The sequence below is a fragment of the Diceros bicornis genome, chromosome 23 (assembly GCF_020826845.1).
Source record: "Diceros bicornis minor isolate mBicDic1 chromosome 23, mDicBic1.mat.cur, whole genome shotgun sequence".
Taxonomy (NCBI): Eukaryota; Metazoa; Chordata; class Mammalia; order Perissodactyla; family Rhinocerotidae; genus Diceros; species Diceros bicornis.
In genome coordinates, this window is record NC_080762.1 from 10,273,637 (window position 1) to 10,417,815 (window position 144,179).

The 144,179-nt window shown below is 37.0% G+C and overlaps 2 protein-coding genes across 4 annotated transcripts; one reads left to right on the top strand and one right to left on the bottom strand.

Annotated features, from left to right (window-relative positions):
• Positions 1-44,465: 44,465 nt before the first annotated feature.
• On the top strand, positions 44,466-94,282 carry ECHDC1 (ethylmalonyl-CoA decarboxylase 1). The gene is made up of 6 exons (XM_058566333.1): positions 44,466-44,548; positions 57,014-57,235; positions 60,510-60,652; positions 68,877-68,929; positions 70,472-70,552; positions 92,956-94,282. The coding sequence occupies exons 2-6, from the start codon at positions 57,016-57,018 to the stop codon at positions 93,362-93,364; spliced, it is 906 nt and encodes a 301-aa protein (XP_058422316.1). The 5' UTR covers positions 44,466-44,548; positions 57,014-57,015; the 3' UTR covers positions 93,365-94,282.
• Positions 94,283-94,361: 79 nt separating this feature from the next.
• On the bottom strand, positions 94,362-117,886 carry RNF146 (ring finger protein 146). Of its 3 annotated transcripts, none has more exons than XM_058566330.1 (3): positions 117,798-117,886; positions 108,095-108,202; positions 94,362-96,685 (listed from the first exon to the last, which is right to left on the bottom strand). In XM_058566330.1, coding segments are annotated over exons 2-3 (1,077 nt in total). In that variant the 5' UTR covers positions 108,097-108,202; positions 117,798-117,886; the 3' UTR covers positions 94,362-95,610. The 3 variants fall into 3 exon arrangements, with proteins under 3 accessions (XP_058422313.1, XP_058422314.1, XP_058422312.1); XM_058566331.1 differs by having other exon boundaries at positions 108,095-108,197; positions 117,798-117,855; XM_058566329.1 differs by lacking the exon at positions 117,798-117,886 and adding an exon at positions 115,614-117,057.
• Between the last annotated feature and the right edge of the window lie 26,293 nt (positions 117,887-144,179).

Genomic DNA, 144,179 nt, shown 5'->3' on the forward strand with positions numbered 1-144,179 from the left:
AAGAGTTTCAAATATTTTTATAAAGTAGGCAAAGCATGTCTTAAAAACTCAAATTAATGTGCTAGGAATGAGAAATATTCGTTGCCTCAATACTAATGGCAAGTCAGTTTAATTCAATCAAAATTAATTATTTTGTTGTTTCAAGAGCCATCTTCAAGCCCTGGGGGTACAAAGTTGACTGTAACAGAGGCTCAATCTCTGAGGAGTTTGCAGACACCTATACCGTCAACTTGCTTCCCAAAGGAGGTGTGGTCTGTTGCCTTTTTCTTAGGCGTATACATTAAACAGCATAGGTAGCAAGGAACTATCCTTTCACCGCCCACCATCCCCACTATACCCACACCACATATCCCTTGGTACTCCAACTTGGGGCTTGTATTTCCACACTTATCCACCCTTGGGAAAATTAGACCCAAAGGTGTGCGTTATCATCTTTTATTTAGTCTCTGTTGAAAAAAAAAATGCTTTAAAAAGTTGCCAACAGCCAAATGTTTTTTGTTGTTGTCATTGTTATCCCATTTATAAACTTTTATCTTGATAATGTTCCAACCCTTTCATCATTACATATTTTAGAACGAACTAAAATTATTTATTTCTAGATAGCAAGTATTTATTAAGGGCCTATTATATCCAGATTTGTACTAGATATTATGAAATGTAATAAAGAAATTAAATAAATTAAAAACAATAAAGATAAAAAGTCTACAAAAATAAACAACCTGAATATAATTCTAAAAGTGCACTATGTGATATATGCAAGATAGAGAGGTACATTTCTGTATACATATTAAGTAAAATGTTGACGTGTAAGGTGGCATTAGTCAGACAGTGTAACATTTCAATTGGTAGTGAAAAGATGGGAGACTTCTCTGGGTGAGAGAACAAGATGGGCAGGGGAGAGTGAAGGACCGTGGTCTTCTTGAGAAGCATATCAAGGAACAAGGAATGATGAGCCATTGTAAACCAGGCAAGGAGGAGGGAGAGTGGACAGCAGCATAGCACAGTGGTTAGGAGCCTCAGCTCTGCAGCCGGGTGACTTGAGTTAAAGTCTTGGAGGCTGATGAACAGAGGACCTTACACTTCAGGCTGATACATCTGAAAGATCATAAAGAATAATATTTCACTTAATTAATTTTCAAAGTAAGTGGAGGTTATATTTTTAGTTTGTATCTTGCTGTCTTTTAAAATATAAGTTGCTACATTCACCTAGAGAAAAACAGTTGGTGATCAATTTACAGACAGATGGCACAGACATATTTTTCCCTACAAGTCTGGCTTTTTTCCAGTTATGATATTTTCTTTCCTGAAATTCAAATTTTTAAAGATCTCAAAAAGAAGCATTTCTAAAATATAAATGACGACTGCAGTAGAGGGAAAAAAACACCATGTACTTCATCATATTGATTTCTTAGCTCAACTGTAAAAGCAAATGAGTTCCAGGAGCATATGGCTTGTGTGTCCAAATACCATATAGCCATGAGGTCAAGAGGTCAAGAGGTCAAAGCCTGTCTTACTTGTCTGAGGAGTTGGCTGCCTAAGCAACGTTCCTTGGATAACAGGAAGGCTGCCTGTCACTCAAAACAACTCCCCTACGTATAGACTGACTCCTAATGCCCTTACAGAGGAAGACGGCTTTCCTTCTCTCTAAAAGGAGGACTTATAAATGAAGATACTTTATGCAACATAAGGAGTTGCTTTAAATTTACTTCAAGGCATAAAAGAATGAGGTTGATTCAGTCATGCCAGTAGAATACTCAACTTTTCATCTAATGAGATAATTTGATCCCATATCACACATCTCTTTGCCCAGGGAAAGTTTGAATAGTATATCTCGGAGTGGAATAGTAATAAATATTCTAGATCACTGATTCACTTACAAAAAATGAATTATTGAAATACGTTATCAAATGCTGCTTCAGTTTTTCCCACCACCCATAACAATATAATTTGTGTATTGAGTAAAGTTTAAGTTGCAACCCAATACCTTCAAATTTAAAATAATAAAAAATTTCCAATTCTAAAGAGTATGTAGTCTCTGACCTTTAATAAGCACCATTTCTTAGATATCAAGGATTTCATGCTATTGTAGGAAGAGAAAATGTCATATGAGAAGGAATCTAAAATGGGTTTACTTTTAGATTCTATGTCTAGTGCTGTAAAAGGCCATTACAGTTGGCATTTAAAAACACACAACTTTCAAACAGGTCCCATATGGTACTACAAGTAGTCTCCTCTAGGCAAAAGAAAGAAGGGGACGATTCAACAGAAACAGCAGAAAGAGGACACGACAAGTTATTATAACAATAACGTGTATGTCCATCAATTTGGCAACTCTCTATCTAAGTATCTATCTTTACAAGACAAATCTAGCAAATATTTGAGGAGGAACATCTGTAGTTTAAGTACTACAGGTTGCAAACATGAGTTCCTGTTTTTAAAATTGTGCTAAATACACCCAGAAAAGAAATTACAGAAATAGATAAACAAGATCATGTACTGCTGCTGGAAGTGTAAATTGGGTCTAACCTTTCCGGAAAACAAGTTGGAAACAAATATTAAATGCCTTTAAAACTTATTCATGACCTCTTGGTACTTCTATCATTCTATCCAAGGACTTTATCAGAGATCTTTTAAAAAGATTATATGGATATTTTTCACAGTACAGTAATGCCTCACTTAACGGCAGGGATACATTCTGAGAAATGCATTGTTAGGCAATTTCGTCATTGTGCAAACATCATAGACTGTACTTACACAAACCTAGATGGTATAGCCTACTACACACCTAAGCTATATAATACTAACCTTATGGGACCACCTTCTTATATGCAGTCCATTCTTGACCGAAACGTCATTATGTGGCATGTGACTGTACTATGCTTAAGAGCAAAAATTAACTCTCCAACAAGGAAATGGTTAAATAAATCATGCCTTTTCCACGTTATGAAATATTGTGGAGCCAATAACTATGTTTTAAAGCTTTTTAATATTATTTTTAAAGCTTTATGATTTAGTATTAAATTTTTGAAAAATGGGTAAAATTTTACATATGTGACCATCAAAGTTTGTGAAAAAATACATAAATAAAATGATGGTATTTCAGTTCTTTATATTTTCCACTGCCAGACAACAATGGCTGCCATATTTATTGATGGATCGATTTTAATCCTGCTCATTTAGGCACATAGAGCAAATCTATTTCAACTTCATCACCTTTTAAATATTTGAAATTGGGTAGAGAGAGCTACCAGGATCTATCTACCCATGCCCAACTCTAACAAAATGTCACAACAACTCCCAGTTAAACATTCCTGGTTTCATCAGCCATTTCCTATGTGACATTTTCTATTTACTTATTGAACGCGTATTTCTATATAATGCTTTATCTGCTGGTTACTGTTGTGTGAGCTTTATGATGGTGAATTAGAGTAGCCTTCATAGTATTTGCTGATCTGGGTTATCTAGAGGTTTCTGTTTTAAGGACAGGACAGAAAAAAGAAATAAGGCCTTGGAAGAGTGGAGAGTTAAAACTGAGAGGTTAAGAGTGAGTTGAAAGTGAGTCCTGCCCCCCCCCACTCCTGCACAAAGTTGTGAGCTTTACAGGGCTATGCTTTCTGTTAAATGATAAATGAGGCAAAATCTATCCAACCAGAAAATGCGGCTGTCTTAACTTGAGCAATGAGTGAGGAAAAAGTCTCCCTTAAGAATTTGTACACACAGACATGAGTCTTAGGGATTTAATTTAAACCACTTGGGTGGCATGAGAAGTACGGAGTTGAGAAATATATTTGTAATGGTCTCTGTTGCCAGGGCCCTAGGCGTCTGGCAGAACATTCTCCCTAAAGGGCATAAGTTTAATCCAAGCTCTCGCAAGTCCAAAAGTCAAGCAGATAAAATCAGGCCAAACATGATTTCATACCTCAGGATTACAAAACTCACAAAGAAAAGAAGTTTAAATGCTCAGAGAAGTAGAAAGAAAGAAAAACTAAGCAATTAACCGGATATTATGCTAACAAATATGGGCGGATTTGAAAAGGAAACAAATAGAGGTTGTAGAAGTAAAAAGTATAATCACTTAATTTACACACTCAATGTAGTTTAAAGAGCAGACAACACATAGCTCATAGGAAAAATTGGAAGACAGATCCAAATTAATTTTCTAAAAAATAGCACACAGAAACAAAGAACAAATATGAGAGAAAGAGAGAGATTTAGGAACATGAAGGGTAGAATGAGAAAAAATATATGCATATATGTACATATATATGTATATGTGCATGTCTGTGTATATATATTTATATATATACATTTAGATATATATACAGTTATGTGGTGTTCCAGAAGAAAGAAGCATATAGAAAAAGAAAGAGGAAATATTTGAAGATATAATAGTTCATAAGTTTTTATAATTGATGGAAGATAAATGCTCATAAGCAGAATAAATAAAATTCTTCCATAACTAATAATTGCAAAAATAAAGAAAACAAAAGACAAAGAGATGATCTTAAAAGCAATCAGGAAAAAGATCACCTACAAAGAAATAAAAATTAGACTCAACAATTAGACTCAGACTTCCCAATCTCAACAATGGAAGCCAGAAAATTTTCAAAGTATTGATACAGATTAATTTCAACCTGTAATTACATACACAGGTAAACTATTAATCAAGAATGTGAACAAAATAAAAACATTTCAGAACAACAACCAAAAGTAGGTTACTTCTCTTCCAATAAACCCTCAACACAGGAAATTCCAAAGATTATATTTCAGAAAAAAGGAAAACAGTCCCAGAAAAATGGTTCCACAGAAAAGAAGGAATCATGATCAAGAAACTGATAAAAATAAAAACGTGGATAAATCTTTTTCTAAAAGATGGTATAAAAAAATAATGTCAATGTCTAACCCAGGGAGCAAGAAAAGAAGAGATAACAAGAATAGTGGATAATTACATAGTAAGATAGAGTTGATCAGAGCTATATGTAATATGTAATTAGAATATGTAAATATGTAATATTTAAAGTTTGTTATTTTCAAAGAAAAAACTAAGAGAAATAGAATTTATAATTCCAATTAGTGGAGGGAAAACAGTAGTTTTTTAAAAGCTGCAGTAATCTAAAAGAAATTCAGAAAGAAAAAAAGAGGGGAACATAAAAATTAAGATACTTAGAAAGCAGGAAAAAAGAAAAACTACATGAAAACCAGTGAAGAACAGAACAGGAAAGGAAATCTTCAGGTCTTTTATGAGTAATAGATGCAAAAATAATTGTAGAAGTATCAGGAGACCAAATTAACAATGTATTAAAAGATAATACATCATGATTAAACTGGATTAATCCCAGGCGGGAATGCAAGATCACTTTAGCATTTGAAAGTTTATTAATAGAGTTCACCACATTAATATATGAAGGAAAAAAATTATCTGACCATCTCATTAAATGGAGAAAAAGCATTAATAAAATTCAGCATTTACTATCACAACAATTCACAGCAAATTAGGAAAAGAAGAAACCTTCTTTACTGATAAATGGAACCTATCACAAACTTATAGAAATTTACCATACCTGATGGTGAAACATCAGGATAATTCACATTTAAATCAGGATTGAGACAACAATGCCCTCATCAACATTGAATATCACAAAGAAAGCTGTAGGAGCACAGTAAATAAAAGAAATAAACAAAAGTAACCAGTCACTATTTGAAAATAATGCGTTTGTACCAAAAATCTAGAAGAACCTATACAAAAGTGTTTGATTTAATAAGATAAAAAGAACAGTATAAGATTATTATCCAAAAAAAGACAACTAGAAAATATCATTTTAAAGATAGCATTCATAATAGCAACAAAAAATATAAAATAACAAGGAATAAATCTAATAAAATTAATGTATAACCTTAGTGGAGAAAATAAGTACACTTTGAAAAATATTAAAGAGATAAATCAAGTACATGCAGAAGAGACTTCTAAATAGTAAAGATATTATCATTTCTTAAGATGTAGATTTTATATATTAAGATGATCATATCTTAATTTATAAATTTAATGTAAATTCCTTTCAAAATCCCACCCAAGTTTGTTATACATCTTGACCAACTGGTTTGAAAATGCATATGCATCAGCTAATAGCCAAGAACAGCTGAGATAATTTTGAAAAAGAAGAACAAGGTGGAAGGATTTGCTCAATTATATACCAATGTTTGTTACAGAGCAGTAATAATTGAGACAATATTGTATTGGCTCCGGAGAAAATAAAAGATTAAAGGATCAGAAAGTAAGCCTAGAAACAGAACCACACTTAAATCAGTGACGAATGAGATTGCTAATCAATAATGAAAATGTGCAATTCAATAAATGGTGCTAAATAACTGGTCTAAGTATGGACAAATAAAATATATCTGTACCACACACCATATGCAAAAATCAATATCAGATTCAAGTCCTAAATATGATAAGCAAAAGCATAGGACTTTTAGGACTATTTCACTACTTTGGGACAGAAAAGAATGAAGTTTAACTTATTTATATTAACTTTTTTAAAAAAGTTAAAAAATCAACCACGTATAGGGAGAAGACATTTGCAACATGCAGGGGCAGCTGGCTCCTGGTTGAAACCCTAGGTGTGATGTTTCAGGCCTGATCATCGGCTTTACCTGACCGGCCGAGCCCATGGAGAGCACTGAACTTCCCACACCAGATCGGTGCGCAGCCGGCGCTCTGCGGCCTCCGAAGAGAGCTGCAGTCGAGGGCTCAGCCACCCCTGGCGGGGGGTGCTCTTCCTTATTTGTCTTCATTCCTAGTTCTCTTTATCTGAGGCACTGGGCCGAAGTCTTCCTCAGGCACCTCTGCTGAGACCTCCTTGCAGGGACAGGAGGGGAAACCTTGAAGACACTTCTCTCTGCCTGAGCAGCCTGTACTTGTCCACTGCTAGCCCTACACCCTCCGCTTCTCCCCATCCCAAGGTTCATAAAACTGCCAGAGCCTTTTGTTTGTGGCTCTCTCCACAGTATGACGACCCCCACGTCTAGGCTGATCTAACCCACTCTCAACCAGTGCACCTTTCCCCGGGGAAAAATGGAAGGGAGGCGAGGAGTTGGCGCTTTCTCCGGTTTTAGCCTCCTATTTATGCCACGCAGTAAGTCATCAATGGTCTGATATTTTATTTCTGGCTTGTTTTAATTGGCTGCTCTGACATCTGCCAGCTCAGCTCACTCTCTCTTCCAGTTCAGCTGAGCTCCTGACATACGTAACTGATAAATGGTTAATGCCGAAAATATAAAATGTTTCCCTATAAATCAATAAAAGAAAAAAAAATCGGAAATGGGAAAAGAACGTGACCCAATAGTTCACAGAAAGGGGAAAAATGGGCCATAAACACACCAAAGATGCTTAAACTTTTCACAGCTCTGAGATAAAAGCTAGAATTTGATAATGTAAAGTGTTGGCAAGGAAGCGGATGAGTAGGATCCCCAATGTGGTGGTGGTATGAGTGCAAATACGTGCTATGACTTTGGAGAACTAGAAACCTAACTGGGGCAAGATGCAACACAAGGACCACCCAACACCATGAACCTTGTAAACAGAGCACTCACAGTTGAGCAGCGATTTGAAGGATGTATTCATAATTAACCAAAAGGAAACATCATAAATGCAAGGCTAGTGCTGCCAGGAAATCTCACCACTTCTTATTTATTTAGGGTTTTTTTCTTTTTTCTCCTCCACTTAAGGCATTATAGTCATCAATTCAATTTTCTACAAAACCCAATTAATATCACTGTGCTCAATTTGGTTTAAATCTAAGGAGATTTATATTTGGTTGTAATTTTAAAGTAACCTGAAATTATCACTCAGAACTTCTTATGTTTTAATAAAGATCATCCTATAATCATCTATTTAGAGTCACCATTAGTTTACTTAATTCATCATAAAGAGACACTTCTTAGATATAGATTCCAAATTTCTTCATCAATATGTCATCATCTAACTTTACAGTGCTCTAGTTTTCAAAGTGTAGGAAAGATCATTGTAAATCGAATAAAAGATTTTAATTCCTATTGAATTGAAGGAAGTTAGAGCTACAAAGGATCCATCTCAGAGTGTTTTCAAAAGGTCCTAGGTTCCTTGCCCCGTGCTTCAAGGTCTGAGGGAGTGGAGGAAGTGAAATGAAGTACTATTTGGATTATATGTGTATATTTACATATCTACATGCATGCACATAATTAAATACATCAGAGTTAACTTGGAAAAGAAAAGGATGTATTTCTAAAACAAAAATTGATGTAAGCCATTCTTGGTATTATACAGAATGAGAAACTTCTGCTTGGCTGCCACTTAATGGAAAAGCAATTATTATCTAGACTAAGACCACCTGTTTCCCTCACAAGAGGCTTCTTTCTACTAAACCAAGGGTGACATAATACTATTATAAGATTTTGTGTTATATTTCCAGGTACTCCTCTTAAGGGAGAAGTGATTGTTTCCGAAACTAGTGGGGAAATATCAGATCAGTGTTAAGGATTAAAAACGGATGGTAAAAGTAGTAAAAATTCTTTCCATTAAATTTTAAAAAATCGGATTCTGGTAGAAAAAGCAAGAAAAAATGTGTTATAACATGTTTGGTGCAAAATATTTCTCTTCTAGAATGTAGTATATGGTCTCCTATAGTTATTTCCAATGTCGTGTTCCCAGGCTCACTGGAATATAACCAAAATATATTCTCAGATAACATTGCTTTAACGTTTTGGAATAGAAGTTACCTAGAAATGTAAGACAACAAAATACAAAGCATGGGGCCGCCCCTGGCGTAGTGGTTAAGTGCGCGTGCTCTGCTGCCGGCAGCCCGGGTTCGGATCCCCAGCACGCACCGACGCACCGCTTGTCAGGCCATGCTGTGGAGGCGTCCCACATAAAGTGGAGGAAGATTGGCATGGATGTTAGCTCAGGGCCAGCCTTCCTCAGCAAAAAGAGGAGGATTGGCATGAATGTTAGCTCAGGGCTGATCTTCCTCACAAAAAAATAAATAAATAAAAATCTCTGCACAGCAAAAGAACCATCAAAAAATGAAAAAGCAGCCTATAAAATTGGAGAAAATTAAAAAAAAAAAAGATGCAAAGTTGAATTCTCTCACTGCTGTTTCATAGCACCCCATACCCTCGACCACTTAACTCTCTCCTATGATATTTCAAAACAAATCCTATATGAATCATACATAAATATTTCAGTATGTCTTTCTAAGAAATAGGGAACCTTTTTTAAAAGAGTTCCAATACTATTATTATACTTAGCTATATATATTATGTTAAAATATATTTAAATGTAAATATACTATGTTTAAATAGTATTTAAATATATTTGAATATTCTCTAATTATCATAAATTTTGGTTGATGAAATATGGGTGTGATATTTGAAAATAGTAGAACTGGGACCATTCTAATCAGCTTTCATTTGCTTCAGTGTTATAGAAATGAGATACTGGTAGTATATTCAGCCTAAAGTGCCAGGTAATAGGTTGATGTGGTGATTTAAGGATTCATCTACTCATTTGTAAATGATGTTATTTTCAAATTCTGAATCCTTCATAACATGTGGATGATTATGGCAAAGAGTTACTGAATTACATGGAGTTTTGTTTCCTTTATAGCAATATTAATAAAGTCATATGAAAGAATGGATATTTTTAAAAAATATATTCTTTGGAAAAAATATGAAAGGAATGAATGCAAAGTAAAAGAAAGAAAGCAAAGAAAATAAGCCTGATAAGAAAGTATAAAACAAGATAATCTAAATAAAATCAACTACCTCAGGAATAACAATAAATGTTGATACATTAAGCCTCTCCTCAACAAAAAATGCACTATCAGTTTAAATTTATAAGCATCTGACAGATGTGTTTTTCATAAACAATATAATACATGAATATAATTTTTAAAACAGAAGTAATATTGCATTAGCAAGGAGAAAGGAATTCAAGGAAATTGCATTTAATGGGATCAAGACAGTCATTTTATATTGATAAAATTCACAACGAACAGTATATGTGTGTGTGTGTGTGTGTGTGTGTGTGTTCATCAGTTTGGGAGCAATCTGTATGTACTAAAAAATATTACATTAAAACTATCAAAACTATTTTAATTTAAAGGAAAAACCTCCCAAAACGCAATAGTAATGGAAAATATAAACAAGCCTTTCAGTCTTTAATAAAGTAGGCAGAAATTGTAATGTAGGTAATCTGATAATATAATTAATGAGATTTATTAATTTTTCCAAACTTTTGACCTACAAACAATACAACTTATTTCTTAATAACCATAGAAAATTGACAAAAATTAATTATTTATTGGGCCACAAAGGAAGTCTCAAATTACAAAAACATAAATGGCATAGGACACATTCTCTGAATACAATGCAATAAAACCAATGTAATAATAAAATTATGAACGAAAACTCTATCACAGGGCCGGCCTGATGGCACAAGCAGTTAAGTGCGCGTGCTCCGCTGTGGCGGCCCCAGGTTCGCCGGTTCGGATCCCGAGAGCGCACCGACACACTGCTTGGCAAGCTATGCTGTGGCGGCGTCCCATATAAAGTGGAGGAAGATGGGCACGGATGTTAGCCCAGGGCCAGTCTTCCTCAGCAAAAAGAAAGGAGGATTGGCAGATGTTAGCACAGGGCTGATCTCCTCACACACACACACACACAAAAATCTATCACAATTTAAAATTCAGAAGTTTCATAACATTTTCATGCAAGAAGAAATCAAACTTGCACTTAAAAATTAAAGCAGTGATTTCCTTATAAACATACATTCTTAATCTCCTAAATACAAATTAGGTAAAATGAATTCAGTCATATGCTAAATGTAATAAACTTAGTTTAAGTGGCCCTAATCAAGAAATATAAGAATGGTTTAATATTAGAAAATTTATTCATATAATTAATTCAATCAATAAATCAAAGTAAAAAGTGTATAATTATCTCACTAGAAGCCAAAAGAAAATTTAATATCCATTCCTGCTGAAAGAAGAAAATAAAAAGATATTTCCTCTACATGTTAATTAACATCTATATGGTGTTCTCACTTCTGGTATTAGCAGAGTACTTTATTGTAGATTAGCTCTCTTACCAAGAACAACTAGAAAAACTGGATAAAAATATAAAATGCATCAGATATGCATTACATTGATATTGCTGAGTAAGTTGGCTCTGGGCTGTGGGGTAAACTCACTTGAATTTGCTTCTGAAACCTACCTGGATACTCTGCATAATGGCTACAAGGCTTCCTACTCAAACAAGAGGACATGGAAGGCTTATACTTCATTGAAATAAAGCAGAGCACACCTCCCTCCATCTACTGTGCTCAAGAGAGGTGCAAGAAAAATGTTTACTTCATAATCCTCAGCCAGTTGAGGATGCCAGAATAAAGCCAAGCCTGCCACACAGAGCAGAGACAGATCAAGTCACAAAAAATTAATATTTGGTACTGTCAGTAGTTCATTTCCAAAAAACTTTCTAAACATTCTAGATAAAAAGTTTCAAAAGTTTCCTCTGTTCTGGCTAAAATGCACACCGTATGCAAATTTTTCTTCCTTTTTCACCTCAGGCATTGCTACATAAACCTGCCAGTGTTATTAACGCATCTCACTGTTATTCTCTGCTTTACTAAATATGGGAAGATCAGAGAAGCAGGTCCTTAAAAGAAGCAAATGTTATTGCTGCTGAGGCATGACCGGTTCTGCCTTTCCTTTTTCTAATGCTTAAGGTGCTGCAGACCTTCCGTAGAAGAGTGTGTGCAAAAGAAAAAAATGAGCAAGGTCCATTAAATGCTCCAAAAACTGAGCTATAAAACAAAAATGTATTTTCTCCAAATCTTAGGAAATATTTTACCCAAATAAAGAGCTCCCAGAGTACTTGTTGATGGTAGGCTGAAATTTTCATACTGTTCAAATGTGACTATTATTTTGTCTTCCTAAACTATTTTGATATATAAAGTTTTTAAGTTACTTAGGTTTTTCTTCACATTATTGTCTTTCATGTCCAAAGGCCATATATAAGCAGAAAATAACAACCGTATATGGATTCAGATATTTATTATCTTCACACAGACTATCTGTCTAGTCAGTGGACTCAAACGCTGTGCCCCCACCTCCACCACATTGTATGCTGCCCTTGGCTTTGCTCCTATTTTCACAAGGCTCTAAGGCCAGTGGGACTGCTTGTTCCTTTGTTTTCTCATAACAGATAGTCTTTTTTTTTTTTTTTAATTTTTGTTTATTGCAGTAACATTGGTTTATGACATTGTAAAAATTTCAGGTGTACATCATTGTACTTCTATTTCTGCATAGATTGTATCATGTTCACCACCAAAATACTAATTACAACCCATCACCACACACATGTGCTGAATTATCCCTTTCACCCTCCTCCCTCCCCCCTTTTCCTCTGGTAACCACCAATCCAATCTCTGTCCCTATGTGTTTGTTTATTGTTGTTATTATCTACTACTTAATGAAGGAAATCATACGGTATTTGACCTTCTCCCTCTGACTTATTTCACTTTGCATTATACCCTCAATGTCCATCCATGTTGTCACAAATGGCTGGATTTCATCGTTTCTTATGGCTGAGTAGTATTCCATTGTGTATATATACCACAGCTTCTTTATCCATTCGTCCCTTGATGGGCACTTAGGTTGCTTCCAAGTCTTGGCTATTGTGAATAACGCTGCAATGAGCACAGGGGTGCATGTACCTTTACAAATTGGTGTTTTCAAGTTCTTTGGATAAATACCCAACAGTGGAATAGCTGGATCATATGGTAGTTCTATCCTTGACTTTTTGAGGAATCTCCATACTGTTTTCCGTAGTGGCTGCACCAGTTTGCACTCCCACCAGCAGTGTATGAGAGTTCCCTTCTCTCCACATAGTCTTTATTTACTCCTTTCATTTTTGTACCACCCTGCTAAGTAACAGCTCTTGAATTTATTCTTTTTCTTTCTTCTTCCCTTCCTCCCTCCATCCCTTCCTTCCTTCCTTTCATCCAGCCATTGAGTAACCATTTCACCTGACCCTGTGCTGAGATTTTGTAGACTTTCTCTTGTGTCAATCCCTCAACAGATTTGAAATCAAAAGTACAATAAGCTTGGGCCGGCCCTGTGGCGTAGCGGTTAAGCCTGCGCTCCACTGCTGGCGGCCCAGGTTCGGATCCCAGGCGTTCACTGACGCACTGCTTGTCAGGCCATGCTGTGGCGGCGTCCCATATAAAGTAGAGGAAGATGGGTATAGATGTTAGCCCAGGGCCAGTCTTCCTCAGCAAAAAGAGGAGGATTGGCATGGATGTTAGCTCAGGGCTGATCTTCCTCACACACACACAAAAAAGTACAATAAGCTCAAACACATATTGAATTAGAATGAGTAAGTCCTCTACAGAAAATCACAAGTGGAAATAGAAAACTGATGAGAAATTTGACAGTCACATACTGAGGGGATGAAAAGTTTTACTGATAAGAGCCAATGACCCAAAAAGTGAAAATCAATTGAATACCCAAACTGATTTTTTAAAGGAATTTAATTTAGTTTGATTTATGTTTATAGAAGGAAATAAATATTTCATGCACTGGATTTGTAAATTAAGTAAAGGAGCATAAAGTTGGTAAAATACGACATAGGACATATTATTAATTTAGAATCGAATCAGAAGGATGGAGGGACAGGAAGAAAATCAAGAGGCAGAGGAGAAAAGGAAAGAATAATAGATAAACAAAGACACAAAACAGAGGCAAATTAGGGTAGAGAAAGAATAAAGGCAAAGATGTTTGTGGAACATAGTCTGTATCAGCATATATACCATATCATCAGTGCTTCATTTATATTTTAATTTAACCCTCATTGAACTCTGAAAAGTAGGCATGAATTAGTCAGGTTTAGAGATAGAAATTATCTTATGGGTAAACCTGATCGTGGGAACCAGGTCTGCACATCTCACCCCTTCCCATTCCTCTGCCATTAGCATCTGCCAGCCAGTACAGCCATTCTGCTCTCCTCTTCCTGGCGGAGTTTCAAGATAAGAGGCTCAGCCTCCACACGCTAAATCTGCTATAGCCAGATCAGGAGGGCTGTGTGATTCAGGGGCTGGTATTATGAAGCCAGTGTTCAAATATACTTAAGCCTCAACCTCCAACAAAGGATTTTCATAATAAAGATGGTGTTTTCTCTCCAGCTGCCTGCTTCCTCTCTCCTTCTCTCCCTCTTTCTCTCAATTGATTCTGAAATTAGGCAGCAAAAAGAGGTGTTATGTTCTAATCCCCCATGTGCCAGCTAACCATTGCAACAACACTGCACAAAGAAAACCACAACATCTCAGTGGCGTGCAGCAACGAGCGTTGATTTCACTCCTGGATCTGCGGGTTAGATGGTGTGGCTCTGCTCTGTGTGTGTTTATTCTGTGGTCCAGACAAAAGAGGCAGCAGTTACCCAAGGGAACCTCTCCCCATAATAATTCCAGAAATGCAGAGATGCAAGGGGGCAAACCCTCTTTTTCAAGTGCATTTCGAGTTTCTGTCTGCCTTACATCAACTCACATCCCATTGGCCAAAGTAAAGAGGCTGAGAAAGACACTCTGCTTTAGAGAAAGGAAATGTCCAGTTACATGGCAAAGGGGTGGGTACAGGGAGAGATGAAGAATAGGGTCAGTAATTCAATCTGCCAGACTCTGCAATCCTTAACAATTGTAATCAAGAACAATAGAGAAATGCAGGTGACTTAGTAGGCATTGACATGTCCTATTTGCCCCATTTCAGCTGTAGAGCCATATTTCCAGTTCTCTGCACGAACTGTACTGCTGCCTACTTCCATAGCTTTGCACATGCTGTTCCCTATTTGAAATGCCTTTCCTTCCACTCTTTAGCCTAGTAAAATACTACTAATACTGTTTGCATACACCCCCGATTTTAAGTTTTCTGTGTTTCGAAGTTTTCCATGATTTCCGACCTTGGTATAATTTGTCATTATAAATCTACTTTCTTTACTACATTTGTAGTTCCTCAGGGCTGTACATTGTAAATCCTGTTGTCATTTGTATCTAACACAGTGCCTTTTTTAAAGAAAACAAAATGTTTAATCAGAATTTTTGAAGTAATTCAAGGTCTACTATATCATGCTATTCATTTTGGCCCTGGGTATTAAAGTTGGTTAGTCCTGAAACCACTGAATTTTGAAACACCTTTTTTATTCACATGCCAAATATTTATTGAGCCCTCAAGATGCCCAGATCTTAATGGGAAAATGGCCATTAGAATACTGACTGTAGGGGCCAGCCTGGTGGTGTAGTGGTTAGGTTTGTGCACTCTGCTTTGGCGGACCAGGGTTCGCAGGTTTGGAACCCCAGGCGCAGAATGGCGCACCGCTTATCAAGCCATGCTGTGGCAGGCGTGCCACATATAAAATTGAGGAACATGGGCACAGATATTAGCTCAGGGCCAATCTTCCCCACCAAAAAAATAAAAATAAAGAAAGAATACTGCATGTACTTACAAAGAGGAATAGACGAAATGCTGCATGAACTCAGAGGAGGGAACATCCCACTGCCTAGTGGTCAGGGGAGGAATATGTCACCATTTAAAAATAAACTAGTGTGCCTCTTCCCTCTTTTCCACTCTGCCCCACTACCACCGCACACTCATGAACACGTCACACAACTTTCCCCCTCTATTTCCAGAGCTCTTCAGTGCCCACGTAACTGAGGTATATGCTGCGTTCACTCAGATTCAGCTATATAGAGGTTAAACAGTTCAAACAACCCCAAATCCTGGAACACAAGGGGCACCCATCCTGGAGGACAATGTGTGGCCTGGCTTCCTCTTACCTCTCAGGCCTAGAGTTGATCGTTCATGACAACTGGAAAGAAGCTTCTGGTTCACAAGGCATTTTTACATACATTTTTTTCACTTGATCCTCACAACAACCCTGTGAGGAAGTCTTAAAGATAAAAAGGATCACAAGTATCCCAACATCTTTGATTGTGTTGCCATTTTGCTTAAGGAACCCAATGGTGAGGATTTATCCTATAACTTCTGTACCGTGCCTTTGTCGGTAAGATACTCATCTTTTACACCTCTCCTCTGTGTAATATACACACTAGCTAAAGAGAACGTGAATTGCCATCATCTGTGCTTTGCGTACTTAAAGTCATTTGATTGCTTTGGAAGTTAAAGCAGAGCCAGTAGTTTTTATATTACTTTGAACCCTTCTTTAAATCTGTTCATGTTTGTCTGGTTGAGTTATATCATGATAAATACGTAATGGGCACTCTTCAAAATGGCAACTTAACAAAATACAGTATTAAAGAATTTATTTTTTACAGCCCTTCAATTGCCTCATCCCTCCTGTTCTAAATGGAACCACTGTAGCTATATACCAGGGAGATGCTATTCTCTGGGCTGCAGGTAGCGCACCTATTTTAATTTTATATGGATATTTTAAATCAAAATTACAGCTGGAAGTTCTCTGTCTCTTATCCTAAGTTAATCATAAGAACACCCTGAGCAGCATTTCAGATGTTATTGAGAATTTGGATTCCATCCAGATGAACCCTTAATGTTGTGTAATTTCTTTACACAAAGAGACCATTTTCAGCTCATCGTTTTTTGATACTAAATAATTTTTGCCTACTTTGAGTATTTCTTCACTTTCTTTTCACAGGAACTGAGTTACTTTCTCATAATCATGGCAAGCAAAAGACTGAACTGAAACTCTTCATACCCCCCGCCATGGTGCCCTCCTGCTGTCCTAGTAAAGAAGGAAAAGAAAGAAGGATAAAAGGCCCTCCAAAAATATCAGGAAGACACACAAGGAGCTCTGCTATGATGAAAACAGAGCTGAAAAATCTGCAGGGGCTACCCAAATTGTGACTTCTGGATAAAGCACACATAACTTTGCACTTTACAAATGAATACATCTTTTAGGGTTTCTGAAACTTCAAAATTAATTCTCCCCTCTTTCCCACTGAATTCAATGAAGAGTAATGCATTTCAAAATGCTTGAGTCATTGATATGATTTATTCAAATTCAAATTACTTGACAGAAAAAAATGACGGGAAAGAACAAGTTTCAGGTTAAAATAAAACTAATTCAGTGTTCACTTGCTTTTTCGCTGGATCTACAAAACCACATCAGGTTTAGCTTCCCCACTGTCAGCTTCTCAAGTTAGTTTCATAAAATTTTTCTCTTTTTCTTTGGTGCATTCAAATAGTTCATTTTTATTTTAATTATTTTGGCAGATGTTACTTGTTTTTTTGTGTGTAAGTTGACTTTTCTGGGTGTTTGAACAATGTGAAGATGTGTCAGCAAGTATAGAACAAGAACAGCTTTGCTTTGTCTGTTGTTATTTAACTCGTTATTCCAGGGCAACAATAACAAGCAAGAAGGTGATTGAGATGGTGATTGATAAGAGAGAAACACTTTATTGCACATCTCATTCATCCATTCATTCATTCAACAAAAAATTATCAAGCACCTCTCATCTGGCAGTCACTATGCAATACAGAAGTGAAAGAGACAGACATGGTCTCTGCCTTCATGAAACTTAGAGTTTGTGTAAGAAGACATTTATTAAATATATATTCATAAGAGCACTGAGCTTTATAATTAAGTATAAAGTGGGCCGGCCCCGTGGCTTAGCGGTTAAGTGAGCGCGCTCCGCTACCGGTGGCCCGGGTTCAGATCCTGGGCGCGCACCGACACACCGCTTCTCTGGCGATGCTGCGGCCGCGTCCCACATACAGCAACTAGAAGGATATGCGACTACGATATACAACTATCTACTGGGGCTTTGGGGAGAAAAAGGAGGAGGATTGGCACTAGATGTTAGCTCAGAGCCGGTCTTCCTCAGCAAAAAGAGGAGGATTAGCAAGGATGTTAGCTCAGGGCTGATCTTCCTCACACACACACACACACACACACACACACATAAAGTATTTTGGTGTATGTCAAAATCTAACCGGGAAAACAATGCCACTTGAGTGTTTGAAGCAGAGGGACTTTATTGCTGGGAATTGGTTACACAGGTGATGAAAACTGAGAAGCCCAACAGAGGACAATGAGGCCATTCTGAAGCAAGTAACAGAAGGAACCATTGTCTCCTCTGTCTCAGTCTGAAGGGACCAACGGCAGAGGCAGGTTTATCAGAGCACAGGGGCAAGGGTCATCTGGCAGGAGCAGCAGCCACATTAGGAAACACAACTGCCCCCAATTACACCACCACTGGCAAGGAGGTGGGGAAAAGCCGTGGCTTCTGCCTTCCTCCCATCCTTCAGTTTCTCTCCAGTAATCGTGTTGGTAGTAAACCAATTGGCATGTGAGAGTTCATCCTTTTGCAAAATAGAGCAGACCAACAAGGGTATCCGAGGACAAATTGGCCCAAGAACTGCACGGGAAATATAAGGTAGGAATCAGGAATATCTAACCTAAGATTGGGAATATCAGCTTTGAACTATCTACTCACTCCCTACTTCTGCATCAGCCTGGCTATGTAGCCAGACAGTCAGAAATCTTTGCTGGCGTCTTAAAGTACTCTTCCTTCTTTTTACTCAGACATAAATCTGAGCAAAGAAAAAAAATGAGGTGGAGGAATTTCTAAAAATAGCATAAGGAACCAAATGGAGGGGGGATTTTTTTTTTTTTCTGCTGAGAAAGACTAGCCCTGAGCTAACATCTGTGCCAATCTTCCTCTGCTTTATATATAGGATGCCTCCACAGCATGACTGACGAGTGGTGTAGGTCCGCAGCTGGGATCCGAACCCATGAACCTGGGTCACCGAGGTGGAGTGTGCCGAACTTTTAACCACTACGCCATGGGGCTGGCCTCGTGGGGGGGTGGGGTTATAGTTGAGTACTCAATATAGATACAAAAGAGAAAGATAACCATTACTGAAGCACTATAAAGAAAAACCATCATAAGATTTGGGTTCAAATTATATCTTTTGCATTTACAAGCTGTGAGACCTTGGGCAATTTATTTAATCAACCTGGCCTCAGTTTCCTCACCTATAAAATGAAGTTAAAAATATCTACCTTGAGGTGGGCTACAAGGATTTCCATATAGCAGAGACTTCAGAGTGGCAAGCTGTTTGGGGTGGGGGAGCCAGGGCTGAAACTCATGTTCGCACAGAAAATAGCAACTGCCTACTGGTACTGGCACCAATTAGAGTGACTGTATGTTAACCACTTGGATACATAGTAGATGCTCAATAAATAGTTACTTTCATTATGTTTATAAGTCATTAAGTACAACTTTGTGTGTAGTTTACTCATTTGGAACACAGATGTTGAAAGGAAAATTATTCGTTATGTCATCCCAATCTTCATGTTCATCTATTTACTGCCAATGAGAATAAACTAGAAGGTTATGTAGAAAAAAACCCTCTCTATTTCTTCCTTCTCAACAGTAATCACTATTTGTGACTATTCGTTCAATGTTTGTCATCTCCTCCTCTTCCTAAACTGTAGTGGTGTCTGTCTTATTTCCTATTGGATCCTCAGTGCCGAGGACAGGGCCTTCTAGGACATGAAAGGTGCCAAAATCATGTTGAAATGCAGGCTCCACTTTAGTAATTGATTGCTTAACTGGTAATTCTGAAATAATTAAGTTGTTGATAGCTACAGTTCGACATTTAGAGATTGCTTCCCAACATGCTTTCATAGTTGAAAGAATGAACCTACTGTTTCCGTATTGGAGCAAATGCTTTATGGAAAGAGAATGCTCACTGGAGTAGTAGCCAACACTCAACTGAATTCCTTAGGTGACAGTCTAATTATATTGAAGGGGAACTTACTATAAAATTCAAAAAGTCATTATTCCAATAAGCAAATCTTAAAATAATGGTTAAAACCAAAGAATTTATTCTTGATTGAGTTTCTTCTGTGTGAACCAGAAAAACTAAAGTATGGGTAATACTAAATAAGACATTATATCTCTGTGTCAATATCAAAATAATTTGATGTGTAATTTTGATGCATAATTTTGAAATTTATACCATCCTTTCCAAATCTTGATTGCAACACCTCCCAGTTATAAAACATCCCACATCATCTCCTTTTACAACTTTAATACTAGGCTGAGAATTTTTTTTCCTTTAATCCCATGCCATTGTATACATAAATGGGACTCAACAGAAAGCTTATCCTCACAATTTCTCAAGCTCTGTGTTTCCAAAACCTTTTATCTCCACTTCATATCAGTCATACACTGACAGTTCTGAATTGCTCTACTTTGAAGATTAAATTTCAAGCTCCACCTCTAATTCTTTCTTCCTGCTGTTTCCTCCCATATTTGTTGCCCTTAATCTTTGTTGTCATATGACCTCTGCTTTCCTTTCTCCTTCTGTACATTAAAGCCCCTCTTGGCATCTCTTACTTCTCTATTTAGCCTAATTCCATGCTCATACATTTCAGCTCTACCCTTCTTTCTAGAACTTCTGAGTCCCTAGACTCTGTAACTTTCCACCGACTTACAAAGTCATAAACCTTGATAACTGCCATAGTTACAATCTTCACTTCTCTTCCTTAGAACACCTACTGTTACTGTATGTCAAAGATGACGCTGACTGGATCATATGAATTCTTGCAATTTTCACCTCAATTCTAGGAATCTTTTAATTCATTTCTTGTGGACTCACAATCGTATTTCCCAAAGAGACCTTAAAAAGTGTTTTTCTCTCCTCCTTATACTCCCAGTCCCACCATGGCCTCATTCAGTCCCAGTGGGAATTTTTTCTCATTTAACTTCTACGGTCTTTAACCAATAAATTGAGGCTATTAATCACTTTATGAAGGAGATATGTCTACATGCGCTCTTCTCAATACTGCTATACACAAAGGTAATCAGAATTCAGGGTAGCTGGTGAAGGGAAGAGAAGAGCACAGGCTGGTTTGTCTGAAAAACTCCCTAGTGTAGCAGGCACTGTGGATGCCCTGTCCATGACCATAATTTCTGTGCACACCAGCATGGCTTCTGCTGCCTAATTTTTGCATCTTTGTCAGAGCCGCCAGAACTCACTTTGCTGGAAATCACAACAGGCCAGAGGTGCCGGGAAACTGACGTCCCCAGGGACACTTACCAATGACTCACTAGTGTGGGAATAGACATCCTCCAGCTCTCGTCATTCTCTGCATGGGAAAAGTCTTGGACATGTGTTTTGCACTGTTTTCCAGAGCTTCCCCAGGGATCGGGCTCCATTTCCCACTGTGGTCGCATGCCTAATGACACTTCTGTCATTTCTCTGTTTCACCTCACCTGTGTTCCTAGCAACTTCCAATAAATTGCTTGCACATGAACCCTCGGGTTAAGTAAGGTCTGCTTCTGGGGCAGGCGAAAAAGACACTGGGAAATTCTAATGTGTAATTCCCTCGTACACACTTTTGAGAATCAATGCTTTAGCACGAAGATCAAAGCCAGCTCTCGTAACTTATTTTATCTTTCCTGTTTTTCATCTCAAGACACGTTGCCACACCTTTCCCTTCGTCAAAAAATATACAGTGACTTCTCCAATTAACTTTTCCATCATTGTTCACTTAGGGAAAATCTGTCTTTTCTCCTTGTCTAGCCTTGTTCCTTTCTTATCTATTTTCAACACTAAAAAGCACACACTATTAAAAGAGATTGCCTTTATTTAAAAAAAAAATCTCTCCACCCTTGTACTTCTCACCTATGATTTTATAGCTACCCTACCTGGCACCCAGACATCTAAAGGAGGAGTGTTCAGCCTTTGCCTTCATTTCATTAAGACCGTTTGAGTTTTCATTTGCACTCTTTGTTCCCACTTTAGTTAAAGCTGCTCTCTCAAAATTAGCCAGGCTCAGGAGTCCGACTTTCAGAATGGCAGCATGAGAGCTCCATGGACTCATTTCTTAGCCAAATAAGCATAAGTGGTAAAAATTATTTTAAAATTACAACCATTTGATGTATATGGGAATTGGCAAAAGAGCATACAGTAAATAAAGAAGTGTTTATTCAAGAAAATCTACTAAAACTCAGTAAAAACAGTGAGACTCTGGGGCATGTGAATCACAACGTGCTCCCTCCCTCCCTTGCTCCAGCTCAGCATGAAAGACACTTCACTCCAGACAGGCGCAGCCAAGAACACAGGGCTCCCGCTCCTCTTAACTGCTATGCAAGGCACAGGCTACCAGCATTTATCAAATACCCTAGCTACATTTTGCAGAGGCTACATTCCAGGTGACTGCATGAGAAGTCAAAGTCTCCCTTCTTTCACCTAGCCCCTACTCATAGGGCAGAGGCTCTGCCACAAGTGTGGTAGACTGAGAAGACTGGGGTCTTGATTTCTCTCACCCAAGCTCATTGTAGGGTGAAGTTTCCACTACGGGAGAGGCAAGCCAAGAGAACCAGAGGCTACAGGCTATACCCAGCACCCTCCTTCTAAAGGAAAGGTGCCGTACATAGAGAAGTCTCCACTCACAGTTTCACAGCTCAGAGACTTTTTCTCAGGGGACAGGTAGGCCTTTAGAACAGAGAGTTTGGAAGCTCTTTCAAATGAACTAAATTTATTTGAAACAGAGTGTGGGAAAGGTCAAACCTGAGGTGCTCTTAAAAACAATGGAGGTGTTTATTGGGAGTGAGAGTGATGAGCCAAAAGGTTGGCCAGCAAGTTTGCCAGAGAGAAACAGGGAAAGAGATACCTAAGAAAACCAATCTGGAGTTCAAAGCAATCCTCATACACCTGCTTCAGAAACTACCCCAAAAATGAGGCCCAAATTTAATTGCGTCAAACTATGGAGTGATTTATGTGCAAAGGCATTGTAAAAACAACAGAGCGATCAGCCAGCAATTAAAGGAGGCTAACATTTGGGTGTGATCAGGAAAAGAGAAAGTCACAGAGAGCCCTGCTAACACTATTATTATCCCAGGTGACTGTTTCCATGCACAAGGATTGCCCTCTCAGGAGCAACATCAGAGGCTTCAAAATAAAATAGTACCACCAGTAGCTAAACAAATAAACAGGCAAACAACAATAGGAAGCAACAAATGGGTGGAGGAAAATCATATCCAGAGTTGTTACAATATATTATCTAAAATGTAAAGTTTTAAAAAAATTATGAGACATGCAAAGAAATAGGAAAGTGTGATCCATACACAGTAGAAGAAAAAAAAAGCAGGCAATATAAACTTTCTTTGAGGGGGCCCAGATGTTGATCACAGCAGACAAAGACTTCAAAGCAGCTATCATAAATATTTTCAAAGAATTAAAGGAAACCATGCTTAAAGAATTAAAGGAAGCTATTATGATAATGTCTCATCAAAGATAGAATATCAAAAAGCAGTAAGAAATTATAAAAAAGAAACAAATGAAAATTATAAAGTTGAAAGTAGAGTAAACAAAAAAAAGTCACTACAGAGCTCAACCACAGATGTGAACTGGCAGAAGAAAGAATCAGCAAATATAAAAAAAAAGGTTGATAGAGATTATACATCCAAAAAACAGAGAGGACCCAAAAAAATGAAGGAAAAATGAACAGAGCCTCAGAGAAATGTGTGACACCATTAAGCTCACCAACATACGTGTAATGGGATTACTAGAAGGAGAGGAGAGGGAAAAAGAAGCAAACAAACAAACAAAACCACAAAATCTTATTCAAAGAAAAAATGACTGAAAATTTCCCGTTTGATGAAAAGCATTAATCTACACATCCAAGAGGCTTCACAAACTCCAAATAGGAAAAACTCAAAGAGAGCTACACCCAGAAACATCATAGTCAAATGTTCAGACACTTCTACCTAAACATATCTTTGTCTAGAGAGAAAATTTTGAAAGCAGCACAAGGAAGCTAAAATAAAGACAATATCAGAGAAACGAAAACTGAAAGAATTCACTATAAGTGAACCTAAATAACAAGAAATGCTAAGAGAACTTCTTCAGGCTGAAAGCAAGTGACCCCAGACAATAATTGGACATCACATGAAAAAAAGAGAAGAAAAAGAGCACTGGTAAAGATAACTATGTAATTATAAAACATTATATGAATATGCATTATTTCTTCTTTCTTCTCTTGATTGATTTCACAAGCAATTGTATAAAACAATATGTATATAAGTTTATCGTTAGGCCTATAACATATAGAATTATAATATATTTGCCAATAACAGCACAGAGATTGGTAGGAGCAAAGCTGTACTGGAGTGAGGATATGACACCATACAGTAACTCAAATCTGCAGGATAAATGAAGGGAAACATAAATGATAAATAAAGAAGTTGATATATGGGGCCGGCTTGGTGGTGTAGTGGTGAAGTTCATGTACTCTGCTTCGGTGGCCCAGGGTTTACAGGTTCAGATCCCAGGCACAGACCTTCATAATGCTTATCAAGCCATGCTGTGGCAGCCATCCCACACATAAAAAATAGAGGAAGATGGGCACAGATGTTAGCTCAGGGCCAATATTCCTCAGCAAAAAAAGAGGAGGATTGGCAATGGATGTTAGCTCAGGGCTAATCTTCCTCACCAAAAAAAAAAAGGTTAATATAATAAATGCTATAAATATACATTTGCTCTCTTTTCTTCAAAAGACATACAATAATATAAATTCTTATAACAATGTATTGTTGAGGTGAAATATGTATAACAATAATATGAAATATGTATAACAATAACGGCACCAAAAGGCAGAAAAAAAGAACTATATAGGAGTAACATTTCTATATGTTACTAGAGTTAAGTTGGTATAAATCTGAAATAGATCACGATAAGTTAAGATGTATATTGTAAACCCTAGAGCAACCACTAAGAAAATAACCCCAAAATAATGAAAACATTATAAAAGGAAAGAAAATTTAACACTAGAAAATACTCATTAACACAAAACTAAGAAGTGAAGAAAAATAACTGAACAAAAAGACATGAGACATAGAGAACATAAAGTAAAATGGCAGATGTAAATCCACAATATCAATAATAATATCAGATTGCTGGGAAGATGGCGGTGTAGGAGGACTCCGAACTCAGCTCCTCCCATGGACACAACAAATTCACAACTACCCTTGGAAAAATTACCCATGAGAGAGAACTGAAAACTGGATAAAAAGAATTCCCACAACAAGGGACAGCGCTGACTGAGGTGGAAGAGGCAGAAAACCTCTCCAGAGAGGAAAAACCCACATTCTAGCCATGGTGCTTAACGGCCAGGAGCAATCTTAAGGTATGAAGCATTTCCTGGAGGAGTGGGGGATCTGAGCAAGAGAGCTTTGCCACAATAATCAGCTTCTAAACTCAGCACAACTGAGATGAGTGTCATAAGATCTGGCTTTTTTGGCTATTAACAACAGGGAATACCCCTAGAAAAGCTACTGAACATTAGAGAAAGAAAAGCCTGCTCTTAAAGGGCCCATGCACAAATTCACTCATTCCAGAAAGCAACAGAAAATCACCAGAAATAAAGGTGCACAGTCCTTTGGTGAAAGAGACTCACTTGATAGACTCTGAGCACATCTCAGGGAGACAGGAGGTGACTGGGACTACCTCCCCAGGGACTGAGACACTGGTCACAGTCATTATTCTGACCTAGTACAGGTGTACTGACACAGAGGCTGGCAGACATCATTGGAACCCTTCCCCTGGCCTGTTAGGGGTTTGCCCTGCCCACTAGAGCACAAAATTAATCCAGCTCAGTCACGGCAGGCAGCCTGCCCCAGGGACTGGCCCCACCCACCAGCAAGCCCTCAGGCAACTTGTGGGCTGACATAGGTGGGGTCTGTAGGACTCCTACAGCAGGGTGAATGGGTCTACCTCTGCAGGCCAGGGTGTGAACGAGGGGGTAGACTCACATTGGCAGAATGAATGAGGCCTCTGCAGCAGGGCAAGTGGGTCTGCTTCAGAAGTGTGGGGCATGTGCATGGGGCAGGACTGCGCTGATGGGGTGTGTGGGCCTGCGAGGGCTTGTCAGCTGCAGCAAACTTGTGTTTCTCAAACAGCCACATAGGGGATCTGCCCCACCTTCCAATGCCTAAAACAAGTGTGTGCTGCCATGCCTGGGGCCAGCACCACCCAGCTGCACTCCTGAGAAAGCTGACAAGAGCCTTGCAGGCCAAAGGCATACAGCAATTGTGAGTCCTTGACCCTAGGATCAGCCATGCTGGGGGCTTACACACTTAACAGCACAACAGCAGCAGGTATGTGCTATTAGACCTTGAAGCCAGCTGTGCTGGGACTCCCCTTGCCCAAGAAAGTGACTAAAGGGACCACAGCAGCTACACACAGCCAAGCCTTACAACCAGCCCTCCAGGGGGACAGCCTAGCCTTCCCCTGCACCTGCAGTAACAGCAACCCCACCACAACAGAAGGACACATGTAGCCCACACGGGGGACACTCTTGGAACATTTGGAACTGATGACAAGAGGGAAGCACATTGCTGGGCCTCATAAGGTATCTCTTACATAAGGCCACTTCTCCAAGATCAAGAAATGTAGCTGATCTATCTAATACACAGACATAAGTGCAGAAAAATAGGCAAAATGAAAAGAAAAAGGAATATGTTCCAAATAAGGGAACAGGAAAAATCCTCAGAAAAGGAACTAAACAAAATAGACATAAACAATCTACCTGACAAAGAGTACAAACTAGGGGTCATAAGGATGCTCACTGATCTTGGGAGGAGAAAAGATGAACACAGTGAGAACTTCAATAAAGAATTGAGAAACATAAAGGAGAACCAACCAGAAGTGAAGAATACAATAATGGAAATGAAAAATTCACAAGAGGGAATCAATAGCAGAGCAGATGATACAGAAGAATGGATCAGCAAGCTGGATGACAGAGTAGAGGAAACCACCCAAGGTGAACAGAAAAAACGAAAAAGAATTAAAAAGAATGAGGACAGTCTAAGGGACCTCTGGCACAACATTAAATGTACTAACATGGGTGTAATAGGTGTCCCAGAAGGAGAAGAGAGAGACAAAGGGGCAGAGAACCTATTTGAAGAAATAATAGCTGAAAACTTTCCTAACCTAAAGAAGGAAACAGACAAGCAGGTACAGGAAGCACAGAGAGTACCAAACAAGATGAACCCAAAGAGGCCCACACCAAGACACATTATAATTAAAATGTCAAGAATTAAAGATAAAGAGAGAATCCTAAAAGCTACAAGAGAAAGGCAACAAGTTACATACAAAGCAAACCCCATAAATCTATCAGCTGACTTCTCAGCAGAAACCTTACAGGCTAGAAGAGAGTGGCATGATATATTTAAAATGCTGAAAGGAAAAAACCTACAGCCAAGAATACTCTACCCAATAAGCTTATCATTCAGAATGGAAGGAGATATAAAGAGTTTTCCAGACGAGCAAAAGCTAAAGGAGATTATCACCAATAAAGCAGCCTTACAAGAAATGTTAAAGGGACTTATTTAAGCAGAAAAGAAAAGACCACAAATAGGAATAAGAAAATTTTGAAAAATAAATGAAATCACTGGTAAAGGCAAATATACAGCAAGGGTAGCAGATCAAACACCTATGAAGTTAATATGAAGGTCAAAAGACAAAAGTACTCAAATTATCTATTTCCATGATAAGAGGCTAACAAATACACACACACAAACATACACACACGGAAAGATTAATTTGATATCAAAAACATAAAATGTGGGGGGAGGGGAGTAAAAGAGTAGAGCTTTTAGCAAGAGGTCAAACTTAAGAGACCAGCAACTTAATATAGACTGCTCTTTACATAGCTTATTATATATGAACCTCATGGTAATTACAAACCAGAAACTTATAATACACAAAAAATTAAGAAAAAGGAACCCAAACGTAATGCTAAAGAAAGCCATCAAACCACAAGTGAAGAGACCAAGGAAAGAAGAAAGTAATAGTGAAGAACTACTAAAATACCCAGAAAAAAGTAACAAAATGGCAATAAGTACATACTTATCAATAGCTACTTTGAATGTCAATGGACTAAATGCTCTAATCAAAAGAAATAGTGTGTCTGATGAGATAAAAAAAACAAGACCCGTATATATGCTGCATACACAAGAGATACTTCAGACCTAAAGACACTCACAAATTAAAAGTAAAGGGATGGAAAAAGATACTCCGTGCAAATGGCAACGAAAAGAAAGCTGGGATAGCAATACTTATATCAGGGGAAAAAAAGACTTTAAAACAAAAGCTCTGGGGCTCACCCAGTGGGGCAGTGGTTAAGCTGTGTTCTGCTTCAGGGGCCCGGGGTTCACAGGTTCGGATCCTGGGCACGCACTTGTCAAGCCATGCTGCGGTGGCATCCCATATAAAGTAGAGGAAGATGGGCACGGATGTTAGCCCAGGGACAATCTTCCTTAGCAAAAGAAAAAAAAGAGGAGGATTGGCATCGGATATTAGCTCAGGGCTGGTCTTCCTCAAAACAAAACAAAACAAACAAACAAACAAAAGCTATAACAAGAGATAAAGAAAAGCACTATAATGATAAAGGGAACAATCCAACAAGAGGATATAACACCTGTAAATATCTCTGTGCCCAACATAGGAGCACCTAAATATATAAACCAATTATTAACATACATAAATGGAGAAATAGACAGTAACACAACAATAGGGGACTTTAGCACTCCACTTACTTACATCAATGGATATATCATCCAAATGGAAGATCAATAAGGAAACATTGGCCTTAAATCACACATTAGGCCAGATGGATTTAGTAGATATATACAGAACATTCCATCCAAAAACTAGAGAATACACATTCTTTTCAAATACACTTGGAACGTTCTCCAGGATAGATCACATATTAGGCCACAAAACAAGTCTCAGTAAATTTAATAAGATTGAAATAACACCAAGTATCTTTTCTGACTATGACAGTATGAAACTAGAAATCAACTACAATAAGAAAACTGGAAAAGACACAAATATGTGGAAATTAAACAAAATGCTACTGAACAACTATTGGGTCAATGAAGAAATCAAAGCAGAAATCAAAAAATATCTGGAGACCAAAGAAAATGAAAAGACAACAGGCCAAAATTTATAGGATACGGCAAAAGCGGTCCTAAGAGGGAAGTTTATAGCAATACAGGCCTACCTCTACAAACAAGAAAAATCTCAAATAAACAATCTACCAGTGCACCTAAAGGAACTAGAAAAAGAAAAACAAACAAAGCCCAAAATCAGTAGAAGGAAGGAAATAATAAAAATCAGAGCAGAAATAAATGAAATAGAAACTAAAAAAAAAAAAAAAAAAATAGAAAAAATCAATTTAACTAAGAGCTGGTTCTTTGAAAAGATAAACAAAATTAACAAATCTTTAGCTAGACTCACCAATAAAAAAAGAGAGACAGCTCAAATGAATAAAATCAGAAACGAAAGAGGAGAAATTACAATGGACATCTCAGAAATACAAAGGATTATAAGAGAATACTATGAAAAGCTATACGCCAACAAATTGGGTAATCCAGAAGAAATGGATATATTCTTAGAATCATACAACCTTCCAAAACTGAATTAAGAAGAAATAGAAAATTTGAATAGACCAATCACCAGTAAGGAGATTCAAATGGTAATCAAAAACCTCCCAAAAAACAAAAGTCCAGAACCAGATGGCTTCCTTGGAGAATTCCACCAAACATTCAAAGAAGATTTAATACCCATCGTTCTCAAACTCTTCCAAAAAATTGAAGAGGAGGGGAAGCTTCCTAACTCATTCTATGAGGCCAACATTACCCTGATACCAAAACCAGACAAGGACAACACAAAAAAAGAAAATTACAGGCCAATATCACTGATGAACAAAGATGCAAAAGTCCTCAAAAAAATAAAAGCAAATCAAACAGAACAATACATTAAAAAGATCATACACCATGACCAAGTGGGATTTATTCCAGGTATGAACAGATGGATCAACATCCACAAATCAGTCAATGTGATACACCACATTAACAAAATGAAGAATAAAAAAATCACATGATCATTTCAATAGATGCCGAGAAAGCATTCAAGAAGATACAGCATTCATTTACGATAAAAATTCTGAATAAATGTGTAGAGAAGAAAAGAACCTTCATATAATAAAGGCCATATATGACAAACTCACAGCTAATATCATACTCAACAGAGAAAAACTAAAAGTTATCTCTTTAAGAAGAGGGACAAGACAAGGATGCCCATTTTCCCCACTCTTATTGAACATAGTACTGGAAGTCCTAGCCAGAGCAATCAGGCAATAAAAAGAAATAAAAGGGATCCATATTGGAAAGGAAGAAGTGAAACTGTCACTAGTTGCAGATGACATGATTTTATATACAGAAAACCCTAAAGAATCCACCAAAAAACTATTAGAAATAATAAATGAATGCAGTAATTCTGCAGGATACAATATCAATATATAAAAATCAGTTGCATGTATACAGTAACAGTGAAGTAGCAGAAAGAGAAATTAAGAATAATATCTCATTTACAATTGCAACAAAAAGAATAAAATACCCAGAAATAAATTTAACCAAAGAGGTGAAAGATCTGTACACTGAAAACTATGAAAAATTGTTGAAAGAAATTGAAGAAGACACAAAGAAATGGAAAGATATTCCATGCTCTTGTATTAGAAGAATTAACATAGTTAAAATGTCCATACTTCCTAAAGCAATCTATAGATTCAATGCAATTCCTATCAAAGTTGTAATCACATTTTTCACAGAAATAGAACAAAGAATCCTAAAATTTATATGGAACAAAGAAAGACCCTGAATAGCCAAAGGAATCCTGAGAAAAAAGAACAAGTCTGGAGGTATCACACTCTGTGATTTCAAAATATACTACAAACCTATAGTAATCAAAACAGCATGGTACTGGCACAAAAACAGAGACACAGATCAGTAGAACAGAATCAAGAGCCCCCAAATAAACCCACATATCTATGGACAGCTAATTTTTCACAAGGGAGCCAAGAACATACAATGGAGAAAGGGAAGTCTCTTCAATAAATTGTGTTGGAAATACTGGACAGCCACATGCAAAAGAATGACAGTAGGCTATTATCTTACACTATACACAAAAATGAACTCAAAATGGATTAAATACTTGAATATAAGACCTAAAACCGTAAAATTTCTAGAAGAAAACATAGGCAGTGTGCTCTTTCATATCAGTCTTAGCAGCATATTTTCAAATACCATGTCTGACCAGGCAAGGGAAACTAAAGAAAAAATAACCAAATGGGACTACATCAAACTAAAAAGCTTCTTCACAGCAAGGGAAACCATCAACAAAATCAAAAGACAACCTAACAATTGGGAGAAGATATTTGCAAACCGTATATCTGATAAGGGGTTAACAACCAAAAACTATAAAGAACTCATACATCTCAACAACAAAAAAACAAACAACCCAATTAAAAAATGGGCCAAAAATCTGAAAAGACATTTTTCTAAAGAAGATATACAGATGGCCAACAGGCACATGAAAAGTTGTTCAACATTACTAATTCTTAGGGAAATGCAAATCAAAACTACAATGAGATATCACCTCATGCACTTCAGAATGGCTATAACTAACAAGACAAGAAATAACAAGTGTTGGAGAGGATGTGGAGAAAAGGAAACTCTCATACACTGCTGGTGGGAATGCAAACTGGTGTGATCAATATGGAAAACAGTATGGAGATTCCTCAAAAATTAAGAATAAAACCACCATATGATCCAGCTATTCCACTGCTGTGTATTTATCCAAAGAACTTGAAACCATGAATGTGTGAAGATATATGCACCCTTATGTACACTGCAGCACTATTCACAATAGCCAAGACCTGGAACCAACTTAAGTGCCCACAAGGGAAGAATGGATAAAGAAGATGTGATATATATACACAGTAGAACATTACTCAGCTATAAAAAAGATGAAATCTTGCCATTTGCAACAACATGGATGGACCTTGAGGGTATTATGTTAAGTGAAATAAGTCAGAGGGAGAAAGTCAAATATCGCATGATCTCACTCACAAATAGAAGATAAAAACAACAACAACAACAACCAAACACATAGATACAGAGATTAGATTGGTGGTTACCAGAGGGGAATGGGGGCAGTGAGGAGGACGAAAGGGGCAACCAGGCACGTGTGTATGGTGATGGATGGTAATTATTCTTTGGGTGGTGAATATGATGTAGTCTACACAGAAGTGGAAATATAATGATGTACACCTGAAATTTATATAGTGTTATACACCAGTATTACCTCAATTAAAAAAAAGAAAAGGAAAACAAAGAAATGAACAAAACCTAGTTAAATAACTTCTCATCAACCAGAAGGCAGGAGTGTTATTGGTTATATATATTATAGAATTCTTCAATGATGCCTATAAGCATCAGAATGGTGTAGGTCAATTTCAATTAAAAATCTCCTTTCTTCTCAAAAAAAAATTAATTACATTAAATGTTAGTGAATTAAACACACCAATAAAAAGGCATAGATTATCACATAGGATGAAAAAACAAGAACCAAGTATATGCTGTCTAAAGTAGACAAACTTTAGATTTATAGATACAAATAAGTTGAAAGTAAAAGATGGAAAAGATACATCACATAAACAGCAATAAGAAGGCTGGAATGTCCTATGAATATAAGACAAATTGGACTTTTAAAAAATGTTACAAGAGATAAAGAAGAACTTATTTAAAATAATAACAATGTCATCCTTAGGAAAACATAACATTCATAACCACATATTCACCTAAAATTAGAGGCACAAAATACGTGAAGAAAAAGTTAACAAAATTGAAGGGAGAGACTTAGAGAAATAGAAATACATCAGTAATAGCCTAAGATGTCATTATCCCACTTTCTTTTCTTCCCCCAGCTTCATGGAGTTATAATTGACAAATAAAAATTATATATACTTAAGGTATACAATGTGATGCTTGGATATAAGTATACCTTGTGAAATGTTTACCGTAATCAAGCTTTTTAACATATCCATCATGAGAAAACTTAAGATCTACTCTCTTTGCAAACTTCAAGTATACAATACAGTTTTAACTATAGTCACCACGCTGTATATTAGATCTCCAGAACTTATTCATCCTTTTTGTTGTCAGTGCCCTCCAATTGATGTTGACTCCAAGGAACTCTGCACAGCAGAGCAGAACTCTGTCCTGTCTTTCTTTGCCATCCTCCAACCTTCCAGCACTATATCTCACCTTGCTGCTATTCTTAGGGTTTTAATGGTGAATTTTTTTGGAAGTGGGTGGCCAGGTCCTTCTTCCTTGTCTTTCTTAGTCTGGAAGCTCTGCTGAAACCTTTTCACCATGTGTGACCCTTCTGGTATTTGAAATACCAGTGACATAGCTTTTACGTGGCTTCCACAGTATGACAATTGGCAGATGAGTGATGTGGTTCCCTGACTGGAAATGAACCTGGGCTTGGGTGGTGAGAGCACTGAATCTTAACCACTGGATAACCAGGGCTGGCTATTCATCCTACATCACTGAAATTTTTTACCTTTTGACCAACATTTCCCCATTTTCCCCATCCCCCAGCCCCTGGTAACCACCTTTCTAGTCTCTGTCTCTATGAGTTTGGCTTTTTTAGATTCCACAGTATTTATCTTTCTCTGTCTTACTTATTTCACTTAGCATAATGCCCTCAATATTCTTCCATGTTGTTGCAAACTACAGGATTTACTTCTTTCTCATGGCTAAATAGTATTTCTCTGTGTGTGTGTGTGTGTGTGTGTGTGTGTGTGTGTGTATAGCCATATATATACCAAATCTTCTTTGTTTATACATCCTTTGATGGACACTTAGATTTTTTTAATATCTTGGCTATTTGGAATAACGCCAAAATAAACACAAGAGTGCAGATGTCTCTTTGATGTCCTGTTTTCATTTCCTTTGGATATATACCCTGGAGGGGGATTACTAGATCATATGGTAGTTTTATTTTGAATATTTTGAGGAACCTCCATGCTATTTTCCATAGTGGCTGCACTAATTTACATTCCCACTAACAGTGCACAAGGGTTCCCTTTTCTTCACATCTTTGCCAACACTTGGTATCTCTTATCTTTTCAATGATAGCCATCTAACAGGTGTGAGGTGATATGTCATTGTAGTTTTCCCTGATGTGTGCATTTCTCTGATGATTAATAACGTTGAGCACCTTTTCATGTACCTGTTGGCCATTTGTACGTCTTCTCTGAAAAAATGTCTATTCAGTTCTTTCGTCCAGTTTTTTTTACTTTAGACAGGCTATTCTGAGCCTGCTTTTTTTTTTTTTTGAGGAAGATTGGCCCTGAGCGAACATCTGTTGCCAATATTCCTCTTTTTCTCTTTTCTCCCCAAAGCCCCAGTACATAGTTGTATATCCTAGTTGTAGGTCCTTCCAGTTATTCCACATGGGATGCTGCCTCAGCGTGCCTTGATGAGCAGTGAGCAGGTCTGTACCCAGGATCCAAACTGGCGAACCCCAGGCCGCTGAAGTGGAACATGCGAACTTAACTGCTATGCCACCAGGCTGGCCCCATCTTCTGCCCATTTTTTAATCAGATTTTTTTTCCTATTGAGTTGAATGAGTTCTTTATATATTTTGGATATTAACTCCTTATCAGATATATGATTTGCAAATACTTTCTCCCATTTGGTAGGCTGCCTTTTCACTTTGTTGATTGTTTCCTTTGCTGCACAGAAGCTTTTTAGTTTGATGTAATATTACTAGCTTATTTTTGCTTTTGTTGCCTTTGCTTTTGACGTCAAATCCAAAAAAATCATTGCCAAGGCTGATGCTTACCCACTATGTTTTCTTCTAGGAGTTTTGTGGCTTCAGGATTCACATTCAAGTCTTTACTCCACTTTGAGTTGATTTTTGTGTATGGTGTGAGATAGGGGTCCAGTTTCATTCTTTTGTGTGTGGCTATCCAATTTTCCCAACACTATTTATTGAAGAGACAATCTTTTCCCCATTGTATATTCTTGGCTCCTTTGTTGTAAATTATTTGACCATATATGCATGGGTTTATCTCTGGGCTCTGTATTGTGTTCCATTGATTTATGTGTCTGTTTTTATGCCAATACCATACTGTTTTGATTGCTATAGCTCTGTAATATAGTGTGAGATTTGTAAGTGTGATGTCTCTAGATTTGTTCTTCTTTTTCAGCATTTCTCTGGTCCACCCCTCACTGAGGACCCAAAGACTTTTGCACAAGAGTGGGTAAAATGGTCAGGGAGTGGAGAAGAGAAGTTTTCAGGTCTCTTTGATATGGCAATCCCACAAACTATGGTATCAAAAGCCCATTGGTGAAGCCATGACTCAGGCTACAATTAGTTTGAGAGAACATAAAAATATAATCGTTGATAGGATTATGAAAGTTGGAATGTCTAAGCAGCTGTTATGTAAAGAAGTTGTGTCTTCTTTACCTCAGTGTTTTATGAGAATGGGTATTATGTCTGGCTGGAGAACACTTCCCTTGCCTAGTATTATAAAATAAAATCCTGTTGATGAAGTCCTAATGGAGGCTATAGATAGGAATATAAGGATTGATGGAATTAAGGTAAAAGTTTATAAGAGAATTTGTATGTTTGAAAAGGCTTTATGTGAAGTGGTTGAGTCTTTACCTGATTGTATTTTGGGGATGGACATTATGTTTGACTGGGAACATTTTCCCTACCTAGTATTGTAAAACAGAAGGCGTGTAAATCAGCACTTCAAGTAATTTTAGTTGGACATGCTACATGGAAATCAGTAAGACTGCCTGAGCCTACACAGTGTGGACTAGAAGCTGGAGTGCTGGTAAGGACAAATTCTCTGCGCCATAGTCACATCTGGAGCATATACTGGTGCTTCTGGCAAGAGCCTGTGAATGCCTCCCAGCTATGACTACTGGGACTTTGGACAATAGAATTTCTATTTGCCAAATGCCCCCATTTGAGGGGCATTTACTACCTTGCTATTGGATATTTTAATTGAAGCCACTCCTATGACTGAAGAACATAAAATGATCTTGAAGACTGAACTACTCACAATGTCTAGGGTGATGTTGGAGAAATATTCTAATGGGGATGGCAGTGCCTGGGGAATGCAAGGGATCCTTATAAGCAGGGATCCTCTTTTCCCCTAGGACTGACTCTGGAACTGCATGAAGAGCTGCTGGATTCCACTGTCACTTCGACAGTGCCCTATAAACAGGTCTTGACTGACCAACAAAGAACTGTTTGATTTGTGGATGGCAGTTCTAAGGTGAATGGACAACATTTTGTTTGGAAAGGCCACCACTCTCATGGAAGGAGGTAAAAACAGATCAGCCTGGTGTGCTGAATTGCATGCTGTTCTCCCAGCAGTGATGGAAGAATTGAACAGTGGTAAAGCCCATATGTTTGGGTTTTTACTGACTCATGGGAAGTGGCTAATGGCCAGGCCATTTGGTCAGGGAGGAGCGTAAAGGAAACATGGCCCATTGAAGGGATGCTTATATGGGGCACAGCCCTATGGAAGTCTGAGGAGTGCATTCAAGTAGGACATGTTGATGCCCATCAGAAGAACTCTCTTCCAGGTTTGGAAAGTAATTGGAACAAACATCCAGATATTCTCATGTGCTCACTTGAGTAGCCACCTGGTTTCATGAAATAAGTGGACATTGGGGGTCTGTAGCAATGCAGAGATGGGCTGAATCTAGACATATTCCTCTTGCACACTCTGAGGCACAAAATGCCAATAACTGTTCTGTCTGCCAGCAAAAGAGACAGACTGCAAATGGCTATGTGGCAGGTTCCCTAGTGGGAAGATCCTGAGCATAGATGATAAGTCAGACTGATGCTGGTAGCCCTGGGGGGCTACCAATGGGTCTTGACAGGAATAAACAGACTCTAGACTGGGCTTTGCATACCCAGTGGTAGATACAAATGCTTAGAGTGCTAAAAAGAACTAGAACAGAAGATATGGGACAAATTCGGATGGCTGACTATCATTTCAGACCAAGGAACACACTTTACAGCCCATAATGTCCAACAACAGGCAGAGAGATCTCCTCCTCAGAGTGCTATGTTGATAGAGAATTGGAAAGGGCAATTAAAACATTGGTTATCTAAAGTGGGGGGATATGAATGCATGAAGGGCTGGCTTACACACCTTCAAGAGTGTGTGTCACACACAACATGAACATGAGTGGGGCTAAAAGAGTGTCCCCTCTGGATAGATTTCTCTGTTTTTCTGGTGGATTTGGGGAAGAAGGAGTGGGGAAGGTGCTAGTATACTTTCTTCCCCACATCACCTCAATTTTTTGCCCCTACTTGATGCTGTGGTTATAGGACTAGGGCTACAACTACAAGGACTGTAAATAGGGATAATTTGTAAGCAAGAAACTGTATCTATGTTTTTTACCTTTATGCCACAATTTAAGGGCATGATGCAGCAGGATATGCCTTCACCCCATCTGGCAAAATCAGGATTAACAATACATTTACTGCATCTATTTTGCCTGGTGGTAAAAAAAGCTCACTAGTTCTGCACTTGTGTAACCTTTCCTTCTCTAAATAGAAGTGGGCCGTGGGGGAGGCACTTGGTAGACTAGTATTGCTGCCTGCAATCTAGACCAGCACAGTGGACAAACCTAATGTCTCTTCTAAAGGTGGAAAAATTGGGGTACAAATGGGGAGAAGGAAAAAATAGTAGCTATGGGTAAAGAAATGAATAAATAGGTTCCTTAATACCTAGAAAGAGGCTCAGAGCAAGAGATGATATTGTCTCTTACCTTAATTATACAAGATACTTGAAAGACTGAAGCCATATCTTGCTGAGACCACTCTGTTACTGCACAAAATTGGGGTTTTCTGCCCAATGTGCATAAATAAACCAATTAATTATGGCATCAACCTTTGGAGGAAGAAATTAGCTTTTATCCTGTGGGATTGATCTGCAGGGAGACAGGGGGCGTGTGCTCTCAGATCTATCTCCCTGATTCACGATTTGGAGTGAAATTTAAGAGGTTACAGAGAACAGGCTGGCATGTAGAAACACAGATTTTGATTGGATGGGCTTCAAGAATTCATGGTAAGGTTTAAACATTTATGACATGGTTCTAAACATTTATGATGGGGTTCTAAACATTTTTGATGAGGTGGGGAAGGAATTTTAACCCCAGATCTTCCCGAATGAAGGACCCCTCGCTTCTGATAAGAGTCTGACTTTCAAGTTCTGGTCATGTCCCGGTACTTGGGTTCCATGGGGAGGAGGATCTTTAGTTCTGAGATCCTTTCAGGTCATGATTTCTTCTTTTACACATGCTTTGGCTATGTGACTTTGCAGTTTTTCTGAAAGATAATTCTTAATCACTCTGTTGATAAGAGATGGGGTCAGCTGAGGCAGCACAAGGAAGTTATTCTAGCAAAGAGCTGATTGTTTCAGGCAAGGTCACCTTCCTTTGGGGGACAGTAGAGGTCTATCAGGCAGATTACTCCACTAGTGCTGACCAGGTAATTCCAGATTGACTGGTTTAAGATTCCATTCCTGGGAGAGGTTGAAACTGTAATTAAGTTAGGTATTAAGTCTTGGTTTGGTGATGTGCGCTTAGCACAAGTGACTCCATTTTGGGCCTGTTTCTTTTTTAACAATTCCTCCTTTTGATCAGATCCTCAGGTTAACTGAGAGATGTGATCAAAATTTAAGGCATTTGTGCCACTCCCAGATATCACTCTGAAATTCTCAGTTTTTGCTGATCCTCTGTGTGGTATTTACAGGTGATGACATCTTTTTGCTGAATCTCTGTGGTATACAGATGTCACAACTTCAGGTTCACATCTTTTTAAGTTGGATATTTCGTCATTCTTTTTGTAGTATTCTAGCATCAGGGAGATCATTTGCTTGGTGGTTAGTGGCTGCATTATAACTTTTGACAGAATACAGCATACCAGGGAGAATACTATTATTATTATAAGTGGGATAATTCCCAATGTCTGGAGTGTACTTCAAAGTCATGGCCCCGAAGACCCAAACCAATCAAAATCAAATAAGTCAAAGAAAGACTACACTGAAGGAGTCGCTTTCTTAAGTCAAGTGACTTGTTCAGTGATCTTATGTAGCTGAGTTTCAGCATCCCCAGAAATGTTACTCCAGGTGCAGCAAGTGGTATTGGCCACAGCACAGACACCTCCTTGCTCAGCTAAAAGATAATCAACGGCTATCCTATTATCAAGAACAACTTTAGCCAGAGAGTCAAGAGTTAACGAGGGGCTCCTGATCATCACCTCATATGCACTCACTCCTAGCCAGAGGAGTCTGAATCTGCTGAAGGAAGTGAAATTTGAATCATGAGTGCCTCCCAGTAATTCCCATTTGAGTCTGTGGCTTAGGACTGGAAAGGTGACAACCATGGAAGCCAGTAAAATTTAAGGGTCTGTAGACCACACTGGCAGTTTCACTCTGGTTACCCTTGCCTTGTGTCCCTTTCTTTGTACAGAGCCTGGACACAAGGTTCCCCGGATCTGGAGTTGTTAACCAAAAACAGGAAAATGGTCCCCCAGGGTTAGCGAGTCTAACAAAATAGAGAGGGGGCTGAGGTTGCTCTAGAGAAACTGAGGCATTGGAAACCAGGGAGAAGTTTGTGATGGGCAGAACTACAGGATCACCAGCATCATGACAAGTCAGCAGTTGTTTTGAGGTTGGATTACCCTCCTTTTAACGGCCTGACATATCATTATCTTTCCAGCCCAGAGCAAGGCAAAAGGTGGACAAAAGAATCATAAACACCTTCAAAGTGTAAGAACTAAGAAGAAGATGGTCAGAGAGGGAAGGAGGAATAGAAAGAAATGTTCTTGATCCTCTTGATCTGACATCTTGGGAGGAAGCAGTCTACCTTAGCATTGTCTCCTTTTCTTCCTAGTTTGATTTTGAGGCCTCCGGTATTTGCACAGAACCAGACATCGGGTGAGGCCTTCTTCAGTTGTGAAATATGCATTCAAGGTACAACACCTTGTAATTTGGCAGTAATGTCAGTGAACAAGAGTTCTTGGTGGGGTCCTTTCCGTGAATCTCACTTTTGCAAAAGCATCAGAGTAAAACAATAACTGTTTTTAAATGACAATAGGCTTTAAAAATGCTAATTGTTAAAAGATCTGATGAGTTCATTTGATAAGGAAATGTAGTTATTCCTGTGATATACAACATTTTAAGATAATAACTGGAATTACAACTGACAACATTATACCAGGACATATCAGACATCCAGGAGTTTCATACAGTTTCTGGAATACTTGTAACATACCTCTACAACTACAACATTAAGAAGGCTTAGTATTACTTCTTATTTGACAATTCTTCCCATGTAATTTAACTTATCAAGTAAGCCTAATTAGTTTAACAACTTTCTTTTACAAGGAGAGAGAACAAATCTTTTGAGATGTTCCAGGGATCCCAAAGTTAATTTGAGGTCAAAAAGACTTCATTTAGAATTTGATTTTGGGAAGTTTGTCAAAAATATGAAAAAGTTTTAAAACACTTGGTCAAATAGGATCATAGGTCACTGTGGAACAACACTTATTTAACAATCTCCCAAAGTGACTATTAAAGACTCACAGGCAAATATAGGAAGTTACACGGTTGTAAAACAAATAACCCAAAACAACTGAGCTCTTTTAATAGCGAAAACTCAGTTTTCTTTTTTTTTTTTTAATCACAGAGTAAAGATTTATCTAGGGATATTGTAACAGATGATACAGTAGTGGGTTTTTTTTACAAAAACTTTTTAAGATTATGGTCTCTTTCCAAATGTTTCTCTCTTTTTAAAAAAATTATTTTATTGAGGTCATATTGGCTTATAACATAGTGTAGTTTTCAGGTGTATATTGTATTTCAATTTCTGTGTAGACTGCATTATGTTCACCACCAATAGTCTAGTTCTTATCCGTCACCATACACACGTGCCCCTTTACCCCTTTCGCTCTCCCTACCCCCTTCCCCTCTGGTAACCACTAACCTGTTCTCCTTATCTATGTGTTTATCTGCCACATACAAGTGAAATCATATGGTATTTGTCTGTCTTTGTCTGACTTACTTCATTTAGCATAATACCCCTCATCCATGTTGTCACAAATGGCACGCTTCTATCTTTTCTTCATGGCTGAGTAGTATTCCATTGCGCATCTTATTTGTCCATTCATCTGTTGATGGGCACTGGTTTGCTTCCACAAGAAGACTTAGTTTTCTTAAGTGACCAAAGACCTGACAAAGACAACACGTTTCTTACTGTTCCTGAAGCCTTCTCTAGTTACCTATTACTGGCCAAGACATTCATTTATGCCCACAAATCCTCTGTCTCTTTTATTTATTTAGCAATCTTCTAGATTCTCCAAAAGATACAGGCTTATGGAAAATAAAACCAAAGATATTCATAGGCTATTTCAGGTTTCTTCCCATCCACATCACTCCCATGAGGTAATGAGCATTGAGATATGTGTTTGAGTGGAAGAGAAATATTTTTTAAAAAAATACATACGTTAACAATTTGAAAATATTATCCTTTCAGACAAAATGAAACAGCATGCGTTACGTATAAACCTTAAGGTAAAAATAGGTCACAAATCAATTACATGGATGTAAATGGTTTAAACTCCCCTAAAACGTAAAGACTCTAAGATGGGGTTAAGCAAAATGCCGCTTACAAGAGGCATACTTAAAAAAAGGGAGGGGGGGAGGAATATTAACAAATCATTAAACATAAATTTAAAAATATTTATCCATGTGGAGAAACACATATATTTTATTTTCTTAAGTATTACATAGATTTTACATGTGTATACATATGTACATCCATGTGGATACATATAACTAGATATAGATATTGCTACAGATAGAATTTATCAATCTGTATTTTTAAAATATGCTCAAATATTAGCAGTTACCTCTGTGATGTGATTATGGAAGATTTTTGCTGTTTTTTTAACTTTTCTGTATGTGCACAGGAACATTATATTCCTAAACAGAAAAAAATAATTACTTTAGCCAACAGAGAATTACACAATCTTTTTTTTTTTTTTTTTTAATGTTTTTATACAAAACCTGTGGTTGACATTTGTGTTGCTAAAAGATTTGGTTAGTAAGATTTTATAGTCTTTTGAAAATGTGCCTTGAGGAAGAAAACTGATATTTCCACATTTTTATTTCTTATCAGGGTTCGTAAATATGAATGAGAATAACTTGATTATGTACAATTCTGTGGCAAGTAGATAGAGTTATTGAGAGTAATGGATAAGTACGATAAATCTACTTACTAAGCTGGGAGGATACCAGGGAACATCTCTTACTATCTAGGAAGTGATGATGTGTCAGAAAGATAGAGATAGAGAGAGAGAGCTGAAAATCACAAAGTAACAAGTTGTAGCCCCTTGATGTCTTTAGTATTTGATAAAAATATCCACTTTTATCACTCAGTTGGGTTTTTCTGGACATTCAACTCCTTAGAAATGGATGAATGGTGACCTATCCAGTTATAAAGTTGGGACAAAGTACTTCTTAAGGTTCACAAAGTCTTTTGGAATAGTTATAGAAGTGCAAAAAAAGTAATTAAACGTGATATAGAAAAGAAAAGTTTATGTGCCTCAAGACTGAAAGCTGCTTTGATCCAATCACTCAGGAAGAGCAGATACTGAAGAGTCTTGAGTGCTGAACATGACATGGGGTAAAAGGACGAAGAGCAGTTTAACAGAGAGTAAAGTGAAGGAGGGGGAGAATAACTGGATATGTATTCTATGGAAACTCAAATGATTAAAGAGATAGCCAGCCAACATTTGTAGATTGAGCCAGCAGTTACAGGATGACTAGGCACAAACTTCCTTCCCACTTCTTCTCTATCATACACATCTCGGTACCCTAAAACTTGCTTATCATCCCTGCTTTAGTGCCTTGGCATATTCCCTCCTCTCCACTAGAAAGTCCCTTATTTACTAAGATCTACCTTCAGTTCCTCCTCTTTGACAAAACATCCCAGTTCTGGTAAAAAATGACCTCCCTTTTTATACTTCCTGTCTGCCTCATACAATACAGTAGTTTCCCCCCTCATCCGTGGTTTCACTTTCTGCCTTTTTAGTTACCTGCAGTCCACCATGGTCCTAAAATATTAAATTGAAAATTCCAGAAATAAGTAATCCATAAGTTTTAAATTGCAGACCAGTCTGAGTAGCCTGATAAAATCTTGAGCCCTTCCGGCTCCCTCCCACCAGGGATGTGAATCATCCCTATGTTCAGCGTCTCCATGTAGTAGATACTACCTGCCCATTAGTCACTTAGTAGCCGGCCACATTATCACGTGACTGTCAGGGAGCCCAGGGCTTTGTGCTGGAGTCACCCTCACTTTATTTAATAACGGCCCCAAACTGCAAGAGGAGTGACGCTAACAATTTGGATATGCCAAAGAGAACCCATAAAGTGCTCCCTTTAAGTAAAAAGGTGGAAGTTCTGGACTTAAGCAAACAAAAAAAATCATTTGCTGAAGTTGCTAAGATCTTCAGTAACTTTTATTACAGTATACAGTATACTTATAACTGTTCTGTCATTATTAGTTGTTGTTAATCTGTTATTGTGCCTAATTTATAAATTAAACTTTATCATAGGTATATACGTATGGGAAAAAACATAGTATATACAAAACTCCGTACTGTGCGCGGTTTTAAGCATCTACTGAGGGTCTTAGAACATATACCCCTCTTTCCCCTCTCCCCCATAAGAGGGGACTACTGGAGGTATCCCGCAGAATTTTAAGCTTGTTGAGCTTTACCAAGACGACATCACATGTAGGACATATGTTGAGTATTTGGTTAAAAAAAAAAAGACAAAAATACCTCTCCCGCTTAATAACGCAGAAAAGACAGATGTTTAAGTAGAGCCTTCCTACCTTTCTCTCCCCTCCCCTTCCAAAATCTCCCTCAACTGGCTTCCTTCTTCTCCACTCTCCCCCGTTTACATGGGAGCCTGGAAACAAGCAGGGTTAGGCGGCTCCCCCGCCCCAGCGCTGCCCCGGTGTCCCAGAGCCCAAGCCGCCCCGCCCGGCCCCCGGGAGCCGCCATGCTGGGCTCGCTCGCGACACAAGTCGGGGGCGGCGGGGGGCGCACGACCGCGCGCGACCCGGAGGAGAATGGGGCGCTTTACGGCAGGATTTACGGGAGGTTTACGGGGTCACGGGTGCCCGCAGGGGAACGGAATGGGGACGCCGGGGAGAGAAATGGGGGCCGGGGAGCATAAAGGGGACGAGGAGAGGAAGGGGGACACGGGGGAGCGGAAGGCGGGAGCGGCGGAGCGGGACGGGGTTGCGGGGAAGCAGAAGAGGAGCGCAAGGGGGCGCGGGAGAGCGGAAGGGGAAGTCGCCGCCGCCTGAGGGAAGAAGGCCTGCCGGCTGTGTGGCCGTAGGGCTGGACTTTCTCCCCAGGGAGATGAACCCCAGCATGTCGTTCTGTAACGGACATTAGCGTTTCTCCGCACGAACTGCATCGAACCGCGACCCGCCCGGGCTCGGCGGCGCGGTCCCCGAGAAGCCCCCGCGCAGGCGCACTGCCCTCTGCTGGGCGTGGGACTTGGCAAGGTGAACGCGGGCTGGGGAGAAGATGGGGGCGGGGAAAGGATGACTTCCCTGAGAACGCGGAGAAATAGCTGATGTGAACGTTTTTTAAACAATAGGGAGGCAGGGTTCCGACGCACGAATTTAAACTCCAAATACTTTCCAGGCCCTGTGCTAACTGGGTAATGTTTCCTAAGACCTCTGTGATTGTGCTTCTCACTACCCATATGTTAAATGATCCTGCATAACTTTGTTTCGTGCAGCCAACTTTTCACCAAAAAACCTCATTTTTGGTGTGAATTTTTTATTCTAGAATGCTTTGGAGCCTCGATAATCCTTTTAATGCTACACACACATACACGGGTCACAGACGTAGGGGATTAAAACCACAGATTAAGTTGCTTACACGCTGAAAAGACGGATAAGAACCTTGAAAGAAAATCTACATCGACCGTCCCCCGCTCCCCCCTTCCTTTCCTCGCTTCCACATTTGAGAGCCACATTGAGAGAACTGTTTATCAACTATTGCTCTGGGGGCTGGAGGTATGGAGATACACTAGACGTGGGCAGGAATAAGAGGACTCCTTGTGTGAAGACCTAGCACCCTCTTGGAAGAAGTAAGCTTGGGAGGAAAGATGTACTTGTGAAATCTCCTGGGAGAGGGAGGAGCATAGAAATTAAACAGCCGATCCTTTCTTGACATTTTACTGGTTCTGACCTGTAAGGTGAGTGAGTAACTGTTGGCGGGGGAAAGTGATCAGCCTGTAAGAGACACCAGCTTGCAAAGCGGAATGGTGAGTGGAATGGAATGAAACAGGGTGAGTGGTGGGATTAATAAACAGGGTAGATGGACGGTTGGTTTGTGGATAGATTCTTAAGCTTATCTTGTGGCCTTATGGATTCTTAAGTCTTATATGCCAAATTGTTATTGGCACACATTATTTGTCAAGCACTGTTCTAGGCACTGCAAATGCCTCCTTGCTCCTAAATCTAGTCAGTAGATTTGGTTAAAGTAATTACAGGAAAGTGTGAGTGAGGGATAATAAAGGATGTAAATGTCGCCAGAGCAGACAGTAAGAGTATTTGATGTATTCTAGAGTATTAGAGGAGATGACTTGGAGTTACTCTGAGGAAGGGAAAAGTGTAACAAGAAGAGAGATCACATATACAGAGGCTTGGAATGAATAGAAAACCTTCAGGATTTGAGGAACTGAAACAAGTTCATTTTTGGCTGTATGGGGGAGAGGGGTGTGTGTGGCATGCAATGAAACTTGAAATTTCGGTGGGTTATATGACGACAGCCCCAAACCGAATCAAAGCTTGAGAAACAAGTCATATACTGATGGTCCAAAATAGACTATTACTGATTTCTCATTTCCTACCTGCCTTAGGCGAATTGTTTTCTTATGTATTTGTGTTGTTTCTGAATTTAGTAATTCCAGCATATGGTGAAACAGGTTACAGCGTTTAAGAGAACGGCTAGCTTATTTCCTGTGAAGGGAGGGAAACTATTTGATCAACCTTTGCATAACTTTAAAAAAAAATGGAGACAGTGACACCTTTGATCTCTGGTGTCCAACGGGCTCTCCTCTCTTTCCTCCTTCAGTGGCTTGGGTATGAGCTGGTTCAGCTATACTGAATCTGTTTGTGGCAGGACAGCAAAGCATCCTGCATAACAAGTTTTAAACATACGTTTTGCCCTGAATGAAAGTTTATAAAAGTGTAAATGCCTTAGAACCTTTTCATTGCCTTATGATTCTGGAGCAAATTCAAAATGCTGACTGCTTAACTGTTTGCTTATACAAAACCGGAATCTCAAGCTTTGTTTGCTTGTTCTTTTAGATACTGAGTAGTTAAATGGTGGCTAAAACATTGTCATCTCCTCAGCGCTGAACTCTTGTCTAATTTAGCCTCTGAATTTAGAATTGGGATGAAAGTATACATAATAGGCTATTATCAAATTTCTAGATTTGGATTCCTAAACTGGGGGGTCAGCAAACCTAGTAGGCATAAGACATGTGCTCAAGTTTTTCTGGTGCTATTCTGTAACACAAACAAGGGAATATGAGGAAAGGAGAGAAAAGAAGGGAGAGTTAGTAGGGGAAGAGGGACAGGAGTGAGAGGGAAAGAGAGAAAAAATGGAATTAATGGAGAAAAGGATACATGATTGTAAGGTTTTGTGAAAGATGACATGAGTGGAGCTGTGTTAAAATAGAGCTGGGACAGCCATTTCAGAGGAGTTGCCTTGCATGTCTTGTTTTATTTATCTTCCAAACTGGACCAAACTACCAGTGTTCCAAGAAGTCAGTAAGAATGAGAATATCTTGTTTGTAAGGACTGATGAGATTGAACTTTGCTGATGACCGAATTGCTAACCAATCAGTGAAGTACAAATCTTGCCTTTTGTCTGATGACTGAATCTTAAGCCAATCGATGAAGTACAAATCTAGCCTTACCTCATCTAGCACCAGTGAACTCTTCTTAATACAACTTACCCCCTCTTCCTTTTCCCCGTAAAAACCCTGAATCCCTCTCCTGTAGGGTGGACACTTTGGGTTTCTACCTGAATCTGTGCTTCCTGAATTGCAATTCTTTGATCCCAAATAAACACTTACTGCCTTTATTTCTAGCTCTTTATTTTTAGGTTAACAGTTTCCTTGGAGGAAATCAGCATATCAAAGATAGAGCAGAGATGGCTAATGAGGTGAAATATCTCTGTTAAATAAATATTTCAATTTGTAATGATTTAAGGATAAGGAGATAGAGACCTGATGGCGTCTACACTAACTGTGCTTGAGTTGTTGGATCTTGGAGAGAGGAGTAATATGTGAAGAGAGAACACACAACTCCTAACAACAAGAGAAGATATGTTGTTTATTGATTCTATTATCCCACAATAATAATTAAAAATGTTAATGATTTTATAAGCCCTATTCCTTATTTTCTAGTGTAACTCTTTGTCCTTTTTCCTAAACAGAGTATTGTGGAAAACATACGCAAATTTATGTTTTGAGAGTAGCCATCTGAATCCTTATCAAGTTTCTTGGGCACATTTCTTTTACACTGAAGTCATGATCAATGTGGAGAAGATCAGGATCTCTGCCCTAGTTGAATTTTCCGTTGAGTTGTCTCTTCTATATCTGACTTATCCCCAGGGGTAAAACATGCATAGAGCGTACTCCAGGCAAAAGCAAGCCTGGACATACTGTGTTTGGCTCTGACTCTGTGGGCCTCCCAGCTTTGTGAACTGACCTGGTAAGTGACCTTGAGAGTTCGTTTTCCTTGGACTAGAAGCAGGCCTAAGGAACCCTGAGCCCGACTCTGTTTGACCTTCTTCAAATGGGACACTTCCTGAGGTGAAGGCGACCTCAGGTTCCTTTTACCACACAAGCCACATGGGAGAGAGAAAGAGAATCCAGTAGAAAGGGAAAAGAGGGAGAACAGAACTAAGAAACTCAAAAATGGCAGAAGGAGTTTCACTTTGTTGCCTCCAACAGAAAGCTATAGTACTTGGACTAAATTACTTGTCTTTGGCTCAGAACCAATATCTTCCTTTGGAAGGGGAAGTGGGGGAAGGTAGGGCAAAATAAGTCAAGTCTTGGATTCCCCACTGAAGTTTGCCACTAACAGTTGCTAAGTATTAAACTCAGTACCCACAAATTGCCTCTGATTCTGAGCAAGTTAGAGACTATAACAGCCTAGTCCTAACCCAACAGCCTTGTCAGGGAAATCTAGTCATATGGTTAAAGGACAAAGAATACTACTAACCAGACCCTTGTAAAATATGTATTTCCAACTATAGATATTATAGCCAGGTAGAGTGATGTCTTATCTATTACTTAACCTCATTTCTTAAAAAGTTAATTAATGATCCGATAGAGGTTGTGTTATACGCAAACCCGTTTTATAAACATGAAAGAAAAATCAGAGCTCTTGGCCTCTCTTTCTGAAGAGAAGCAGAGATTCCTCAGTTAGGACTGATGGAGGAGTGGTGGTCCTGTGGCAAACTGACCAGAGACCAGTGAAAAGGAGAATCTGCTTCTCTGGCTGGCTGTGATACCCTTGCACACTTGTAGCTGTTCATCCGGGACTTGGATTTCCTAGAAATCCAACAATGAAATAAATTTGTTGTATTTTGCAAACAGAGTTCTTATATTTAGATTAGGAAATGATGGTTAGGTACAGTAATCCCTGTACAACAATAAACACAATAAGTGTCATTTAGCTCCACAAATATTAAATGTAAAATTCTGTGTACTAAAGGCTGTGAGTAAGGTGCAATCCCTGCCCATAAGAACTTTTTAATGTACAGGAGGCAGGAGCATCATCTCTAATTCTCTGTTATCTGGTTTCTGGTTGTACATCAATTTTTAAGAAATATAATTAATAAGGACTCTTTCTTAGTTGCCAGACCTGCCGGAGACTTCAGACACCTATCTGCCTACCGATGCAATATTTGTGTTCTTTATTAAATATCTTCTATGTGAGGAAATAGAGTACTTAAGAAACTAGTTTTGAAATTGGCAATTTAGAAGATTGGGAGAGATTATTGTTAAAGACAGAGACATCACCCACCCCCCCAAAATTTGAAATGATACCTTTTAGTTAAAAAAAAAAGTTTATTGAGAAATGTAGCATACATACATGTAGTGAAAAATGTATAAGAAGAGTTTAAAGAACAATAACAACAAAAATAAATACCCGTATATCCATTACCTAGGTAATGATAGAAATAAAACACACTCATATTTTGAAACCTAAATTTTTGAGTACCTGTAAGGTGACTCAGGCAATAGTTTTCTTCATTCTTCATGTTTGTGTTGTATTTTCATTCTGGCCAACTGTAATACAACCTGAATTTCAAATCAGTAAACAAAAATAATCTTTTATAGAAGTAATAGATGAACAGAAGTGTTGCACAATTTCATGACTAGCTGATAAATGTTTTGATTTAATCAGATAGCCTGTATATAAAGTAGGTTCTTGTCCATTCAAAAGGCTTGTGATTCTAGACAGCTATGGAGTTACCTGAAACAGTGTTTCAAGTTTTAAAGGTTTATAGAAATTGATTGATTGTTTTTTTAAATGTATGTATTTATTTGGAGAAAAAGCAGAGAGTGAGAACTTTGAGAGCTTTTCTGTTGTTTCAGAATTTGATAGTAAGTAGGTTACTCTCTAGAAGAAAGATGCACACAAGGAAAGCTTTAATGAATTGTAAAATGAAAATGTGGGCCCTATTTTATGTTTTTTTCTAGATTTGTTTGGGGAGGGGAGTGGGGCTATATAATTTTCATGTTAGTAGATTAGCACTCACATAATGTTTTGAAGAAACGATGCTCTGAAAATATGTAAGATGAGAGTATTTTAAGGATAGCTCCCTCTGCCAATATATTGGCTGCAAAACAAGACGCTAGAAAGAAAAGCTGATCTGAGTTTGTTTTCCTTTGGTTACTCCTCAGCAGAACTGGATTGTTACCTGATTTTTGTTGTATTTGTGCTTTGAATTTTAAAACTTGGAAAGAATGAAGGGAAATAGAGTATCATAATCCTATGCACTGATTTAATGTCTTTGGATCCATTTCTGCCTGTAGAAAAATTGTTAGACAACATGATAAAAGTTTACTGGTGAACAGAAAAAGATATCCTTTTATGACTATATTTTAAGTTAAGACTATATTTTAAATTTGATGCAAATGTCTAATAGAGCTGAGGGACTTAGTTCTATTTTCAATTAGATAATTGAATTATTTTTGCCTTATGTGTGCATATTTTGTTTCCCTGATAAAACTGAAAATTTTTTGAAGGTTAAGATATTTGTTTTCCTCTCTGAAATAGCTAGGTAGCAAAGGGGAGATCACTCATAAGAACTCAATAAATACCCATTGTGTTGTTACCAATTACTTCTTACCAAATGCTGTTATACGCATGTGTGTTTATACACCAGGATCCCAGTCTATGAATTTCTTGCCTATAAATACCTACGCATAAGTGTAGTTTCCTTAATGGCCCTTACAAAAAGAAACTATTGAACCTTTTTTTGTTTCTTAGAATGCAGCTATTATCTACTTTAAGTACTCTAATAAAGAATACTGTCCTGTCTTAAAATATTTATCTGAATTGCTAATCTAGTCATTATGTGTGTTTCTCAGAATTTGGCTTTGAAAAAGTAAAGGCTTCAGAACCCATTCTGAATGATACACTTGCTTATGTTTCGCTATTTTCCCCACAGACTTTGACCACCAAACTTGGGTCTAGGGATGGTGACGGGGAGGTGGAAAAGAAAGAGCAGTGGTCGGGGAGGAAGGGGTGATGCACGAGGCTGGAGTTTAGGAATGTAAATAGATTTTGTCATGAGGATACAGGTTTTGTTAGCTCATTTAATTTATTTCAAGCCACATTGCTTGTCATTTCTCAATAACTCCTGAAATTTTTGTTGTAGGTTTCTTCCCCCAGCTAAGAGATTTTGAGGCAACTTGATATTTACTTTTGGGTAGTAACTTAGGAAGCCTCCAAAATCTGTGTTTTTTTTTCATAACCACTTCATACTTCTTAATAAGTAATAACATTTTATTTTCGAAGGTTTTCCCCCACTTCCGTTTCCCATAGACTTAAATTTTCTACCTTTATCACTTTATTTCCCCTTCAGGTTCATTCTTTAGGTTCATGATCCAGTCCTGAGAGGCCACCTTACTTTAAAACTTTTCAATTTCTTTGAAAATGTATACATAGATTTGTACTTCTAAGGGTGTACATTTCAGATATATGGTTAGGAATGTAAAATATAGAAAAATAAATAGAAGCATCTTAAAATTAATTGAAATATTTAACATTACAGTTCTATGTACTTGAGAGCAAGAAAGCTTTCAACAAAAGGATTTGTCCTTGCCCTGGGTGGTTTTGCCTTCAGTGAGATAGTTTATTTGACCAGAATAGCTCATTTTCTAGTGATGGTAGATGCTAATGACCATAATTTCAGAAGTGCTTCCTTTCCGTAGACAGAACTTTTTACTCTCCTCTGGGAAAGCAGGGACCTGTGTCTTTGAACCATGCTTAAGTTTTGAGAACTGGGGCTATGCAAGGGAAAGGAATAAGTTAAATATGGGGAATAATGTGCAAGAATATTTGCAGGAAAATTATTTATTTCAAATGAATCATTTGTTTAAAATTAAATAATTTATTATTCAAGTATATGGTAATGATTATTGACATTTAGAGATTGCCTGTTATTTAGTTGCACAGTATCCTGTAATTCTCCCATCTGCCCAATAATTTTATGTAGTACCAATAAAGTACATTTTATTGCACTAATTAGTGGGTGGGAACCCCTATAATATAAATTTATTATGCATTTAGTGTGTCATTATGTGTTTCTGTGTTCTAATTGGATTCATTTGTTCATTTTGGAAATTTATTTCAAAAATCTTGCAATGTCCCTTGAGTTAACTGAAAATGTCCTGGAATGTTGCAGAATTATGTTTGATAAGCATTCCTTCTTGCTCTCTAGGTCTTCAAGAGGCTTTAGATACCTTAAAACCAGTTAAAACCATAGATTCTCTCATCTTAATTTATCATTTTCTAATCTGATAGCTAGGACTGATGGGGGGATGGGAGAGTGGTGTACAAGTAAGGATACTCCACGAGTTTTGGAAAAGGAGTATGGAATTGGCACCATGTGAAGAAATTAAAGGTAACTTTAACTGCTTAGATGTTTTATTTTGCAACTTGTATTACATTTGACTACTTTTCTTGGTTGCTTCTTACTTCTGTTTATCACTTTGACCTAGAGCAGTGTTAATCATAATCCATTAGCGGGTCCCCAGTGCTTTTATTATTCTTTACTGATGGATAATCTCAATAAGGCAATGGGGGCTTTTTGTAGAGGAGGAAGGGAGAGAGAAGGGTGGACATGTTCTGTTATAAATAAACACTTGTCTGCTTACCCCCATGCATGTGAGCGCTTGGTATCCTTTCCATTTGCTTGTATATTTTCTTCTCAATTCTAGTCATTTTTATTCCAGAATGGGGAGAGATTGCCTAGATCTTCTTCAACTTAAACTACAGTAAATAGAGCCCCTTTCTTAGTCCTCTTTTCCCATAAGTTTTAGGGATGAATTGATAAGAACCTAAAAGAACGTGCTTCTGGATAGGATTCTTGAATCTTAACCCCATTAGGAATAACCCCAGTAGTTGTTAGAAATAATTCTGAAAACTATTGTATGGACTGATGTATGTCCAAGTTGAATATTGATGAGAGATTCTAAGAATAAATCTTACTGGCCGAGTTGCAGAGTGCTAAGCTCCACTTCTGGGATAAGTAACTTCTGGATTCAAAGAAATTGTTATATTAAGGTGCTCTTAATGTCTTTTAGGCAGGGCTTCAGAGGGCTTCTTGCTTAGGTTGCCACTGGTCTAGAATCTCAGGTTTATGTGTTCAAACACTTAAAAGTTATCCTGTAAATTTTCTTTAAAATACTTAAGGGAAGCAGAAGTGGGTTATGTGTGTTGTATGTGAGATGGTGATTAGATGAAACAAGATTGCAAAAATGTTGATAATTGTTGTAGCTAGGTTATGAAAATTCTCTGTGCTATTCTCTCAACTTTAGTAAATGTTGGAAAGTTTCAGAAATGAGAATTTTTTTAAAAAAAGAACGAGCTGAAGGAAATATGAGAAAAATGTTAACATTCATTATAATTGAGGGATAGGTATCTTATATTATTTTCTCTCTTTTTTTTTTTTATAATTTTGGAACATTTCAGAATTAAAACTTTATAAAGGTTATCCCTTCATCCATGAGTGACTACATGGCAGGTATTATTTTTCTGATAACCAAACTAAGCTCAGAAAATGTGGGAGAAATGTCAGTTTGTCAGCCTTGATATTTACTAATTAGTGTCTTTTCCAGTAGGAAAGAAGCAGAGTTAATTATGGAGTACAGAGTAAGACCATAAGGAATTTGATAGTAAGGAGAGAATAAAGTTATGGCAGTTGAGAACAGGCCCCATCAGAACACTTATGATAGCAAGTTAGCACAAGTTTTTTCTTGGAAAAATAGCATCAAGGTCTTATTCTTGGATATTGTTCTCTAAGGCAATAAGCACTTCACTCAGTACCTTTCTTTTTTGTGAAACCTTCCACCATATGTTACAGAATGTTAGCTTACAATTTACCTAATATGAATTATATTTTATTTAGTCTCCTCAATGAGATTTAAGAAACATTTTGGTCTCCTCAATGTTGTATTTACAAGTCACCTTAATGGTGAAATTTTGAAATATTGTTCCCAAGTTCTTAAAGTATATCTGTTTAGGGGATTGTATTTAACTGTGTAATATTTTTAGATACTTATACAGTTTCAAGTGTTCTGCTGAGACACTTTAACAAAAATGTCACTTAGAGGTGAAGCAATTTAAAGTGGAAGGGAGGCAGATTGTATGGTAACCTTCTTTATGATGCCCTGTTCCCCATCTCTTTCTGATACCATTTTATAATTCACATATTAGAGATATTTCTAAAGCTAGAAAACGTTTGTGACATTCCATTTGGCTGCCTGATGATTTATTTTTCTACTTTCCCACATTTTCTTCATTAAACATTTATTAAGTACCTTCTATGTGTTGAGCACTGTACTAGACCTTAGTGACACAGAGTATGTACCTCAAAGAACTGCTCTCAGGAAGCTTCCTGTCTAGTGAGAAAGGCAAATGAAAAATAAAATTAAAATGATGTGTGAAATGTGTTAAAATGGAATAATATAATATGCTGGGTTGGGATAAATAAAGGGAGTGATTGTCCTTGCTTAGGAGATCACTTTTAGGAGGAAGCTTAGGAATTCATTTTTAAAGATGATTGGGTATTTACCAGGACAACAAGGAAGGAAAGACATCAGGGAAGGTAATAATGTAGCGAAGTAAATTTGTGGAACTCTGGTTGTTTGGTGTCCTATGTAGATTGTGTATAGAGATGACATGAGAGAGGAGATTCAAGATATAGGTAAGGGCCAAATCAAAGCGAGCATGAGACTTGATCCTTTTGTTAGTGCAAAGCTGTTGAAAAACCTTAAATTTGAAATAAACTGATTGGATTACCAAAATAGATCTGACTTTAAGGAGTAGTGTGAAACTAAATGGCGACCATTGCGTTAGTCTGGATGGTATGTAATGAGGTTTGATCTATGTTAGAGTAGAAGGAATAGAGGATGGGAAAGATTTTAGAGGGAGGTTGCATATGGGAGATAAGGGAGGGGAAGTAGATTGGGTTGGCCTGGAGGTTTTCTGGTGTGGCTTATGGGGTTGATGATACCGCAAATTAGTGAACGGAGGGAATAAAGAAGGAGCAGCAGGTTTTAGGAGAAGTATAAGTTCAGGTTTAGACAATGATTTTGAGAAGCCTATGGTACATGTAGAAGGGAGGAGTCAGGAAGTACATTTTTGTTTGAGTTAGGAGTACACAAGCTTAAGGTCCCAACTGGAGATGGAAATGTGGGATTTGGTGTCTTGTGGGTTTTAGTAAAAGCTATAGGCAAGCAAAAATTCCAACAAATCAATAATAAAAAGGCAAATAAAATAGGGAAAAAAAGGGCAGAAAGCTTGAACAGTCACTTCACAAAAGATGATATGCAAATGACCAATAAGTACATGAAAATGGAGCTTGACTTCCTTAGACATCATAGAAATGCAAAGTGAAACCCCAGTGACACACCACTCTCTAGAAGCCTAAAATGGAAAGAAAAAAAAAAAAGACATTAGCAAGTGATAACAAGGTTGTGGAGCAACTGGAACATTCACTAGCTGTGGAAGTACCAGTTTATATTTGTACCACCATTTTGAAAAACTCTTTGACAGTATCTTTTAAAGTTAAACAGGTGACAGATGCCATTATTATGACTATTGGTGTACTGGGAAATTGGCTGTGTGTGTGTATGAGAGAGAGACAGAAAGAGAGGGAGATGTAGAGTTTGCTGATAGTCCCACTGTGGTCAATTTCAAGCTACCAATGGTTTAAAAAACCAAATTTCAAAATTCTTCAGTATTCAACAATCAGTATAAGCTGGCTGCTGCCCTACCCAATAATTCCATTTCTAGATATATAGCCAACAGAAATGCATAGATATTGACCCAAAAGACACACACTAAAATGTTTACAGCAACTCTATTTGTAATGCCAAAAACTGGATACAACCCAAATATTTATCTATATAAGAATAGGTAAATTGTGGTATATTCATATAATGAAATACAACAATGAGAAGAACGTACTATTTAGACTCAAATTACATGTAATAACAGTAATGGATGTCACAAACATAGTTGAAACCAGACACAGAAGAATATAATACTGTATTATTCAATTTATAGAAAGTTCAAAAGCAGGCAAACTAATCTTAGGTTTTAGAAGTCAGAATAGTTGTTATCTTTATTTGGAGTCATGACCAAAAGGTGACACAATGGACCTTCTGAGGTTCATGTTCTGTTTCTTGATCTGAGTGCTATTTACTTGAATGTGTTCACCTTGTGAAAATTCATTGAGCTGAAATGTATGATTTGTATACTTTTCTGAATGTATGTTTTATGTCAACAAAAATGCTTACATAGAGCAAAAAAGCCTATTGGCAGAGATGAGATTACCCAGGAGTGAGAAGAGAAGAGTGACAGAACCCCAGGGAACACAGAAACCTCTCACACGTATCCCTGTTTCTTTCCCCATTTTCCTCCAGACCCCTTTCAGCTTTTTCTCTGAAAGCATTGCATGAGGTAAGGATAATGCTAAGAATAAAATTTCTGTTAGGGAGTGGGATTGTTCTTGTAGCCTTTCTGCATAGAGACTGTTTCCAAGGGGACATTTGCACTGAATTTATTCTTAGATTTTGGAAAAGTTAAAAGAGTTGGAGGAAGAACTGTCATGAGAAAGACTACCTGGAGGCAGGAGATGGTGCTAAATGCAGAACAGCAACATTTTTTTGTGTGTGAGGAAGATCAGCCCTGAGCTAACCTCTGTTGCCAATCTTCCTCTTTTTGCTGAGGAAGATTGGCCCTGAGCTAACATCTGTGCCCATCTTCCTCTACTTTATATGTGAGATGCCTGCCACAGCATGGCTTGGTGAGTGGTTCACAGATCTGCGCCTGGGATCCGAGCCTGCGAACTCCAGGCCGCCGAAGTGGAGTGCGCTGAACTTAACTACTGTGCCACCGGGCCGGCCCCCAGAACAGCAACATTTTTCTAAACCTTCCTAGTGTGTTGGATCCCAGTAAATGCCCTGTAACTATGTCATCATCTCTCAATGATATACTGAAATGATATACTCTGTGAATTATTTGGGTTGAGGGGGGGAGGGGAGGGAATTCCATACTAAATGCACTCAGAGAGTGCTTTTAGAAGTGGGGAAGTACTCCCGACTAAATAGGAAGGTCTGTCACTAAAGCCGATTAACATATAATATTAGAAAAGTGTCTGTTCATCTGGACTATTGCATGCTTCTCTCTCTTTTTCAGAAATGGCAGGAAGTCTTTTGAAGACATCATCTATGTCTGTAAGAACAAAACTGCTGCAGAAAACAGGAGTGTCACTTTATAACACATCTCATGGCTTCCATGAGGAAGAGGTTAAAAAACAGCTGCAGCAGTTTCCCGGTGGATCCGTTGACCTTCAGAAGGAAGACAGTGGCATTGGCATTCTTACTCTGAACAATCCGAGTAAAATGAATGCCTTCTCAGGTGTGGAGGTCTTTCTTTTGCTAGTTAAAGAATGACCCTAAATCTAACCTGCTGTCACATGATTTTTATCTTTAGTGATAGAAGTCATGGAAGTTGTGGTACTCGTTGCAGAACACACGCGCGCACACACGCACAAACAAAACTATCACATGAACCAGGAACATTTTTTATTGATTGTGAACAGTTTAATGTTTTTAACAAACCCATGAATACAGATGTTGATAAAAAGGAAAATGTCAAATTAATCTTGATAATCTTTTTCATTGAAATCTATTAACTGCTTAATAACTTCATTTGTTTGTGTTCAGATAATGTCACTGGGAGACAAGGAGGAAGAGGTTTCAAAGATTTTTAAAAACTAAAGAGAAAAGCCTAGAAATGAAAAAGAAAATTATTTAGCTTAAATTTTTTTCTCTGTGAATTAAAATGACTGTCATTAGTTTTTAACCATGCAATTCCAATAATCAATGAAAACACTGCACTTGTCTGTTTTTTGTTCCTTTTGTAACTGTCAGATACTGATAAATACCTTCTATTGGCTAGGCAGCAATCTTGGCATATGAGAATTTTATATTTAAGAGACCTGAATGTCCAGGGCATTTGGTAATTTGTAATTTTTTGCCAAAGCTCCAATTCAAATTATGTTACCATGATGTTATGCAAGAGCATTAAATAAATGAGTCACTTTGCTGACTACCCAGCACTCGTATTTCAAGGTGATTTTGGCAATTTCTATTTGCCAGTTATGCACTTCATGAAGGGGTAAATTACATTTTGTAGTAGTATTTGAAATACTGGGCTCAAAAATATCACAATAAATTTTCATGTGTACATATATAATCATACCTGTAGATGTAAGTCAATAGACTGTAAACTTTGTAAATTATCAATGGTGGGTCTTTAAACCCAAGATGACTTTTCTTTCTACTCAGCAGAATTCAGAGATGTCTCTCTCTCTTAGTGTTAACCAGTAGAAATATAATGCAAGACACAAATGTGAGCCACATAGGTAATTTAAAATTTTCTACTAGCTATATTTTTTTTAACAGCTTTTTTTTTTTTCCCGAGGAAGATCAGCCCTGAGCTAACATCCATGCTAATCCTTCTTTTTTTGCTGAGGAAGACTGGCCCTGAGCTAACATCTGTTGCCAGTCCTCCTCCTTTTTTTCCCCAAAGCCCCAGCAGATAGTTGTATGTCGTAGTTGCACATCCTTCTAGTTTCTACTAACTATATTTTTAAAAAGTAAAAAGAAACAGGTAAAATTAATTTTCATAATATATTTTATTTGACTCAATATATTCAAAATATTTCAACATATAACTGATATAAAAAATTACTAATGAGGTATTTTTCTTTTTTTTTATACCAAGTCTTTGAAATCTGGTGTGTATTTTACACTTACTGCACATCTCAATTTGGACTAGCCACATTTCAGGAGCTCAATAGCTACATGTGGGTGGTGGCTACTTTATTGGACAGTGGAGCTCCATACCTTCAATTGGTTCAGAGAATAAAAGCCAATTTTAATATTAGCTTAGGAAAAATAAAATTAGAAACGTAAGATTTCTCTAGCAAATAAGACTAGATTAATCGTTTTAACTTACTACTGAATAGCTATAAATAACAATTTATATTAGTAAAACTTTTTATTCAGATGGAAACAAATGTTAATTTGATGCCTAATATTTAAAACAACTATCAGCAGGGCTGCTTTGATTTGGGTAATCGTGTTTGGTTGGGTTGGGTTGGGAGATGATGAGTGAGCCCACACCACACAACTCCCAAGATCCTTGTTTGAAAATCCCCCAACCAGATACTCTTTAAAGTTCTTTCCAACTCATAACGTTTATTTTACAAAGTCCAAAGGATGAATTTAAGATTAACTACTAGTATAAATTCCTCATACTCAAGGCCAGCATTATTTTTTTAGAAACTTAAATATTAGGGATGATTGAAGGTCCATGTTTACCTATATGGATTTAGTCTTACCCTAAATATGTAGGGTGTTTTTTTGTAAAAAACTACTAGACTATAAATTTTTTGAGAGCAATAACTATCTCCAAAGCATCTAGGACATCCTTGGGAAGGGCTGCTGTTGTAACTAGGTCATAATTAGCAATTAGAAAGGATAGCTGCATTAGTCATTTGTGAATCAGTCACATTAACATTTATTGTGGAGCTGCTTCACTACTGCTTAATTCAGAAAATGGCAAAAAAAAAAAATAGTTCTTGACATCATGAGGTTTATATTCCAAAGAACTGTGCATAGTTTAATGGGAGCTATATAGTAAGTTTTGGAGCCTTGTGGTACAGAGTCTTTGCCAATTTTAACACTCTGTTATGATCTTTATATTGGCTTCTAAAGATTTTCTTAAGCAGAGGAAATAGTAAATTTAATTATGAACCTCATGAACTTGGACCATTACCACAAATAAGTATATCTGAAAGAATGACAGTTCCTGCTGTTTCCATTTTAAATTTGTCCTTTATAAAGAAGCTCCAATAGAATTTTGGACTGATATCAAGGTAACAGTCTAATCTATAAATCATAGAACTGATGGTTGGTAGGCATCTTATTGGCAGCCTGTGAAGCCCTCCCATAGTTTGCCTTGGGCTTATCAGAGCACAGTTTGTCAGCCATGGAGCAAGATAACATTTACTATTCCTTTCCTGAGCTAACATCCCGTTACACTAGTTCTAAATGAGTAGAGTAGGAATCTCCCCTTTGTTTTGTATACCATATGCCCAATATATCATAAGATCTCACAGTCTTCTGGTAGGCAATACTATATTTGAGCTGGGAATACAGGAATAACTCTTGTTATGGCTTTACAACTCTTGTTGAGCTTGTTGACTGACGCTTAATGTGTACTGCTTTGAAGTCAGATCTGTATTTCATTTTGACCCTAAGGAATAATTTTTTCTTACCACCATACCCCATATTATTCATTTCAATTTTCCTATCCCTAGGACATGCATGATATATTCTTATTTTTCTACCTCACCGTATATTTGTGTGATTTCTTAATTAAGATAGATAGGTAGAGAGAGAGAGATCACTAACAAATTGTAAGCTGTTAAAGCTGGGGCTGTCATGTATACTTCTTTTGTATATATGCCACAGAACCAACACAATAGGCGTTTGATAGACCTTAAGTAAATATTTGTAAAATGTGTGGCCTAAGAGTCCTGTCTGATGCCTTATGGTTTCTAAATTATTTCTGTTTTTCCAGTATCTTATATGTTTGTGAATCCTCCTCCCCTCTCTGGCAGGTGTTATGATGCTACAACTTTTGGAAAGAGTGATTGAACTGGAAAATTGGACAGAAGGGAAAGGTCTCATTGTCCGTGGGGCAAAAAATACTTTCTCCTCAGGATCTGATCTGAATGCTGTGAAAGCACTAGGAACTCCAGAGGCAAGTATTGTATGGACTATGCACTACGTTCTACGTGTTTATCAGACATCCGTGGCTGAGATTATTATATTTTGCTTATCTGGTTATTATGATGACAGCTACTCTTTAATAGCTTTTTAAGGATCAGAGTTTTTGTTTTTCATCTTAAAGATTAGGTTGCAATAATGTGAAGTACTGGGGGAAAAAAAGGAGGGACAGGAAGATTAGCAATGACCAAAGTTCCTTATTAAAACCAGCAAGAGTTTGTTTTTTTGTTTTTGTTTTATTTATTTATTTTTTGTGAGGAGATCAGCCCTGTGCTAACATCTGCCAATCCTCGACTTTTTTTGCTGAGGAAGGCTGGCCCTGGGCTAACATGCGTGCCCATCTTCCTCCACTTTACATGGGACGCCGCCACAGCATGGCTTGACCAAGCAGTGCGTCGGTGTGCACCCGAACTGGCGAACTGGGGGCAGCCGCAGCGGAGCGCGCGCACTTAACTGCTTGCGCCACCGGGCCGGCCCCAAGCCAGCAAGAGCTTCAATTCTTTTAAGTGAAAGCCCGTTAGCATCTCATGATAAGAAATTTTACATGAGGTATGTAGGAGAGGAAAAATTTTCCCCTCTTCCCTTCTAGTTTCCTTGGCTGCTCAAATAATCAAATTGGCATAAGACAGATTAACAGGAGACAAACAAATTTAATTACATACATATGGGAGCCCCATAAGAATATGAGACCCAAGGACAAGCCAGGCAATTGAGGCTTAATTGCCATCCTGAGCTAAGGAGTGGGATAGGGACCTGGGGCTTCAAAGGGGAGGGAGGGTAATTCACAGGACAGTAGGAAGGGCAGATGTTTGGTAATTAGATGTTTGTCCTGCCGTACAGACAGGTCATTCAGATAACAAGTCATTTCTGGAAATAGCTCTCTTTCTGGACCAGGTCCCCTTCTAAATTTTTTTAGGTAGTTAATGGAGAGAGAAGTTTTTCTTGAGTCTGCTGCATCTTGACTGCCTTCAGCTCAAAGTGGCACATTTTGGGGCCACTTGTTCTGAACCTCTTCAGGTACATATATTAATTACCTCGCATAGCTTTGGCACATAGGAGACTTCAGCAAATGGTAACAATTTAAAAATTTGCTTTTGGGTTACCCTCATAGAAAAAGAATCCTAATCATCTTCCATTATCAGTCCTCCAAGAGCCTGTTTTTCTTAAATTCAGCCCTCTGCCCACATGCCCTAGGCAAAAAAAAAGAGAAAAATGAAAAGAAAAAGGAAAAAATGTAAGTTTGTTGCCATTGAATTATAGATGTGGGCTGTATGTAGGTAATAATGGTTTCCACAACTCTCATACCACTCTATGTAGTATATGATCTCTATTTGCATAAATATGTGAGGAAAAAGCTCTCTTTTGGTAATTTTGGTAGACTTGGGTTTGAATGCTGGTTTCAACACTTTCTGGCTATGTGATTGGGCAAATCAGTTAAACTTTCTAAGTCTTATTTTTCTAATCTATAAATGAGAATTATATATTTCGTAGAGCTATTGTGAGACTTCAAGATAATGTATATAAAGTGCCTAGTAGCATGGTGTCTGAAAAAGGTAGCTATTATTTTTATTTCAAAGATCTTGATATTAATAAACATTATTATTCACGAAATGACCTATAATTTGTAGCACCCCTAGACTTAACTTTGTAATGAGTCTGAATGGTTAGAGCACTAGCCGGAGATTTTTGACTAAATGGATTCTTGCCCAAGCTCTACTAATAATTAGCTATGTGACCTGCAAGTCATGTGATTATAATTTTTAATCTTTAGAATGATTGCATTGCTAGGCACCTTACATTGTTCACAAAAGACACTGTAAAGATAGAATGAGATGATAGATTATTGTGGGTCTGATATAAGTCAGGTAGGAAAACATCCCTAAAAAGGTGAAAAGATATTTTGTTTTCCTCTTGTTAGAAGGTTGTTTCTGTTTTTTTAGATCATGCAGGATTTTTTTTCCTGTTATGTAAAAGCTAAAAGTGGACATGCTAATTGTTTGATATATATATTGTGGGTCTGATGTAAGTCATGTAGGAATACATATGTAGTTTTTATTCAGACTTCAGATAAGGGGTCACTTAATAAAGTTTATTCTTTCTAGTACAGACATTCTCTAAGTAATCTGCTCTCTTGAATGCCTGCAGAAAAGTAAGATTGACTTTTGATCAACAGCTGAGAACTAGGATGGTGTGGCCCCAATGCTTAAACAGCACCTCAGATGCCTGTCACTTGTAGTTATGCACTTCTGCCAGTCTCATCAAGAAAATCTGGAATTATGATTCTGCTTTACATTGTGTATGCTTAGAACCCAGATTGGTACTTAAAATATCTTATTTTATTTAAAGCATTTTCCTGGGTAGATGGATCCTTTATTGTACTTTTATGCAATTTCTCTAGTCATAGTATAAAAAATATATAGCATAGAAATAAGCAATTTGAGTAAAATTCTTTGTGGATAATGTTATGAAACATAGTAATATATATAAAGTATGGGGTATATTTGTCACATGTTGATTTTAAGACTAACAAAACCTATTTCCATTTCTCATATAGTCTATATTTCTATATGCCTGAGAAATAACTATAAATACAGTAGTCCCTTCTTATTTGCCAAGGATATGTTCTAAGATCCCCAGTGGATGCCTGAAACTGTGGATGGTACCAGACCCTGTATATACTCTATATTTTTCCTAAGCATTCATACTTATGATAAAGTTCAATTTATAAGTTAGGCACAGTAAGAGATTAACAACAATAACTAATAATAAAATAGAACAATTATAACACTATATATGTTGCAACAATGTACTGATAACCAAGATGGCTACTAAGGCACTAATGGGCAGGTAGCATATACCACGTGGGTACACTGACCAAAGGGATGATTCATGTCCTGAGTGAGTGGAGCAGGATAGCTCGAGATTTTATCATGCTACTCAGAACAGGGGGTGATTTAAAACTTACAAATTGTTTATTTCTGGAATTTTCCATTTAATATTTTTGAATTGCGGCTTACCACAGGTAACTGAAACCACAAAACGCGAAACTGCGGATAAGGGGGGACTACTGTATGTGTAAAACTGAGACTTAAAATGGCCTCTGGACTTCTGAGGCTCATACATGTATATGAGTTGCAGCTGCAGGTGTGAAACATCTGCTCCTCACAGCTGTGATATTCTGAACCCCTCAACATGACTTCAAGTTATAAAGAGCCTTTCTCTCAATGAGGCTCTTCTTTATCTAATGTGCTTACTCTCTTGTTGTTGCAGATGCGTCACTAGCATCTGCTTACTTGATGAATTTGCTTTTCTGAGGATGATGCGATAACTAGAATAGATGATGATTTTAGTAATTGGATTACATTCCCTTCTAGTTATAATGAGACACTTGAAAGTGATTATTAAATAGATTTTTTAAAAAAAGAAAATTATGTTGATGTTTGTGCCCCTGTATTTTTTTAAAATTTTAAAATATTTTATTAATGAAAATTACCAAATATAAACAAAAGTAAGAGGCTAATACAATGACATCCTCATGTACTCATAATAGCATCAACAACCATCACCAACATTTTATTATATTTAACTTTATTATATTTATTTATATTTGTTTATATTACTTTTTTTTTTTTATGTAGCTGGTCCCTTAAGAAGTTGGTTTCATTTTGGTATCCTTTGTTTAATGATCAGGAAAAGAGCTCCAGCTGTCCCTCTTAGGCAGTTAGTCCTTGGTCGAGAAGGTCGAGGTGAGGGGAGGTGAGGCAGGGAGATGGATTAGCATAACACAAACATTAGCCCTGGAAGGTTATGGGACAGAGAAAAGAACAAAATTTAAAAAAGTCTTATTATTAACCCAATTATAAGATTTGGATTTGATGCCACAGATATTCTGTAGACTGCAAGAAGTCTTTTTTCAGAAGGCAAAATCTAAGAATAAGCTTCAAGACATGGGGAAATAAAACCCTGCTTACTCTGAATGGGCTTCATGCCTCAAGGAAAAGTTTGCCATTTTAGAAACCTTTGTTCTCTTAATCTAGCTTGAAGATAACATCCGTTTTTGCCCTCTGGCCTCTGTGCTTACTTTTCTGCGAATCTATTGCCCCTGTTTCTCTTGCTTAAGTTTCTCCAGTGACCTCAAAGTTCTTGTCTCACTTCTTTGCTTTTGCTGCTACTCTTGTACAGTTCCATTTTAGTCATTAATTTATCAACAAGTTATTTTAATTTTCTCTAAACCCTTACATGTATTTTGAGCAAATTAATAATCCCTACAATGAGGACTTAGGAAAACAGAGAGGCTCGCTCATGTTCTGCGATAAGATATTTTACAGTCTGGGCATTTTTCCACTCAGGATACATGAGGCTTGGAGTAAATATGATGTTAATAGTTCCTTTTGGCACTTAGGCTGAATATTGTGCTTCTTATCTTTGTTATACTGGGAAGAGCTGGAGGAGTAGGGTTGGGTCTCAGAGTATCATCCAGATGGATGAAAATATCACTGTCTGCAGCAGCTCTCAAAACCCTTTTTCAGTACATCCCAGCTTCCAGGTTTCAGCTATCAGAGTAGGTCTAGCTTTTCGTTGGTCCCTTTCCCTCAACTTATTCTATCACAGGTAGGAGTTTATCTCTTTGGCTTATTTTCTTCCTTCAGTCCAGTGAGAAACCTGAGCATATAACCATTGTTGGCTCAATGGCTTTGGAGGACAAATTTAATAAATTAAATCTTTCTTCTCCTTAGGTCATGTTGGCTAGCACAATGTAATCTCTACTTTATGGTACATTTAAGGCCAAAACATACTTGTTATCTGATTGCCAGTGCTATCACTGATGTTAATAATAACAAGATAGAGAGCATTTTTGTTCTCTTACTATATATTAGGCCCTGTTCTAAGTTCTTTACCTGTCCTAAGTTATTTAATCATTACTTACTCCCCTAGTAAGATAGGTACTATTATTTGCACCATTTTACAGGTGACGAGACTGAGGCACTGAGAGGTTAAGTATCTTGCCCAAAGTCAAACTGGCCGGTCATTGGTAGAGCTTAGATTCAAGACTGGGCAGTTTGGCTCTAGGGTCTGTGTTGTTGACCATTATTCCATACTGCTTTTAAACGTTTTTCAGTGTGACTTTTATCTTTTGAATGAAAATTGTAACAGTACACAGGCTAATAATACCTGCTTCACCTTTATTGCTACCAATTTTAGATACTTCCATCAGAATTGTAAGTACTCTAAATCTAGTAATAGAAAATAGGCCTATTAAAGTGACTTTATTGAGATAATTTAACAGATTCTATTGGATAGGTTTTTTTTTTTTTTGAGGAAGATCAGCCCTGAGCTAACATCCGTGTTAATCCTCCTCTTTTTTTTTTTGCCGAGGAAGACCACCTCTGCGCTAACATCTATTGCCAATCCTCCTCCTTTTTTTTCCTCCCAAAGCCCCAGTAGATAGTTGTATGTCATAGTTGCACATCCTTCTAGTTGCTGTATGTGGGATGCGGCCTCAGCATGGCCGGAGAGGCGTTGCGTCGGTGTGCGCCCGGGATCCGAACCCGGGCCGCCAGTAGCGGAGAGCACGCACTTAACCGCTAAGCCACGGGGCCAGCCCTATTGGACAGGTTTTTAATAGACTATAAATCAGTCTACTTTTAGAGCCTTTTAGCTCTTTCTGCTTGTATTAATTTTCTCATCACTTTATAGTATAGACTGACCTTCTTGATATAAAGGCTTTCAATTAGGAAATTTGTACCGTGTTGGATTTTACCTTTCATTGACTGCATTTGTTTTATAAATCAACATAGTTATCCATCTAAAATTCATCTGATTCAGTTAGCTTCAGCAAGTACATATTATATGCAAAACATTGTACTAGCTTCTGAGGATAAAGAAGACATACTATCAACCTCAAGAAACTTATGGTCTAGGCCCAGCAAATGCCACCTCCCCTTCTCCTCTGTAAAGCCTTCCCAACTACCCCAACGCAATCGAAATGAATTGTTTCTTATTTGGCACTATTCTCAGTTTGTTCAAGCATTTCTTAAAATTCCTACCATGCAATACCTTGATACATGTTGCATTTCTGTATCTCTCATAAGATTTTTGGGGACTAAGAACTGGGAACGCATTCCACTTATTATGTTCTCTAACCCCTATCTTGTATGGATGATGTGTCTAGTAATGAATCCAAACACAATGCCTACAAGACAATCTATAAGTACTATTGTTAAGTTACAAAAATAAAAACACCATGGAAACACAAAGGAGAAGATTGTTACTATGGAATATAGAAAATCCCGATGGAAAAATATTATTTGATCTGGGTGTTCCTTGAAATAGGTGGAGACAGGACAGGTTATTCCAGCTAGTTGGAAGGATGTGAGCAAAGACACAGGAACAACAATAAGTATAACATGTTGGAGGAGTGGCAAATTGTTGTGGATGAAGTTAGGATGCTTGGATGAGGGGTATGGTAGTCAATAAAGTTGGTAAAATAGTTTGAGATCAAGTACAATCAGGCCTTCCCAAGGAGTTTAGACTTTATTCTATTGGTGATAAAATGATCATTTATTATTTAGGTTTGTCAGGCAGCAGGATGCAAGATATATTAAAAAGGAAAAAGAAATTAAATACAGAGAGATCAGTTAGGAAGCAAGGCTGTTGTAATAATCTAAGCATGAGTGACAAAGTCTGAACTAGTGTAGTGGTAGTGAAAACAGAAAAAGAAGGAATTTATATTGGAAAAATTTCAAAGGAAGAATTGAGGGAACATACTTGGTAACTAATTGAGTGTGGGAGAACTGTGAAATCGAAGAAATACCAATTTCTGAGCCTTGTTGACCAGAAGACCTTTTCCCGCTAATTCAGAACTCTCTTACATTTATGTAATTTTTCACAGAGTGTCTAGGTTCATTTTCATCTTTCCAATCGTCTTGTAAGTCATATAAAACAGATATTTTTTATTGCTCATTCCTTGTGGAAAAGGAACTGATGTTCACAGTTATGACTTGCTTAAATTCCTGTTATTATTAAGTGATAACACCGGGATTCAAACTCAGCTGTTTCACTACCAGTTGGTTTTGCCATGCTGAGTTTGAAGTGTTGGCAGTATGTGGAAATTTCTCGTACGTTTTGGGACTCTACATGAAAACGATAGTTGAAGCAATGGTAATAATGGATGAGACTTCCAAGGAAGAAATTATAGATAAAGAAGGGAAAGAGAAGCATAGATTGGACTTTTGAGAATACATGCATTTAGAGGATTAGCAGAATAAGAAGAGACAAAGAAGAAAACTGGAAAGAACAATCAAAGAACTAGGAAGAGACAGGAGTAGAAAATGTTGCCAGAAACTAACAGTGAATATCAAAATGAAGAAACTGGTCAAAGCAAGGTAGCACATGGTATGGAGAGAGAGGGGAAGATGAAGATAAGAAAAAGCCATTTAATTTAACAAATGGGAGGTTATTAGAAACCTTTGAGGGGAGTCTTTTGAGAGAAGGTCGAAGACCAGATTACACTAGGTTGAAGAAAGTGTGTGAAGAACAAAAGAAGAGGCAATGAGTTTAGACTACTTGTAAGAAATTTGTTTTTTATATGTTTATATTCTCAGGGGATCACAGTCTGGGATAATAGGTGGGTGTATCTTATGCCCTTCCCCCCAAATTACCCTGAGTAAAACTCCACAGTGTTAATGAGTATATTATCTGACTCTCACACCTGAGTCTTTGCTAATAATATCTCATGCAAAGCTGAGCTCAAGGAGCCCAGGAGATCAACGAAATCAAATACTGCATCATTTGCATTTCAGAAAGCATCAAAAAGTTGTTTTTTTGTTGTTTTTTTTTTATTTATTTTTTTCCCCCAAAGCCCCAGTAGATAGTTGTATGTCATAGTTGCACATCCCTCTAGTTGCCGTATGTGGGACGCGGCCTGAGCATGGCCAGAGAAGCGGCGCGTCGGGGCGCGCCCGGGATCCGGGCGCGCCCGGGATCCGAACCCGCGCCTCCAGCAGCGGAGCACGCGCACCCAACCACCAAGCCACAGGCCGGCCCCAAAAAGTTTTAAATGAAAACCTCATTAAAAACAAAGTTAGGTGTATTTTTGGTTTTATTACTTTCTAAATCCTGAAAATGTTTTTTTTTTTTAATTTCTTATATAATACATTTGCATTGATCTTTGTGTTTATGCTTATTCTTATTTAAAGGCGGGAGTGGCCTTATGTATGTTCATGCAAAACACCTTAACAAGACTTATGAGGTAATGTATCTTTCTTTTTTAAATACCTTTTCTAAAATACCAAAAATAGCTCTTATTCTGTTTTTTGTACCAGTTAAAAAAATAATAGCTGATTTTCAAATTATATTTATTCTAAAGATGAAATTTATTTGTGCCATCGAGGATAGTCATTTAGTTATATGTTAGTGAAGTATACACAAGTATAGAAAAAGAATTTAAGACATGGCCCTTTTCCCTAAGAGTTTATATTACTAGCTATATTTATGGATAGACATTGGAAAGTTAAATACTGATTTTGGAGCAGAATAAAGGCACTGATCAAGAGATAACGCATAAAGATCACCTAATATTCAAAATTTGTAGAATGTATAGTGAAGTGGTGTGTGTCCAGAGGAGAGAGAAAGAACTCCGGATTGGAGAGGTTTTCACGGCGTTCTGAGGAAGATTGGTTCACTGTGTACCTTGGTGAAGTTTTAAGAAAAGGAAGAAAATTCTTCTTGGCCTATCACTATGCAGTTGGGGGTTGCACACTATGACTTGTTTGGGCTGAGGAGCTTTCTACTTCCATATTCTGAATGTTGACAGTTTAAAAGTTACAAAAACTAAGGAAATTTATATTTATTTAACATGCTATTTAATTGGACATCATTGTACTTTTGTTAGTCTTCATATCTGAGTGTCTAAAAAGAATAATGGAATCATAACATTGCTATTCTATAATACTTTTTCATTGTTTTAGCTCCTGTCACCACCCTCTCCCTATTACATTTGACTTTTTCTTAGATAAATCTAAAACAGTTTTTTTTCTTTTAATAATTCTTTTTATTTGGAAGCAGTGTGTGTTAAGAAATTTTCAATTACTTTAGACCTTCAGCTTTGCATTTTGGTTAGAACCTACAAAAAAATTCTGTAGTTTCAAAACATTTTAGATTTACCTTTTAACATTCACAGACTCCTGCAAAGTGGGTCTTTGCCAACAGGAAAGGTGAAGAGATTTATTTTTACCAAAGAACCATTCTTTCTATAGGATTAGTCTGTGGATCATTTCAGTGAGTAATGAAAAGATTTTTGATAGGAACCTTCATAATCACCCAGTTTTGGAGCTCAATCTTCTGAACCACATTTCCTCCCTTTGGATGCAGCCTTAATTTTCCCATCCATAACCTGATCTCAATAAAAATGGATAAGGTAATATCACATCGAATTATTCCCAATTGCCAGCTGCTGAGAAGTTCCAGCAGCTGTAAATTATACAAAAACTCCATTTATTTGAAAGGAAGTTACAGTATGGATATAATTTAAAAATACATAATGGGTCAGGGAGGTATTTTGATAAACTTACGTGGCATTCAGTGAATTATTATATCTTCAGTATTCTACTGTTTTTCTCCTCTTGATGCAAAGGCTCAAGGTTCCACTGTCCTTTGAGGTGTATTAGTTATTCTACACATAGTTCAATAGTTTTGTTTCCACTGCATCTTAAGTTTTTTTAATAACATTTGTGAATTAATATTGCAATTAACAATCTTAACGTTCATTTTTCCTTTTTCCTGCGTGACACAGACTTCCTTTAGTCAGCGTTGCGCTGGTTGAAGGCTGGGCGCTGGGTGGAGGAGCGGAACTTACCACAGCATGCGACTTCAGGTGGGATGAGAGCGGCATTACTTCTTCCACATATATAATCAATATATGCTCAAATTTATTTTTTTCCTGCATATCAATATTTTATATTTTCTTCAGTAGGATAATCAATTAGCAAATGTTTTCTTGTTGTCAGTCATTAAAGTAGATAATTTGTCAGTCTAGTATAATAACTCCCCCTACTTTATTACTATGCATTTCAAAAGTTTCACAAAACAAAATGATTCTGAATAAAGCCGATCCGTATTGGCAAAATCCCTGGGGAGGGAAGTCGAGGAAATCTATGAAACTTTAAGATTCAAAAGAATTATACAAAGAAAAGTAAACAACCGAAAAAAAAAAAAAAAGAGAGTGGAGAGAGACTGCTGTAGTCGTCCTCTTACCAATAAAAAGAGATTCTGAGATCCATTTCATATCATCACTCTACTCTGATAGGTAGTAACTTTGTGGAGTTTTTGGGTTGATTAGGGAATAAAATTAGAGGAAGTTATGTGGGACCAATTGCCCTTCAATCCCCAGAGTTCTTTTTGCTATTGGATAGCTACACTTTATAGGAAGGACATTTTGTAGAATCTGATGATTGACATGTGCTTGAAGCCGCCTTCTGAGTAGCCTTCCTAGGAGCCACACGCTGGGCTGGAAGGAGAAGCAGTACAGCGTTCTGGATCTGTACAGGCTTGCACGCTTGAGCCTCTTGATAATGCGAAAGACGGTGTGGATAGCATACTTGGAGGTAAAATGGCAAAGCAGTCAAGAGCCCGAGCACTGGAGTCAGAGAGATTAGATTCATTCCCAGTTTGCCACTTGTATCTATTTGACTTGAAGCAAGTAAGAATTTCATCTAAGTCTCAATTTCTTTATCCATAAAATGGAAATAATCTCCCTTAAGTGTTTATAGATAGATTTAAATAAGTTAATGAATATATAGATTTTAGCGTAATGCTTAATCTAAAGTACACATCAATGTACACATGATATTGATTTGAGTCTTAAGATTACCTTATACTACTTTACAGAAAAGCCAGTATGGTGATGTGCTGGCATACTTTTAAACTCATGAATTCTCCTTTCACTGGGGATCTTTTTCAACTTTAAGCCTTAAGGCTAATCACTCCTTTTTTTTCTATTCATGATACACTTGATCCTGGCAAAGAAAAATGTTGAAGCATACACTAAGAGGAGACTTTTCAGTGTTTAAAGTTTTGGCTCTCCCTTCAGACACTAAAGAGAAAGCCATTCCACTCTGGCATGTAGTGCTTTGGGCTGGAGGAAATATAGTTGAAGCAGGTGAACAATTCAGCTCTTTAGTTCTCTTCCAGCTCTGTTTCTTTGAATCACAAATTTTCATACTTTCCAAGTTCAAATTTTCAAAGTATATAAGCTAACTCTTGTAATCTCTCCACTGTCCTGAAATGCTACGAAAATAGTGATGATAATATAAAAAACACCCATCACAAAGAAAAAGGAAGACCTATAATTAAGGATGCTAAAAGATGTATATTAATCAGACCTATCTCTTCTAACCTGCGTTTTGACAGTTTTAAAATCAGTTTTACTGAGATGTAATTTACATTCTACACCCGTGTAACCACCTCCACAATCAAGATGTAGATTTTTATCACCCTCGTACGTTACGTGTACCCTTTCCCAGTCACTTCCCACCCTAGTCCAAGGCAAACACTGCCCGCCTTCTCACTCTAAATTAAATTTGTGTCCTGGTTTAGTTTTATATCCATAGAGTCATACAGGATAGACTCTTTTGTGTCCAGCTTCTTTCATTCAGTGTCATTATTCTGGGATTCATCAGTGTTGTACCATGTATCACTACTTCATTCCTTTTTAATGTTGAAAAGTTTTTTATTGTGTGGATATACTGCAGTTTGTTTTTGAAATTAATCTGTCTTATTCCACATATCAGTGGTTTGTTCATTTAGTTGCTCAGTAGTATGCCTTTCTATGCATAGTATATATTATTATATATTCTAGATAAAAGTCCTTCTGCATAATCAAATATATAGTTGGTTTTGGTCAAATGTAAGTATTGTCAATATATTTTTTCAGCCTTTTTATTATTAATGTCTTCTGAAGAGCACAAATTTTTAAATTTTAAAACATTCTGAACTTTTCATTTTGAAAAACTTGCAAAAATCATACAGATAATTCCAATATACCTTCCGCTCAGTTTCCCCAAATGTTAATATCATATATCACCACAGTACAATTACAAAAATTAATATTGATACAATACTTTTAACTAGTCTACAAACCTCATTCAAATTTTTAAAATTATCATACTGTGTCCTTTTTCTGGTCCAGGATCCAATCAAGAATCTATTTTGTCTGATATAAATATAGCCATCCCAGCTTTCTTATGATTAACATTATTGTGGTATATATTTTTGTGTCCTCTCTTTTCAAGATGTGTTGTGTTTTCCAAAGGCAATTCTAGTTAGTACACAATATATATTTGGGTCTTGCATTTTTATCCAGTCTGACAATCCCTGCCTTTTAATTGGAGTATTTATATTCAGTGTTGTTATTGATATGATTGAGTTTAAATTTACCATCTTGGTATTGTTTTCTATTTGTCCCATCTGTTGTTTGTTCTTTCTTCCTCTCTGTTCCTGCCTCATGCTGGATTATTTTTTATGACCCCCATTTTACCGTTACTATTGACCACACCTCGTTGAGATAGATATATATATATCACAATATATTACTAGAAAAAATGAATCAAAAAAACCAAGACATGCAAATTTCTTGAATGGCAGTGCCTGGCATATATAGGTGAAAATTATTTATTTCTAAAATATAGAAAAATATATTTTCTAGTAGTATATTAGAGATATATACACACACAAGCAAACATATACTTACATATATAGATCTTTTTACTAGTTGGTTTAGAGTTAATAATATGCATTTTAAACTTATCACAGTCCATCTTCAAATAATATTGTACTATTCCACATAAAATATAAGAACATTACAGTATACTTTTATTTCCCTTCTCCTGTCCTTCATGCTATTGTTATCATACATTTTGCTTCTACATGTTATAACTCCACAAATTATTATTATGTTTTTGCTTTAAACATGCAGTTATCTTTTAAAGAAATAAACATCATAAGAATAAAATGCCTTTTTATTTATTTATATTTTTACCAGAAAAAATTTTGAGGTTTAAGCATATCTGAATTTTTAACTTCATGAATGAAGATAATGATTTCTCTAGCCAGACACTCATCTAGTATTAGATATGTTTAATTCTATGTTGTTTGAATAGTTTTGGAACTTAATTACTTCTAAGATAGCTGGACCTATATTATCATTTAGGTATCTCAATGATATTTCCAAATTATTCTTCCAGTTTTCTGAGAATGTAGTAAAGCTAGGAAACCTGTCTTAGGAAACTTCACATAAAATCTTATCCATTGACCCTTGGTTTAGAACCTCTGTTTTTGAAGTAAATATTTCTACATATATACTATTTATTGTATAGTTATCTTCTGTGTTTTAAGATATTTCTTTTGACTACTGATGTGGTTTGATAGGGCCTTCTAATATTTTGGTTTTGTGTGTATAAAACAGAAATGTTCAGTTTAATGAATTGTTACAAAATAGGAACCTATGTAACCATGATATAGATCAAGAAATGGAACGTTGCTGGCACTCCTGAAGCCCCCTACACACCCCTTCTAAGCCACAGCCCCCTCATTTCCATCTGGGGGAAACTCTTCCCTGGAATTTTATGATATTTTCTTTTTTACTTTCCTTTGTAGTTTTATTCTATAACGAATATATTCTTTTTTTTCCTTTTTGAACTTCATATAAATGGCATCATTTAGTAATAGAAATAGTATGAGGAAAGATTCAGTAAACTAATTCATGCAAAGTAGCAGAATTTCCTATTATTCTTTTTTATACTTTATGACTCAGGTTTTAATTTATCAATTGAAATATATCACTGTATTCACGCAGAGATTTTAAAATAGTTTTGATGTATAAGATAATTTACAAAGATCCTAGCCTCTTTGAAAACTAGCACTTCCTAATTGGAGAGGATTCTTATACGTAATGAAAACTGGCCGTGTCATATGACAGTGCCCTCTGCTGTCGTCAGCGCAGATCGCATTAGGGTGCTGCAGTTTCTTCTGTGAGGAGGAAGTAGTCATTGGCTTTAGGGACAACATGAGACTAAATATAAAATGCTCTGTGTGTGAAAGGATTAAACACTTTTCTCACTTTACCTTGAAATACAAGTACTTATGAAGTATATAATTTAAGTATATAAAGTATGTATTTAAATATATAATTTAATATGTTTAAAGAATTCTAAGCTGTATGTGACTGTGCATTATTACACTTAATAAACCTCTACATAAAAGTCAGTGCAAATTAAAACTTGATAGGTGTCCTTTGGAGAAAGTGTACCCTCTAACACGGAGTCTGGTGTTCATCTTTAAGCATTTATTAGACTTTTGCATCATCCTTCATGTTCATTCCTGATCTGCGTTTGGGTATAGTCAGGGTTTAGGACAGAAGGCAAAAATCACAGGAAAAATAATCATGCTATTTAATCCTTTAATACTGCTAATTTGCCTTCCTATGTTTTTCTCTAAATGAAGGAAGTGTCATATGTCCTGAAGCTTCATAAAATATTTAGTGTTATTGGTTATGAGATGTCTGAGGGTACTGCCCTCATCAGATATATCGAGTAACATGCCAGATACATTCACAGAGCAGTTTCCAATGAAGCCATGTTCATTTGTGGACCAACTTTTCTGGAAATGGTGTCTTCGTTCATTAAACGTATGTTTAGCATGTGTATATGCCAGGCACCACCATTCAAGAAACTTACGTCTTGATTTCTTATTTTATTTTTCTAGTAATATATTTTTATTACGTTTTATAAAATTATTGGTCCACAACCAATCAGAAATTTTTAAAAAGTAGGGAACTGATCCTTCACCATAGAAAAGCACTGTCCTAGACTATTCAGCTCTTTTTAACTTACACAGCAAAAGCAAAAGTTCTTTTTCTTTTAAGATTGGCCCTGCACTAACATCTGTTGCCAATCTGCCTCTTTTTTTCTTTTTTCTCCCCAAAGCCCCAATACATTTTGTGTGTCATAGTTGTCGAGTTGTAGCTCTTCTCTGTGGGATGCCGCCTCAGTGTGGCTTGATGGGTGGTGAGTAAGTCCGTGCCCAGGATCCAAACCGTTGAACCCTGGCCACCGAAGCAGAATGCGCAAACCTAACCACTATACCACCAGGCTGGCCCCAAAAGGTTCTTAAACGTTAGAGGCTAATAGAGAAGATTTCATCCTGAACTACATGAGTAGCCACAGTTTCAAGGAAGTGATAAATCATTACAAGTTGCTCTGATGATTTTCCCCTTAACTTTATCAGTACCCTGTCAGTTATCTTATATGACAAGTTGCTTTAATTGTATTCTAAAAATATCTGCTTGTTCCAAAAGAACACCAAAAGCTTTCATAGCATTGTGATAAAAAGATAAGTTCCTTCCTTAGGTATATATTGTTGGCCCTTTTTAGCTCATTTAACTTTCTTACTTTGGAGAACTGCCTGGAATTCACTCAGCTGACGCTTTTGTCCCTGCTGCTCTTCCGTTACCCGTGGAAAATATTTCAGAAGATGAGAGAGATACTTAATACGAATGTTCAAAGAAATAAGCTCATACAGCATTCTAGCATTCACCCACCCCCTGCCCCCAAACCCTGTAAGCGTTAGCCGATAAGACATATAATGAATTAATATGTCAGGAGCACTCAGGTCTACTTGGCATATATAGACCCTCATAGTAAATTGCATTCAGTTGAGTGAGAATTTTCATGTAAAACATTTTTAGAGAAAATGGTTTTTTAAAAACATTTTTAAAAGCAAGAGATTAACTTATGAATTAAAAATTGGTATTCTCGGTGCTCAGAATCTAGTCACTTGAGCATTACTTTTCCCTTTTAGACAAAATTGATGTGAGGGAATAAAAAGCTAGAACTGTGATAAAATAATTTGCTTCTAATTTTTAGTCTGTCTTGACTAATTAAAAATATTTAGAATGAAATATAAATTAAGAAAATATTTATATGTGTATTAGTTTTCTATTGCAGCCATAACAAATAACCACAAATTTAGTGGCTTAAAACAGTATCAATTTATTATCTCACAGATGTGTAGGTCCCAAGTCCGGCTGGGCTTAGATGGTTTCTCTAAACCTGGTCACACAAGGCCAAAATCAGTATGTTGGAATGTGGGCCTACTCAGATAATCCAGGATAATTTCTCTATTTTAATGTATGTAACCTTAATTCTATCTGCAGTCCCTTCTGCTATGTAAGGTAACATATGCACAGGTTCCAGGGATTAGGGCATGGACGTCTTTGCGGGACCATTCTACCTGCAACATATGGGCTTGGGGGCATAGAGAATCTAATTACCAGATTTTTTGCTAACTTTTACATTCCTGTTAATCACCAATGAAAATTGGTGACTATGTTGTTCTAAGTTAGCTTTGTAAATTGTATTTTTATGTTTTTAACTTTTTTAGATACTTTCAGAAAACATTAATAATAGTTCCTATATATACTGAAGTATAAAGATTCACTGATACATTATTTTAAGCCTAATTATAGTATGGTTTCTTAGATTGGTTTCAAGCTCAAAATTCCAGAATGTGCTTTAGGAGGTACTTAAACACCCATTCCTTGATTCTACTTTCTGTCTTATTACACATCATTCAAAGAAAGGGGGAGAGTGGAGAGAAAAGAAAATCTCTCAAAACTACCCTAGGAAGTAGCAAATGACAAACTCAGACTGCTGGTCTTTTAGCATCAACTTTTGGTGGTTAAAAGCATGTAAACATTTTAATTACATGTCTAATATTTAATTTTTTGCTATTGAATTTGGTGCAAGAGAGAAACTAGAATTGTATTTTTTGTTTGGAAATAATTACAAACTTGCAGAAAAGGTGCAAGAATGATACAAAGACCTTCCCTGTACCATTCACTTAGACTCACCAATTTTTAACATTTTCCTGTTTTGTTTTTATTTTCTGCCTCTCATATGTGTCTGTGTTTGTTTATATATGTGTGTGTATATATATTATTTTTTTCTGAGAAATTTTAGAGTATGTTGCAAACATCTTACTCTTTTACTCCTTTGTATATATATTCAGGAAATTTCACCTTGATGCAATACTCTTATCTAATATACTCTCCACATCCCAGTTTTGTCAATTTGACGATAATGTCCTGTATAGCATTGTTGTCCTCCGTTGCAGGATCATGTACTGCATTTAGTTGTCAGATTTCTTTACTCTCTTTTAATCTAGAAGAGTTCCTCAGCCTGTCTTTGTCTTTCCCGTCATTGACGTTTTTAAAGAAAACAGGCCAGATTTTGTTTGTTGTTTTTTAATAGATTGTTCTTCATTTTGAGGTTTTCTGATGTTTTCTCATTATTGGATTCAAGTTGTGTATCCCTGGATAATATCCCTACAAAAGTGCTATTGTACTCTTCTCGGGGTATCACATCTGGACCCATACGATGTTCTGCCCATGGTTGGTGATGCTAATTTTGATCATCGTGTCAAAATGTTTGCTTTCTCCATTATAGATGCTCTTTTCCCTGTTGTAACCAATCAGTAATCTGTGGGAGATGCTTTAAGGCAAGTCTAATACTCTGCTTTTCACCGAACTTTCTTTACTAGATTATTCTTTCCCAAACCATCTTTACTATGATGCTTGCAAATTTATATTTCTCTAACTCCACCACTCCTCCATGTATATCCATTGTTATTCTGCTATAAAGAAGAGCTCTTCCTTACCCTTTCCTTGTGCGTTTGCTTATTTTGCTATAGGACATTTGGCTTTTTTTCCCCTTAATTTTTATAAATTCTTTAAATATTAGGGATATTTGTCATTATCAATGATATATTTTTAATATATTTGCCCAGCTTGTCATTCTGTCTTTTAACTTTGCTTATGTGTTGTTGTTGTTTGTTTGTTTTTGCCATGCAAGGCTTTATTTTATTAATATGGTCCTATTTATCAATCTTTTCTTTAATTGCATATGGATTTTGAGTGTTTTTTAAAAAGCCTTTCCATATGCAAAGATTGTAGAGGAATTAACTCATGGTTTCTTCTTGAACTTGTATAGTTTTCTGTTTTACATCTGCATTATAATGCATTTTTTAGTTTATTTTTATATATGGAATCAGTAATGAATCTTATTTTTTTTCCCAAGTGGCTATCCATTTGTCTCAACGCTATTTAAGAACTTCTGTGTTCTAGTGAATTGAGATACCACCTTATCATATACTAGATTTCTGCATGTAGTTGTGTCTGCTGATAGATATTCTATTCCTTTGGTCTGTTTGCCTACTCATGTGCCAGTACAACACAATTTTATTATCGAGTATTTTTAATATGTTGTAATATCTGGTAGGGCTAGTCCCTGCTTATAGCTTTTTTTCAGTATTTTCCTAGCTATTCTTGCAGGTTTATTTTTTCTATAGGAGCTTTCATATCAGTTTGTCTATTTCCAGGATAAAACCAGGTGTTGATATTTTTTATTTGGCTAACATTAAATTTATAAATTAATTTAGGGGGAACTGACCTCTTGATAATGTAAGACACACTAACCAAGAAACAGAGATGTCTTAACATTTGTTCAAGTCTGTGTTTATATCTCTGAGGGGAGTTTTATAGTTTTCTCCGTAGATTTTTTTAAAAAATATTTCATTGTAAATTTATTCCGAAATATTTTTAAAAATTTTTGTTGCTATTGCAAAGTGAGTTTTGTCTTCCTTTATGTTATCTAATTGATTATTATAAGATGAAAGTTTATAGGATGAAGTTCTTTTTATGTTAATTTTATATGCTGCTACTTCCCTGAATTTTTCTATTGTTTGAGTGGTTTTGTCATTGATTCTTTCGAGTTTTCTAATTATATTATAGAGATAGTTTCAGTTTTTCCCAACTATTATCTCCTTAATAGTTTTCTGTTCTTATACCTGCAGTACAGTGTTAAACAGTAGTGGAAGAACTTGGCATCCTTGCTTTGTTCTGACCTTTGTGGACATGCCTTTAGGGTTTCCTCTTTAAATAAGATGCTGGCTTTAGGATGGAGGTTTATATTTGTCTATTGATTCATGCTGAGGAATTATCCTTCCATTCCTATTTTTTCAAGAGTTTTGAGATACTGAATTTGATCTAAGGATTTTTCGGCGTCTTTGGAGATAAATGGTTGTTCTCCATAGACCTATTAATATGATTAATTATATTAATTGACGCCTAATATTAATTAAAGTATAAACCCCTTTTAGTCATGGTGTATGATTTTCTTAATGTGGTATTAAAATCTATTTGATAATATTTATTTGGGATTTTTGCTTTGATATTTGTATTAGTTATCTATTGCTGAGTAATAAGTCACTCCATAATTTAGCAGCTTAAAACACAAACATTTATTGTCTCTATTATATGAGATAAAATACAAACATTTATTATTTCTGGGGGTCAGGAATCCACATATGGCTTGGCTGGATGCCTCTGGCTCAGGGTCTCTCATGAGGCCATATTCAAGATGTCAGCCAAGCTCAACTGAGGGAAGATCTGGGTCTAAGCTCAGTCAAGTGGCTGTTGGCAGCCTCAGGTCCTCACTGACTGTTAGCCGGGGATATTGATTTCTTGACCTGGCCTTGCCATAGGGCTGCTTACAACCTGGAACCTAAAGTGAGAGTTCTGGGAGAAAGAGAATACACAAGACGGACACCCACAGTCTTTTTGTAACCTAATCTTGGAAGTGACATCCCATCTCTTTTGCTATATTCTCTTTGTTAGATGCGAGTCACTAGGTCCAGTCCACACTCAATGGGAGAAGATTACACAAGGGTGTAAATACCAGGAGGCAGTGATCGTTGGGGGCCATCTTGGAGACTGCCTACTACAAAATACATAAATAATAATAGTCTAATTTTATTTTTTTGTATTATATTTATCAAATTCAGGTATTGAATTTGATACACTAATGAAGTAAGTGTTATACTTACTTCATTAAAAGAATTGTGATGTTTCCTTCATTTCCTATCTCAAAAACAATCTATATGGAATTGGAACTGTATGTATGTAAAGATTTGGTAAAATTGCCCTGTGAAATCATCTGGGTCTGGTGCTTTTTTCTTTTGATAAGTCCAATGGCATTATAATTCTTTTGCCCTTGTAAGTTATTTGATGGGTTTTTGTTTTTGTTTTTGTTTTGCCTGGAGGCCCTGAGTTTTCTCTATCTTTAAACTCTAATACTTCTATTAGGACATGTCTCAGAGTTGATCCTTTAGAGTCAATTTTCCCAGATGTCCAATAGACTCTTTCAATGGGTAAATATTAGTTGTTTCAGCTACTCCAATAATACATATATTAAATCTTCTTTGCCTATTTCTTTGACTCTTTCTTTTTTTGACCAGTTCTCATTCTCTTGGTTGTTTTCCTGCTTTTCTTCAATGCCCTTTATTAAATTTTCATTCAAACCTATTCTTGTCTTTTTCTTCTATTTCTTTCTTGAGTTCAATCAATTCTCATTCATTTTGTCTCCCCACCCCCTATGCTTTTTTGGGTTTTTTTTTGGTCCATTTCTATTCCTGGTTTTTAAATTTCTGATTCAAGATTTTTCTTTTTTCAAATAACTACAGGCATACCTCATTTTATTATGTATCACTTTATTGTGCTTCACAGATATTGCATTTTTACAAGACCATTCACCAGCAAAAAGATTACAACTTATTGAAGTCTCAGATGATGGTTAGCATTTTTTAGCAATAAAGTATTTTTTAATTAAGGAATGTACATTGTTTTTTTAGACATAATGCTATTGAATACTTAATAGACTATAGTATAGTATAAACATAACTTTTATATGCACTGGGAAACAAAAAAATTGTTGTGACTCACTTTATTGAGATATTCACTTTATTGTGGTGGTCTGGAACCAAACCCACAGTATCTCCAAGATATGCCTATATGCTGTTTGAAGATATTGAATTCAGTTTGGAGTGATCATTACAGTTTTTTCCTTCAGTTTCATGATTTTTCTTGGGGAGGGAGGTGCTTTTCATGAGCTGAAATGTTTGCATTTACATTTTCTGCTTTATTCTTACAGTAGATTTCTATAGAATTGGCTTGATGTTTTCTATTTCTGAGTATTTTGTCGCTAGGATTCCTAATTTGAGAGTGCCATCTTCTAAAAGTTTAGTTATTGAATGACATTGGTGATGGTGATAACAGTGGAAATGGGACAGGAGTTGGCATGACTTGTATCTCTTTTGTTTCCACAGAATCCTTATTTTTCCCCTCTTTTTTTTTTTTTCTTTTATTTCTCCAAGGGAATCACCCCTCCTCTACTTATCTGGGTCTTCTGAGTTCAGAAGCTATGCATACACAAAACTGTCACTTTCAGCCTTACTCATTTTCAAGCTCTTGTTCTATTAGTCAATCTGTGAACTACCAAATCCCAGAATTGTGCTCAGGCTTTTAGAACATAGTGTTAGACTTCCCTATTCTGGGGGTGACTCTGATTGTGCTTCCTCAAAGTCTGTTATGCCCCTCTCCTGTTTTGCATGGAGGCGTTAAGCCTCCTCTTTATACTCTGTACCCATTGGCTTGCAACAGCAGCAGGAAATCTTTTTTTAATTTGGTGTTCATTTCTGTACTTACAGATAATTTTAAAGATGTAGTATTCTCTGTCTCTGAGTAATCTGTAGGTGTGGATCATGTCTGGTTTTCTTTTGCTCCTCGTTAATTTTGTAATTTTGGGGAGGATGTATAGGGAGATTAGGAATCAATCAGCAGCGAATATCCTCCAGACTAACCTCTGAAATTTTATTTTTTAAAACTGCCGCAGATTTATCAGTGAAGTTTTCCAAACATTTAAGAAGGAAATAACACCAATCTTACATAAACTCTTTCACCAAATAGAAAAAGAAGTTGTTTTTCCCAACTCTTTTAATAAGCATATTTATTCCAAAACTTAAAAATGACATTATAAGGAAGAAAATTATAGACCAGCCTCTCTTACGAACATAAATATAAAAATTCTTAACAAAATGTTAACAAATTTAATCTAATGATAAAAATGATAATACATCATGACCAAGAGGGGCTTATTCCAAAAGTGCAAGGTTGGTTTAACGTTAGAAAATCAATCAGTATAATATACCAAATTAACAAAAAAAGGGAGAAAAATCAAATTACAACATTGATAGATACAGAAAAAGCACTTGACAAAATTCAACATTCATTCATGATAAAAGCTCTTAGCAATCTAGGAGGGAACTTTCTTAGTCTAATAAAGAACATTTGCAAAAATCCTACAGCAAACATCTCATAATGATAAAACGATGAAAGCTTTCCCTTTGATATCAGGCACAAGGAGAGTCCTGTCACCGCTTATGGTCATCATTGTACCAGATCCTATACAGTTCAGTAAGGCAAGATTAAAGAAGAGGGATTGGATTATAAGAAATAAGACCTTATTATTCACAGATGACATAATTGTGTACATGTAATGTCCGAAAGAATATGTAGCCAATCTATTAAAATTAATAAGTTAATTTTGTAAGTTTGTTGGTTGCAAGGTCCATAAAAATCAATAGCATTTCTATATGCCAGCAGCAAACAAATAGACAACAAAATTTTAAAAACAATACCATTTACAGTAGCATTAAAAAAAAAAAAACTAATACCTAGGAACAAATCTAACAAAAGGCGTGTCAGACCTCTACACTGAAAACTAAAAAACATTACTGAGAGAAATTAAAGAAGACCTAAATAAATAGTGAAATATACCATGTCCATGAAATATAAGACTCGATATTGTAAAGATTCACTTCTCCCCAAAATTAATCTACAGGTTCAGTGTAATGCCAGTAAAAATCCCAGTAAGTTTGTGTGTGTGTGTGTGTGTGAATTGACAATCTCTAAAATTCATTTGGAAATGCAGAGTACGAAGAATGATCAAAGTAGTCATGAAAAACTAAGTTGGAAGGTTTATACTACCAGAGAGCAAGCCTATTATAAAACTATATTAATGTAAACAGTATGCTATTTGTACAAGGGTAGAAAATCTGACCAGTAGAGTCCAGAAATAAAAATAAGGCCATTTAATTCAACAAAAACGTAACCCTTTAGTGCAGTGAGGAAAGAATGGTCTCTTCAGTAAGGGTATGTGTTTGTGTAAAATCAGTTCAGATGAATTGCAAATCTAAAAGTGAAAGGTCAAACAGTTAAGGTTTTTGAAAGAAAATGTAGGAGAATATCTTTGTAATCTTGAAGTAGTCAAAGATTTCTTAAATAGGACATAATAATCACTAACCAGAAAGAAAAAGGTTGATAAATTAGATTATATTAAAATGAATAACTTCTGTCTATCAACGACACAACTAAAAGAATGAAAATGCAACCCACAGAGAGAAGAATATCTCAATATTTATATCTGGTAAAAGACATATCTAGAATATATAAAGAACTCCTTCAAAGCAATAAGACAGACAACCCAATTACAATAAATGGGCAGAAGACTTGAACTGACTTTTCACAGAGGATATCTGAATGGCCAAAAAATACGTTAAAAAGTACTCACCTTCATTAGTCATCAAAGAAATGCAAATTAAAATCACAATGCCTTTCTGCTATGCACCCACCAGAGAGGGAAAATGAAAAACATGGAATGTATCAAGTGTTTCAAAGGTATGGAGTAACTGGAACTCTCATAAACTACTGATGTGAGTGTAAATTGGTACAAAATTTTGGAAAATGGCCAGTATCTACTAGAATTGAATGTCATATACCCTGTGACACTAATTCTACTCCTAGGTATATGTGGTAAGCAGAATAATGGCCCTCTAAAATTGTCTATAGACTAACCCCTGGATCCTGTGAATATGTTCCATTATATGGCAAAGGGGAATTAAGTTGCAGATGAAAATAAGGTTGCTAATTAGCTGACTTTAAAATAGGGAGATTATCCTGGTGGGTGGCCCAGTCTAATCACAAGCGTCCTTAAAATGAAAGAGGGAAGCTGAAGAGTTCAGAGTCGGAAAAGGAGATACAATGACAGAAGCAAGGTCAGAGTGATGAGATGTGAGGAGGACTCAACTCACCACTGCAGGCTTTGAAGATGGTGGAAAGTGGCCATGAGCCAAGAATTGTGGACAACCTCTAGAAGCGGGAAAAGGCAAGGAAATGGACTCCTAGAGCCTCCAGAGAGGAATGCAGCCCTACCATCATCTTGATTTTAAGCCAGTGAGTCTCACATTGGACTTTTAACCTACAAAACTGTAAGATAAAGTTGTGTTGTTTCAAGCCACTAGAGTTATAGTAATTTGTCACAGCAGCAATAGAAAACTAATACAGTATAAATCCAATAGAAATGCATACCAACGTTCACCTAAGGATATGTACTAGAATGTTCATAGCAGCACCATTCATAATAGCTAAAAACTGGAAACAACCTTAAATGGCCATCAACAATAGAAGGGATAAATCATGGTAGACAAAGTTAGTTGAATTATCTTAATGGCTATGTCATCAAACTATGATAGTCTGATGAATTCATTTCCAATGTAAAAATTACCTGCTAAAATAATATTGACCAATTTAAGACCAATGTTGGCTGGTCAGGGGTATCCTGTCTTTTGAGATACTGGATATAACACTGAAATATTATTACTTATTGGTCTCTTTTCTAGAATTCACACAGAAGTTCACTATTTGGTTAATATATAGAATATTTTATAAAAGTTAAAATATGCATGGTATGATTCTCATCAACTTCAGGACATTAGTTGCCACTGGGGAGAGAAGGAAGTCAGGAAGAGACAGGAAAGAGATGAGAACAGAGTTGAGAAATAAATGTGGCAAAATGTTAACATCTGTTAAATCTGGGTAGTGGGTACATGAGTATGTTATTATTTTTTGTGTATTTGAAATATGTTGTAACTAGAAAAAGTTCTTAACATAATGCATTAATTCCACTAACAATGATATACACCTTTTTTTCACATTTAGTCAGGCCTTAATTAGATTTCTAGCCGCTGCTGTTCTTTAAAGTGACAGCAGAGGAGCCAGTCATGCCTTTATATTCTGGTTTACTAAGTTAACATTGGGGGGAAAAAACTTATTTGGGGTTCTGGAACTATGCAGGTCTAGTGTCTACACTTAGGAAATTTGGACTCCTCAACAAGTGTTACAGCGTTTTTAACATTCACCTAAAAGTAGTATGTTATATAGGTCCAGCAAATCCTCATTTTTTTATTTTTAACAGAGATCTTTTTCCCCACTGTCTTTACTTACTAACAACTAAAACAGTAAAACAAAACGAATTCTTGAAAGTTAGCCAAAAGTTATCCAGAAGGAGAAAGACAGATGAGGAGTGATGGTGGTGGTGGGAGCCAGTTGCTGTAGTGCTATGAGGGGAAGGTATAAGGAAAATTAATAGCACAACAGAGTGAACGGAAAGTCAGGCTTAAGTACTTCCATTGAGCTTTTAGATGGTGTGGTAGACAGAATAATGGCCCCCCCGAGATGTCTGCCCACACTTTGTTATTCCCCAGAACTTGTTATTATATTAACATTTGGCAAAAGGGACCTTGCCAATGTATTTTAGGTTCCAGACTTGAAAATGGGGAGATTATCCTGGATTATTCGGGTGTACCAATTGAATCACATGAGCCTTTAAAAATAAATACATGAGGCAGAATGGGAAGTCAGAGAGATTGGAAGCCTGAGAAGGCTTTGAAGATGGAGAAAGAGACCATGAGCCAAGGAATGCAGGTGGCCTCTAGAAGATGACAACAATCCTCCAGCTGAAAGCCAGCAGAGAAACAGGGATCTCAGTTCTAAAATCGCATGGAACTCAATTCTGCCAACAACCTGAATGAGTTTGGATGTGCGTTAATCTCCAGAGACTCCAGAAAGGCAGGCAGTCCTGCCGACACCTTCATTCAGCCTCGTGTGACTCTAAGCAGAGGACCTAGCTGAGCCATGGTGTACCCAGACTTCTGACCTACAGAACTGAGATAATGGGTATTTTTTAAGCCACTAAGTTTGTGTTACAGCATCAGTAGTAAATAATACAAGTGATATTTTTCAAATATTTATCGTGTTTTCTGATTATAAAAGGATATGTGCTCATTCTAGTGAATATGAATGACCTGGGATTTTATTAAAATGCAGTTCTGATTTCATAGGTCTGGGGTGAACTCTGAGATGATGCTGATGTTGCTGGTCCCCAAATCACACATTGAATAATAAGGTTCTAAATTGTTTTTAAAATACAGTGAAGTGTAGAGTGGAAAATTAAAGTTGCTACCATCCGAAGATAACTCGCATTAGTACTGTGGCATGCTTTCATCCTGTCTTGTTTAAATAGACGTGTGATCTTCTGTTTTTTAAAAATTAGGCTCACGTGGTTTATAGTTTATATTTAATGACAGTGTTTCCATATTATTATATATACTATGAAAATATGAATTTAATATATATAAAATATTCCATTAATATGGATGTAGTAAAATATACTCCTTTGGTTGTTTCCAATTTTTCTTTATCATGATTAATACTGTGATAACTATCTTATACATAAGGCTTTGTCCACATTTCAGATTATTTCCTTAGATTAGAATAAATCCTGTAAGGAGATCAAGTCCTTAATCAAAGGACATGAAAATGTTCAAGACTTTTGATATATATTGCCAGGATATCCTCCAGGAAAGATTCTACCAATTTATACTACTACCAGCAGTATATGAGTGTCTATTTGAGAGCATCCTTCCTTACAATGAGTATAATCTTTTAAAAAATCTTTTCTGATTTTTATAATCAAAAATTATATTTTAATTAGAATTTTTAAAGGTTTTTGGTGAGGCATAAATTTTCATATGTTCATTGATGTGTGTGTATGTGTGTGTTTGTGTGTATGGTATGAATTGTCTGCGTTTTCTTTTCCTGTTTTTCTTTGGAGTATCAAGGATTTAGCTGTTTATCCACTGGATGAAAAACACATTTTTATTCCTCCATCTCCCTAGTGAAATAAAATTCTCAACTATGCAATTTAGAGCCTGCCTATCTAATTTGTTTCCAATCCTAACATTGTTTTCATGAATATAAATAACCCTCAGCCCAAAGTATTAACATTTCCAGCTGCTACCCATTAGTTTAAAGTATATTACAAAGAAAGAGAGCTGTAAATATGCTTGTCCCAAGAGAGCTACTGTAGGCAGCCCTTTTCGTAAAATACTTACTTAATAAATAAAACACAAAATATATATATACACATACATATATATAATAAACACACTTGCACATACACAAATGCGTCCATGCACACACACACACACCAACCAACACATCCTAGAGTCTTTAAAAACTAATTCCGTCCTTTGCTGTGGCAGTGCCTGTACTCGGGACATGAGATATCCACCTCAGGAAGCAGTCATCACCCATGTTGCTTTGTTTCCTGGTTACCACATTATGTGGAAATTCTTACTTCAGAGCCTGTGATATCAAGAAAATCCACCTCTGAGCATGCTGAGATTACTGACTGACTATTAAAATCAGACTTGACAATCCCAAAACATTTTCCTGTCTGCTCCTCCCCAGCTCTACCACCACCACAGACACACACAATTTAAAAAATTCACTCATTCAACTACTTTCTTACTCAAGCACTGTCTTTGCTTAAAATAAATGGAGCCTCATGAGGCCAATCATCTGAGTAGGAAATCAGAAAGGCGAGATCATGGGGAGAATCTTTGGGTTCTTTCCTTCTGTTTTCCATAATTTGTCTTGAGATGTGATGGCAGGAGAAGGCAGGAGGGAGAAGGTGCTAGGAAAGTACATGTGCAGACAAATACGTGCTTATCTTCAAGGCATGATTTCAAAGTATTGTTTGTGGTCGGAGATGCTGTTGCTAATTATATAATTGTATTAGCATATTCCCCCCTGTCACCAGTGTGCTTTGTTGTCTTGGGTTCTTACTATGCAATGTAAAAGGACTAGCATGTCTGGTCCTAAATTAAAGTTTATTTAAATCAATGATCCCAAACTTTAAATTTATGACATCATGTTATTTAATTTTGTAGCATCAAAATGCTTTCCTTAAAATTTTAAAATATTTATGCTTTTACTTATATTGCACAATATTCCTTAAGATAATCTTAAGAGAGATATATGTCTGTCTATGTTTAAAAAAAAATCAGCTTGGAATTTTCTGCTTCAGCCATATCTGTAGTAGAACACAGTATTATTTCTACCTTTTATTTGGAAATATAAAACTTGTATATTTTGTAGTCTCCATTAACAGATACTGAGGAAGGATAGCACACCATCGTTTGCTGGGCTCACAGTGTGAGTATAGCTGTTTTACTTTTGATACTTTAGGGGTTGAGTGATTTCAGCCCAGGAAACAACTTTATACTACCTCTCCAGCAGAAACACCACGGTTATTTGGAGTGACCTACCTATCAGTGCAACCAGCTTCATAATAATAAAAGCTTAATACACGTCAGGCACTGTGAGGCTACAAAATATATACAACCTTTATATTCCAAATAAATGTATAAATACTACTGTGTTCTACTAGATGTGGCTGAGGCAGAAGATTACACACTGATTTTTTTAAATATACATAAACACACTCCAAGATTCTAATTAAAAGGATTATGGCATATATATGTTCTAAGCAGCTTCCGTATATTAAGTCATTTAATACTCATAATCTATCTACGCTTATTATTGCTATTTTATTAGTAAGAATACTGAGGCCCAGAGATGTTAGGTAATTTCATCTTCCTCATCCTCCATATACCACGTGTCTTTTTTTCTTTGCTGTATTTTACAAGGTGTAGTGTGCAGCCGGTCTAGTGGCCAAGGCAGGCAGTCTGGCTCGAGTCTATGCACATCACATCAAAGCTGTACTGTCTCCCAACACAATTATTTATGTGTTTCCATCTTTTATCACAGAGTTCACTAAAAGTACTGTTCTTTAATAATAAACATTTTTTTAAACTTTTTAACTTTTACTAAAAACTTCCTATTTTAGTTAAAATTTTATAGTTGTTTTAAAATTGTTTTTCTTGAATACGTTTGTTCAAAGACCCGCAACTTATAACTAACTCATCAGAAAGTAGCAGCACCCTGAGCAGTCCTTTCAGGTATCCACGATGACTTGGCAACACTTGTCAAAGGTGATAGGCTTTACCCAGTTATGGGTAGTTTTTCCTGTCACACTGTTGCTTCCCTACAGTAATGAGTCGTATAACTACATTTGATTAATTCCCTCATCTCCTCTCTCCTAAGGTGTCACAGGAAATTTTAAAACACTGCCAATAATAATTACACTAATAAACAGAAGATACTTAAAATTCTTTTGCTTGTCAAAATAAGGGAGTTTCATATGGTTTTAGAAATTGAGTCTGCTGTAAGTCTTCAAAATGTTAAAAATTTAGGTCTTCCAGTATTCTACATATAATGGAATATCCCTTGCAGTAAATTATATTGCAGGTGATACCAGGTAACTGCCTCTAAACTCGAGAAGTAATCAGTGTATAATCCTGTGAGGTCTATCAGGAAGCAGTTTCTCCTTGTGGATATATCTTGTTGGTTGGACATTTTCTTTATAAATTATGGTTATCAACATTTAAAATTTCAGATTTAAACTTTGATTTTTAGATTAATGAACAGTCTTGTCAAAGGTTACCATCTGAATGTTCCATTTCTCTCACTGTTAAACTACCATGCGTTCTTTTGTCACAAGTAGAGTTTGTGGTCCTGTTTTTAACATACATTAAATGTTTATCAGTACACAGGCACACCTTAGGCGTATCATATATAAAGAATGGATGTCAGAGTTTGATCACAACAGGTATTTTACAAGGATTACCTCAGGATTTGTGAGAGTTGTAAAAAATGATTCAAAAAGGCATACCTCACCTTGTCAAATATGGCAAAGGAAAAAAAATACATAGTATAAAGATGATACAGCCTTCTTTAGAAGCAAACAATTCCAAATATAAATGTACTTCCACAGATAATAACTTTTGTTGTCATAGGTGTATCTACATTATCCCAACATCTAGGGTTTTAACCAATTTCTATGTTCAGCTGATTCTAAATGAATTTATTCCTGACATAATCCTTTTCTGTATTGGAGGTATAGCTCTGAGCCAGCATCAGTGTCAATTCCAGGATATAATTTAGAACTGTGACATATTTAATTTATTCTGTGAAAAGCTTTATAGGACTTTTCAGTATTAACAATATTTCTATCTCCAAGGCTATTAGACATTGTTTTTTGTTTCTGTCATTTCTCTTCTACTTTCTTAATTTTTAATATTGTTTTCTGTTTATTATGACAAGGTGGTACTTCTCATAATTTTGGGCTAGATTCAGATTCTTATGAGGCTTATTCTTTCTTCCTTCCCATTTAAAAACTGTTTATTAAAACCTACTAGTATTTTCATAGCTATTTGCCTCTAAAAGCAATTGTTCATAATTGAGGCAGATTTTCCCTTGTAGGAATTCACAGCTGTGAAGAGAAAATTCTTTCCCAGTGAGTTAATAAATAGGCTTTTGTGAGAATTTTCTACTGGAATATTTCTCCTGATTAAAGGCTCCAAGACTAAGAGTCTGTTGTTCTTGGTGCTAATAGAACCAAACCACACCTGCAGCTGAGCAAAGAACACTTTGGAAAGCCGAACTCACTTAAGGTCTTCTATTTTGTAATGGGTAATTTGAAAGCAATCATTTTTCTTAAAAAAATTAAAATTCAGACATGACCTTTGGACCAAATCAGAGGTTTTAACATAAGGAAAGCTTCTCATTGAACCATGCAGTCAAAGTAAAACTCAGGCAGTGTTCCCTAAACAGTATACCTCTATACAGTCTACTGATAGCACACAATATATAACCAGCAAAGGTGAAGCCTTTTGATACGCCTACTAATTTCTTTGTGTTAACTCCTCTTTATTGTTCCACTTGCTTATTAATCACACTATTCATAAAACTCCCAAGATGTGGGGGGGAAATGAATACCTGCTATAGGAAATCACTGCTCAGTCCAACCCAAACCACTATCAACTTTCTTAATTGTATCCCTGCTTCCACTCTAGACTAGCTAACTACTGTGTGTACCATGTGGTTAAGGTATGAAGCTAACCTATCTGGGTTTAAATCCTGGCTCTGCCATTGCTGCATGACCTTGAGTGAGCTATTTAATCTCTGTTGCCTCCGTTTCCCCCTCTGTAAAATGAGGATATTACTTACCTCATATGGTTGTTCTGAGGATTAGTTAACATCAAGTTCCTTAAATAACTGGTGTAAGTGCTGTGAAATGCTAAAAAAGACTTAACACAGCAATCAGGGCAACCTTTATAAAATAAGTCAGATGCTACTCACTTGGTCAATCTCCTCTAAATAGCTTCACTCTTAAATAAAATCTGAACTCCTACCTAAGGCCGATACGCCTACCTGTGACTTCATCTCCCCTCTCTGTGCTTGCGCTCCTCCAGCTCCATTAGCCTGCCCCCCAGGGATACTGAGCAGTTCCACTCCAAGGCCTTTGCACTTGCAATTGCCTCTTCCTGGAATACTTCCCCCGCCCCCGATTTTTGCCTCACTCACTCTCTCTCTCTCCCCCTGGTAACTGCACAAATATTCAGAGGCCAGCTCCATCTAAGATAGCACACATGTCCTCATTGTCTAGTCCCTGGGCCTGTTCTGTTTTTCTTTGTAGCACTTACTACCCCTGACATTACATTGACTAGTGGTCTCTCTCCTAACTGGAATGTGAACTGAGCACAGGGACTTTATTTTGGTCATGCCCATAGTCCCACACCTAGACCACCTGGGTTGGTAGTGCTTAGTAAATATTTGCGGGAAGATTGGATAGATGCTGGGTTAAAACAATTGATTTTTTTTCCTGAGGACTACTGACCTTAACTTACTATGCATTTTTTTTTCGTGGTATGCACCTAATATCTCCTACTCCCATATTTTCACTTAATCCAAGTTTTCTCATTAGGCCACCACTTACTCTAGGAAGATAAACTTTGGGCTTTTAGAAATAAACATTAAATAAAGACTAGATTCTTATCTGTAAAGGAAAGGGTAAGCAAACACAACAAAAATGCTGACATTGTTTTCAAAGGGAAGTGTTAAGTACCGTGTAGTAAACTGAATTCTAGACATGGCCAGATTTTTTGAATGTTCAGTGTTTAATGATAATATATCTACCTATAAAGATCTATGGAGATTTCAGATCAGATAATGAATAGGTAGTAGTTTATGACTAAAGCATACATACTTAGTTACAATTAAGGTTTTTCTTTTCTCTTTTGCAGATTAATGACGACAGAGAGCGAGATCAGATTTGTCCACAAGGAAATGGGAATAGTACCAAGCTGGGGCGGAGCTGTCCGGCTGGTTGAGATAATTGGCAGCAGACAAGCTCTTAAAGTGTTAACCGGGGCCCTCAAACTGGATTCAAAAAAAGCTTTAGACATAGGAATGGTTGAAGAGGTCTTGCAGTCTTCAGATGAAACTCAATCTCTAGAAGCAGCACAAGAGTGGCTAAAGCAGTTTATCAAAGGGCCACCAGAAGTAATCAGAGCTTTGAAAAAATCTGTTTCTTCAGGCAAAGAGCTTTGTTTAGAGGAGGCATTACAGACCGAAAGAGATCTTGTAGGAACACTTTGGGGTGGACCTGCAAATTTAGAGGCTATTGCTAGGAAAGGAAAATTTAATAAGTAGTTTTTTAAAATATGATGTACTACCAGTAAAACTCCAATGTAATCATTGTAATCATGTGTATAAAAGTTAAATGATATTAAATAGGAACGTCAGAATTACTTTGAAGGCTACCACTGTTATTTGGGTTTTTAATAATTTTTTGAATAGCTGAATTCATTGGCCTAGTTTTCAGTATATTTGGGTATTTACCAAGTAATCTGGAACATTTGGCTAAAATATATAAAACTTTTGGCTTAAAAATTATCATCAATTCTCAAATTCCCATAATAGTTCTTAGCCTATAACCAAAGATCACTTTTTAAAAGGAAAACTTCTATACAAAACCTATTCCTGGGGTTATCCTTCATAAAGTCTTTCTTTGTCTTACCTGGAAATAACTTACTTACAAAAATAACTGAATGAACCTTGTAGTTAAAGAACAAAAGTGGAGAGGGATCAGGGGACAAGAAGATGAGAAAAGGTATGATCAATCATTTTCTTCTGCTCCAAGCAGCTGAAATAAAGAAGTCATGGGGAATGACCCTTCTTTTAAATAAAGATGCTCCCCACTTCCCCCCACTAAAACTTTGGAGCCTTATTTATTTGATCTTTTTAATAATTAGTTTTCTATTTTAAATTATCTACTAAACAGTGATAGCCACTACCTGGAAAGTCTACTGACTCTACAAAATTGGCCATTCATTTGTGTGCACTGGGATTTCTAAACTAGTAGTAAGTACTACTATTTATGTAGTAATGAAATTGAACTCTAAATCAAAACTGCCTAAGACTTCAAAGGGACTCATGAAGCATCCTGTAACATACATTTGCATTTTACATTAGATTTCTATTTTCTTCTGAAAAGTAACTAACCTTTCTTCTTTAATAACTAGCTATCTTTTAAAAGTAAATTTAATAAAAATACACAATTCAAACTTTTATGATCAGCTCAATAATTCACTTTTAAAAACGTTTAAGTCAAAAAATTAAGTCCCAGTTCTAACCTATCACAACAAGTAAAAGATAATTTCAAAGTAGTGACAGTTTTTATTTGCTATTGTAACATTCAATTCACATTTGAAAATCATACTAAAAATAACTTGCATATGCTTCATCAACATGACTTTACTGTTTTGAGTTAGGATATAGAGACAAACTCACATTACTCTTTTTCAGAACCAAATTCTGGATTACCAAGTTAACCCAACACTTCCTACCTTGCCATAAATTCTACAACATTTTATATAAAGTGAATTTCTGTCTACTAATGCTGTTTATAAATAAGCCTATCATTTAATTCAGATTAGTGTTAGAGCACTAATAAAGACTGGCAAGGAAGATCTAAAACATATATAGTCTCTACTATCAGTTATTTAAGAAATTTAAGTCTCCCTGGTGTTAGGTTTATTTCCATACGTATTTATTCCATGCACATTGCCTGTAGATACTGTTTAAATATTCTCTATAAAGAAATCAAACTTTTCTGAGCAGGTAACTATTTAAGCTGAATATCATTAATTCAAACCACCACCTTTTTAGTGACCTTTGGCCACAAATGTCAAAATGTTTCCATCCCCTTTCCAGACTCAAACAAGAGACAAATTATTTTTGATAAATTCTAGTATTTATTAAATTATAAATTCTGTAATCAAAAAGAAAAATGTGGATCAAGAGAACCTCAAACTACAAGGACTAGACAGCAAAGCCTATGGGAACGCCATGAAGTGTGTTACAGACAAGATTCTGTTATTAGCTGTTTTCTTTATAGTTCCATTTCAGTAACTTTACTATTAAGTAGTTGTTATTCATCTATTTTAAAATCTCAAGTTCACATCTATTCTCACATTAATTAAGCTTCCTGTTCATACTGATACCACACATCTCATAGGTACCAAATTTTAGTAATGGTTTTGTCAATCCATGCAGAAAAATAAGACACAACGCAAGTTAGATGGGACCGTCAATGCACAGACAAAACACAGACGCTGGCCAAAAGAACTTAACAAATTTTTTAAAAACTACAAAATAAACAGGCCTCAAGAAAACTGGGTTATTACTAAACAGCTCTCAACTATTAACACCCAAGTTCCTTACATTAAATAAATTTCTCAACAGAGACATGTTAGACATTTTAATTACAGGTCTATCCTTCCCATACCCCTCCCCACCCCAACTCCCAAAATGCACTACTAGGGATGAGTGTATAAGGTTACGTGGGCAGAAATGTACAGATAACCTTGAGCATGGAGCTGAAGACTTTTTTTTATTTAAACTTCGGTTACTGTGCACTGTCCATCAGGCCTTCTAGATCTGACACTCACTGTTCCACCCCCTGCTAGTGATCTATCAGTTCCTGATCCATCTGATCGATCAGATACTGTCTGGTTTGCATTAGGAACCAAAAGTCTCTGTTGGGTCAAGGAGTGCTGTGCAACAAGTGCAGATACATCCTCACTATCACTACTGGTGTCTGATTCGGTTTCTTCAATGGAGGTGTCTGGTGCTGCTACCCTGCCTGAAGACGGTGATTCATGATCTTCTTCTCCTTCCCCCCTATGACTCCTTTCAGCTATGCTGTCTCCATTGAGTTGTAAATGAGCAAAAGTGTCTTCCAGAGAAGTGCTTGCATCAGGGGATGGTGTTGCAGGGCTTGTTAACTGGCCATCTACTGATGTCAGGGGCCTTACAGAAGAAGACACTAGAGGCTGAACAGAAGCTCCGTTCTGTGCTGATACACTGTCCGCTCCATCGGCAGAGCTCTCTCTTGCTAGGTTTACGGTATTAGCATCACAGTCCAGCCTAAGTCCGGCTACTCCCTTCTTTGGTATATCTATTATATCTCGTTTAATCTTCCTGCGACGTCCATGTTCATTTCTCCTATATTGAACCATATTTTCAAGATCAGCAACATACAGAAACCCGGCAATTAACATTTCAGTGCTCTTTTTACCTTTGGAAAAAGCATCTTCCAGCTCTCTACTAGTGCGCTCATCATACTGCCACCACCCATTTCTTCCTTCATAATACCATGCATATTCACCATTCCCTCTACTTGCTGCCTTGAGTTCTTCTGGTGACAATAAGGTTGGCTTGTCAAGGAAATCCTCGGGAATTTCTTGTCGACAGAGGGCACATCGCTTTCCAAGCCATGAAGCTCCCTTTACACATAGATAGCAGAAAACGTGCTTACAAGGCAGACTGACTGGGTGAACACATGTTTGCAGACAAATGGCACATTCAGGGACAGTCAGAGAAGGTGCACTATTAGAACAGGACTCATTCGCTTTCCTGTTCGTAGGAAGCATGTTTACTGAGTGATCAATTTCACCACAGCCAGCCATCCTAAGAAAAGGAGAGAAAATACATACAATATGAAAATCATGTTTTAACTCTTCCAGTATCTTAATTCATTAATTCAATAAGTGCTTACTAAGCATCTATTATATGCATTAAATGCAAGCAGCATACTAGACAATGGGGATACAAAGATGAAAGTAGAGAAAAAACTCTAACTTGCGTACAAAAATCTTTTTTTGATTTTTATGTCTTTAATTTTTACTTGTGGGGACAATGAGGCATACAAATGATAAGCCAAAAAAAAATCCAACCAAGATATAGATTTTAAATAAATATACCATTTCTACTCAGCCACAGAACTTATAAGATAGAACTAAATGCAAAGATTTAAAAACGTACAATCCATTCTAGACTGACTTTATAATCAGTCTGGAAAGGAGTTAGAGAAACAGAAAATGGCTAAAAGTAATTTAAATTACAATTACAGAAAGTGATAATCTTGTAGCCTTTTAGGGTATTACTGGCAATTTTGCAAATATTGCCATATATTAATATACTTTTGGTACTTGACAAGCAGACCATATGAAAAATACCAAAGCTGAAATCTTAGAAGTTCCCTATCCCTGCTGTATATCTAAAAACACTGGTTAGACCAGTCATCTCATTCCCCCTCAATGAAAATCTTTCTTCTAATGGCTTTTGTTGTTGTTGCAGGTTTCTAAACCATATGCTCCTCTTGCTGTATTCTCAAGATAATCTCATCTATACTCACGGCTTAAGTTGTTACCTATATACAAATGACTCACAAACTGATATTACCAGCTCAGGTCTCTCCTTTCAGCCCTAGACCTATACTTCTAATTGCCTATTTTATGTCTCTTCTTAGATGTCTTGAAGGCACAAAAACAAACTCAAGATCCTTTTCCTCCTTATTTACTCCCTAAAAGCCCACTGGTGACACCACTATCCATCTGCTTATCCAAGCCAGAAAGCCATCATTGAAACTGCCCTTCTCCTACCCCTCCCCATCCAAGACATCAGCAGGTCTTATCAATTGTGTCTCCTACATATCTCCTGAACCTATCTACTATCCATCTCTACTTTTCCGTAGCTACCAAGTAAACATTGTTTATTAAACTACTGCATATGCTTTTTAATTGGTCCAGCCTTACCCTTTGCTTAAAAATGCTGACTTTAGGATCAAGACCAGGATCTATATGCCCTGCATGGTCTGGCCCCCACCTCCCATGCCAGCCTCACCTCATCTCATACCAAACTTCCCTTTGATCAGTCTTCCAGCCATACTGGCTACTCTCTCCAAAATTAGGTTTTCTCTATATGGAAGATTTCCTCACTTCCTGCGTCCCATGCCCCGCCATGGGCAAACCACTACCCATCTTATACCCCTCTTGAGAAAGCCTCTATGACTAGGCCAAATCACTCTATTTTTTTTAACTTCTTACTACCAAGCATTTCTCATTCCTAGCACTTAGAATTGCAATGTTACACTTATTTGTGTGATTATTTTGTTAGTTAATGTCAGACTTCCCTTAAAGCAGGTGGGCTTTAAAAGGGCAGGGGACAGGTCACTTCTGGCTCATCTCTGTATTCCCATGTAGGACCTGGCAGATAGAGAACACTCAAACATTTGCTAAGAAAATGAATATGTTTTTTCAAAGAAGAATATGAATATATCATATTATAAAATAGATTTTGGGGTTTTATTTTAAATAAGAGTAAGTTAAACCATTGGACTCATAAATGCTTTTTTTTTAAAGCATTTGCTTATACATACCTTGGGAATGTATAAAAATTCTGTCAGTGCACTTAAAGATCAGCCCTGAAGAAGCAAACTCAAGACTATATAAGGAATAGCTGCAGCTGGCCAAGGGAGAATGGATACCTTGAATTAAGGCAGCTGTTATACAGCGACACCAATGCTAAATTAAGTCTAAATTAAACCCTTAGTGTAAATTTCCTTACCTGCAAATCAGAGTTTATAAAACTTAGGCAAGAACAGTCAAAAAAAAAAAATGCTTTGTCATTACCAAAGCTCCACAACTGTGATAATCATGCAAGACCAAGGGAGAAAATGACATGAATACTGAAGTTGCCCTGAAGAGGAAGGAGAGAGGGAAAAAAAGACAAGATTTGTCAAATTGGATGTATGGGGCTTAAACATTGGCATAAAATTTGGAACTTCTGCCTTATCGATTCAGATAAACATTTACACAACTATTATGATCTATATACAATGCTGAGTATGGATGGATCTAAAGATGAATAAGACACACACCTACTCTGTTAAATAAGGAAATATACAGGCAAGCAAGCAGATAATCACAAGACAGCCTGATTCCTGCAGTAATCGAAATGTATTAGGGATATTTATTAAAAGTAATAATGACGAGGAACCAGCACCGTGGCGTAGCGGTTAAGTACACGCCCCCCGCTGCTGGCGGCCCGGGTTCGGATGCCCGGCGAGCACCGACGCACCGCTTGTCAGGCCATGCTGTGGCGGCGACCCACATAAAGTGGAGGAAGATGGGCACAGATGTTAGCCCAGGGCCAGTCTTCCTCAGCAAAAAGAGGAGGATTGGCATGGATATTAGCTCAGGGCTGATCTTCCACACACACACACACACACTAATAATGACGAGAGAGAGGTAAGAGGATGGACAGAGGTTAGAAAGTTTGAGGTGCAGAGGAGGCTGGGGAGTGGAGGAGATTCAAGACACTGAGCTAAATAAGCAATGGAACAGCAGGAGATGAAGCTGTAATGGGACTCACAAGCCAGATCATGAAAGCCTTACTGCACTCTGCTAAAGAAACATCTGCTTTTATTTTATCCCACAGTAATAGGAAACCACAGATATTTTAGAAGGGGAAAAAACGATGGACTAGACCAGTGATAAGTAAACAGACTGAGAAATGGAGATGAAGATCTCACAGAGATTGGAAATCATTAATTAACTGCTACTTAAAATGAGCGAGTGACAATCTCTCTGTACCAGTTGATTCAGCCATTTTAAACATGAAATATTTAGAATTTAATCACCATAAGGATCTTTGCTTTTTTCCAAGATCAAGCACTCAAAAAATAGGACCAGTGGTTACAGAAAGGGTAGCGAGTAAAAATGTTTCCACTTATCAAAACTTGCAAAACAATACTCTTAGGCTTTTATCACAGCACATTCAATCAGCCAACAATCCATTCTCTTACTACTTTTTCTGTGCCCCAGGTTGCTCAATAGGCAAAGGTGAAAATTAGTGTTTAGACAAGGTTGCACTTATCTAGAAAAAGAAGGAACACACAGTCTCAATGGAAAGAAATGATCACTATGAAATGCTTAATTTCCAAACTCTTTTTTTCAACTTTTAATTCCATTTCCAATCAACTCCTTAACCAGAAACTCTAGGTTATAGAAACTAGTAAAGTACAACTTTTTCCAAACCTATGGTAAGTTCTAAGTTAACCAAATATGACCTCTTCCCATGTGTTAGGCACTACAGGAGCTTCAAAATATTTTGAGACAAACCCTTGCCTTCAAAGACCTTGTAATTAAACAATCTATAAGTGAAAGCACATGCTTCTCAACTGGTCAATTAATGTCCCCACCTATTTCCCCTAAAAAGAACTGGCTGTGTACAACACATTTTGTTAGACTCTCAAAAACTCCTATGTATTTCTTAAACACAAAGTCTTACTACTTCCCGAAATGGCAAGAGACAAAGTACCACATATTTCCTTTGTCATTTGGCAAAAGATTCAGAATACTTTTGTCTGCTCCAGGTACTCTTACACTGTGCTAACAGTCCATGTATATTACTTTCAATTCTGCCAAATCCTATAAGCAGTGCCCAATGTACCTTTAAGAGGTTAGGAAAAAAAAAAAATCAGAACACTCACACCATGCTTCTGGCATGGGACTTCAGTTTTATCATCAGTAAAATGGGAATAATTCATGTTTTGACTCAAAATTATTGTAAAGTGACAATAAATTAAGTGACAGCAAAAAACCATGTAAGTGAAAGTTTCTTCTACAATATCTAATACATGTTCACCACACAGTATATACTAAATATTTGCTAACTGAATTTAGCTTCTCATTCTCACTTTTCTGTTTGTTGGCAAAAGCCACATATAGGTCAATCTCAGGAGAAGAGTAACTCTGAAAATAACTGTAAGGGACTGGCTTCTGAGTTTTAATTCATCAGGTCCTATTGCTACATTCAATCTCAGGATAACTTTAAACATCTTGGCAACAAAAACAACTAAAATTAGCCGTAGAAGGGGAAACAATACATATATTCTTTCATCCCTTTCAATTTAGGTCAAAGAAATTAGTTGACAATAAAATTCTTGAAAATCTTTTTTTAAATTTCCGTATTTATTTAAAGCCCCAATTAAGAAAAAGAAAATAAGTAAGCCATCAAGACAAGTAGTAATTTAACTGAGTAAGAAAGAAGTTTGATTCTATTCATAAGACAAAATGGAGAAATGGGCTACTTCTCATCACTACTTGGAAAAACAACAGCAACATCTTATATATAAAGAAGTCCACAACCTAAACAATTTAGGTACTTTCTGGGCAAAGGACAGGCCAATAAATTTAAATTTAAAAAAGAAAAATAAAAGCCTGGTAAAATGTAAACAAAATATCCAATATGTAACTTGGACGAATGCCATATGTTAAAAAAAATATATAATTTCACAACCTGTTGTAGTTGTTTTAAGTAAAATTGACCCAAAAGTCAATTTTCCATCAGATGCAGTTAGCTTATCTACAAAAAATAAAGTTTTCAACCTAAGAACAGTACACTCCACCCTGTATCATCAATATCTTATATGACTCTTACTCTTGCATGCATGAATAAACCTAAGCATAATTTCAAAACTAAAAATAGCAGTTACAACCACCCCAGGGGAAGGCATGAACTGTAAAAGTCACACACCTGGAAAGGCAAAACAGTTCTGTTTGGGCAGGTATTTCAGTTTCCTCAGTAGAATGAAATCAAGTTGGATAAACTTCATCAGGCAACAAACGGACATCAGTCACTAAACCTTCATTATTTCATCTAAAGCACTTTCGACTATCAATTTGCAAATTTTAAATTCCGATTCTGTTCAGCCCACCAAGTGTACTGTAAGTCTATTACCAACTAAGAAATGGGGAGAAAAAAGTAGTAACTTCTTACACAATTCTGGATGAGGCACATACAGTGCACGAGATACAACTAAGATATATAACAAGATAAGGACAAAGCAATGCAAACCTCTAGCCCACCGTTAAGACATACGCTTTAAGGTTATCTTTATTATCATTTTAATCTACTCTACAAAGTCTCTATTTTGCATAGTTTCAATGATGTTCAAATAGGCTGGAGGCTAAATGTGTGCAGAAGATCATACCAATTTGTAAATAAGAAATTTTTTTTTTTTCTTTTTTGTAGACCAAGGATTTGATAAAGAGTTAATGCTAATCAAAGAAAGGTATTCCCTAACTAATAAAAGTCTTAGGAAATTCCAGAAATCGTTTTGAAAAAGGGAATTTATTTCCTGGTTACTAAATTAAGAGTAATTTAATACGTAGAAATTTGGAGTGAAGTTAGTCCAAGTCCACTGAAGAACATAATAAACATAGCACTCAAAGATTTTTTTTACTAACTGAATTCTTAATATGATATTATAACTTTTAAGCATAAATTCCATTCTTCTTCCCACAGATAAACTATGTAAAATATTTCTGGAAGACAAATAAGTGTCTACTAATACTAGTAAGCCTTCTGTTCAAGAAGACAAAATATACAGGGATATGGGCAGAGTTAGGAGAAATCTCCAAGTACTCAGATTTTGTTTAATCTTCTTGAAGACACCTAGTCAAAAGAAAGGTAAAATTACTATAAATGAAAATGGTCTTTAGCTTACATAGAATTGAAAAACTTTTTAGCCAGCAATAAAAATTGCAAGTATTAAAAATCAGATTTTTTTTTAAAGTCCCGGCTCAGAATCCAATTACAAACACAAAAAAGGGAACAAAGAATAAGTTAACACACCACCTTTTGATAAGCGCAGACCTATCAAAAAAGAATGTGAATTTCCTTCCAAAACTATTTTTAAAAGAAAAAAATTCCTCAAATCTTTAGCTCTGTTGGAATACAAAGAGTTTAAGGTTTAATACAAGTTAAAAATACAACTTTAAAATTTAAATTTTAACAATGACCATTCCTAAGTCCTTAAGACAAGTCTTAACTTTTCATATTGTTCAGTGTCTTGTAAATGGTGGGTATTTAATCTCTGTTGGGTGTTTGTTGATACATATTTCTATTACATTAAAATATAAATATATAACAACTAACATTTATTGATGGTGTAATATGTGCCAGGCACTTTTTGAAGCACTTCACATCTAATCCTCACACCACCTTGTGAAATGGGTCATTATTTTCCTTATTTTACAGATGAGGAAACTGAGGTACAGAAAGCTCAGCTGATATGCCCAAGGCCACAGACTCAATTCATAACTGACTGAGCCAGCTTCAAATCTAGGTTTCAAATCCAGGTGGTCTGACTTCAGAGTCTGCACTCTTAACTGGTACAGACTGCCTTCAAAATAATTATGGCTATCCAAAGATAAGAACCACTATCAATAATTTTAGGAAAGATAAAGCTTCAAGAAGTTACTAAGAGAGGCCAGCCTGGTGGCGTAGTGGTAAAGTTTGTGCGCTCTGCTTCAGTGGCCCAGTATTCACGGGTTTGGATCCCGTGCGCAGACCTACACACCGCTCATCAAGCCATGCTGTGGCGGCATCCCACATACAAAATAGAGGAAGACTGGCACAGATGTTAGCTCAGGATCAATCTTCCCCCAGCAAAAAGAGGAAGATTGGCAACAGATGTTAGCTCAGGGCCAATCTTCCTCACATACACACACACACAAAAAATTACTAAGAAATTTTACAGACTAGTAAAGGAATGAAATTTATATCACCTGCCTCAAGAGCTCTCTGTCACTTGCAGTATTTCCCTTTATTCCATTTCAATTTTGAACAAAGTATGTGAGCATCTACCATGCCCATGGCACTAGGAAGGAGATGCATAACAATACTTGCCATCAAAGTGTAGGAGCAGATAAGTTAATGAACACACGCATTATTTATTGGTTTTATGATAGGCACAAGATACCAGGGAGCACAGAGGAAGGAATGGTAACTAGCAGGGAGGGGAGAGAGAGATTTTGAATGGATGAAACGTACTATGCAAGGAGAAGTGCTGCAAAGAGCCTGTACATTGTGCTATCTTAATGAGTTTAAACATTTATTCTAAATGTCAATGGTTCTTAAACATTTTTAGCTCACAGCCTTATTAAGAACTGGATGAAATTTTTAACATAATTTCAAGGGATTCAAAGATCTCTATGAAGCTAGTCCACATATGAACTCCTAAGGAGGCAACAGGAATTCACTGAAAGGTTTTATGTTAGGAAGTGACAGTTTAGTAATTTACCAAGATCATTTGGACAGTAGTTTTGAGTAAGACTTGCTGGCATGAGGCAAAAAGGAAACTAGGATTTATAGTAATTTAGGTATAAGACAATGGGAGGGAGGTGCAGATCTAAGATTACAACAATAGAATATAAGAAATATGAAGGAAACAGAAAGGAAAGCATTTAGTTACTGATGGACGGTGGCACCATCCATCAAGATGTAGAATTTGAGGAGAGTTCCGTCTCAGACATAATGACTCTGAGATATTTATAAGGTCCACAGATGTAGACAGGTAGATGACAGCTGAGTTTACTAGACTGGTACTCTGAAGAAATCTAAGCTGAAAGAAATCTGACGAGTCACCAATACAGACACGGTTCTTGGAGACATAAAAATGGATGAATGCCCAAATCAAACCTGTAGAGAGAGCAGACAAGAGGACCAACCACAGAACCCCGGATCACTCCAACATTTGTAAGTGAGGCAAAACAGTCTGCAAAGGATGTAAGGAATTGGTCCAAAAGGGATGGGGAATAAAGAGAAATCACCACCACAAAAGCCATGAGGGGATACATTTGCAAAAAAGAAGGGTTAAGAAAGGAGAGGACTTTTACTCTCTGACTCATGAAAATTTCCACTTTTGTAGTGAAATGTACAGTGCAAAAGTTGTGAGCACCGCACACTGATGAGCTATTTTGATTTCCCTGTGCCCCCAAAGACTATTAAAAAACTTCCAACCTCTCAGTTAAGAGATATCCTGGTCTCTCTTATCATTAAGAAATTAGATAAGAATGAATCCTCAGAATGTATCTTTATCTTCAAGCTACTTTTATCATCATTCCTCTTGGCTCAGGATGGGGTACTGCTGGTTGTTTTCAAAGCTAACTCCTCAATTTCTGGTGTTAGCACATCCCAATTCCTCCAAGATTTTAATCAATACTCTCTACTCCTAAATTTCAAAATCAACTAACATGCTAAGTCTGATGGCCTCTTTTGGTCTCAAGCTATTTGATGTCATTGCACTGAATGGTTTTATTAACTACCAACTTTTTTCCTAAAACTTGACACTCTTCATTTCCAAGATAGTACTCTCGCTCAATTCTCCTTTCTGTTTCATTTTTTTCTATCTTCTCTAGCTTCCCTTAAATACCAATATTCTTCACAAAGGCTCTGTGGGTGACCCTATTTTCACACTACATTCTATGCCTAGACAATCTACTATTTCAAACTAATAAATATCTACATGACTCCCAAAATCTAACATCCAGAACCATTCCACCTAAGACCTATATTTCCAATTCTGTATTCAAAAAAATACTACCTCAACATTCTCTAGGCACCTGAAATCAAACATGACTAAAAATAAAATTATCTGTTCCTCTAAACCCGCATCCTCTTCCTTTTTTCTGTCTTGGATAAAACTTGAAGCCATTCTCAGTGCTCCCCTACTCTGTGGCCACTTCTCTTTTCTATAACAGAAACTTCTTTAGAATGTGTCCCGTTCATTCCCAAAGCCTGCGACCCTAATTCTGGCCTCTTGGACACACTCTTGTACAAAATACTGACCTCCCAAGCAGCCTCTCTGACTTCCGTCCTTTCTCCCTCTCATCTTTTCTCAGTTCTGTCATGTCTAATTAGTCTTCTCACCACTCAATCTTCAATAGTTTTAATCTAATCCAAATTCCTAAGCATTAGCTTTCAAGTACATTGACACAGCCTTTAGAGTAAAACAGACTTAGTTAAAATCCTGGCTCCATCCTTTATTCTCACTGTGTTGACCCTAGAACAGTTTCCCAAACTTTTCTAAAGGTAAGAACTAGCTGGTGTGCTCCCCCCTGGAAATTTGGACATATCTGGCTTAGAGTCTAAAAATCTGTGTTTTTAACAAGTGCCCCAGGGGTTTATTCTCAGAGAAATTTGGTAAACACTGACCTTACCTCTCTAATTTTGTTTCTTCATGAGTAAATGAGACTACTACTATCTTTCACAGCGATTAAATTCAATAATCCAAGTAAAATACCCAGTAAGCACCTGGCAACACAGTAGGAACTAAATACGCACTCATTCCCTGTACTAACTTTGAAGTTTCTTTCTCTCACTACATGGGATTGCTCCTGACTCCACTAAGATGCCTTGATGTTTAGGCAGCTGTGCCCCTCCTCATTCCCTTGGCTTGAAAAATATTTCCTAATTTTCTCAGATTGTAAAAACTCTATTCATTCTTTAAGACCAAGCCAAAAGATCTTCTGTTCACTCTGAACCCTTCAGATGGAATAAATCCTCTCGGTTCCAAAAGTATTTTATTGTTAGCTCAATATGGCATTTCTTCCACGTGTCTCACTTACTAGAGCATAGTCTAGTTTCTTGATGGCCAGCACCTAGACTATCTGACCTACAGGATTAAAAATATACACAGTTATGTGCCATGTAACGACATTTCAGTCAGTGACAGATCACATATATGATGGTGGTCCCCTTAAGATTAGTACCATATAGCCTAGGTGTGTAGTAAGCTACACCATCCAGGTTTGTGTAAGTACACTCTATGATGTTCACACAACCGACGAAATCGCCTGATGATGCATTTCTCAGAACATCCCCCCATCGTTAAATGACACATGACTATACATGTACAGGCATAACTTGAAAATATTGATGGTTCAGTTCCAGACCATCACAATAAAGTGAATATCTCAATAAAATGAGTCACACCAATTTTTTGGTTTCCCCGTACATATAAAAGTTATGTTTACGCGTATTATACTGTAGTCTATTAAGTGTGCAATAGCATTATGTCTAAAAAAACAATGTATGTATCTTAATTAAAAAATACTTTATTGCTAAAAAATGCTAACCACTATCTGAGCCTTCAACAAGTCGTAATCTTTTTGCTGGCGTAGGGTCTTGTAAAAAACGCAATTATCAGTGAAGCACAAAAAGCAAAGCGCAATAAAACACAGTATGTCTGTATATAGACAGATAACATATGAACAGAATTAAACAAAAGATACACTGGCCCCAATTTTAAAGAAAAATGCTTATTGGTTTCATTTTTATTTTATCAAATTCTCAACATTGACTAAGAATGATACGGTCATACTTAAAGGGAATATATAATCCAAGCATCATATTGAAAAAGTAGATAGCAATAGTTACATGTCAAACTGGAAGAACATGTGAAATACTATCTGCCAGGGTCACTCTTTGGTCCAGTATTTTGAACACTGTAATCACTAAGTCTGTAAAAGTCAGTAAAATGTTCACTGCATTTTTCATGAGTGACATCAAGTTGGACAGTGTTCATATTAACTTGGAAGATGGAAATATGATGTTCATTGTGTAAAAATGTTCCACCAAGAACAGAATAAAGTTCAATATGGGCAAGATAAAGGTAGTGTAACATTTTAAAGCATATTTCACAAAGACTGGATGATAAGAAAACACAACTAGTAAAACTGGGGACTAGAGTGAATTCGATATGAATTGAAATGCAATAATGTACTAAATTTTTAAAAAATCAATTAATTAAAAAAAATCAATTTAATTTAGTGAAACAAGTTTTTAATAACTAGTTTTTTACAACTCCTAAGTCTCTCTTATTTATAAAAGCTGACACTGTCTTCCTAGTTTGGTTATTTAAGTAAATTACTATGTAAAGAGAAAGTAGAACCCAGAACGCATGGAGATCTTTGCAGTTTTATAGCCTCCTATGAGCAAATTCCTCTGTCTCCAGTTTCACTTTATAGACATTTTTCCCTATGGAGAGATTTCTGGAAATCTACATTAACAATAATTTAATGTGAATAAAACTGCTAACTCAATAAAACAACTAAAAGTCAATACACAACGCTCATTTTTTATAATCAGAACTAAATATGACAGACACTTGATTTACTGCATTTTATACCAGTCCAGTGCACTTAATTTACTGCAGCTTTGGAAAAACCATGATGATGCCATACTTACATTTCTATTACAGACCCCACAGATGCCTGCCACAAAAATAAAACAGCATCTTCACTAGCAGTCAGCCAGTTTGCAGTATTTTCTCTTCCACTGCTAGTTCATCCTGTGCTGCAAAAGAAAAAATTTCAACATTAACTTCTCTACAGACTAATTAAGATCAACCAAATCAGTCAATTATGTATGATCCTTCCATTTAACAAAACTCAGCAGCGAATTTTACCTTAAAAGTGAAAAAATTTCAAGACAAGGATGCCTGCTTTCAACACTGCTATTGAACACTGTACTAGAAGGTCTAGCCAGAGCAATTACATTAGAAAAAGATATGAAAGGCATACAAATTGGTAAGGAAGAAGTAAAACTATCTCTATTCTCCACATAGAAAATCCCAAAGAATCTCCAAGAAAGCTATTAGAGCTAATAAACAAATCCAGCAAAGCTGCAGGTTACAAATTCAATGCACAAAAATGTCAATTGTGTTGCTATATCTAGCAGTCAACAATCCAAAAAGGAAACCAAGATAGCAATTCCATTTATAATAGCATCTAAAAGAATAAAATACTTAGGAATCACCTTAACCAAGGAGGTAAAAGAGTTGTACACTGAAAACTATAAAACACTGCTGAAAGAAACTAAAGAGCTAAATAAACGGAAAGACAACTGGTATTCATGGGTTGAAGACTTATCAAGATGACAATACCATCCAGTGATCCATAGATTCAATACAATTCTCATCAAAATTCCAACAGCCTTTTTTGCAGAAATGGAAAAGCCAATCACCAAATTCATATGGAAATGCAAGGGGCCCCAAACAGCCAAAACAACCTTGAAAAAGAATCAAGTTGGAGAACTCACACTTCCCAATTTCAAAACTTACTACAAAGCTTCAGTAATCAAGACAATGCAGTACTGGCATAAGGATAGACAAATATACCAATAGAAGAGAAGAGTCCAGAAATAAACCCATACATCTATGGCCATTTGATCTTCAAAAAGGGTGCCAAGTCCATTCAATGGAGAAAGAATAGTCTCTTCAATAAATACTGAGACAACTGAATTTCCACACACAAAAGAATGAAGTCAGACCCCCTACTTCACACCATATACAAAAATTAACTCAAAATGGACCAATGACCTAAATATAAGAGGTAAAACCAAACAACTCTTAGAAGAAAACTTAGACATAAATCTCCATGACTGTGGATTTGGCAATGGATTCCTGGATACGACACGAAAAGCATGAACAAAAAAAAAATGATAAATTGGACTTCATCAAAATTAAAAACTTTTGTGTATCAAAGGACATTGTCAATTAAAAAGACAACCTACAGAATGAGAGAGAATCTTTACAAATCATATATCTGATAAAGGTTTAATATCCAGAATACATAAAGAACTCCTACAACTCAACAGGACAAAAAAAATTTTTAAATGGGCAAAAAACTTGAGTAGATATTTCTTCAAAGAAAATATAGAAATGGCCAATAACTACATGAAAACATGCTCCATGTTTTTAGTCACTAGGGAAAAGTAAACCAAAACCACAATTATATGCCACTTCATATCTATTAGATAGCCATAATTAAAAAAAAAAAGGATAATAAGTGTTGGCGAGGATGTCGAGAAACTGGAACCTTCGCACACTATTAGTGGGAATAAAAAATAGTGCAGCCACTGTGGAAAACAGTTTGAGGGTTCCTCAAAAGAGTTAAACATAAAATTACCATATAATCCAGCAATTCCACTCCCAGGTATACACCCAAAAGAACTGAAAACAGAGACTCAAACAGATACTCACACACCAATGTTCACTGCAGAATTATTCACAAAAGTCAAAAAGCGGACACAACCCAAAGGACGATCAACAGAAGAACGGATAAATAAAATACGGTATATAAATACAATGGAATATTATTCAGCCATAAAAATACATGCTACAACATGGATGAGGCTTGAAAACGTTATGCTCAGTGAAACAAGCCAGACACAAAAGGACTAATGGTGTATGATTCCACTTATTGTGAAATATTGAAAATAGGCAAATTCAGAGACAGAAAGCCGATTAGAGGTTACCAGGGAGGGAGAAGGGCAAATAGAGAGTTATTGCTTAATGGATACAGAATTTCTGTCCGAGGTGATGAAAAGTTGTGGAAATATATAGTGGTGGTGGTTGCATAATACTGTAAATGTAATTAATGACACTTAATTTTACACTTAAAAATGGCTAAAATAGTAAATCTTGTTATTTATATTTTAGAATAAAAAAATTTTAAGTGAAACAAATTCTATATGGACAAAGTAGCCTGCATGGAATGTATTCCACAGCCATCGCCTCCCTACAAGGAGGAAGTGTGTGAAAAGACAAGGTCATGACATTAACTAGGACCTCCACCATTCATACGTATGTCCAAGTTTATAACTATTAAGCCAACCTTCTGTCAAGATGCCTCTTGTCCAGGGAATCCAGAAGCACCAACCAAAACATCATCTTAGCCATTAATCCTCTTCTTGTTTAGTACTTCCTCCTTCCACTTCACCATGCCCACTGCAGGAGGCACCTATTACATGGAACTTAGAATCAAGCACACATGACTAAAGAGATGATAGGCCTCAACAGTAACTGCAAGATAAGAAATCTGAATCTTCTTTCAGTTCCATGTGCCTCTCATAGTGTGGGACTCTATCTCCCTAAAAAAATCTGGGATTTTCATGTTTGAAAACAAATATTTTAATATGATATATGGTCTTTAAATACAAGCCAGCTTATCCCATCAAATGTTGAACAGAACAATGTTTCAAAACTGGAGAATTTTCAAAAGCAACTGACTAAAAAGGGTTTCTAAATAACCTGACTTTTTTTTTACTCTGACTTTAGAACTTAGTCTTTGCAAGATATGCACTCCACTGTCCTGACATCCCCCACCCTCCAACCCTTTCACTTTACCTTCTAGGTGCCTACTTCAATGGCACCACAGAAGACCCCATTCACTTCTGCAGCCTACTCAAAACAGAAACTGCCCACTTGCACACACAGGACAAGAGGAAACACTCTATCATTCTAACACTATTACTCTTAACAAAAACACTTATTCTTTGAAGTCTACCATTGGCTATAATCTCCTGTAGGTGTTCTCTCTTAACCGTTAAGGCATTGACTTAATCTTCTCACTACGGGTCCTCCTCTTCATCCTAACTCCTGACACATCGCTACAAACCTATTTAAAACATCCTTGAGAATGAATCATCCAACATCTAACTCAGAGATTCTTAAATCTGCCCCACTGAGACTGCTTGGTAGAAATATGCATTCTCAGGCCCTAACTCTAGAGATTCTAAGCCAGTAGACATGGGTATAAACCCAGGAATCTCACCTCAAATGATACCAATGCAGGCAGTCCATCAATACAATTTGAGAAAGACTGTCCTCCATTTTCAATTCCTGAAATCCTAAATTAACTTCACCTTGCCCCAGCAACAAAATATGATGGCCACATTTGGAACCAGATGCTACCTAAAACTGCTGCCTCTCTAAAATCTTAAACTCACTCTCAGATCACAAGCTCTGGTCCTTCCAGCACACTTACTCATTCCCACACCTGCTCTTTAATTTCACGGGGACCTCCAGTCTCTTGACTCCTTTCCTTCATCCAGCTCCAGATCTCATTAGCTTTCCTACCCAATTCGGAGCCCAAACATTTTAACTTCTTAACTGAATGCCTGGCTCCCTCATATCACTGTCTCTCATCTACACCTACTCCACAAACTTCCATCTCTGCATGAATCTTACAATGTGACATCTCAGCTTCCATGCCTTCACCAGTGAGTGCTGATGGAGAAAAACAGAAAATTTTTTCTCTCATCCCCCTCTCCAACCAACCACACCAAATTCTGTCAGCTTTTCTCCCTAACACCTTTGGAATCTATCATCTACTCTCTTGCCATTGCTAATGCCCTAGTTTACAGCTGTATCATCTCTCACCTGGACTACTATTCAGCCTGATTATCTATACCCCTCAAATTTATTCACCAAGGCTCTGAGTGATACACTTAAAAGGCAAAATGGACCTCCCATATGTGAAGCCCTATATTGGCTCTCCAGCCTACACAATAAAGGCAAAGCTCCTAAGGACAACATTCAGAGGCCTAAATGACCTGAAACCTACTCTCTAGTCTTCTTTACTTCTCACAACCACTCGCACAGATCAACTCTAGTTATACCAAACTACTCATAGTTCTCCAAATTTCCCTTTGTAGTGCTGTATTTCCTCCTGATGGTACAGTCTATCTCTTTTACAGCTTATGAATACTAATACCACCTTCTCTACCTCTAAAAAACTGTTCCCTCCCTTTATTCTGCACATTCTTCTATCACTGAACTTATCACATGGACTGAAATTATTTGTTTGCTTCTAACTCTTCTATACTATGAGGCCCCTGAAGATAGGGACTGTTTTTATGTTTCTAAGTGGCTAGTAAACTGCCAATCAGTTTTTGTCTACTTAAACCAATATTTCTCAGATGAATGAAAAACTAACCCCCTAAAATAACTTTTGAGAGAAACAAAATATTAAAAAACTAAATTTATTTACTCACACAACACATTTAAGTTCTAATTATGAAAAAGGCATCCAGCCACAAAAGATATAAAGATAGCTAAATTCTAATCCTTTCTTTAAAGAACTTAAAATCTAACAGAGGGACTTACTACATTTATAAATACAAGATTCAAGCTATCTTTATATCATTTGACAAGCACATCATTTACCCAACTACTGTTTACTGGCAATGAATTCTCCAGAATGCAGATAAAAATATCCAAGAATAAAACCAATTTTAGTAAATCTTATAAGCTACTATGACTTTTCCAATTCCTATATCCCATGGATAATTTTCAAAGTAGACTCTAAATAGATAATAACGGTTGGGGGAAGGAAAATGAACTAAAACCTATGTAGTAATTTAGATCCTAGCTATGCAAACTGCCGGTCCCCAACCAGCACCATCAGCATTACCTGGCAGTTCCTTACAAATGAAAAATCAGGAGTCCCACTCCTTATCTACAGAATCAGATCTCCAGAATCCTTAGTATTCATATGCATACTAAGGATCAGGAAGCACCAGCAGACCCATTATATCACTGAATCCTCAAAACAATCCTTGAGATATGATTATACCCATTTTATAAATGAGGAAACCCAAGCCCACAAGGATTTAACCCCAAATCACAAAGCTATCAATACTGGGAGATGGGATTCATACTCAAGCATATCTTTTAAAAAAAACCTTTTCTTCAATACATCGTATCTCAGAGAAAAGGTCTAGAATAGCAGTGTCTAATAAAAATACGACACAAACCACATACATCATTTCAAATATTCTATTAGCCATATTAAAAACAATAAAAAGAAACAGGTAACAATAACTTAAATAATATATTTTATTTAACTCAATATATTCAAAACATTACTATTTCCATATGTATTCAATATAAATAAGTATACACACTTTGAAATCTGGTGTGTATTTACACTTAACAGCAGAACTCAATTCAGACTACCCACATATCAAGAGCTCCATAGCTCCAAGTAGCTAGTGGCTACCATACTGGGCAATGCAGTCTTAGAATGTCTGGCATATTAACAATTATTTTTAACACAAAACTGGCAATTTACTACAAGAATCACTGAATAAAGAAAATGAACTCCATGTTACTTTACCCACACCTCTGCTGACACAGATAAAAAGAAAACTGCATATTCTGTTGTGATCAAAATTGACTGGTTTAGGTGGTCGCAATTCTGCCAAACCCACCCACCAACTATAGCCTCTGAGAATTATAATGCCAATTGGGCACAACATAGGGCATGGCATGTCATACCCAGAAGGGTCACGTGAAGTAGCCCTCAGAGAACTTCTACATTTGAAACCAAAGATTTTTTTTAAATGGAAGGAGAGAGAGGCTTTTACTTTCAACCAAAGATATAACACAGAATAGTGTAATCCTAACTACAGGCCAGAATTAATTGGGCAAACATAAATAATTCAAACATACATAATTCCTGCTGCAATGGATGATCTGTAAATCATACACCAAACAACACAATTTATGAATACTAGAGCCGAAACATACCAACAATTTTGACATGCAAATATCAATTAGTTAATGGGTTTAGGTTCCTTCTTTAGGTGCAAATTTATACAGAAACGAACTATTAGGAAGGCAACATAAAAAAGAAAAATGATTTGAAACTAAATTAGATATTTCTGCCACTTAGTTCTAAGGGAAAAAAAAGTGACAGACTAAATTTGAAAATACATAAAAGAGTTTAGAGATTATCCGTGAATTTAAATCCTTTACCCACTCGACCAATTAAATAAGCATCACTGAAAATGAAGTAATATTGTACTATTTATAATTTGTGACCGCTCAACAAATTCATATCCTATTATTTGCATATACTATTATTTTCTCTGAAAATATCTAGGATTAATTATAATTCCACTGTCAAGTCAGTCAGAAGGTCAAAAAGAATCAAGTTATTTTCAGATAATTCAAATAAATGATTATCTTTTTAAAAAAATTAATCAAAGTAAAAAGCATATAACACAAATATCAAATTATAAAAATTTGAAGACTTCCTGTATTTTTTCCAATTACTAACAGCTGATGTTTAATAAAGTAGTTTTTCCTCTTTATTTACTCAAAATACACAAAACAGGAAATGTTCTATATAAAAGCTATCAGTGACAGAAAAGAAAAATACTGCAAACCTTTCAACTCATGGTACACAAACTCAAAAAAAAAAAAAAAACCACAAGGGCCAGTAAAAGAAGGATAGAGAAACTGGGTGTAATTTAACAGATACACCTTAACGTTTCTTAAGAAAGAGTCCCAAATTGAGAGATGTAACTAAATGCCCTAATGTTTCCATTTTTAGCTTTCCCTCTCATCCTCTGCTAAAACTGGCTTACAGAAAGAACAGGTCATACTTGCAAACAAGTCTTCAGTTAAAACTCATTTCAACTAAATGGGGCCCAATACTTTACACTACTCTATTTTAAAGAATTATTTCCCTTATTGTATAGCACTTCCCTTGAAAAAATTACTGCATGGCAATCTATGGCCTTCACAATCTTCATACTCAAGCATTAAACCTTTACATCCCCCCCCCCCCAAAATATGGGCTTTGTATTTTAACAAAACAAGAAATATGAATGTAAACAAATATTGTCTTTTAATCACATCAAACAGCAGTTTCATAGCCTGAAACCATTATGTAAATAAGAAAGGCTCTGCTGCTAATTATCTGTGTGACCTTGGTCAAGTCATAGCTCCCATGTCTCAGTCATTTCACCCTACTCTATATTTCTGTAAGTCTAAATTCTAAATACTTTAATTAACAGGCATTTAACAACAGGTTTTGTTTTAATTAACCCCAAAAGTAATAAGCCATGAACACTAAATAGTCCATAAATAAGCACAGGTAGTTGTAGCAGAATGTTAATAAGATGGTTTCCATACCCACAAAGATTGTTCCTAATCCAGCCTGTTTCACAAATTCCGGTTCCTTAGGCACAATCAGAAATGAGGCAAGAGAATGAAAATGGCCCAGCACCTTCTGTTACTAACGCTGGGGAAAAAAAAAAAGCATTCAAATACTCAACTGACAGTGTATCAGGTGTTTCAAGCTAGTAAATGGCTAATACACAAAATAATATTCTTTGAATAGACTAACACTGTGAAAAGATTGAATACTATCTTTTTCTTCTATAGCATCAAGAAATCATTTTTGGATCCTTTCAAAAATATTCTACCCCCATTCTTCTGACAACTCAAGTTGGTGGAAACCGAAACAAAATATTGACCAGCTGACACACGTCTCCGAAAAGAAAAAACACCATTTCTTTTTTTCTTCCCTTGTCTAATGATCAGCTAGTTGGAAAAACATTTTTTCCTGATGATTATAATTCCACCAAATTTTAACAACCAGTAAATAATAAAAACCTTCAAATGTTGACCATTGTTTTCATTTTGCCCACAACTTACATTGGTCCATCTAAAGCATAAATTCTAAATCAAAGATCAAAAGATCAGGCTTAATGAAATGCTCCAATTTAAGATATACAGGCTAAAACAAACACATCTGAAATCTGCTTCTAGAGTGGCTTTCACTCTTCCAGTTTTCTCTGTAAAATAACATTACTTGACCTATTTTCATGTGGTTTTAGAGCACCCAGACACTCAACATAAACAATATTTGATGGTGACAAAAAGGGCAAAGCTAACATCATAAATCCTGTTATTTTTTCGGGTCATTTTCTTCATGTGTCCTATATGCCACGTCTTTAAAAGTCTAAATATAGATTCACTTATTAAAAAGACAAAAACAGTCTTAAGTCTTCCAATTTCTGTAACGATATACTGTTTTCAATGCCAATCTTATACTTTCACATCCCGTTTAAAAAGTAAACACGTTGGAAAGGAGGGCTGTGCCCCAGCTCCTGAAACGTCCATCATACAAAGACAAAGCGTTTTCAATCATTTCTTGGCTTTCTTCTCCCTCAATTTCACACTGTAATATTACAAAAATATTACTTGAACAAAATGTTACGTACTTTCGAAACTTGAGAAATAAGTGCTCACTAAAATGGCACTTAGGGAAAAGACACAAAAACATATACGAAAACGGCTAACAAGGAAAAAAGGATCTAGTTGCCAGAATGGGTGTGTGAACTCAACACAATTTTGCAGCCTTTCTCTAGACGTCTAGGGACAACGAAATAGCGACAAGGAAGACCCGCACTCGTTCAGACGGGATGGGGGTAGGGAGAGAACTCCGCACCCAGCAACCAGAAGAACAAAGCAACAGCCTCCGCTTGAAGATGCACTGAGGTTTCGGAGGCTCAACGGGTACGGAGAGAGCTCTTAATGTTTCCGATGCTTTAGTAACCATCAAAACGACGAAGAAGATGCAGCGCTGGGTTTAACCAGGACAAGGTGGAGGGGCTGCTCTTCGGATGGGGGCAGACCCAGACGCTGAGCAGGAGGAAAAAAGAGAGAGACGGGGAAGAGAACGAAACAGCCACAGACACTCCGGAAGAGGACAAAACACAGGGACCGGCTGCCATCTGACCCAAGGCCCGGACGGAGGCCTCCACACGCGAAACAGGGAGCAGGACACCCTCAAACCATCGCCGCCCCTAAGTCTTGAGGCCAAAAGGTCCCCGGGCACAGGCCTGACAACACCACCGAGGGGAGAGGAGAAGACCAGGCTGCCGCTCAAGGCAGCGACGAGGACCCGGCGGAAGAGGCTGCGCAGTAATGGCCGCTGCTCCGCCTCTCGCACCCCGACCGTGACCAGCTCCGGGCCGTCGCCCAGGGCACGGGCTGCGGCGGCCGGGACAGCGCGGAGCCCGCCACAGTCTTCTCGCCTGCGACAGCAGCCCCAGTGGGGGCGGCGGGAAGGCCTGCGCCGTCCCCTCCCGCCCGGGCGCCCACAGCCGCGGCCGCGCCGGCCCAAGGGCGTCCACCGACGTCCCGGCCCCTGACCCCGCCGCCGCCGCCCCTCAGGCCGGCGCGCAGGGCCCACCCGGAGCGCGTCGCGACGGGAGGTGACACCGCGGGCCCTCACTCCTCCCCCCAAGTCAGGGTCCCGGAGTGGCAGACTTCGCCCTGCCCCCGCGAGGGCTTCGCCCCGACTCCCACCTCTCCGGCCACGGCCGCGGGCGCCTCGCAGTCTTCTCTGCGGCCTCAGAGCCCGCAGCGGCCGGGGACGCGCGCGGCCGTCACGTGACCGCCCGTCGCGGGGGCGGGGCCGCGCGGGGCGGAAGCAGCGCCGCACGCCCGGGAGCTCGCACCAGCCCCGCCCCGCCGCCCCACTCCCCACGCCCCGCCCCGCCCCGGAGCGCGCCGCGGGGGACCGCCTGCTCCTGCCTTGGGGGACCTGCGATTTCGCTGCCTGGATTGTTCTAGCTGCTTTATGTTTTGGTTTGCAATTTTTGTAATTTGTAATTAGGTGCGGAAGACTCTGAAAGAATGCAGGTCTACCAGAGAGAGATTTGGAGCCGAGGAGGTAAGCGCGTGTGGGACCAGCAGGTGGTGCTGCTCAGAAACCCAGCTTGGAGATCCAGAAGAAGCCCTTGGGCGCGCCTGGCCGGATTTCGGGGTGAAGAGTCCTTGGCAAAGTACTGCTTGTTCTCTTTCAAAAAAAAAAAAAAAAAGTACCTTTAGGACATTCCAAGTTATCATCCGTCTATGCTACACACCCCATGAACAGATAATAGCAAAAATTTGATATGTAACTGAAGGTATAATACTAACATTAACAGTGTGCAAGGCGTTGTTCTAAGTGCTTTACACGTTTTCGCTGGCAATAAACTATGTGGTAGGTACTCTTGTTATTCCCACTTTACAGAGACAGGCACAGCTGGGCTGTGGAGGCAGGCAGCCACTGTAAGAGTTCACGTAGTCCAGTTCTTCATTTTATCAATTAAAAAATAGATATAACAAGGTTAAACGACTTGCTTAGAGACTTTCCTGTTCAAGATAGAGGCCGGATCAGAACACCGATATGTTTCCTGATCCGTAAATACTTGTAATATAGGAAAAGTTATTCACCGTTCTTCACTTGCTCTAGGCACATGTTTAGAACAGTTTCTCTAAATGAATATTATAATTTATATTCTATCTGCAGTTAATTAAAGGAGTTAATCAACAGGAGTCCCACTAAAATGCCTTTCTAGGCTTCATACCCTCAGCCACATTCATAATCTTAGTCATTTCAGTGAATAGTTCCATCTTTCCCTATCCAAACTCATCGTTAATTCCTCTCTTTCTCATATGTTCCATATCCATTTTGCAAATAATCTGTTGGCTCTTCCTTCAAAACACATCCAGAATCTGACTACTTGCCACCTGTACTACAGGCTACATCATCTGTTTGGATTATTGCAATAACCCAGGGACTGGTTTTCTTGATTCTGTCCTTGCTGTTCTTTGAGTCTATTCACAACACTGAAGCCAAAGTAAACTTATGAAGAAGGATGTCAGATCGTACTGCTCCTCTGTTCACTCTCCCATGGCTTCCCAATACAAAGTAAAAACCATTGCCTCTCTGACTCCCAAACTGCTCACTCAGCCTTGTGTTCCAAAACGACTTTACATAAGCTTTCGACCTCAGTCTTTGCAGTTGCTGTTTCCTCTGCTTAGAACATGCTTCCTCCCTCTGTCTGTGCTCAAATGCCATCTTTTCAGTCAGTCCTCTGCTTGCCACCCTATTTTAAATCATGACATCACCCACTCCCAGTATCTCTTATGCCCCTCCTTTACTTTTGCTCACTAATACTTACCACAACATAAGGATGATTTAGTTTGCTTTTTCATCTTTATTGTGTGTTTCTCCACACTAGAACATAAATCTCTTGAGAGCAGTAATTTGTATTCTATTTTGTATCCCAACTGCCAAGAATAGTGCCTGACGCTTTAGAGAGGCTCTCTATAAATATGTGTCGAATGAACAAAAGAATATGTGCACACACATTTATATACCAAATAATATATAAATGAATAAGAACTTATTTGTCAGTAATTGTGTATAAAGAGGAGAACTAAGTGTATGGAATCGTATGCACCCGATCTCCACCAGTCACCTGAGAGACAGTGATGAGTTTCTCTCTATGAATAATACAGGACAGCGCCTCTCAACATTGTCAGAAGTGTTTTAAAAGTAATTGGTTTCCAGTAATTGTTAAACTGTCCAAATTTTCAAGTGATTTACTTAAAGAAATAAATCAGAGTCTAACAAATTCAGGGTATCTCTGTAATAATGTTACTGTCACTGGCATTCTATTTTGCTTCATTGAATCAAACATAAAGGAGTTGCAACAGACTGCAAGGAATTGCTCGCTATTCATAACCCACTGTCTCTTTCCCACAAGTATATAAAATGCTTTCATGAATACCGCACATCTCCAGCCATCACCTCTTCCCCATACTATCCTCCCAACACCCAAAAATGTTTGAGTTATTTGTTTTCCTTAATTTCAAAATATTCTTTTCGTTTAGTTAATATCTGAAGACATCCATGAAAACACGCATGAGAAAATTATATGTGTTACAGTGGAAAATGTGTTGAAAACCATTGATGTAACTCATCTAGGGCAGTAGTTTTCAAAGTGTTTTCCAGTGTTCCCCGAGGATCCTTGAGATCCTTTCAGAGGACCCCAGAGATGAAAATTATTTCAATAATAATACTAAGACTCCAGCTGCCTTTCTCTCTCTCTCTCTCTCTCTCTCTCATACAGTGCAGTTTTCTAGAGGCTACATAATATGTGTTGTACCAACAGACTGAATGTAGAAGCTGAGATTAGAATTTGGCTATATCAGTTAAGCCAGGCATTAAAGAGATTTGCAAAACAAAATAATGCTGCTCTTCTCACTAAGTTATCTTTATTTTGGAAAATGTAGTTATTTTTGTACTTAATGAGCTTATTATTTTTAAATGAATTTATAAATATTTTAAACAGTTCTCAGTCTTAGTTTCTAATTTGGTAAATATTGATAGATTAATACATGTAAACAACAGTTCTTTTGAGTCTTCTGTAATTTTTACGAGTATAAAGGGATCCCAAGACCAAAAAATTTGAGGACACTGATCTGGGGCTATTTTGTGTACCAACCGTAAGCTCGATTTCTTCCCACTTGCCAGCAATCATCTGATAACTGTGGTCACAACTTTCTCATATGTCTGGAAACAGAGCAAACCAGATTCAGGAATGCACCAGTCATTATAGCTAGCAGATGAATAGAAATTAAGCCAAAGGGAAGTTTTGGAAAGCAGACTTTTACATTTCAATTGAAGATTTTGTTCCAAGAGCTGATACATCACTTGGTCTCCGTCCTACCATTTGCTGTTTTCCTACTTACAGTAATCAAATAATAGGTACTTTTCTAGTAGAATTCCTTTGTAAATAATACCATAGTAGACAATTTTGCTTGTGTTTTTCCTTTACCTAATGTGATAATCAATGCTCTCTCTTTGACTGGTTTTCAGTGTTTCTACTGCAGCCTCAGAAGTTACAACTGAATTATGATAATTGTATGCCTGAGAAATAGCCCAACACAAAACAGTCACTGAGTCAGATTTTACAGTTTGATTGTAAAGTCAATCATGCCGTTCCTAACCCTGGTTGTGTGTATACATGATATATGTATTGATTTTTAGATGCCTTATATTGACAATATTAGCTATTATATTATCTCCAAAGTCCACGTTTGTTTCATTAGATGACATGACCTCTCACTGAATTGAAAGATAAGATTAAATATATTGAAAGATAAGAATTGAAAGATATTGAAAGATAAGAATAAATGCTATATTTTATTTTTTGATGGAATCATTTATTTTAAAACTAGATTATTATTTTAATAAAACTGACACTTAGTGCACTCTATTACATAAAGGAAATAGCTTACAGTTGTACAGGCAGCAAATATGTTTTGCAATACCACATTTTTCTCAAAATGGTTAGGATTTAGGAAGTCAACATTAAATTGTTTTATAATCATGTACGTTTGGTCATTTATTTATTTGTTTATGGAATGATATGCATATCCATTATTGGTTTAATACAATTATAACCTAGAAACTTGAAGCATTTTTCACAGCAGTGTATCAGTCAGGGTCCTATTTAGCAAACAGAAACCACCTTAAGTATTTCAAACAAAGGGAATTTAATGCGGTGAATTGGTTGCAAAAGTATTACATAAAACTGGAGGAGCCTTAAAAGGAAGATGAGGATACTCTGAAATCAGTAACTGCAGAAAGTCACTAGCTGTCCTAAGGTTGGAGGAGCAGAGGCTTTACTGGTGTCCCAGGAGCCTACTCACGTGCTCCCTGAGGCTGCTGGAGCATTTCTGTTTGAACTGCTACAATGGGAAGCCAGGACCCCATATGCTCAGAGGCTGCAGGAATCCAGGAACTCATGGCCACCAGCAGTCACCTACCCCTGCCACTGCCAGAGCAAGGAACAAGAAAAGAATCACCTTCTCCCGTGCACCTTCGGGTGTCTTCCATTGGTAGAAATACAGGAAACCAATGGTTGGTGGATTCTGGAAAATGACCTTTTCCAGCTCCCTTGGATATAAAGCAGAATATAGAAGTGCCAGTGTGAGGCTGGGCATCAACAGACAAGGAAGTCACTGCTACTCTGACCAGAATTGAGTTTCTTCATTTGTTCTTCCTTGTTGCCCCTGATCTCCATAGGGGGTGCATGAGATTTTGGGAAACACTACTCCATTCTTATAAATGGAGCATGTGAACTGGACTAAGTCAACGAGTACATACCAACCCCAGGCTAGTGACTGTAAGATGTGGACATTTGACCTAAGACAGTGCTACCATGTAAAATTCTGGGACTTTTGCCAAAAGTTTTGGGATACAGCCCCTCTCCTCTTTTGGATGGCATTGAGTGCAGGTGTTGCACCTTGAGCTGCCTCATCTATATTGCTACCACGAGGAAAACCAGCCTGAAGATGAAACTGCTAGATGAAGGTCAGCAGGATGGAGAGAATGCCATTGAAGCACACTTAAAGGCTGCCTTTTCTCTGAACTTCTCAATTCAAGAGGTATAGCCCCTATATTTTGTAAGTCAGTTTGAGTTAGCTTTTCATGTAGTGTTTGCAACAAGAAACATCCTGACATGTGATACGGTTCCTAGATCTGGCAACAGTCTTATACTCTAGCTACAAACTTCCAGATTTCTGGCTCTCACACTTTCTGAGTCCTTCTAAACTGTTAGCAATATAAGGCAAAATGTGAAGAAAAGTTTTGCACAACTGATACATCTCTCACCTTTGAGAGAGTACATAGATTTTAAAAAAGGTAATGACAAGGAGGGGCCAGCCCGGTGGCACAGCGGTTCAGTGTGCACACTCCACTGTGGTGGCCCAGGGTTGGGATACGGAGGCACCGCTTGTCAAGCCGTGCTGTGGCGGCGTCCCATATAAAGTAGAGGAAGATGGGCATGGATGTTAGCCCAGGGCCAATCTTCCTCAGCAAAAAGAGGAGGATTGGAGAAGGATGTTAGCTCAGGGCTGATCTTCCTCACACACACAAAAAAACTAATGACAAGGAGAAATTGCATGATATTTTAAGGTTGAATCACTAGATATACAATGAACTTTATATTCCCGAGAAGAATATAGTTTATATTCGGATGCCTATGCAATAATTACCAAACAGACAAAAAGGGAAAAAAAGAAACTCATGTACTTAGACTACAAAGAATATTTCAATAAATTTCTCAAATCAAAAGTTCATCGGGTAGGGGCCGTCCTGGTGGCGTAGAGACTAATTGCGCACGCTCCGCTGTGGCTGCCCGGGGTTCGTGGATTTGGATCCTGGGCACGCACCAACACACTGCTTGTCAAGCCATGGTGTGGCGGCGTCCCATATAAAAAAGGAGAGGAAGATGGGCACAGATGTTAGCCCAGGGCTGGTCTTCCTCAAGAAAAAGAGGAAGATTGGCATTGGATGTTAGCTCAGGGCTAATCTTCCTCACAAAGAAAGAAAAAAAATAAGTTCATCAGGTCATATTTTCTGATAACAATGTAAGTAAACTGGATATTAATAACAAAGTATTAAATGGAAAAAAAAGTCCCTATCATTTCAAAGTTCAAAGTAAAGTCTCTAAATCTTGGGCCAATAATAAAATCAATATAGTAATTTGAGACAATCTTAAAAATAAAATGAGCACAATGTATTATTAACATGGGCAAAACTTCCCACAGAGAAAATTTCATAGTCTTATAATTTTTATTACTAAAAATAAAGAGCAAAAACAAGAATTTAAAAACAGGACACAAGAATAGAGGAATAAAATCCTAAATATAAAAATCGTAGAATTGATAATCCAAAAGTTTTGTTTGATTTAAAAATAAGAGCACAATATAACAGATAAAACTTGGGCAACTTTTATTAAGAAAATATTTAAATACAAATAAGCATTATTAATAATGAGAAAGAAAAATAGCCAAAGATATGGAGGAAGTTAACATTACTACATAACACTATACTAGTGAATTTGAAAATTCCAGTGATATGAGTAACTTGGAACATACCAATCTTTGTACACAAATATTTCCTACCCCTTGAACTAACCTTGCCTTCTACATGGAATGTTGCTATGGTCTGAATGTTTGTGTCCCTGCAAAGTTCCTGCTGAAATCCTAAATTCCCAAAGATGATGGTATTAGGAGGTGAGGCCCTTGGGAGATTGGGTCATGAGAGGGGAACCCTCACGAATGGGATTAGTGCTTTTATAAAAGATACCCCACAGAGCTCCCTAGCCCTTCTGCCTTGTGAGGATACAAGGAGAGGTCTGCAACCTGAAGAGGGCTCTCACTCAACCATGCTGGCACCTTGATCCTGGACTTACAGCCTTCAGAACTGTGAGCAATAAATTTCTGTTGTTTATTACCTACCCAGTCTGTGGTATCTTGTTATGATAGCCCAAATGGACTCAGACAAATCTCTTTCCCTGGATTTTTGACGGTTCCTTCTTGTCAATGAAGTGTTAGCTTAAATGTCATGTCCTCAGAGAGTTTTTTTTTGACTACCCGTAATTCCCCAGTATCCATCAGCCTGTCACTCCCTATCTGTATCACACTCTTAATTTTGCCAGAGCATTTTTCATTACTTGACATTTTTAAAATTTATTTCTTGGTTTATTATCTGTCTTTGCTTCTGAGAATGTAAGTTTCTTGAGAATTGGGACTTTGTAAGTCTTTACTGGCCAATGCTCATAGAGGCACATAGTTGGTATTAATAAAAGTCTTATATAAATAAGTAAATTAACTTTTTAGGAAAATAAAAATGACTAATCACAAAACATATATCCAATAATCATAGAATTACTTCAAAAAATAGTTCCAAGTCATGACTGTTTCACTGTTGAGCCCTTCAAGCTTTCAAGAAATAAAAACACTCCATGTTATGTAAAATGTTTGATAGTCTAGAAAATGACGACCAGTTATGCAAGTGATGGTGCTCAGGGCAAGCTGCCCCAGGAAGCACCACTCTGGTTTGCGGATTATTTCGAGCTGAAGACAATAAGGACATTTGACCTCCCCCACTAACTGCCTAAAGAATCTGACATGGTGGCTCATTCCTGGAACAAATCTTCTATCATGATGGCTATAAAGATAATGTAAAATAGGTGTTACAATGGGAGGGGCACCAAGCCCCTTTTATCAAAAAAACTCTATCTCTCCCTGACCAAATTATCAATAGATGACCCTGAAAAGAATTGTCCTTCTGCCCTCTGAAGTCCCAGGCCACTACCCACCCCCAACACGTTCTTTCGCATTTAGCTGCAATACTTAAGCAAGCAGCTTAGACAGGGGGACGAGTTGCTCATTTCTGAGTTTCTCCCATGTATACATGTTATTAAACTTGGTTATTATTTTCTCCTGCTAACCTGTCTTGTTGATTATTTGGCCAGCCAGAAGAACCTTAAGGGAAAGGGCGGAGGGAGATTCTCCCTCTTCCCCCGACACAAGTATACATTTTGAACACCCAGAAGAATAAATTGTAAAATTCTTAGAACTAGAAAAAACTGAAGTCAAATATTTAGATACAAAATAAATATACAAAAATCTAAATATTTTTATTGAAGTATAAAAATAAATATTTGTTATTAAATATGTTATTAATATTATTTAAACTTTTTTCAAATTAATAAGGACTTAATTTGAAATTAGGATTTCAAATCAAAATCTGAAAAGATGTTGGAGATGGACAAGTTATTCTTAAATTTACCCAAATATGCAGGAAATAACAGCTGCTAGTAAACAAATGTATAGTGTTTGATGAAGGAAGAATAAGATCTTAACAAGAAAGGCTATGTTTTTAACAAACAATTTTGGGGAAAATTTGCCTACTTGGAGAAAAATATATTATATTCACCTCTTATACTATAAAGCAGAAATTGCAAACTGGCCACCCTTGTACCATAACTGGGCCACAAATGTGTACCATTTATTGCATGGTGTTTTAAAAATCAGAAAAATTTTCATCAAAATATAAATATTAAAAAGAAAAAAGCTTGGAAAGAAAAAGTAAATCAGAAGATATGACAGCACTGGACCCACATTCCCAGATGGCGGCAATTGGCATGAACAGGAGTGGCGGCCCCCCTGGTGCTCTGCAATTTGGCACAGTTCTTCCTACCTCCTGTTTTATACCAGCTTGCCTCATGCATTTATGTGAATGGCCCCACTCCTTAGCCATTTAAGATTAAAAACTCCAGATGGATCAAGAGTTAGATATAAAATATACACCCATGAAATAAATTAGAAGAAAACACAGGTGGGTATTTAACTGGTTCTTGTAAATTGGCTAAGCCAACTTGATCATGTGCAACTCATAGGTTATTTTTGTTTATTAATAGTAGCCTCCAAGGGTTAGAGGTGGGTGAGGATTAACTATTTCCCCACAATCTCTCTATCAGGTTAAAAAGAAAGCAATTCTCAGACCAAATTCTTCCACACACACAGCTCTTTATCAAGTTTTTATTAGAAAATAGGCAAAACATCTCTTTAGGGATGAAGTCTTGGTGCCATCCCTAAGCGAACAGGATATAGGGCTCCCTCGATTCTTCTATACTGTTCAAGAAAGGGTAGGAAGGATTTTCTGAAATTTTTTATCCAAGGTACATATCTCAAATGCCATTAAGTTCACCAATAAAAACCCATCTCACCAACAAAAACCCTTTTCTACCATTCGTATGTTGATTAGCAAAAGCTCTAGTGGTAATCAGAGATAAACCAGCTGAAGCACTTGCAGGCTTTGGAGTGTGGCCTTTCTGACTGAATGCTAGCTGATGGCCCTTTGGATGATCAGAAATCCTAATTAGGACAAATGACCACACATAACGTGTAGCTTAAGCCAAATAGCACATACATAATAGCACACTGTCTATGCCCATGTTCTTTAAAGTGAATTACAGACACTATAATACTGGCCTTTTTCAAGGAAGCACTTTCCGAGCATAAAAGAAATGGAAGAAACTACAGAGGAAAAGAAACGTTTGATGCTATAAAATAATAGCAAGCTTATGTACATCAAAAGTACCTTAAACAAATTAAAAGGGGAATGAAAAACTGTGGGAAATATTAGTAGCAATTATTTCCTAAGTGAAATACATATTATGTTTATTGTATATATACATATACATAAATGTACATATTTACATATTATGTACATGTGTATGTTTCTGTCTTCCTCCTTGTTATGTGTTACCTTATTATGCAAGAATGGTTACATGGACTTTCACTAAATGTGTAGTGTACATATGCTTGCTCTGGAATAAACAGTTTCTTCCATCCAGGATTCTCATCTTGCTTCTGTGAGATGCTGCTGCTGCTGCTGATTCTCTAGAGTGTTACTCTGCTGGCCACAGACCCTCTACTGGTCACCACTGAGGAGACCCCATGCTGATCTTGGACAACGAAAATTCTCCTGCAGTCCAAATAACTAGGAGGTTTTGGTTTGTTTTGCTTTGTTGTTGGAGAGGGCAGTTTTTTGTTTGCTTTTGTTTTTTCAGGCACCAGTTATGCACCCCTCACTCAGACGTACCCTTGACATGGGAGGATTCTACGGCCAATGTCATGGCTACTGGAAGCTCCAGAAAGTAGGTTATCTTTCTTCGTTGTTGTTGCTGTTGTGCCTCATATAGCAAACAGAGATTCCCAGCAGTCACCACAGACAGGAGGAGTTCTAGAATAACACTCAAGTGTCAGCATAATGCCTCCAGCCCCAGATAGTGAAGAAAGACCCTTCCTCTCCCTGACAGAGGCCCACCTCACTTCCTACTCTGGTATTAACCATTTCCCAGAGTGATTAATCTTGAGAAAATCCTTTCTCTTATTAAAAAAAAACATCATTGTCTTGCACCAAGGTTCAACTGGCAATCACCACGTTGTTCTACACTGATACATTTCCCAAAACCTGTGTTGTTTAGTCACGCAGTGGACATCTGTTGTTTATGCCTGCCAAAAATCCCTTTCCTCTTCTTTTGAAATGGTGCCCTGAACGTACATTGAGAAAACTACTCCTTCATTATTGGATACGACCATGGAACTATCAATCAAGATGTCCCCATTCCCCTGGCCAAGGGATGGACATGTGACCCAAGCTATACCAATCAGATGCTCTCCTCTCCTTGGAATTTGAAGCTCATGTGGAATGCAGAGAAAGGTGGAAAAAGCAGTTGGAGTTGATCAGTCCCATCTGGCTGCGACTGTCCACTAGTTTCCATTTTCCCCATAGATACGCTGGCTCCTGACTTTTCCAAGACTGACTCTGAGATTGTGAAAAGATGTCCTATATTCTTCCATCCTCCAATATATTCCTCTGTGCTTGTTAGGCTGGGTTGATTTTTGTTTCTTACACCTAAAGAATCTTAACTGATATAAGCTTTACTCATGATTGCATTCTTGTGTAAGTATGCTTTTTCTCCAAGTTTCCTGTTCCTCGGTTGCATTTGTCTATTGGGATAGAATCCTGAATTGATATTACCAACACCATCCACCCATCTGATCTACTTTTCTTTTGAGATGCTAGATCTATCCACAGGATGAGGCCAGGATCAGATCGCACCTGAAATGTGGTTATTGAGGTCAAATGACTGTCATGACTCATTTTTAAATTATAGGACTGTCATTTTTGCTTTTTATTACCTTGAATCAAAAGCACTTTTTGATTCCCTGATGGAAAGAGAAGAAAATGAATGAAAATAATGACCAGTGATGCGGAGGGTCTTCTTTCCCCTCTTGTTGCCACCTGGCAGGAATGAATAGGCCAATCAGGGCTGAGATTTCTGAGTTCTGGAGTGAAAAACTGAATTTGTCTTTGGAGAAGACGCTTCTTGTTTTGTGTTAGACTTCTTAAATGTTATCTCTTTAATCATACAGGTCTAAGGCAAAAACCTACCTGTGAGATAATAGAAAAAATATATATTGGTCTCTGACCCTGGTTCCTGGCACAAAGCTCCTAAAATCCTTGTAATTGCCTAAGTGATAAGAGCACTAGGAGCATCTTCTGTTCTAATATTTGGTCTTTGACCCGAGTTCCTGACACTGAGCTCCTAAATCCCTTGGAATTCTCTGAGTGATAACAGTGTTTTATTCTAATGAGGTGACTCTTGGTGGCTCCTGCATGGGTGCTGGTCACAAGAAAGACCAAGATATGATTAGAAGCTTGGAGCTTTCAGCCCCAGCCACTATCCTCCAGGAAGAAGAGAGGGACTGGAAACTGAGTTAATGATGATCATGCTTATGTGATGAAGCCTCCATGAAAATCCCAAAGATATTAGCTTTAGGGAGCTTCCGGGTTGCTGAACACGTGGAGGTGCCGGGAGAGTGGTGCACCCGGAGAGGGCATGGAAGTTCTGCGTCCCTGCCCACATACCTTGCCCTACACATCTCTTCTGTCTGGATGTTCATCTGTATCCTTTATCATTTCCTGTTATCATAAACTGGTCCCATACAATATTTGGGACATACTTATACAAAAGAGTCATTCATTGCTTATTTGAAATTTAACTGATTATTCTCTATTTTTATTTGCTAAATCTGGCAACCCTAATTGGGAAGAAATGACATCTTTAAGATACGGAGTCATCCTTTTCACAAACACTCTGTAATCTCCGTCTATTTAGCATTTATATCACTAAATAATTAGGGTTGTTTATCTTGCTTATTTTGTTAGATTTACTCCTGAGTGACTTAAAATTTTAAAGTTATTGTGAATGAGATCCATTGTTATTGCGGAGGAATCCTATTGATTTTTGTATCGTGTTCTCATATAAAGTGATCTCAGGCAAACTTGTTGAATTTTATTAATTAATTTATCAAGTGTCTTGAATTTTTGTATTCACAGTAATATCACTTAAAAAGAATGAACCTTCTTTCTTTCTTTCTAGTCCATATCCTTTTATTTCTTTTATTATTTTACTGCATAGACTAGGACCTCTGATACAATGCTGACTAGAAGTGATAATAGTAGGTATCTTTGTCTTGTTCCTAATTTAAAAGGAATATATCTATAATTTTATCAAAAATATTATGTTTAGTGACGTTTTTAATAGATAGTTTTGATCAGGTTAAAATTTTTCTATTTCTAGTTTGCTAAGAGTTAATAATAATGATGATGATTATCAGGAATGCATATTTAAACTTATCAAAAATTCTTTCTGTACCTATAGAGATCATCATATGGCTTTTCTCCTTTAATTTGTTAATGTGGCAAATGTAGTAACAGATTTCCTGATATAAAAACATTTTTTAGTTCCTGGGATCTTCCCCACTTAGTCATGGCACTCTCAGAGACAGACACACACACACAAGCAAGGGTGGATTCCATTTGTTAATATTTTATTTAGAGGGTTTATATCCCATGTGACATCAACTTATAATTTTTCTTTCTTATAGTATTTATGTCTGATTTTGGAGTGAAGACTGTATTGGCCTCATAAAATGAGATAATGAGAGGAGAATTTCTTCTTTTCTAGCCATTAAAATGGTTTGTATACTTTTAGGTTGCTCTTTTTCTTGAAACAATAATTCTCAAATTTCAGCCTGCGTCACTGTACAGATTCATTGGCCTCACACACAGAATTTCTAATTTAGTAGATGTGAAGTGGAACTTGAGAATGTGCGGTTCTAACAAGTTCCCAGGTGATGCTGATCCTTTTGTTGTGAGGGCTAGACTTTAAAACCACTCTTTAAACATTGGGTAAAGCTCACGTATTAAATCTGATGGGCCAAGTTGTTTGTTTCATCTTGTTTTCTTAAGTAATGGGAGAATCTTAAACAATTAGTTCACTATCTTCATAATCTCGTTCTGGTCTAGTTTCCTTTGGGGTCTATTTGGTAAGTTACAGTTCTCTAAGAAATTGTTCACTTTTTCCAAGTTTTCACTTACGTGGACAGAATTATTCAGGATATTCTCTTAGAAAGTTTTAAATCTTTACTGCATTGTGTCCTATTTTTCAGTTCTAATATTATTTGTGACTTCTCTCTAGTGGTATGCTGGAGTGGCTTGTACTGGCTGCCCAGAGCCAAGTCTGCTTCTCTTCCCAGTTTGCATACAATGACATCATGTTGGTAGATTAAAATCAGCAATAGTGGGAATATTCATACCATGGAAATCAGAACTCTTACAAGTCAAGGCCTTCCCCCACCCCAGAGAGAGCTGGTTTACCAACACACTTTCCCTCTCCCCTTCTCCCTCTTTTCCTCTCTTCCTCTCTCTCTCCCATCAGTCTTATTGTATATTTTTCTATTTTATTAGTTTTTTTTTCCAAAAAAATAATTTTTTGGTTTATTTGATTCTCTGTTTTGTATCTTTGTTTCTTATATTAACTAATATTTGATCTTAGTTTTATTGTTCTCCTTGTTCTATTTCTAGGATTTACCCTGTGATTATTTTTGCAGTTCTTGGATGGATGATTAGCTCATTAATTCTTTTTTTTTTTAAGATTTTATTTATTTATTTTTTCCCCCCAAAGCCCCAGTAGATAGTTATATGTCATAGTTGCACATCCTTCTAGTTGCTGTATGTGGAACGCGGCCTCAGCAAGGCTGGAGAAGCGGTGCGTCGGTGCGCGCCCGGGATCCGAACCTGGGCTGCCAGCAGCGGAGCGCTCGCACTTAACCGCCAAGCCACGGGGCCGGCCCAGCTCATTAATTCTTAGTTTTTCTTATTTTGTAATATATATATTCTAAGACTATACATTTTCCTCTAAAAACTGTTTTAATTGCATTCCACAAGTTTTTCTATATGGGATTTTAGCTGTAATTCATGCTTAATATTTAGTAATAAACACTGTCCATCATGATTTCTTCTTTGATTCATGGCTTATCTAGAATTGTGCTCTTTTATTTTTTTTATTTTTTTTTTTATAATTTTATTTATTTATTTTTCCCCCAAAGCCCCAGTAGATAGTCGTATTTCATAGCTGCACATCCTTCTAGTTGCTGTATGTGGGACGCGGCCTCAGCATGGCTGGAGAAGCGGTGCGTCGGCGCACACCTGGGATCCGAACCCGGGCCACCAGTAGCAGAGCACGCGCCCTTAACCGCCAAGCCACGGGGCCAGCCCTAGAATTGTGCTCTTTTAAATGTCCAGATATTTTTTACTCTGATTTGATTTGATTTGTTTATTTTTTAAGCCTATACATTATTGGTTTTTCATTTTGTAGCAGAGTAGTTATAGTATGTGGTATATGTTATTAATCTTTTGGCATTTGTTGAGAATATTTTGTGGCCCAGAACCTGATCAACTTTTGAAAGTATTTCGTTTGAGCTTGAAAAGAATGTGCATTCCCTAAGTGTTCTCTAAATTATTAATTTTGTTGCTCATATCTTTAAAAAATGTATCTACTTTAACTAGCAGTTTCTGAGAGAAGTGTGCTCAAGTTTTCCACTAGGTAGATACTTTGTCACACTTCCGTCTTTCTGTTCCCCTTAACCCCACCTCTACTGCAAGATCTAGTTGAATACTACGTGGGCCAGGACATCGGCTTTTGCTTTATTTCTCTCTATTGTTGCTTTATTTCTCTGTTTATGGCACCTGAAGTTTTCTTGTCTTTCTTTCAAGCTAGGAGTTGTATTAAGCCATCTTAAAAATAGTTCATCCAGAATTTTCTTTATAGTCAGACAGAACCTGTCTATACCAGCTCAGCTCGTCATGTTTGGTCATGCTCTTCTTCTGCTTTCCAATTCTGCCTTTAATTTCTTTTTACTAAGGTAAAAATTCCAACTTTTAGCTTTATTAATTCCTTTCACCTGTATCTTTCCTATTTTTCGTTACTATTACATTTTCTAATCTCTTGGATTGGACACCTTATTTTCTTGTCATTATTTTGTACTTAATTTTATAAAAGCCCTTGAGACTTTTGATTTCTCTATGAAGAATTTTTGAAGGAGAGGTATATGTCTTGAATATCATTTGCTTCGTTTTCATTTGTAGCACTGTTCTTTGTTCTTCTGTATCAGTTTTTTTTTCAGTTTATTGAGGTTTTGCTTGTGCAAAATTATGCAATCAAAAAAAATTTTCCTATTACAAGGATGCTTGAAAAGGCCATGTAATTTCTGTAGAATTTAGTCAAAACATAGCTATTATATAAACCTTAATAGTGAGATTATTTAGTTATACCCTATACTTATAATTTTTGATCTAATTAACCATTCATGAACAGAGAGTGACATGGTACATTTATTTATTCCTTTTATACTTGTGAAAATTTTTTCTTTAACTATTTTGTGTTATATTTTTAAAGTATTTAATAAATGGTATTTAATCAAATGGTAGATAAATTAGTTTAAAAGTGATGTGATATATAAAAGATGCAATGATATATAAAGTTACATAACTAGTAAATAGTCATTATGGCTTTTACTCTTCATCACTCTATATCACTCTTTTCCTATTTATAATTTTTTTGCTTGAATGATAATTTGTTATTTCAAGATTCCATAAATAAATAACAAATTGCATCCTTTATATTTTCTACATTGCTCATTTATATATAATGGTTAAGATGATCAATTCTGGAAACAGACCATATATACATCTCAAATCTGTGATACACTCACTGTGTGTCTCCTTTATTGTCTATTTCCTCGACTGTGAAATGAAGTTAGGTGTAGAATCTACTTTATAGGGTTGTATTGAAATTAAACACTATATTATACATAAAGTGCTTAACCAGTCTATTGTAGATAATCCTATATTATCTATTTATGTATCTATCATATGTAATACAGCACTTAGTAAATAGTGAACATTCAATAAATGTTAGATCAAAAAATAAGGAGAATCATCCCTAAAGCAGCATTCAGATACCGACAAATAAATTTTTAAAAAGCAGAAAGCTAAAGATATCCCAGTTAAATACCACTGAATCTCTGACTCATACTATTAGTGGAAATGAGTTAGGGTTTTTAAATTTAGGCAGAGTATAATTCTATTAATAAATAACATTTGTTTTGTGGTATAGTTTATAAGATAGTTCAAATTTTGAAAGTTCTGATTTAATTCTGCGAGCAGTAGAAAGATATCTTTCAGTTTTGAGCACGAAAGTATTATGATGAAGATAGTGGTCAAGAGCAATCTATTTGGCATTGATGAGCAAGAGACTTGAAATGGGGTTGAGAAAGGAGCTAGAAAGGTCAGAAAGGAGGAGTTTACTTTAATCTAGAGATATATGATGACAAGAGATCTGCAAGACAGAATTGAGAAAAAATAAGAACAATTGCCAAGGAATAACGCATTCATCTTGGTGAAAATCAACAGTTTCCAGGGTTTCAAAGTAAATCTTTAAAAACTATGTGCTTTACACGTCTATAAATTCTCAAAATTTTTAAAAGGAAAATTAGCTTTATTTATATTTGAAAAATAAATATTTTTAAAAAATTTATGAGCACATAATTATTTGTCTAAAAATATACTTTAAAATTTTGAGTTAGAACTTCCTCTTCCAGTCGAGATGAACTAATAAGGACCAGATTGTACCCACATCCATTGTCTTAAACAACTACAAAAAGAGACACATGAGGAATAAAAGTGTTCAGACATTGGATGGCAAACAGCACAGGACTGTGATCCTTGAGGGAGGGAAATAAACAGTGCAAACCCTATGATTTTACCAGTTTACTGCTTAGGGACAATTTTCATGCTGCAGTACAGTTATTGGAACCCAAACAGAGCTCAAGAGTCTTGCTAAAGTTGAAGGGAAAAAAAGGCAGAGTTTGGGGATGCTGAGTTGGCTAGCATTTGCTTGTGAAATTACTGGAGAGGAAAACACTGCACAAAAAAAGTTCCAGAGATTTTTAGAAGGATGTCTTGGGTCTTTAGCTGAGAAGTGATCTACACATGAGTAAGAGGAAAACTACCTGAGGATCACAGAAAGAACTACCATGAAGGAGTAGGCAGAATAATTCCTAGAAATTACACAGAGTTGGGAATTGTTCGTATTCCTACGAGCAAATGTGTAAAGACCTAATACATATAACAGAAGTTTATAAGATAGAATTTTCAAGAGTACCACCTTAGTGGGACTACATTAACCCTAGACCAAAGGCTGCTTTGGACACTGTTCTGATGAGCTCCTATTCACCCTGTTGGTGAAGGAGGGTCCCCCACCCTAAATAGTATGAGATGGCTGAACACCTGGCACCCAATAATGGACAGAAGAGATTGGCAGCAGTTTATTGGCCACATATACTCACAGCTTGAGTGTGGACACCATACGTGATGCACGGCCACGTGGAAGCTGCAACTGGCAGCAACGTAACCCCAAAGGGGCTGTGGGAGGCAGGCTTTGCAGTAACAAGAGGTGTCCCTCAGTTATTACAAAATGTTGGGATTTGCTTGTTTGAATAATTTTGTGGGCTGGCAATGAGGTGAAGCATGTTACATTGAGGACCAAGTGGAGTGCAGCTCGTCCAGCTGACAGAAGAGCTAACCAGATGGGAAGCCCTTCCCAGTGGGTGGAGGACATATCCGATGAGAGCAGGGGACTCACAGAATAGGACTTTGGGGCCCTATGGGGCTCAAAGATATCAATGCAGCACTTGATATTTTAGTTTTTACGCTATAGACACACTATAAGAAAGTTTAAAAGAACACTCAAGATAATCTAACTGATTATAAGTAACGGTCTGTTAATACAACTTATCTATATCTTACATGCTGCAATTAACATGCCAGAACAAAACTCAACACAATTTAAAGGAATATAACAAAATAGAGCAACTGATACTATAAAATCCACAATGTCCATTACCAATCAAAATTAAAATGAAAAATTTTCTGCAAATGAGTAGGAAAATATGACCCATAACTATTAGAAAAATCAATCAAGAGAAATTGATCCAGAAATAACAGAGATGATGAAATTAGCAATGATGTATAAACAGCTCTTATAAATATGACCCAAATGTTCAAGAAGGTAGAGCAAAACATAAAACGATGAAGAGAAAATCTTCTTTTATATAGAAGATATAAAAACATCCCACATGGAACTTCTAGAGATGAAAAATACAATACCAGAAGTGAAAAATGCACTGTATGGAATTAAGAACAGACTAGACACAGTAGAAGAAAAGAGCAATGAACTTGAAGACATAGCAATAGAAATTACAATGAAGCACAGAGAGGAAAAACTTGATTAAAAAAACAAAACAAAGAATCAATGTCCAGTAGGACAATATCTAGCAGTCTAATAACTGAAATCCCAGAGAAAAGGGAGGGGTTGAGGGGGTATCAGAAAAACATTTGAACAAATAATGGGTAAACATTTTCCAAATTTGATGAAAACTAAAAACCTAATGATCCATGAAATTCAATAAAAATAACTCAGAAAACCATGCCAAATCCCGTCATAATCAAATTACAGAAAAACAGAGAGAATGAGAAAATTTTAACAGCAGCCAGAGAAAAAGTCACATTACAACGGAACATATCTAAGAAAAACAGCAGAAACAATGGAAGCCAGAAAACAGTGGAATACCATCTTCAAAGAACTCAAAGAAAATATAGTCAATCTAAAATTCTTTAGCCAGTGAAAATATATGTCAAATAAAAAAGCAAAATAAAACTTTTTTTCAGACTAATAGAAGTTGAAAGAATTCATTGCCAACAGACATGAACAGCAAGAAATGTTGAGAAAACTTCTTCAGGCAGATGGAAAATGATATCAGAAGGAAATTCGGGAAATCTCCATACTGTTTTCCATAGTGGCTGCACCAGTTTGCAGCCATTTGTGACAACATGGATGGACATTGAGGGTATAATGCAAAGTGAAATAAGTCAGAGGGAGAAGGTCAAATATCGTATGATTTCCTTCATTAAGTAGTAGATAATAACAACAATAAACAAACACATAGGGACAGAGATTGGATTGGTGGTTACCAGAGGGGAAAGGGGGAGGAAGGAGGGTGAAAGGGATAATTTGGCACATGTGTGTGGTGATGGGTTGTAATTAGTATTTTGGTGGTGAACATGATGTAATCTATGCAGAAATAGAAGTACAATGATGTACACCTGAAATTTTTACAATGTTATAAACCAATGTTACTGCAATAAACAAAAAATTAAAAAAAAAAAAAAAAGAAGGAAATTCGGATTTAAATTAAGGAATGAAAAGCACCTGAAACAGTAAATACATGGAAGATGGATATCTTTTTTTTTCCTGAGGAAGATTCACTCTGAGCTAACATCTGTGCCAATCTTCCTCTACTTTTTGTATATGTGGGTCATTGCTGTAGCGTGGCTGACAAGTGGTGTAGGTCGGTGCCTAGGATACGAACCCACAAACCTGGGCCACCGAAGCAGAACGTGCTGAACCCAACCACTATGCCATGGGGCTGGCCCCTGGATATCTTATGTTTAACTCATTTTTTAATCTCCTTAAAACATAATGACTGTTTAAAGCAAAAATAATAACAAAGTGTTATGCAGTTTAAAGCTTTGTAGAATAAAATGTATGACAAAAATAGCACAAAGGACATGAAGGGAAAATGGAAGTATACAGTTTTATGGTTCTTAGACTTTACATGAGTTAAAAAAGTATTATTTGAAACTGGACTGTAATGTTGATGTATATTGTAAACCCTAAAGCAATCACCAACCAATTAAATAAAAATGAGAAGGTAGTAAGTCAGTAGTAGGAATAAAATAGAATAAAAAATGATAATCCAAAAGAAGGCAGAAAAAAATGGATCAAACTGCAGATGGGACAATTAGAAAACAAATAACAGGGCCGGCCTCGTGGCTCGGCGGTTAAGTGCACACGCTCTGCTGCTGGCGGCCCGGGTTCGGATTCCGGGCACGCACTGACGCGCCGCTTCTCTGGCCATGGTGAGGCCGTGTCCCACATACAGCAACGGGAAGGATGTGCAGCTATGACATACAACTATCTACTGGGGCTTTGGGGGAAAAAAATAAATAAATAAAATAAAACAAATAACAAAATGATAGATTTAAACCCATAAATATTGATAATTATATTTAATGTAAATGGCCTAACACACCGATTAAAATGCAGAGATGGTCAGATCGAATTTTTTTTTTTTTTTAAAGAAAGGCTCAACTCTACGCTGTCTACAAGAAATGGAATTTAAATAGAAAAGAGCAGATAAGTTAAAAACAAAAGCATGAGAAAATCTATACCATGGAAAGGCTAATCAAAAGAATGGTGAAGGACTTTCACTTCTGGCCAAAGTGAAGAAACAAGGATGGGGTTTACCCACACGTATGAAACAAATACAAAATGTATAAATAATATAAAACAATTATTTTCAAAACACTATACATAATGTTACGAGGACAGTGATTTCTGACGGATGGGAAACAAATGAGGTGAATCCTATGAGTGCCTTACTATAATGCCTTGAGAGAGTTTCAGGCCATGGAGGAGGGAAGAAATTGTTAAATTCCTTGAAAGACATTAATTTCCAAAGCTCACTCAAGAAGGAATAGATAATCCGAATACTCCTCCTATGTCTGTTTAAAGAGATTGAAACTGTAGTTACAAAACTTCCCACAAAGATTACTCCAGGCTCAGATTGCTTACTTGGTGAGCTCTAACAAATATTCAATGGAAAAATAATATTAATTCCACGCAAACTGTTCCAAAAACTAATGAGTAAGGAATACTTCCCAATTATGAGACTACCATTAAACTGATACCAAAACCAGGCAAGACATTCCAAGAAACAAAACAAAACAAACAAATAAGAAAACTACTGACCGATATTCCTCATAAGCATCTGTACAAAAATTCCAAACAAAATTTCAGCAAATTGAGCCCCAAAACATATTATATGGATAATACATGATGGCTAAGTGGGCTTTATCCAAGGACTATAGGGCTGACTTAACAGAAAATAAATAAATGCATTCATTATATCACAAGCTAAAAAAGAAAAAAATCATCTTTGAAAATTTATCTCAAGAAACACAGCAAAAGCACTTCACAAAATTCTACATCTATTCCTGATAAAAATGTTCAGCAAAGAAGGAACACAAGACTACTCCCTCAACTTGAAAAAGAAAATCTATAAAAGCCTACAGCTAACTTAATACTTAATGGTAAAACAACAAATGCTTTCTTTCCCTCTAAGATTAGGAGCAAGACAGACATGTCTGCTCTTCTTAAATCCATCATTGGGAGGAAGGGCTTCATACTGATGAAGTTGGATTTCTGTAGTGAAATTTCCCCTGTGTATGACTGTGTGTGTACATACAAGTGCCTGCGTGTTTATTGCTCAGTGACAGGGTGAATAGAAAGGTCACACACTGCGTGATTCCTTCCCAGTTGCCAAAAGAATACAACCTTTCCATGCTTCTTTTTATTTAATAGCTTTTGGTTAACTTGACAATTTGTGACAAGTGATGACTATATTTTGGATCCCAAATTCCACCTAGCATTAATTCGAATTCCACCTAGTATTAGTTCCACCTAGTTTGAAGCCATTTTGTTTTGTTTTATTTTAAGAGAAAGTGATTTTTTAGGGGGGGATTAAACTGAAAAGAACATTGGTCTGGATTAAAAGTTCTGGTTGTGATCTTGGTTCTGCCGTTGAGGCAAGTACCTTACACCTTCTTGGCCTCAGTTTCTTATCCAATGAGTAAAGGACTAGACTAAAAGATCCCCTAATTCTCTTCCAGCTTGGAGTTTTTATAAGTATCTAGAATAGTAGCTGTCAAACTTGAGCTTGCACCAAAGTCACCAGAAAGTTTGTCAAAACACAGATTCCTAATTCCTGCATCCAGACACTCTGATCTGGGGTGAAGCCAGATAATGTGCATTTCTGACATGTTCCAATGCTACTGCTGGTCCTCAGATTACACTTGGAGTAGATTGGTCTAAAAATCTAGAGATTATACTGGGTGCAATTCTGTTTCAAGACACTAGTTGATTTATTTTTGGATTAATACTAGTCAGAAATACTCCAGTAAGGCTATATGTTTTAAACAGCCCATCTTAAGAAATATTTCTGTTGCTATTAAAAAGCTAGTATTTATTGTTTTATATTGTCATCTGTTTTTTGTTGGTTAATGAAGCATATGATTGGTTGATGCGTGTGCATTAGCAAATTTAATCCCTTTTATTGAATATCTTTTATGTACAAAGTCTCTTGATTTGTATTTTGAACATAGGTTCAGGGTCTTCTGTCTTTCATGAGCTCATAATCAGATGGGGGAGGTAGGCATAAAAACAAACAACTTTTAAATAAAGCATCAAATAAAAATACTAAAATAGTTCTTTTTTTTAGAACTACACCATGGCCCCCTGGTGTAGCGGTTAAGTGTGCGCACTCTGCTGCTGGCGGCTGGGGTTCGGATCCTGGGCTCGCACCTATGCACTGCTTGTCAAGCCGTGCTGTGGCGGCATCCCATGTAAAAGCAGAGGAAGGTAGGCACGGATGTTAACCCAGGGCCAATCTTCCTCAGGAAAAAGAGGAGGATTGGCATCGGATATTAGCTCAGAGCTAATCTTCTGCACAAAAAGAAAAAGAAAAAAGAAAAAAAATACTCTTCTATAATAGATGACAACTAACCTGTTGGGAACTTTCTTTTGAGGTACTGTATGCATTTTTCAAGTGTCTTATTCTTAAGTACAATAAGAATAATTAAGAAAAAATCATTGTCTAAAGAGTATGCTTAGACACAAAAGCAGTCATTACAGCATAAAAATGTCACTTTTAAATCTATTACTTTCCGTTAACAATGATATCTTTTAAATTTTCATGTTCATGAAGAATGGATGAGCAAATAGATAATTAGTCAAATCAGACACTGATCAAACCAAATTTACAATAGAATGATCAATATTTCTAAAAGTAAATGGTGGTGAAAACCATACTGTATAACGTGTATTTTCCGATTTAATGACAATACATAATTAAATGAGTTACACATCTAAACTATATGTGTAATATATGTGTAATTATATGTTACACATATAAAATAAATAAAATATTTAGAAATTGAAGTTCTAGAGGCACAGGGGTTTATCCAGATCCATGGGGTGCACTTATAGGTTTTATTCTTTTATTCCAGTTCCTTATCTACATTATGATGTTAGAGGTGGTATGATATTCATAATGATTGCTACAATTTATTGAATGACTATTATGTGATATCCACATAATATACATTTTCTTGAATAATCCCAACAATTCTAGTTGTTGCTAGAATAAATAAGTAGTACTAATCTCATATTAAATATGGCTTAAACAGGTTACCTATCTTGCAAGTGGTCTGGTAGATTTCTACTTGACTCCAGAGTGAATGCTTTGCCCACACCACCTATTTTGCTTTGAACTATTCTATTTTGGCCTGAGAAGAAGAAAATCCTGCTGATATAATTACTTAATGGTCAGTCCTATTACCAGGCATGTATCCACTCCTACCTTTGTGTATGTCTCTTGATTAGCAAATAGAACGGGAGAGTTATCCTGATTGGGGCTATGTGCTATTAATGAATCATATGTACTCAGATATATGTACAGATTGAAGATACTTCAGAAACATAAAGGATAATGAAAACTACAAGAACTTACAATCTTATAAGCATAGCTGTAGCAGCTGAATGAGAAAGCCACGTAAAGAGTCAAGACAATATGTACAATGTAAACATGTAACCTAGAACCTGAAGACAACATTTTTGGCCAAATAAAACAGTGTGTTTAATTAGTTCCAAATAAAGTGTGTGACTATAACCACACAGTCTGTCATTTTATTTCTTTCCTTTTCCATGATTATCCAATCCTCACACTCACTAGTTGCCTAAGAGAGATTTTCTGCTCTTAAACTCTAGCTTCCTATGACGCTTCCTTTTGGAAAGTGTCTAAGGCTTGAGCCCTTGCTGGTTTCTCAGACATCTGTGCATGACTAACCTGTTTCTGCTTGAATGGTGTGGCAGATGAATGATAGACACAAATTTTTTGACACTCCTTCTATCGGGAGGTAGGGTCTATTTGCACTCTTCTTGAATCTGGGCTAGCATGAGACTGTTTTGGCTAATAGAGTGCAGTGAGAGAGACTATGGCAGTTCTAGACCTTGTTTTTATGAGACTGGAAGCTTCTGCTTTGATGTCTTGAAGCCCCAAGCCACAAAATAAGAAGTCAGACTACAGCGCTGGAGACACCCCATGGAAAGGCCTGAGAATACATGGAGAGACAGAGAGGTCTAGGTGAGCCCAGCCTTCCTGTTGGCTGTGGCAAGGTGACATGCATGAGAGTGAAACACCTTAGATCTTCCATCCCAGCCCAGTCACCAGGTGACAATCAGTGAGACAGCAACCTCTGGAGCAAAACAATTGCCCAGCTGAGTAAATCCAAATCCTTGACTCACCAAATAAAATGGTTATTGTTTTAAGCCATTAAGTTTTGGAGTCATTTTTACAAAGCAGTAGATAGTGGAAAGAAATGGATATTCTGAATCTTGGACTTAATTTTCCCTTATAGGATAGCTCACGTCAGTCCCCCTCCTCTCTCTATCCCTGAAGATGGATAGTTCCCTCCAAATCACACCAACAAAGTCATTCTTGCAACAGTTAAAGGCCTTTCTGCGTTAATTCCAGTTTCCAGTCTCCTTTAGCTCACCCATCCCATTCTTCTTGAGCCCTGCTTGTTTAAGTACATCCTTTCCTGCCTTGGTCTGTATATCGGTCTGTCTTTATAAAATACACATAACTTTCTTTGCGTATGGATCTCTCTCTGTGATTGTGTTGCAGTGTGAGTGCCTTTATATCAGGTTCCCATTGCCTCTGTGGGATGTGTATGTGCTTCTGTCGATGCCTTTCAGCCTGATCCTTTATTTTTATGCAAGGGTCAGGTTTTATATGTTTGATTAATTTTCCACTTTTTCTTTTCTGTCTCTGCCTCTTTCTCCTTATTTCTCTCACTCTCTCCCGGGACAGGTAGTACAGCACAGTGGATTAGAGTGCAGACACTAAAGTCGGATTGCCTGGGACCAGACCTCAGCTCTGCCACACACTGTGTGATGACCTTGGGCAAATTTCTTACCATTTCAGTGTTGCAGTTTTCCCATCTGAATTACAAAGATAATAATAGTCCCCAACTCATAGAGTTATTGTGTGGATAAATACATACCTACAGACATACATGTGTATATATGTATGTCCATGTGCATATTCAAATGATACTTGGCCCACAATAAGCACTCTCTAAGCATTAGGCATGGCTGTAAGTTTTGAGTCTCACTGTGTCTCCTAGTCTCCATTCCATCTTCCCTATTCTCTTCTTCCTCTCCTTTTCACCTTTCTCTGGAAAGTAAATGAAGTGGAAATTTTATCATTTTCAGAGTAAATCAATATACTTCAACATTCCAATTAATAATTTTAAAAGATGAGTAGATCGTGATACATTTCTCTCTCTTAAAAAATTCCACAGTTGGTATAAGAATCTTCAAACTTACATGAACATTAACTTATTTTTTTTCTCTCTCCTGAGACACAAAGACTGAATATATAAAAAGATTCCTCAACCAGGCTTAGTTTAGGGGGGGATTTCAACCTTTTTTTTTTTGGAGTGACACATCTGACAGATGACATTCCTAGGAGGAACAGCTCTGTGGGTGGACTTGGAGTCCTGTGCAATTTCTGACAGATTGTCTCCAAGTTTATCACTTTTTCTTCTATTCAAGACAGCATATTGGCTGAGGCAAGGTTTCTCAGAAACATACCAACCCCAAACAAGCGATTTGTAAAGGAAGTGCTCTCAGGAGACACCAGGAAGGAAGCAGGGTTAGCAGCACAGAGAAGCAAAAGAAGTCAGGGAGAAGCCCCAGCCTGGTGTTGCGGAGATGTTAAGTTCTCCGGAATATAAAGTTCACCTCAGCATTTGTCCTGATGAGAGGGGACACGAGCTGGGTGTTCATATTTCTGTGTCAGTAAGTAATTGGCCAAGGGCTGGGCGTGCAGGAGGTACATGAGCTCCCAGGCCCTTCCAGCTTCTCTGCCCTAAGTCTGTGGGCCAAACAGCTTCAG

Excerpts from the sequence above, each read along its gene's own strand:
- ECHDC1 (XM_058566333.1), top strand. The coding sequence starts at position 57,016 with ATGGCAGGAAGTCTTTTGAAGACATCATCTATGTCTGTAAGAACAAAA. Across the intron at positions 68,930-70,471 it reads ACCTTAACAAGACTTATGAG|ACTTCCTTTAGTCAGCGTTG; the intron begins GTAATGTATCTT and ends TGCGTGACACAG. Across the intron at positions 70,553-92,955 it reads ACCACAGCATGCGACTTCAG|ATTAATGACGACAGAGAGCG; the intron begins GTGGGATGAGAG and ends TCTCTTTTGCAG.